We start from the raw sequence: 144,179 nt of genomic DNA on the forward strand, positions 1-144,179 counted from the left end.
GAATGAAGTACGGCATCCAGTATTGGCCGTACATGATGTAGCTTGTCATGACCCACAGAGCCCTGTGGCAGTCTGAGGTGTTTGTCATTGCAGTGGAAATAATGCTGAATTGTTTCAAACCTCTCTTGGGTCATGTACTCAGAAATTGGGAAATAACCATACACATGGTGTGTTTCCCAGTACTGCCTGTATTCTGGAACATGTACAATAGACATGTATATTGTGACACCAAGAAATGTGCGTATTTCTCCAGGACAAACAGGACTCCATCGCTTATCAACCTTGCCTGCTGCAGCCTGCCTTTGTGCAGCATAGCGTTTAGTTTCATCGGCAATAAGTGAGCACAGTTCCACTGGGGACATCAAATTGAGGAAGTTCATCTCTGTGCTGTCTGAGTCCAGGTTGGTTACTGTCATCAATCATCAAGTCATCAATGTGAACTGGTGTTAGGCATTTCTCCCAAGTGATGTTACCTGGTGAATATGCTCACCATACCTTTTTGGGCAGCCTTGCACACTTTGGAACATAAACTCCGGTATGGTTAAAAGATGATGTGCTATGATCAGTTTCAGTACCCACTGGTTTGCATGCAGTACTGGCAGACATTCCATGCTGTGGCATGGTCAGATCCTTGCTTGACAAGGTGCTACTTCAACTTAGATCCAGTAGACTTTCTCCATCCAGATCAACCTGCTGTGGACTACTCCTGAACTCATGTACAGTAGGAAGCATATTCACTTCCGTGTCTGTCAGTACTTGACCTGGCCTGGACTGTGGAGGACTCCAAAGGTATGTCAGTTAGGCCATGTACTTTTCTTAACACAGATAGAGGCAATTCATCCTCTTTGTCAAAATCTGATTGAAGTTGATGAGCAATAGTGTGTGTGCCATCATTCCTTAGTAGGGCAAGTGGCATGTCATCCTCACTGTTGTGGTCAGTTTCATCAACAGTGGTCAGGTCTGGGATGGCACAACATAGGGGTCTGTCGGGAATAGCCGGGACAGGGACATCATCTTTATCAGCAGTAATGGCCTTCTCACAGTGACATGCCAGTGGAATATCATCATCTGCATCATAATCTTCACTCTGGTTTGCTTTATGCCGTGATTCAAAGTCCAGTTCCATTTTGGACCCACTGATACTACTGCCAGAATCGGTATCCTCACCCAAGTAAATGTTGGTTGACGTCTGAGCAGATGGCATCCTGACTGAGGGGTGTGATGTTTTACAGGTGAGCACAGAGCTGAAAAACACAACAGTATAGAACAATAATATGTTATTTACCTGCACAGAGGCAGCTGCAAAGCAACACAACAGGCATTATGTAGTGATTGTTTGAGACCTGAAGCTGTTTCATCATGTGAGGTTCAGTTACATTAATTCACAAAGATATGAACACATTACTGCAATGGATACTTGTATCAGTATCTTACTAGTGAAAATAAAGATAAATGCAGGAAAGGAACTGGGGGCGTAACTTCTGTAGGACTGCACATTGACAGAAAACAAAGTCTGACTTGCTTTCATGACTTTAACTAATTTGAAAAGCTGAGAATTTTATCTGGCCAGTGATAATGACTCATTGTTGAACTGTGAATGCACATATTGTAAATTAGTAATGAGATAATGACTTGCATTTCATTACAGAAAAGGTTCTGGATATTAAGGAAAAGGTGATAATTGCTGCACATAGGCTGTTGAGCAGACATTCATTACATTCCTGGTACAGGTGTAGTGAATGACAGGGTCATTGCCAAATATACACAAGCACCAAGATGAAACATTTGCCACGTGACTGCTGAAGTAGTCTGTCTAGCAAGATACATGCCAGGTTTTTGTGATATAAAAAAAATGAGACCACAATAAATCATTTCAAAACGTTTCCCACCTATAATGTGACCTATAACCTGCACAATTCAATTAACAAACAAACAAATCTGTTAGGGGAAAATATAAAAAATAAAAAAATGTACAATAAGCTGGTTGCATAAGTGTACACACCCTTAAACTAATACTTTGTTGAAGCACCTTTTGATTTAATTACAACATTTGGTCTTCTTGGGTACACACCTGCCATCAATTAAAGAGTCTTTGATTAACCCCAAATAAAGTTCAGCTGTCCTAGTAGGATTCTCCTGACAGTTTATCAGTTGCCTGCTACAGCAAAAGCCATGATTCACAGAGAGCTTACAAAGCATCAAAGGGATCTCATTGTTGAAAGGTATCAGTCAGGAGAAATTTTCACAGCATTGGATATACCATGCAACACAGTGAAGACAGTCATGAAAAACTGGAGAAAATATGGGACAACAGTGACGTTGCAAAGAACTGGATATCCCTCCAAAATCGATGAAAAGACAAGATGAAAACTGGTCAGGGAGGCTGCCAAGAGACCTAAAGCTACACTGAAGGAGCTGCAGAAATTTCTGGCAAGTACTAGTTGTGTACTACATGTGACAACAATCTACCATATTCTCCATATGTCTGGATTATGGGGTATGGTTGCAAGACAAATGGCTTTTCTTACACAGAAAAACATCCAGGCCTGGCTAAAATTTGCAAAACAATACATCAACTCTCCCAAAAGCATGTGGGAAAATGTGTTATGGTCTGATAAGACCAAGGTTGAACTTTTTGGCCACAATTCCAAAAGGTACGTTTGGCGCAAAAACAACACAGATGGAATATTATGGTGAGTACATAGCTTCATTATCTGATGTTGTCTGAGTATGCACAAGCACCAAAATGAAACATCTCCCCAGTGAGTCCTTCTGCAGTCTGTCCTACTATGCACAAGCACCAGAATGCAACATTTCCATCGACAACCCCTTCAGTAGCCCTTCCAGGTATGCACAAGAACCAAAAACTGCCCACTAAGGCAATTACAAGAAATTCTACCAGTCAGTATACATGAGACAGTAAGCAAGTAAACAGCAGCGAGTGGTAACACAAAGGTCAGACAGACAGATCAGAGGAAATAAACAGCTGTGTAGACAAACAGAAAGACAGACAAACATGAAACAATAAACGCAAAGTGATCCACAACAAATTCTCTTTCAGAGCAGCAACCAAAGACAATTAAAATAATTTGCATGGAAACAGTAAAGGTAGTGAATTTCTTATACTACAAGATGTGCACATAGAATCTTGACATGAGAAAACGTATGAAACACTGACAGCAAAAGCTTTTTACTGAACAATATATGTGTAAAAGAGCAACTCAAACCCAAAAATAACTTTGCAAAACAAAATAATTAGGTTCATTTTGGCATGTACTCCAGACCTATTCAATATATTGCTTTTTATGCCTATTAAATTTTTAGAAAACATGCATAAATATTCATAAACCCACAGGAATCCATTCTGAATTCATCTAGCCCTGCATCTTACATCTCATTTTAAGCCACAATTCTCTGTATGGAACCATAATCCTATTACCAGAACAGCAGTAATGATATCAAAGGCATTCCACTGTGACAATGTAAGCAAGATGACAAGGAAGAGAAACTCACAAGGACCAAACACTTTGCCTTGATGCTTATGATTTCAGAGATGCATCACAGTGCAAGAGAAATTAAATGAACTGTGTGGAAATAAGATTATTTCAGTTAACTTACCCAAAAGATGTCAGCTGTTCTTTTACGATACTGCAATTTTAAATACTGGTGGGTTGCACTTGATGTGAATTATCAGTAATAAAATAACATATATACATGACAGGATAAAGATCCATGGGTTAAACCAAAGCTCTAAACCCTTCCTAACATGCTACTTTACAACCATCAGGTTAAAATTGAGTTCCAACATCAAAAGAAGTACACCGGTGTAATTATTGTTGTGTAAGACGCATATGAACTATGCACGGGTTTCTTCTCACTTTTATTTCTGCTCTTTCCAAACAATAACACACAGACATAGCATGCAGTATTTCCCTTAAGCACATGCCTATATAATATTATCTCACAGCCATATGCACACAAGGTATCTAGCTTATCTTTTTGGCCTTCACGCTGGCATCACATTCAGCATTTACTAATCTAAACAAATACAGTGTGTACTGTATGGCCAGAGAAGACAGCATCATTGTTCCAATTGTGAACAAGGTGAGGTAAAGCATTTTAGACTTTTATGCAAAGCATTCCATCTACAGCCAGAAATTAAGCTAACTGATGTTTCCAAATTACTGACAAAAAAGTCAAAAAATGTTTCAAGCTATTCACAAAGCATTCTGCTGTTTCGTATGTCTTTTGCAAGGACTGGCTACACCTGAAACCGAAACATTACACTGTCTTCTAGACAGTGCACTACTGAGTAATTCTGTAAGAGGATGGTTCGTCATTATCAGAGAAGAGTAGAGTTACTAGCCCCCTGCCCCACCAAACAGTCTAGTCTGCAAACAAAGATGACTACTTCATTGTTCTACCTGAATGTTACAAATGCAGTCAAAAGCAACAACATGCTATATAATCCCCATTTTTAAATATACTGTAAAATACTTTAACTATCACTAAAGCAAGAGCTCCACAAAATGATCTTGGGACAGAACCCCAGCTTATTAGTGTGATTCAGTTGAGCAAGCTTCCTAAAAATTACATATGTGAACTGCACCTCAGTGGTCGAGTGAGTACTTCATCTACAGAACTTGACTTTGCAGCCCCTGTAATTCTGCCAAGCAGACTCCACTGCTCCAAGATAAGAAATATTAGAAATAACACTTACACTACTTAGGTTCAAAAGGGCAAAACAACAAGTGCCATGGGTCTTGACAAAACAAAAAAAACTTGCTTAATTCAGCTAAATGTAGCCCAGCAAAGAAAGCTGCACTGGAAAGGCTACTTTGACTTTTGCTGTACCCCAAAAGTCAGTCATGTTACCTACAATTCTGAACTCAAATAAATAAATAAACAAATAAATAAATAAAAAGATGCAATCAGATACACAGACACATGCATGTAAGTGTTAACTGTGGACCATCTATTAAACACGTTTTTCTTTGGCTTTGCATAATGATCGAGCTGCTGCTGGGTGATCTTGCTACAAACTGGCAAGAACCACAGCACGCTTACACACACCATGCACAGACTAGAAAAGGACAGCCAACTGGGAGTTAAGGTGATGTGTTTATGTAGTGATGCCCATATGTACAAAGTTTGAGTTCTAGCCTTATCCAGATATGACAGCCTTGATCCAAAAATCCTGTCATATCACTATACTTTAAAATATCCATCCACAGATTCCCACCCACTATATGCCCATACCTACCTATACACTACCTCTTAACCTGCCAAGAAACATGTCTAGTTTGATGTAGGTTAAGATGTCTGCTATGTTTCATAGACTTCCCCATATTCTTTATGGTCCTTTCACTAGCTGAGTTATATGCCAGAGACTAGAAACAGTAGACAAACACAATCAACACATTCTCAGAAAACTCCAGTGAAAGAAACTACTTTCATAGGTTCATAGCTTCATAGGTGTGTACTGGGCTAATGGCCCTGGAGCCTTTACAAACCTAGCCTATAGAAGTGCCCTGGCACCGTGCCGCCCGACATTAGTTCCCAGTGCGTCTGTCAAGTAGAGCCATTGGAGTGATCCCCATGGTGAACTTTCTATTACCCATCCACTTATCAACATTTCTTTGAAGAGGGACAGCGAGGTGCTCTGCTTGACATGTATGGGCAGTCTCTGGGTGAGGGTGAGGGTGAGGAACCTGTCCCTCCAGCATGTTCTGTTGATTGTGGTAATGATGTTGAGGTCTCTGGAATGTGTGGTGCATACGGATTGGGATTTCTTTAGATGTAGAATTTCTAACAGAGCTGGATCAGACATGGCTTTGTAAGTCAAGCAGAGATCACCTCTAAGTAGGTGATATGGGACAGGGAATAGCTGAAGTCTTTTGAGTCTGCCCATGTAGGACATGTGTTTAATGCCTTTGATCCTATTCGTGAGGTACTTAGGTTCATAGGTTCATAGGTAGGTTACTAGGCTATCGGCCCAAGGGCCTATGTAAGCCTAGCCAACAAGGCTCCCTGGCTTACGCAACCCAATAAAGTTATTTTCCTGTGCCACTGTTGAGCAGAGACACAGATGTGATCCCCAGGGTGTATTTCCTATTCCCCATCTACTCATCAAGATTTTTCTTGAAGAGTGCTAATGAAGAACTTTTCTTGACATAGATGGGTAGCCTGTTCCAGAGTATGGGAGGTCTCTGGGACAGGAATCTATCCCTCCAGCATGTCCTGTTTATTGTGGTGACAAGGTTTAGGTCCCTAGAGTGTAGCTCAGAGGATTGGGATTTCTTTAGGTGTAGCATGTCCAACAGCTCTGAGTTTGACATAGCTTTATATGTTAGGCAGAGATCACCTCGGTGTAGGCGATATGCTACGGAGTAAAGCTGGAGTTTTTTGAGGCGGTCAGTGTAGGGCATTTGTTTGAGGCCAGTAATCCTCTTTGTGAGGTACTTCTGTGGCCTTTCCAGCTGCTGCAGATGTCTTGTGAGGTACATTCCAAAGGCGTTGTACTCTATAATGGGTCTAATGAGTGTCGAGTAGAGGGGAACAATGACCTCTTTTTTCCTGGATGAGAACCCTTTTATGATGAGGTGTGCCACGTAGAAGGACTTCCTGACTATGGCTCCTAGTTTGCAGTCATCTGTGAACTTCGTTAGCCAGAGGCCTTCTGTGTTAGCCTGTACTTCAGAGAAGTAGATACCAAACAAGAGAGGTCCCAGGACGGAACCCTGTGGTACTCCACTTGTCAATGCTTTGAGGTCAGATTTGGAGTCTGCAGCTTTTACAGTGTGGGTTCTGTCAGTGAGCCAGTTGGCAACCCATCCTGTGACGTAGGGATTTATACCTAGTTTAGTGAGTTTAGCTATAATTCCAGAATGGGGGATGGTGTTGAAAGCCCTGGCGACGACAAGACAGGCTGTGTGAACCACCTTACCCTCATCTACGGCTTTGGTGACGGCCTCAAAGAAGTCAATCAGGTTCAGGAGGCATGATCTGCCTTTCACAAACCTGAACTGGGTGGCATCCAGAGTTTGGAGGTTACCAATGTCTTTGTTCATGAGTTCCATGGCCTTGCAGACCAGGCTTGTCAGGCTAATAGGTCGATAGTTCCCGGGATCAGTGGTGGCTCCCCATTTGTGGAGTGGGATAACTGTTGCTGTGTGCCATTCAGTGGGCACAAAGCCTGATGTGAGGCTATTATTGAACATGGTGCTTAAGAGGGGAGCCAGTTCGTTCTGAAGTTCATGTAAAACGCAGCCTGGGATGTTGTCCAGTCCCATGGATGCTGTGTTTTTGGCTTTAGAGAGTGCAGCTTTTACCTGCATAGTTGTGATTACAGGGACTCTGCATTCTTCCTGTATAGATATGGGCCCTTTAGGGTTTGAGGGGGGGGTAAAGTTGGCACTGAACCTATCTGCCAGGATGTTGGCAATATCAGTTGGTTCTGTAATTTTTGTGCCATTGTGCTGTAACTCAGAGCAGATCTGGGTGTTGCCATCTAGATTCCTGACATAGCTATAGAATACTTTGCGGTTGTCCTTAGACTTAGTGGCGATTTTGTTTTCGCAACTAGATTTGGAGGATCTTATAAGGGATCTCAGCTTTTTACTGAGGCTGACCAGGGAGCTCCTCCACTAATGGAATTTTACTCTCTTTTGCAACAGTTTCTTCCTTCTGTTGTACAGTTTGTTTATGGCAGGGGACCACCAGACTGGCTTCCTTTTTTTGGAGGATAGCGTCTGGGTTCTGTTTGGGATAGCACGATCCATGCACTTATGAAAGTGCTTATAGAGTGCATTTGTGTAGGATTCAGCAGTTGTAACTGTATTGTCCATCAGCATGGGTGTCATGAAGGTCACCATTTCTGTCTTAAGAAGCATGAAGTTGGCTTTGCAGATAGATACTGGATCCCCTTAGAGAATGACATCAGAAGCTTAGCCAATTGTTGAAGTCAATCATTTTATCCTTGGACTGCGGTATCATTCTGGGTGATGGCAGAATGCTACTCAAGTCATACCTGCCTGGGCTACAAGATCAGAGAGCTCTTCCATGTCTCTTTTCATGTAGTTCAGGGAGGTACATCTCAGGTCATTCACACCAACATGGACAATGACAGAGTCAGATTTGTACTTGTTGAGGAGTGACCTGAGTGCGTGGGTTATGTGGCGGATCCTGGCACCCGACAGGCAGCTGACAGTAACCTTCTCCTTGTTTAGTTTGCCTGGTGAGTGGGACATCAGTGTGCCTGACTAAAGAGTCACCTACGACTAGTGTGTTGGAGTACGTTGTTTTGCCTTATTGGCTGTGGTTGAGTGGCACACTGAGTCTGTGGGCTATGTGTCATTTGGGTTGTGTTGGGGGATGGAGGTTGCTTGCGTTTCTGCTTTGGAGGTCTCTGTTGCTTAGACAGATTATGATTGAGAGCCTTTGCGAATGTTTTTGTGTTACTATGTGTGGATTTTGGTGGTGTAGATTTAGTGAGACTATGTGATGAGTGTGGTGTGGTGCAAATGTTTACCTTCTTCTCATGACTGTCAAGTTCAGTCTTGGTTGGAGAGAGCTTTACCTCCACTTTGGCTAGATAAGTGCATCTCACAGGTTGTAGTGTTGGGTGGTAGGAGGAAAGGGTTATCTGTGCACAGGCAATTTCCACATTGCCTCAAGATGCCCAGATTCATCAGATAGACAGGAGAGAACACTGGAAGTTGACCCTCGGACATGCCTGAATAAAAAACTATTTTCCTCTAGATAAGTGAGGAAAGTCAGTACAAGAGCTGTTTTTCTCTAAGCGAGTGAGAAAAGAAAGTACAACAACTGTTTTCCTCTAGGTATTGGGGAAAGGTTGAGTGCTATAGTAATTAGTAGCTTATTTAGTGCTTCAAGTTCCAAACAAGTGCTGAGCACCTAATAAGCAAATTTAAGTGCTAAAACTAAGAATCTGTATCTGCACTAGACTAGTTACAGGACAGAAACAAGTGCAAATGCAGGCTTTAAAATCAGAAAGTTGAGTGAGATGGAAGAGATTGCCCAAACGGCCAGTAACTACAATTTCTGGGCCAGAACCACTCTTTATGTGGTAGACAGGTTAGCTAGTGCTTACCACTCCCACTGATAAGCTAGAAGGCTTCCCTCAAGCACAGAAAGACTCGGGGGGGCTCAGAAGCTTACATACAGTACTGGATACAGCAAATCTGTATCTGAACACTAGTTACAGGAAAGGTAGGAAACAGGCTTACAGTTTTTTTTTTGTTTTTTTTTTTACAGAAAAGTAGCAAAAACAGTAGTAAAAACAATTCACATGCAGTGTAAGCTAGCACACTTGAGTATGTAGCAATATTAGACCAAACACAGTTTAAAAAATGCAATTAAATTAAAAAGGACTAAAAGCAAGTGCAGAAAGAGTTTATTAAGTAGAATGTGGTAAAGAGATGGGACTGGGACACTCTACAGTGAGACGGGCAACTGCAAAAGCCACTAAAGTTAAACTACAAGCCAGAAATAGGGAGAGTGGGTGAGACAAAACAGTTTCAACAGAGATTTAAGCAACAATTAACAGTGCAAACGTTAAAACCAAAAACATATACTCAGCTCTGTATATTTGCAGATAGATTGGAAAGCAGTCTCAGAACAGGAGACAATAGTTTCAACAGAGATCTAAGCAACAATTAACAAACTCTAAAACCAAAAAAATATACTCAGCTCTGTATATTTGCAGATAGATTGGAAGGCAGTCTCTCAGAACACAGATTCCAGCAATTAAAACTTCTGTGGCCTTTCCAGCTGTTGCAGGTGTCTACTGAGGTACATGTCAAATGGGGCATTATACTCGATGATTTGTCTACTGAGGGAAGAGAAGGGAGAGAGATGGTGACCTCATTCTTCCTGGATCCAAAACCCTTGGTAATGAAATGTGCACATAGAAGGACTTTCTTACCACAGTGGCAGTGTGGTGGTCAAAGGAGAAGTTACTGTCAACCTGCGTCCCCAGATCTCTTATAATGCCTTCAGTGTTCAGTGGGCTCCCATCAATGTGGTTATTAGTGGGAAGTGAGTTTTTACCAAAGGGGATGATTACATTTTGGCATTAAGCTTAAGGCCATGGTTTTGATCCCAGTCACTGGTCTCAGTGGAGGCCTTTCTGCGGGATGTCTACATCACTAGGGGGGTTAATAATGGTTGCTAGCTTGCAGTCATATGCAAACTTGGTCAGCCAGAGTCCCTTTGTGTTGGCCTGGACTTTTTGAGAAGTGTATGCCAAACAGGAGAGGACCCAGGACAGATCCCTGTGGGACTCCACTCATGACTGTTTGGCAGTCTGACTTGGAGTCCACTACTTTCACATTCTGTGTTCTATCTATGAACCAGTTTGCAACCCACCTAGTGATATAGGGGTTGATGCCTACTTTGGTGAGTTTATCAGGTATTCCCAACTGAGGTATGGTATCAAAGGCCTTGGCCAGATCATGGTAGGCTGTATGGGACTGCCTTACCTTCATCCGCAACCCTGGTGACTTGACTCTTAAGTTAACCAGTTTGAGCAGGCATGATCTCCCTTTCACAAAGCCAAATTGTGTGGGGTCTAGATGGAGATTTCCTATATCTTGTTAATCAGTCCATGGATGATGTGCTCCTTAGCTTTACATTAATCAAGCCTTCATCAGGCTAATGGGATAATAATTCCCAGGGTCTGTAGTACTTCCCCCCTTTATGGAGAGGGAGATGACTGTAGCAGTGCATCATTTCCTGTAGGGACAAATCCTGAGGTGAGGGTGTGGACTGAACAGGGCACTCAGATGTGGTGCCCGCTCACTTTATGGATAGTCATGCAGAACACAGCCAGGGATATTATTGGCTGTCCCATGGAAGCTGTATTCTTGGCCTTGGACAATGCAGCTTTAACCTGTGCTGCAGTAATGCTGGTGCCTGGCATGCCTCCGGTATTGTGATTGGTCCTTTGGGGGGATAAAGTTGGCACTGAATCTGTCTGCCAGTATGTTGGCAATATCTGTTGGTTGAGTATAGGAGGGACCATTGTAGCAGTATCTCAGAACAAATCTTGGTATTACATGGAGAAGTTCTTGATATAGCTATAGAAGACTCTTTGTGGATTGTTTTTAGTGGTCTGCCACAATTCCTGCTCCTTCATAGCTGGTTTTAGGATAATTTGACAGAGGGATCTCAACTTTTTGTTGAGGCTAATATGGAGTTTTCCAGTCTTGGGACTTCACCTGTTTCTTGTAACAGTTTCTTCCTTCTGTTGTAGAGTTTATTAAATGGCAGGGGACCACCAGATTGGCTTCTTTTGGGAGTGAAGAGTGTCTTGGTTCTGTTGGGTATGGCTAGTCTCCATGCATTTGTAGTACATGTTCATACAGTGCATTGTGTATGATTCAAGCATGTCACAGCAGCTATTTTCCATTGGCATGGGTGCTGGAAGTTAGCCACCGTCTATTTTAGGAGCTCTAAAGTCAGCTTTGGAGAAGTTTCTTTTCAAGGTGGCTACCTTTTGTGGGGGTGTGGTTGAGATATGGATTTGGCAGATTAGTTTATGGTCAGATATGACCAGGGAGTGATTGACTCATTGCTGTAGAGCAATGATCCCCTCACAAAAAAAAAAAACAGGTCAAGGATGTTGCTCCTCTAGTGGGTCAGAATGAGCTGCAGTCCAGGGCATTGGAACTGATGACTCCCAGGAAGCGTTGGACCAGTGTGAATTGGTGCTTGAGTAGCTTTTCCCAGTTGATGGAGGGGTAGGTTGAGCCTCCTAATAAGAGACTTGTGGGGACAGGCATACATTTAGATTTAGGGTCATTGATTTGGTGATTCCCTCACTCAGATGTGGTGATATTAATAATTTTCTTGAAACTAAAGAATATCAATGGATAGTAGTGCGTTTGGGAGCTGATAGTCCTCCTGGCCTTAACAGTACAGTAAGCATTAAACCAATTCTTATTGGATTACAACGCAAGTTGAAATGATACCTTTATTAACCTGTGCGTATGAGCATGTTTATACATTGATGTTAATAAGTGCATCTGTTGTGTACATGTATGTGTACACCTATGTTTTAATAATTTTAGAGTTTATATTAAACATATAGGTATATATGTATATTTTTATATTTTTATAATTAAGAATATATATGTGCTAGATATTGTTTTGAAATGTGATCATATATATGTATATGTCTAGTTTCTTTTTTAACAAATGCTTTTTTGCAGTGTGTTTCTTTAAATTTTTTAAATTGTACATTTGAATAAGTCATGTGACTTTGGCTGCAGTCACATGACTACTAGGCCTGTATAAAAGCAGTTGCTTTGTGTATATGTATGTATTTAGTATTGAGAAAGGGTTCATACCCGAAAGCTTTGCGTCATAAAGTGATTTGTTCTCAGCATTCCTTGTGTGATTTTGGATCTTTTTGCAGTCTGTTTTTCTACCATTTGTATTTCCTATTCCCCATCTACTCATCAAGATTTTTCTTGAAGAGTGCTAATGAAGAACTTTTCTTGACATAGATGGGTAGCCTGTTCCAGAGTATGGGAGGTCTCTGGGACAGGAATCTATCCCTCCAGCATGTCCTGTTTATTGTGGTGACAAGGTTTAGGTCCCTAGAGAGTGTAGCTCAGAGGGATTGGGATTTCTTTAGGTGTAGCATGTCCAACAGCTCTGAGTTTGACATAGCTTTATATGTTAGGCAGAGATCACCTCGGTGTAGGCGATATGCTACGGAGTAAAGCTGGAGTTTTTTGAGGCGGTCAGTGTAGGGCATTTGTTTGAGGCCAGTAATCCTCTTTGTGAGGTACTTCTGTGGCCTTTCCAGCTGCTGCAGATGTCTTGTGAGGTACATTCCAAAAGGGGCGTTGTACTCTATAATGGGTCTAATGAGTGTCGAGTAGAGGGGAACAATGACCTCTTTTTTCCTGGATGAGAACCCTTTTATGATGAGGTGTGCCACGTAGAAGGACTTCCTGACTATGGCTCCTAGTTTGCAGTCATCTGTGAACTTCGTTAGCCAGAGGCCTTCTGTGTTAGCCTGTACTTCAGAGAAGTAGATACCAAACAAGAGAGGTCCCAGGACGGAACCCTGTGGTACTCCACTTGTCAATGCTTTGAGGTCAGATTTGGAGTCTGCAGCTTTTACAGTGTGGGTTCTGTCAGTGAGCCAGTTGGCAACCCATCCTGTGACGTAGGGATTTATACCTAGTTTAGTGAGTTTAGCTATAATTCCAGAATGGGGGATGGTGTTGAAAGCCCTGGCGACGTCAAGACAGGCTGTGTGAACCACCTTACCCTCATCTACGGCTTTGGTGACGGCCTCAAAGAAGTCAATCAGGTTCAGGAGGCATGATCTGCCTTTCACAAACCTGAACTGGGTGGCATCCAGAGTTTGGAGGTTACCAATGTCTTTGTTCATGAGTTCCATGGCCTTGCAGACCAGGCTTGTCAGGCTAATAGGTCGATAGTTCCCGGGATCAGTGGTGGCTCCCCATTTGTGGAGTGGGATAACTGTTGCTGTGTGCCATTCAGTGGGCACAAAGCCTGATGTGAGGCTATTATTGAACATGGTGCTTAAGAGGGGAGCCAGTTCGTTCTGAAGTTCGTGTAAAACGCAGCCTGGGATGTTGTCCAGTCCCATGGATGCTGTGTTTTTGGCTTTAGAGAGTGCAGCTTTTACCTGCATAGTTGTGATTACAGGGACTCTGCATTCTTCCTGTATAGATATGGGCCCTTTAGGGTTTGAGGGGGGGGTAAAGTTGGCACTGAACCTATCTGCCAGGATGTTGGCAATATCAGTTGGTTCTGTAATTTTTGTGCCATTGTGCTGTAACTCAGAGCAGATCTGGATGTTGCCATTGAGATTCTTGACATAGCTATAGAATGCTTTGTGGTTGTCCTTAGAATTAGTGGCGATTTTGTTTTCGTACCTAGCTTTGGAGGATCTTATAAGGGATCTCAGCTTCTTACTGAGGCTGACCAGGGAGCTCCTCCACTCATGGGATTTTACTCTCTTTTGCAACAGTTTCTTCCTTCTGTTGTACAGTTTGTTTATGGCAGGGGACCACCAGATTGGCTTCCTTTTTTTGGAGGATAGCGTCTGGGTTCTGTTTGGGATAGCACGATCCATGCACTTATGAAAGTGCTTATAGAGTGCATTTGTGTAGGATTCAGCAGTTGTAACTGTATTGTCCATCAGCATGGGTGTCATGAAGGTCACCATTTCTGTCTTAAGAAGCATGAAGTTGGCTTTGCAGATAGATACTGGATCCCCTTAGAGAATGACATCAGAAGCTTAGCCAATTGTTGAAGTCAATCATTTTATCCTTGGACTGCGGTATCATTCTGGGTGATGGCAGAATGCTACTCAAGTCATACCTGCCTGGGCTACAAGATCAGAGAGCTCTTCCATGTCTCTTTTCATGTAGTTCAGGGAGGTACATCTCAGGTCATTCACACCAACATGGACAATGACAGAGTCAGATTTGTACTTGTTGAGGAGTGACCTGAGTGCGTGGGTTATGTGGCGGATCCTGGCACCCGACAGGCAGCTGACAGTAACCTTCTCCTTGTTTAGTTTGCCTGGTGAGTGGGACATCAGTGTGCCTGACTAAAGAGTCACCTACGACTAGTGTGTTGGGTACGTTGTTTTGCCTTATTGGCTGTGGTTGAGTGGCACACTGAGTCTGTGGGCTATGTGTCATTTGGGTTGTGTTGGGGGATGGAGGTTGCTTGCGTTTCTGCTTTGGAGGTCTCTGTTGCTTAGACAGATTATGATTGAGAGCCTTTGCGAATGTTTTTGTGTTACTATGTGTGGATTTTGGTGGTGTAGATTTAGTGAGACTATGTGATGAGTGTGGTGTGGTGCAAATGTTTACCTTCTTCTCATGACTGTCAAGTTCAGTCTTGGTTGGAGAGAGCTTTACCTCCACTTTGGCTAGATAAGTGCATCTCTCACAGGTTGTAGTGTTGGGTGGTAGGAGGAAAGGGTTATCTGTGTACGAGGCAATTTCCACATTGCCTCAAGATGCCCAGATTCATCAGATAGACAGGAGAGAACACTGGAAGTTGACCCTCGGACATGCCTGAATAAAAAAACTATTTTCCTCTAGATAAGTGAGGAAACTGAGTACAAGAGCTGTTTTTCTCTAAGCAAGTGAGAAAAGAAAGTACAAAAACTGTTTTCCTCTAGGTAATGAGGAAGGTTGAGTGCTATAGTAATTAGTAGCTTATTTAGTGCTTACAAGTTCCAAACAAGTGCTGAGCACGAATAAGCAAATTTAAGTGCTAAAACTAAGAATCTGTATCTGCACTAGACTAGTTACAGGACAGAAACAAGTGCAAATGCAGGCTTTAAAATCAGAAAGTTGAGTGAGATGGAAGAGATTGCCCAAACGGCCAGTAACTACAATTTCTGGGCCAGAACCACTCTTTATGTGGTAGACAGGTTAGCTAGTGCTTACCACTCCCACTGATAAGCTAGAAGGCTTCCCTCAAGCACAGAAAGACTCGGGGGGGCTCAGAAGCTTACATACAGTACTGGATACAGCAAATCTGTATCTGAACACTAGTTACAGGAAAGGTAGGAAACAGGCTTACAGTTTTTTTTTTTTTACAGAAAAGTAGCTAAAACAGTAGTAAAAACAATTCACATGCAGTGTAAGCTAGCACACTTGAGTATGTAGCAATATTAGACCAAACACAGTTTAAAAAATGCAATTAAATTAAAAAGGACTAAAAGCAAGTGCAGAAAGAGTTTATTAAGTAGAATGTGGTAAAGAGATGGGACTGGGACACTCTACAGTGAGACGGGCAACTGCAAAAGCCACTAAAGTTAAACTACAAGCCAGAAATAGGGAGAGTGGGTGAGACAAAACAGTTTCAACAGAGATTTAAGCAACAATTAACAGTGCAAACGTTAAAACCAAAAACATATACTCAGCTCTGTATATTTGCAGATAGATTGGAAAGCAGTCTCTCAGAACAGGGAGACAATAGTTTCAACAGAGATCTAAGCAACAATTAACAAACTCTAAAACCAAAAAAATATACTCAGCTCTGTATATTTGCAGATAGATTGGAAGGCAGTCTCTCAGAACACAGATTCCAGCAATTAAAAACTTCTGTGGCCTTTCCAGCTGTTGCAGGTGTCTACTGAGGTACATGTCAAATGGGGCATTATACTCGATGATTTGTCTACTGAGGGAAGAGAAGGGAGAGAGATGGTGACCTCATTCTTCCTGGATCCAAAACCCTTGGTAATGAAATGTGCACATAGAAGGACTTTCTTACCACAGTGGCAGTGTGGTGGTCAAAGGAGAAGTTACTGTCAACCTGCGTCCCCAGATCTCTTATAATGCCTTCAGTGTTCAGTGGGCTCCCATCAATGTGGTTATTAGTGGGAAGTGAGTTTTTACCAAAGGGGATGATTACACATTTTTGGCATTAAGCTTAAGGCCATGGTTTTGATCCCAGTCACTGGTCTCAGTGAGGCCTTTCTGCAGGATGTCTACATCACTAGGGGAGTTAATAATGGTTCCTAGCTTGCAGTCATATGCAAACTTGGTCAGCCAGAGTCCCTTTGTGTTGGCCTGGACTTTTGAGAAGTGTATGCCAAACAGGAGAGGACCCAGGACAGATCCCTGTGGGACTCCACTCATGACTGTTTGGCAGTCTGACTTGGAGTCCACTACTTTCACATTCTGTGTTCTATCTATGAACCAGTTTGCAACCCACCTAGTGATATAGGGGTTTATGCCTAGTTTGGTGAGTTTATCAATTATTCCCAACTGAGGTATGGTATCAAAGGCCTTGGCCAGATCAAGGTAGGCTGTATGCACTGCCTTACCTTCATCCACAACCCTGGTGACTGACTCAAAAAAGTCAACCAGGTTGAGCAGGCATGATCTCCCTTTCACAAAGCCAAATTGTGTGGGGTCTAGAGTTTAGAGATTTCCTATATCTTTGTTAATCAGGTCCATGATGATGTGCTCCTTAGCTTTACATATCAAGCTCATCAGGCTAATGGGATAATAATTCCCAGGGTCTGTAGTCACTCCCCCTTTATGGAGAGGGATGACTGTAGCAGTGCATCATTTGGTAGGGACAAATCCTGAGGTGAGGGTGTGACTGAACAGGGCACTCAGATGTGGTGCCCGTTCACTTTGTAGTTCATGTAGAACACAGCCAGGGATATTATTGGGTCCCATGGAAGCTGTATTCTTGGCCTTGGACAATGCAGCTTTAACCTGTGCTGCAGTAATGCTGGTGCCTGGCATTCCTCCGGTATTGTGATTGGTCCTTTGGGGGGATAAAGTTGGCACTGAATCTGTCTGCCAGTATGTTGGCAATATCTGTTGGTTGAGTATAGGAGGGACCATTGTGCAGTATCTCAGAACAAATCTTGGTATTGCCATGGAGGTTCTTGATATAGCTATAGAAGACTTTGTGATTGTTTTTAGTGTCTGCCACAATTCTGCCTTCATAGCTGGTTTTAGATAATTTGATGAGGGATCTCAACTTTTTGTTGAGGCTAATAAGGGAGTTTTTCCAGTCTTGGGACTTCACCTGTTTCTGTAACAGTTTCTTCCTTCTGTTGTAGAGTTTATTAATGGCAGGGGACCACCAGATTGGCTTCCTTTTTTGGAGAAGAGTGTCTTGGTTCTGTTGGGTATGGCTAGTTCCATGCATTTGTGTACATGTTCATACAGTGCATTGGTGTATGATTCGGCAGTCAAGCAGCTATTTTCCATTGGCATGGGTGCCGTGAAGTTAGCCACGTCTATTTTTAGGAGTCTAAAGTCAGCTTTGGAGAAGTTTTTCAAGGTGGTTACCTTTGTGGGGGGGTGTGGTTGAGATATGGATTTCCATGGTGATTAGTTTATGGTCAGATATGACCAGGGAGTGATTGACTATTGCTGTAGAGCAATGATCCCCCATGTTAGTAAAAAACAGGTCAAGGATGTTGCTTCCTCTAGTGGGGTCAGAATGAGCTGGTCCAGGGCATTGGAACTGATGACTTCCAGGAAGCGTTGGACCAGTGTATTGGTGCTTGAGTAGTTTTCCCAGTTGATGGAGGGGTAGTTGAAGCCTCCTAATAAGAGAGTGTTGGGTTGGCCTTGATAGATTCCAGGGTGCTTAGGAACATGGAGTGAGAGTCTAGGGACATGGCTGGGGACATATAGCAGGCTATGACCTGGATCGCCATCTTACCCAATGTTAGTTGCATCTGAAGTATCTCATATGCATTATGCTGGGCTACTAGTCTGGAGGTGTGCATATCCTTTATGAATATGGAGACACCACTGCCTTTGGAGCTTTGGTCCATGTTTCGGGGCCGAAAGGTGTGGAATGAGTTATAGCCTGATAGAACAGGGTTGCTTTCTGCCACTTTAAACCAGGTCTCCGTTACAACACAAATGCTGATGTTCTCCATTTTGAAGAGTGCTTTGAGTGAGTGCATCTTGAAATTTAGACTTCTAGCACTGAGCAGCATCACTCTCAGATTACATTTATTTATAGCTGTTACAGTGGTAATTTTGTCTTTGGAACACAGCCTAAAAAAGGCAGTATAGGGATGGCAAGAGCCTTAGCCAGTACCTGCAAACCCAGGGGTGACAGATGCAGGCCATCTCTGGCAAAGCATTGAGGTCTGTCAGTCATGTCATCCCAAGCAGACAGATACTGGATCCCCTTAGAATGACACTAAAAACTTAGCCAATAGTTGAAGTCAATAATTTTTTGTTTGTACTGAGGTATCATTCTAGGTGATGGTAGGCTACTGCTCAGGGCTAGTGTCATACCTGCCTGGGCCACATAATCTGAGAGCTCCACCATGTCTTTTTTCATGTAGTCCAGGGAGGTGCATCTCAGGTCATTCACACCCACATGGATAATGACAGAGTCATACTTGTACTTGTTGTGGAGTGACCAGAGCCCGTGAGTTTTTCCAGTCTTGGGACTTCACCTGTTTCTGTAACAGTTTCTTCCTTCTGTTGTAGAGTTTATTAATGGCAGGGGACCACCAGATTGGCTTCCTTTTTTGGAGAAGAGTGTCTTGGTTCTGTTGGGTATGGCTAGTTCCATGCATTTGTGTACATGTTCATACAGTGCATTGGTGTATGATTCGGCAGTCAAGCAGCTATTTTCCATTGGCATGGGTGCCGTGAAGTTAGCCACGTCTATTTTTAGGAGTCTAAAGTCAGCTTTGGAGAAGTTTTTCAAGGTGGTTACCTTTGTGGGGGGGTGTGGTTGAGATATGGATTTCCATGGTGATTAGTTTATGGTCAGATATGACCAGGGAGTGATTGACTATTGCTGTAGAGCAATGATCCCCCATGTTAGTAAAAAACAGGTCAAGGATGTTGCTTCCTCTAGTGGGGTCAGAATGAGCTGGTCCAGGGCATTGGAACTGATGACTTCCAGGAAGCGTTGGACCAGTGTATTGGTGCTTGAGTAGTTTTCCCAGTTGATGGAGGGGTAGTTGAAGCCTCCTAATAAGAGAGTGTTGGGTTGGCCTTGATAGATTCCAGGGTGCTTAGGAACATGGAGTGAGAGTCTAGGGACATGGCTGGGGACATATAGCAGGCTATGACCTGGATCGCCATCTTACCCAATGTTAGTTGCATCTGAAGTATCTCATATGCATTATGCTGGGCTACTAGTCTGGAGGTGTGCATATCCTTTATGAATATGGAGACACCACTGCCTTTGGAGCTTTGGTCCATGTTTCGGGGCCGAAAGGTGTGGAATGAGTTATAGCCTGATAGAACAGGGTTGCTTTCTGCCACTTTAAACCAGGTCTCCGTTACAACACAAATGCTGATGTTCTCCATTTTGAAGAGTGCTTTGAGTGAGTGCATCTTGAAATTTAGACTTCTAGCACTGAGCAGCATCACTCTCAGATTACATTTATTTATAGCTGTTACAGTGGTAATTTTGTCTTTGGAACACAGCCTAAAAAAGGCAGTATAGGGATGGCAAGAGCCTTAGCCAGTACCTGCAAACCCAGGGTGACAGATGCAGGCCATCTCTGGCAAAGCATTGAGGTCTGTCAGTCATGTCATCCCAAGCAGACAGATACTGGATCCCTTAGAATGACACTAAAAACTTAGCCAATAGTTGAAGTCAATAATTTTTTGTTTGTACTGAGGTATCATTCTAGGTGATGGTAGGCTACTGCTCAGGGCTAGTGTCATACCTGCCTGGGCCACATAATCTGAGAGCTCCACCATGTCTTTTTTCATGTAGTCCAGGGAGGTGCATCTCAGGTCATTCACACCCACATGGATAATGACAGAGTCATACTTGTACTTGTTGTGGAGTGACCAGAGCCCGTGAGTTTTTCCAGTCTTGGGACTTCACCTGTTTCTGTAACAGTTTCTTCCTTCTGTTGTAGAGTTTATTAATGGCAGGGGACCACCAGATTGGCTTCCTTTTTTGGAGAAGAGTGTCTTGGTTCTGTTGGGTATGGCTAGTTCCATGCATTTGTGTACATGTTCATACAGTGCATTGGTGTATGATTTGGCAGTCAAGCAGCTATTTTCCATTGGCATGGGTGCCGTGAAGTTAGCCACGTCTATTTTTAGGAGTCTAAAGTCAGCTTTGGAGAAGTTTTTCAAGGTGGTTACCTTTGTGGGGGGGTGTGGTTGAGATATGGATTTCCATGGTGATTAGTTTATGGTCAGATATGACCAGGGAGTGATTGACTATTGCTGTAGAGCAATGATCCCCCATGTTAGTAAAAAACAGGTCAAGGATGTTGCTTCCTCTAGTGGGGTCAGAATGAGCTGGTCCAGGGCATTGGAACTGATGACTTCCAGGAAGCGTTGGACCAGTGTATTGGTGCTTGAGTAGTTTTCCCAGTTGATGGAGGGGTAGTTGAAGCCTCCTAATAAGAGAGTGTTGGGTTGGCCTTGATAGATTCCAGGGTGCTTAGGAACATGGAGTGAGAGTCTAGGGACATGGCTGGGGACATATAGCAGGCTATGACCTGGATCGCCATCTTACCCAATGTTAGTTGCATCTGAAGTATCTCATATGCATTATGCTGGGCTACTAGTCTGGAGGTGTGCATATCCTTTATGAATATGGAGACACCACTGCCTTTGGAGCTTTGGTCCATGTTTCGGGCCGAAAGGTGTGGAATGAGTTATAGCCTGATAGAACAGGGTTGCTTTCTGCCACTTTAAACCAGGTCTCCGTTACAACACAAATGCTGATGTTCTCCATTTTGAAGAGTGCTTTGAGTGAGTGCATCTTGAAATTTAGACTTCTAGCACTGAGCAGCATCACTCTCAGATTACATTTATTTATAGCTGTTACAGTGGTAATTTTGTCTTTGGAACACAGCCTAAAAAAGGCAGTATAGGGATGGCAAGAGCCTTAGCCAGTACCTGCAAACCCAGGGGTGACAGATGCAGGCCATCTCTGGCAAAGCATTGAGGTCTGTCAGTCATGTCATCCCAAGCAGACAGATACTGGATCCCCTTAGAATGACACTAAAAACTTAGCCAATAGTTGAAGTCAATAATTTTTTGTTTGTACTGAGGTATCATTCTAGGTGATGGTAGGCTACTGCTCAGGGCTAGTGTCATACCTGCCTGGGCCACATAATCTGAGAGCTCCACCATGTCTTTTTTCATGTAGTCCAGGGAGGTGCATCTCAGGTCATTCACACCCACATGGATAATGACAGAGTCATACTTGTACTTGTTGTGGAGTGACCAGAGCCCGTGTGTTATGTGTTGGATTCTGGCACCTGATAGACAGCTGCCTGTTACCTACTCCTTATTCAACCTAGTGAGTGGGACATCTGCGTGCCTCACTATTGAATCGACTATGATTAGTGTATTGGGCAAGGTGTTTAGCCTTAGGGGCTTAGGTTGAGGGGCAAACTGTGGAGGTGAGCTATGTATCCTGTGGTTTGTGCTGTGTTGTGGTGGTCAAGTGCATATCTGTCTTGGAGGTCTCTGCTGTTTGGGTAAATTTCTATTGACAGCCTTTGTGAAGGCGGGTGTGTGGCTTGTGTTTTTATGTGAGAGCTGTGATAGTGGGTGTTCTGAAGGGCTGTGTGTTCCATGTGGTGTCATGCAGGTGTTGAACTTTTCCTCTTGACCAGCTAGTCTGGTCTTGGCTGGAGAGTGCATAGCTTTCAGTTTGGTGATATAAATGCATCTCTCACAAGTCTGAGTGTTGGGAGGTAAGAGAAGAGAGTTATCAATGTACATGAGGCAGTTGCTGCACTGCCTTAGAATGCCCAAGTACACCAGGTTAATAGGAGAAAGCACAGGGAACTGCCCTTTAATCATGCCAGGAGAAGTGGTCATAGCTATTAAGTATTGGAGCTATTTCCATGAAGAACGACTAGTGCTGATGGCACTTAGGTGTGCTACAATAATTGCTACAAACCCTGTTGAAGTGCAAAGTGATTAGGCTTTTTGAAGTGCAAAAGAGAAAGAACTAGCAAAATCTAAGGGAAAAGCTGAAGAGCAGACTTTCTGGCACCAGTAATAGTTTGCCTCAGCTCGGCGCCATAGTACGGAGCTTAAACAAGTGCAAACCCATGCAAACGCAGGTTTTTAAACCAGAAAGTTGAAAGGGATGCAAAAACTGCCCAAACGGCCAATAAACTACAATTTATGGGCCAGAAACCACTCCTCTTGTGGTAGATAGGCTACCTAGTGCTTACCACTCCCACTGATAAGCTAGAAGGCTTCCCTACAATACAGAAAGGCATGGAGGGCTCAGAAGCTTACAAATAGTCCTGGATACAACAGATCTGTATCTGGACTAGACTAGTTACAAGAAAGGTGGGAAAAAAGCGCAAACATAGGCTTTTAAACCAAAAAGTTGAAAGGGATGGAAAAACTTCCCAAATGGTCAATAAACTACAATTTCTGGACCAGAAACCATTCTTCTCATGGTAGATAGGCTACTAAGTGCTTACTACTCCCACTGATAAGCTAGAAGGCTTCCCTCTAACACAGAAAGGTTTGGGTGGCTCAGAAGCTTACAAACATTCCCGGATACAGCAAATATGTATCTGGACTAGACTAGTTACAGGAAAGGCAGGAAACAAGCTTAGAATTTTTTTTTTTTACAGAAAAGCAGCTAAAACAGCAGTAAAAACAATTCAAATGCAGTGCAACCTAGCACACTTCAGTGTGTAGCAATATTAAAGCAAATACAGTTTAAATAAATGCAATTAAATTAAAAATGACTAAAAACAAGTGCATAAGGCAGTAAATTAGGAAGAAATCAAGATGGAGGCACTTAGAGTATCAGAAAATAATGCCAGCAAATATATAAATAATTCAATCAAGCAAAAATTAAGACAGTGCAGAACTCTGAACAGTTAAAAGTGCCAAAAAATATACTTATCAGCTCTATATTTTCAGATTGTTTGAGAAGCACACTCAGTCAGAACACAAGGAGATTCTAGCAATGGTCATAAACTATATAAATTATAGCTTCTTGGCCAAAAAGTGGAGCTAGCAGATTCAAAAAATTACCTGCAGCTGGAATGATTTTCATATACAGCTGCAAGAATATATTACCTCAGCCAGTCACTAAAATGATAGTAAATATATCATAGTAAATTAGAAACACCATTATTTAATCTGCAGTATATCACTATGGCACATTTATGTGAGGTAACTAATACTATGCTCATGAAGTACAAGGATCATTTGTTCTGACTTCCAAACAAGGACTTCAAATTTTAACCGCAAACTTCACAGTAACCTATACATCTAAGTGTCAAAGCAGTCCCAAGTTTCATTGTAGTAGGATCTCTTGGCATGCAGTGCTGCTGTTAAAAAGTACACATTTTGCTTTTGTATCCTACTCCCTTACATACGTCAGAAAAGAAAGGTCAACAGATCTATGAGTGGGGAAAAAAATCTCAGTGCTTTTCAAGTCTTTTTGGTTATACTAACTTACAACAGGCAACCTATCTCCAGACAGCAGCTCTAAATCTATTTGGACAAAACCCATTTGACCCAGGCAGTTGGCACTCAGCTCAAATAAATCAAGCCCCCCCTGAACAAATGAACAAAGATCAAAAAGGACAAGGATTTTACACATATTGTCAGTAGGCAGGTTTTAATAAAATGAAGAAAAAGTCTCGCTGAACTATTACTATACTTATATGCAGATTAACAATTGCTCCAGACTGCTGAAGAACTCAGAGTAAATCCCAAGTGACCAAAAGTAAATCAAAAACAGACACTTTACATCTCTGTGATTTGCTTCTTAAAGGCTTAACTTCTCCAGCAGAGAACATCAGACTGAATGAGAAATATGTACTGGGTAATCATTAATGACTGAAAGTAAGTAATAGTGGCAGACAATTTAGTTTCAGACTTCGTACCCTCAGAAAATTCGTACTGATGAAAAACCTGTCGTTCTATCAACTTTCTAAGTTTGAAGAACTTACAACCTGCTCTACAATAATGTATACAGTACTCTGCTTATAATAATATATTGCTTACCTGAAGGACAAGAAAAGCAGTTCTTGGGCCAAGAAGTACAGCAAAAGGGGAAAGGGAAGTTCCTAGTAAGACCTGCCAAACCGATGTAGTTTCTGTAACAGTGATCCTTGCAATCTGTACCCAAATAAAAAAGAGGAATCTAGCAGCAGGTAAAATCAGCAAATATAAGCAAAAAGAAAGGAAATACCTGCTGCTGGACCCTCTGTTTATTTGGGTATAACAAAAGAAACTTAGGATGAGGGTGGAGGTGTTATGTAAGTGGTGGCTTGGATTGCAGGAATCCGGTTGGCTGTCACTACTTGCTTGAGCAAACACTTTGAAAGGAGATTTTCTCCTAAAAGTATAATGGGACCAGCATGGAAAAACACGCTGAATCGTAACTATATTAGGTAAATAACAAGTTCAGTTACAACTTCAATGTGTTTTACACTAAGCTGATCTACAAACCTACATTACAGTTTCATGCGTCTGTAGAAGGCACCCAGGGGTAACAGCTTGCAATTTCTATCTTCTCATAGCATGCTCAGATGTAAGCACAGAGGTGCTATGAAACAGTAGTTGGAGTTAATGAGTTAGGACATAAGCAGGATAAGGGTGACTTACTAAGTCTCCCTGTTGGGCCTGCAATGGTTTTGTAAGTGAAGTTTTGCTGCACTATTCAAATGGTATGTTAAGGAAAAGCTGCAAATGGAGAGAAATACAGATGTTTGCAGTTAACTATATGACTCGAGTATGAAATATCATGATATAATAATTTAACCTGCAGCTGTAATCGAACCCATGAAACTAAGCAAAAGCACCAGTCAGTAAATAGGATAATCATCTCAACACACACAATCTAAGAATTTATTTATTGTTTTTCAATAATTTTTCTTTGTCTTTTACAATTATATATGAAACAAAAAACAATTCGATCTTTACAACATGACCATAGGAGTATGTTATACATTAGTGTTAATACCATAAGGTGTAGGTCATACAACACAATTATTTACACTATTTACACAGATGCTTTCACCATTAGCTCAATTGTTATACAAAACAACACATACAATTTTAATACCCAAACTATGATTAGTCTGTCAAATCCTGTATGAGTTTCTAGGTTCCATTAAGGTGTATTCTTAAGTTGCTATGTGGTTGACTATGCTAATATTATATTAAAGGTTTGTTCCCAGATTTCTCTGGACTTCATGTTTTGGTTTCTTTTATCCATTACTATTTTGTGAGCTAAGAGATGTTTTATGGCTATTTGTTTAAAACCCTTCCAAGATATATTCAATGGATCTAGCCATTTGAGAGCTATATATAATGTCATTAGTAGAAAAATTATTAAGAGTGTATCTGCTTGTTTTTTGGGAATGTTAGTTGGAAAAATGTGTAATAAGGCAAATTCCCATGTTAATGGTGAAGTTTGGTAGCCCATCTTTTGTAACTGTACTTTGAAATAATTCCATAATTTGTACAGACATTTGCAACTCTAAAATACATGCAATAGGTTGGCTATCTGGTCCTTGCAGTGTGGGCATAGTGGCGACCTTGATGTATTGAATTTGTGGAAAATTGTAGGTGTGAAGTAAGCGTTATTATTGATCATTAGCTGTGTGTAAGCTAATTTTTTAAGTGGTATGATCTTCAGTGTTAAGCTAATTGCTTGTGTTATTTGCTGGTCATCTATTAAGGGTTTTAGTTTTCTCCAGTAGTTGGAAAAGAGAAGCTCCTTCTGGAATTTAATTGCGCATATCATTTTATATGAATTAGTAATAGTTTTCCTTCTTGAAAGAATATTTTTCCAAAGCAAATTGCAAGTTTCTATGTCACTATTGGATATAGTAGTGTTTTGAAGGTAACTGGAACACAGTTCTTTGATTTGTCTTAGCATTATTATGTAAGATTTGGAAAGATTTAAGTTAGTCCTAGTTTCCTGTATTGTGCAATTAAGATATGGGAAGATATCTTGGATTGTTTTGTCTTTTAGACACGGAAAGCATTCTAAGTCTAGCATTTTGTTATTTATTTTTAGGTTTGGGTTTTTATGGAGAGGTTGTAGTATTGTTATGGCTCATCCAACATTCAAAGATTGAAACAGTTTTTGTGTTATGTTGATAGAGTGTTTTAAGTGATCTAGAATGTTATAAGTTCGTATTCCTTTTTGACTAAGTAATGGGAGTGCTTTAGGATTGATACCTAGTGCTTTAATATACCTATAGTATATTGTCACCCAAGGAGGAGACCAGTTTTTTTTTGTTGGATCATGTTCAGCTATTCTTAGTATTCTGTTGGTATTAATGATAGAGTAATAGGTTTTAAAATCAGGTAGATTCAGCCCCCCTTTGTTCTTAGGCAGTGTTAATTTTGGATAGGAAATTCTGGTTTTTTAGGTTCCCATATAAACTTTGCCAGAAAGGTGTGTATTTGGTTAAAGAGTTTATTTTGTATTATTACCTGTGATGTCATGAAAATGTACATTAGTCTAGGTAAAATATTAATTTTTATTATTGATACTTTCACCATACATGGTAGTTTTAGGTTGTTCCACCTTTTACAGTCTTGCATTATGTTTTGCCATTTGAGAGTTACATTATATTGGTAGAAATCTTGTTTATTCTGGAAAAAGGTAATGCCCAAATATTGTTTCTTCTTTTATTTTTATTGTGTCCAGAAGTAGTATTAATGGAATGAGTGTGAGTGTTTTTAAGGGGAAAATATTGGTTTTATTAAGATTTAATTTATTGTTAGACATGGTTGAGAATTGTTCAATTGCAGTTATTATTTTGTTTATATCTGAATTTGATGTGATGCAGTATATGTTCAGATCATCTGCAAAAGCGGTGAGATAAATTTTGAAGTTGTGTACTGATGGGGGATTATGATACGTATTTTGTTTAATGTGTAAGAATAGAGGTTCTAAGTATAGGTTAAATAGAAAGGGTGATAACGGTCATCCTTGCCTTGTTCCATTTTTATCAGAATTCTATTTGACCACGTTTTATTAATATATAGGGATGTATAGGGATTACTATAGAGAGTTTGGATGATCTGTATGAAGTTATTAGGTATATCAAAGTACTGTAATGTTTGGAGTAAGAATTCTATGTTGACCCTATCAAATGCCTTGTGAGCATCTACAACCATTGTATAGATGTTGGTATTGTTCCGATTTGCATAGGAAATTAGTGCATCTAATGTTAGAGTGTTGTCACTAGTCTTTCTATGTGGTGTAAATCTAGATTGTTCTGAATAAATTATTTTTTTTATCAAGTTTTTCAATCTATTTGCAAGTTTTGAGGTAAGTATTTTTGTATCCAGGTTTAAGAGGGAGATGGGTCTGTAGCTGTCAGGGTTTTTGGGGTCAGCATGTTCTTTAAATATAAAAATGGTTTTAGAGGCATTGAAGTGAATATCATTTATTTTATTGTTTATTATGTAGTTCAAAATATAATGTAGTAGTTTAGCTATCAAGGGGGCAAATGCTTTGTAGAATTCTGAGGTGAGACCATCTGGTCCCGGAGCCTTGTGCGTTTTTAAGTGTTTGTTGTGATTATCTCATTGATGGATATGGGTTCAGTTAGTTTTTTTTGTTGGTCTAAATCTAGTTTGGGGAATTTCAGTTTTTGAAGGAAAAGAGTTCTATCTTCCTTTGATGTTTGTAATGGTTGCTCTCCATATATCTGAGAATATATTTGTTCAAATATTTTGACAATGTCCTCATTTTTGTGTAGTTTTTTTCTTTGTAGTTTATTTCTGATATATTGGAGGTGGTTTTGTGTTGGGAGATAATTCTGGATAGAGCTCTAGATGGGATTTGTGCTTCTTCTGCATAGGTGGCTAACATCCTAGCTTCGTAGAATGATAGGTTTCTGGATTCTAGCATATGAAGGTCTCTTTGCATTTTTAAGAGTTCTTCCTCTGTCTGTTTCTTAGGGTTACTTAATAGTTCTTTTTCAAGATGCTATATTTTCCCTTTCAGTGTCTGTTCCTCTTTTAGTTGTATATTTTATAATATGGTGCTTTTTTGATAAATACACCTCTAATTTGTGCCTTGGTCACGGCCCATTCTATGTCCATTGGTACTTAAGAGTTGAGAGTATTAGCAAGAGATGTTTTTAGTATTTCTTCTGCTTCTTTTATCACTTCTATTTTGGTGAGCAAATTGGGGTTTAATTCCCAGTTATGCCCTCTATTCTTTATATATATATTTTTGTCCCAGTAGATGTTCAGTGTGATTTTAGAATGGTCCGAAAAAAAACTGGTGTGGATAATTGCTGTTTGGGTCCACGCTAATGAATATATCTGAAATTAAAAAGAAGTCTATTCTTGACCACATTTTATGGCATAGCGAATAAAATGTGAATTTCCCTGTTTTATCATCATTATTTCCATATTTAAATGGGTCATATAGTTTGAAGTCTTGTTTGAATTTGTTTAAAGCTAAAAGGCTTGTTTATTATATGATTTAGTCAAGTTAGATTTGTCCTTCTCTGGGTTTTGGTATGTGTTCCAGTCACCTCCGATCACTAAATAGTGGTCTTTAAATTGGTTTACGGTTGGATATAGTGACATAAAGAAGTGTTGCTTTACAGGGTGCATATATATTAAGCACCATTATAGGTTTTGGTAGTGTAGGGTTAGTAAATGTTACATAACACCATCTTCCCTCCTTGTCGGCTTTGGTTTTAAGTATTTTTTCCTGAAATTGTTTTTTGATTATTATGGCCACCCCAGCGCTGTTTGTTTTTCCCTCTGAGGCTATGATTTCCTTATCCATTTCTTCCTGCTAATTTCTGTCCATGGCTCTGTGGTCAAATGTGTCTCTTGTATTAGCATGAGATTAGTTTTGGTTTTCAATGCAAGGTGTAGGAATCATTTTCTTTTTTTCGCATTTTGGAGTCCTTTAATATTCCATGACTCTAGTTCCCACATTTATTTATTAAATATATTCATTAGATATGATTTGTGTGTTAGTTTGGATTCATGGTCTTCATATGCTTTGGTGTGCAATGGTTGTGTAAAGCATCTATTTATCCCCGTCCCTTCTCTGTGCCTATCCATTATAACCCTGGACCAGGAATAATCAGGGGGGGGAGGTGAAGGTTCAATATGTAGATTACTTTGCCATCGAATCTTTGGTTGTGTTTTCTTTTTACATGTGGATTTGTCACATATTAACCCCCCTGTGTGACTATATACAATACGAACTAAGCTGAACAAACTAGTTCCCCAAAAAACACTGCTAATAAAGTCCCTTTCAACAAAACTATTATACATTTGTAGTGTTGCAGTTAGAGTTCAGCATGTATTGTTTTTATCTTGTGATTTGTTCTTTCTGATAGTGTTTTTACAACAGTCCATTAGAAGTATTTTCTCAGTAGTGGATATCAGGTTTATTTAGGTCAATTTACCTCTACTCTCAACACATATATTCTCCTATATGTTGAGAGTAGAGGTAAATTGATTAAGAGCAATGGATTATACAACTGTGATAAAGGATTAGTGTATCTGGCCACCTGTGTCAAATGTGGGTCCTTTTACATAGGTAAAACTGAGAGAACTTTAAAAAGAAGAATTTACGAGCACACCTATGATATTATAAAAATGAAAGAGACTAATACATTGTATAGACACAGGAGGGTATGTGAAGATAGTATATTCCATTTTTTTGTAATTGAACATATAAAGAATAACATCAGAGGGGGACCATGTGAGGACACCATAGGATATAGAGAATTATGGTGGCAGATCACGCTGGAAGCAAATAAATCCCCAGGTTTAAATGAATATATCTCAATTTTACCTCCACTGAAACTAAAAGCAGCTAAAATATAATCTTAAGTGCAATAAATTATATGGTCAATAGATGGTGCTGTTGGATTAATTTTTGCTATTTGAATGAGAATTTTATAAATGTGTTTATATATTTAAATATGTACTATAAAAATATATTTAGCCCCTTCAATATGAATGGAATTGATTTCAAAGTGATTAATAGATATAAATTAAAGTTTTTTTTAGAGAAATTGGATGTATTTATGTGATTAAATGAATTGTATTTTAATATTCATGAGCTTTTAGATGTAAGCTGATTTGTTTATTTGAATTAATTGATGTTATTTGATTGGAAAATGGAAATGAAGGAAGTATATAATGGATTTTAATTAATGATGTAAGAGATTATCTGATGAAGTCCAGTTGATAGGACGAAAACACCTTGATTTTGGAATTGCGTTAATAAACTGTGTTTTGCATTTCGTTTTTGACTGTGGTGGAATCTATTGTGCTTGGTGACATTCTACAGATTTGTACAATAATTTTTTTGTCTTTGTAGAGTCAGCACACTAGGTATGGGTGACAACAATGGAATAATTCTGTATATCTAACTGTACCAAATCAGGTGTGTCAAGATGACACAGATGAAGTGGAGAGCTATGTATGAGGCATATTTTTTTTCCTGGGATAGGTGCCCAGTTTTTTTTTTTTTTTTTTTTTTGAGAGAAGAATGGTGGGGAAGGGGCTCAGGAATGTGAGGGTTATGTAGGTTAGGAAGTAGGAGCAGATATACAGGTCATATAGAATAGATAGGAATGGTGATGGGCAGTAAAGGTTGGGAAACACCATGATTAGGTATGTAGGGGATACTGGAGGTACACCCAAGCCTAGCTTGAGAATAGTGAGAATCTAATCCTCACTCTCTGAACCGTCATCACTGTTTGCTGTGTCAGTTACCTGGGTCAGTGCCAGACATGGCATCAATTTAGCAATGTGACACAGGACCTTTTCAACCCTGCCAGTTCAGGCACTGAGGCCCTTCTCCATTATATTCTTTACCATGCCTGTCAACTCCTGCCAGTTGACAAAACTGCCACCTCCACTCCTACTGCTCCAGGAGGGAACCAGTACATTAGCAGCTGGGGCATGGCTACTTGCTGCAGATGGAGCAGGTAGTGCAGAGTTTATGGAGGCAACACTAACAGACTGTGACCCCAAAGTGTTAGGTGTCTGTGCTGCCACCTGTGGATGTTTGGCAGGCTGAGTTGCAGTGGTTGGTCTACCTCTCTGTGCTTTTGGTAATTTTTTTCAGCATCAAGGTGTTAAAACAGAAGAATTTTAAGACATATACAAAAAGATAGTGAGATAGGGTGGGAGGAGACAAAAATAGAGACAATTAGATCCATGGCATAGGTTCATAGATAGGTACTAGGCTATTGGCCCTAGGGCCTATACAAGCCTAGCCAAAAAGATACCCTGGCTTTCGCCACCCAATAAAATAATTTTACTGTGCCTCTGTCAAGCAGAACCACAGAAGTGATACCCGGGGTGAATTTCCTATTACCTGTCCAATCGTCAAGAATTTTCTTGAAGAGTGCTAATGAGGAGCTCTGTTTGACATAGATAGGTAGTCTGTTCCAGAGTATGGGAAGTCTCTGGGGCAGAAATCTATCCCTCCAGCATGTTCTGTTTATTGTGGTGACAAGGTTTATGTCCCTAGAGCATGTAGCTCGGAGGGATTGGGGTTTCTTTAAGTGGAGCAAATCCAACTCTGGGTTTGACATAGCTTTGTATGTTAGGCACAGATCGCCTCTGAGTAGGCGATATACGATAGAGTAAAGCTGGAGTTTTTTGAGTCGGTCTGCGTAGGGCATCTGTTTGAGGCCAGTAATCCTCTTTGAGGTATTTCTGCGGCCTTTCCAGTTGTTGTAGATGTCTTGTGAGGTACATACCAAAAGGGGCATTGTACTCTATAATAGTTCTAATGAGTGATGAGTAGAGGGGAACAATGACCTCTTCTTTTCTGGATGAGAAACCTTTTGTGGTGAGATAAACTCGACCCCGGCTGCTGCACTCCCCTTGGCTCCAGCGTCCGCACCTAATAGTAAGTTTGTAAGACCTTTCTATGAATTTTGTATTCTGGCTGTGTTTTTATGCTTTCAGCTATTTATACTGACTTAAAGTGTGATATTTTTCATGTTACGTGTTGCTCATCATGTTTTGTGCTTGTCTTCACTTAATTGACTGCCTTGAACTGTAATATTTTTCAATCTGGTTTTCCCGCCACTAGCGCTTAAACTAAGTAAGTGCTTGTACACGGATCTTGTATTTAGCTCCACAAGGGGCTTGCTTAATAGTCATTTACTGTTTCTGCTCCTGTACTATTCATCCTGTATTATGCCCGCCACTACTTAATTGTTTGCCTTGTATTGCCATACTTATCATCTGGTTTTCCCGCCGCTAGCGCTTAATTAAGCAAGCGCTCGTACGTGGATCCTGCATTTAGCTTCACATGGGGCCTGTTTAATAGCCATTTATTGAATCTGCTCCAATTTTATTACCAACTGCTACTCCAAAAACGCTAGACAGATTTATGTGCTTGCCATTCACTTTATGAGCTGCCCTACACTGTAGAATTTATCTTTATGTTTTCCCCATTGATAACACTTACTCAAGAAAGCGCTCTGCAAGGGGAATTGCTTTTAATTGGCTAGGGATTGCTCGATAGTTGTTTTCTGAAACTATACTACTAGGCTACTCTGTTACCTAATCTGCACAACTGGGATAGTTTCATTGCTTTGTTAAAGTAGCCTACAATGCATAGTTACTTTGTACTTGTGACTTTTACCTGTGAATGCTTAGTTCACTCCAGTGCGTAATATGAATTTAAAATAGTTGTTTTGGGCTTGCTTTATTCAATGTTTGTTCTGTTTTTCTGGACATTGCTTAGTTACCTTGTACCTTGTGACTTTACCTGTGAATGCTTAGATCATTCCAGCATGTAATATGAGGTTAAAATAGCTGTTTTGGGCTTGCTTTATTCAATGTTTGTTCCGTTTTTCTAAAACTATACTAGTAGCTACTTAGATACCTAATCTGTACAATTGAGAAGGTTTCGTTGTTTTACTACAGTAGCGCACATTGCATAGTTTTTCTGTACTTTGCGACTACTATCTGTGAGTGCTTAGCTCATTCCAGCATGTAATACGAGGTTGAAATAGCTGTTTTGGGGCTTGCTTTATTCAATGTTTGATGCTTTTAAACTGTTTTTTTTTTTCTGTGTGTTAGTTCTGCTCATTTCTGTTCTTTTTAATTAATCTACCAATTGATCGCTCTTTAAGATTACCTCACACATAAGGAACTGCTTATCCCAGTTACCTTACTGTGCTCAGTTGTATCTTTAAGAGGCTGAAAGAGCATAAATTATTCCTACCCTAGCTGCATGTTTACCTTAGTTTACACTTACTCTAGGCATATTTTTAACTACTGTCTGTTTGTGACCTCTCGTTGCCTGCACTGCCTGCTTTTTATATATTCCTTTCTCTCCTTGTTGGTTCTAGCTCGGGCTCCTGCCTACCCTGCCTTAACCTTTGAAAGTACCCTCCCAGACACCCTGGCTAAGAACCACCAATAACGGACATTTCAAACCATACCTGAAAGGACTTACTGCTCCTTGAGTACCACTCACAGCAAAGATTATCTATGTAAATGTATGTGTATTGCTCTTACACTTTGTTGTAGCTAACTTGATTACAACTAGGTCGCAGTGCACTTCCCTGCCAGGCCAGCTTGCAGCCACAACTCTCCCCCTCTCTACAGCTTGATTATCCCACTTACTTTCCTTCATTTCTATAATTACACCCCCTATCCCGACCTATGATAGCTCCCTCCTTCCCTTTAGCTGATATCTCTCCCTGGGGTCTCTACTGCATTAAACTGACAGACCACTAGGTGGCGCTCTTTTACCTTCTTACTGTCCCCACTTCCTAACCCACACCCTCCTTATCTCCCTCATACAGCCCACTGACATCTTTCCTCTACTCTCTCTCCCCCACCACTCTTCCAGGACTTCCTACCCACTTTTCACTCTACTTACACCCTTTCTCCTCCTTTGGCTCTTCCCACTCCGTTCACCCTGCAGGCTCACTCCACTCCCCTACCCTGCCCCCAAATCCCAACCACCCCCAGCACCTCTACATTTATTCCACACATACCCCTCCTACCATATTCATTTATCCAATCACAGCCCTCTTCCATAACCCCACCCCATTATTCATTTATCAAATCATAGTCCTCCTCTCATTTCCCCACCTACTCTTACTCCCCACCCACTTATACTCCTCCCACTCCACTTCCATCACCTCTACACTTATTACCCCCTGTCCTGTCTACAAGTCTAACTCTCCCCATCCTTTTCTACACCTTCCCCCCTCAATTTAGCATTTTAACTTCCATTACACTTCCCTCTTCGTTACCTCACCCATTCTAAACATGCCCCCCAAACCCTTTACTATCCGACTCCCCTGCTCCCTTCTCATCTTACTAATTCCTCTATATATTGCTACTTCTTTCTCCCATAAAGCTCCTCCATTCTTACCTCCTACTCAAACTATCCCTAACACTCAACTACAATCTCTCCCACTCCCTCACTTCCACACCATATCCTCTTCCCTTATTCCACCCAACCTACTGCACATCTTCCATCCCAAACTATTTTCCACCTCAATCAAAACTCTCTCTCTCTTAAACTACTACCAAACACAGATAACTTCCTAGTATACAAACCTAATAAACTAAAACTTATTACCTGTAATGTCCTAGCCTTATCTGGAGACATTTATCCTAACCCCGGCCCCTGCCTCAGTACAAACCACTCCATCCTTTCACCTCCTTCCTCCATGAACACAAATAACACTTTCCCCCATTCCCCTTCTCCACACACTTCCTCCTTTAGCACTCTTAAAATCTTCAGTATCAATGCCCAGAGCCTTAATAACAAAATTCACCATGTAGAAGCCTGGATTAATCACAACCAACCTGACATCTTAGCCATCTCCGAAACCTGGCTAAAACCCCATATTACTGACTGAAATTTTACCTCCAGGTTACCACATCCTCAGAAGTGACCGTTTAAATAAAAAAGGTGGAGGCTCTGCTCTAATCTACTCCAACCTTCTCTCCCTAATCCCTCTTCAAATCCATACCCCTCAATTCAAAAATTCCGAAATCACAGCAAGCCTTCTCCGTTTGAATAAACATAAGAATATCTCCATTATTTCCTTATATATCTCCCCTGGCAATAATATCACTACCCTTGAAAATATCCTTCACTGGTTCTCAACTGAAATAAAATATGAAACCTGTATTCTTGGTGATGTCAATATTGACTGGAATAAAATTAACACACCATCCCTCCCTAACCATTAACCTTTACAACTTCTCCCAAGTAATCCATTCAACAACCCGTCCTAACAAAAACCACCCCCAGGGACCATTATAGATTAGATTCTAGTCTCCCATCCAAACAAAATCATTCTCTCTGGCACTATCCCTGACACCTTCAGTGACCATCTCCCTGCCTTCATTCATCGAACAACTAGCTCCATCCAACACCAACACCATTACATCCAAACTCACAACCTTAGTAACTTCAACGCCTCAACTTTTTCCAACATTTATAAACAAATTAACTGGCAAATCCTAAACACTCTTCCACTTGACAACGCTGTAGAGCATTTCAACTCTATCTTAATAAATACCCTTAACTCCTTAGCCCCTCTAAGAAACAAACAAACCAAAGCCAACTCTGCTCCTTGGCTGACTAAAGAGACTAAACATATTATGCACCACAGAGACAAAGCTTGGAAGCTCTATTAGAAAAACAAACTGTCTTCTACCTTGCTCCAATATACCCAACTTCGCAATCAAGTAAAAAAACTTATCACTATGAACAAAAAAAACTACTATAATAAACTTCAGTCCAACAACAATAAGAATCCAAAACAATTCTGGAAATCAGTCAACTCTCTTCTCCATCCTGGATCAAGGAATAATCCCTGCCCTGACCCTAGTCTAACTGATAGTGAGTTGAGCTCCCACTTCAACACCTTCTTTACTGAATCCATAGCTAAACTAACCAAAACATTCCCAAATAATAACCCACCCAACCCCCTGTCCTCAGCACCCAACAACCCTAATAACTGTCCCCTTAATTTCCAGCTCACACTTGTTTCCACCACCTTTATAAAAAAACTTTTAGCCAAACTCAAGCCTTGCTCTAATGCCCCTGACAACATACCCTCCTCCTTCCTCAAATGCACTGCCGAAGGTATTGCTCTCCCAATTAGTATCCTGATCAACAGATCTATCATTGAGTCATACGTACCCAAACTCTGGTGTTCAGCCTACATTCTACCTCTTCACAAAGGAGGTAAAAACATCACTATTTCTAACTTCCGCCCCATTGCCCTACTCTCTCCGATATCTAAAATACTTGCAAAATGTGTCCACCTCCAACTCTTGCCCTATCTAACTCAGAATCACCTTCTAACACCCACCCAGCATGGCTTCCGTCCTGGCCACAGCACCATAACAGTCTTACTATCCTTCCTAGAAATGGTCAATCAAGCCTGAGATTCTGGACTTATTGTATCCACTATACTGCTAGATCTATCTAAAGCCTTCGACACCATCTCCCATACACACCTTCTCTCTCATCTGGCCAATCTTAATCTTTCCCCTAATACTCTTTCCTGGTTCTCCAGTTACCTATCCGACAGATCTCAAGCTATCAGATGGAAGAACTGCAACTCTTCCTTTCTGCCTACATCTACCGGCGTTCCTCAGGGCTCCATCCTCGGACCCATGCTTTTCAACATCTTTATAAATAACCTTCACACTGTCATCCCTGACACTACAGTCATCCAATACGCTGATGACTCTACCTTAGTCTGTGCTGCCCACAACATTTCTGAACTACTAACTAAGACTCAAACAGCTTTCTCCACTACAGAGAACTGGATGCACCAAAACCACCTCTCCCTCAACTCCAATAAATCTAAAATACTAACTTTCCTGCCCACTAGGGTTTCTTCCTTTGACAAAAACATCTTCAATGTCCTAAGCCAAACTAACACTGCTATTGAAGTGGTCCCCTCGGCAAAACTCCTTGGCATCACCATAGACGAACACCTTAAATTTGACCTCCACATACAACAAAACATAAAGAAAACCCACCAAAAGCTAGGTATGCTATATAGGAATAACCAATTTCTCTCCAACTCCTCTAGGCATTCCCTAGCAATTACTTTCCACCTTCCTTCTCTTCTATATGGAGCCCCCCTTCTAACCAATCTGTCTGCTTCCAATACCTCTAAACTTGAAGCTTGCTACAATATGATCTTCAAATTTGCCACTAAATCCAAAATCTCAGCTCACCACTGCCTTAGCCTAAAATCCCTGAACTGGTTAGAACTCCCTAACCACCTAGACTATCTCCAACTAACCACCGCTCACAAATTAATATTCTCCCCAGATAAATGCCCAGCCTTAACGAACATCCTTCCCCTATACATCCCAAACAGATCCCTGAGATCTGAAAACCAAAACCTAATTTCCATCCACAAACCCAAACGTCCCGCTGGCCAGCTCCTAATCTCCTTCTCTCTAGGTAAAAAATGGAATTCTCTTCCTCCTTCTCTTTGGACTATACATAACAATGAATCCTTCAAAACCCAACTTTTCTTACACCTATCTTACACATGGAAATGCTCCTGCTTTCACCCTACATAAACACTAACGAGTCTCCCCACTAGCTCTCGACAATCCTCTTCCACTTTACTCTCAAGTTTTTTTTTCTTTCTATTCCTCCAAAAGAAGAACTAGCAGACTTTAATTAACTCCAACTTTGTAAATATGTAAATATTGTAAACATCTGAAGAACCTTAAAAAAAAAAAAAAAAAAGAAAGAAAGAAAGAAAAAAAGTGCCCGTTTTATACTGTCCTATGATGTATTTTGCAATTTCCTGAATGTATGAATCTCACTCTTGTATTTTACCTCTACATTATGTAACCTTTATTGTATTTTGTAACCTTTCATAGTATTGTATTGCTATTGGAGCTTTTCTCCCCGGGCCTCCACTGAAAATGGACACTTCTCGGTCCAGTGGACTTCCCCGGTAATCAAACTGAAAATAAATAAATGAATAAAAATGTGCCACGTAGAAGGATTTCCTGACCACTGTGGCGATGTGATTATCAAAGGAGAGACTACTGTCCACCTGTGTTCCAAGATCTGTTATCACACTTTCGGTGTTAAGTAGACTACCGCCTATGTGGTAGTTCATGGTTACAGAGTTTTTACCAAAGGGGATGACAATGCACTTTTTGGCATTGAGCTTGAGACCATGGCTTTGACACCACACATCTGTCTCAGTGAGGCCCTTTTGTAGGATGCCCACATCGTTAGGAGTTTCAATTATGGCTCCTAGTTTGCAGTCATCTGCGAATTTAGTTAGCCAAAGACCTTCTGTGTTAACCTGTACTTCAGAGAAGTAGATACAAAACAGGAGAGGACCCAGGACTGAACCCTGTGGTACTCCACTTGTCACTAGTCTGAAGTCTGATTTGGAGTCTGCTACTTTCACAGTGTGGGTTCTGTCAGTAATCCAGTTGGCAACACATCTTGTGACATAGAGATTTATACCTAGTTTAGTGAGTCTATCTATAATTCCAGAGTGGGGGATGGTTTCAAACACCTTGGTAAGATCTAGATAGGCTGTGTGAACCACTTTACCCTCATCTATGGCTTTGGTGACTGCTTCAAAGAAGTCTATCAGGTTTAGGAGACATGATCTGCCTTTTACAAACCCGAACTGTGTGGGGTCCAGAGTTTGGAGATCTCCAATGTCTTTGTTTATAAGTTCCATGATGATACATTCCATGGCCTTGCAGACCAGGCTCATCGGGCTAATAGGGCGGTAGTTCCCGGGGTCTGTTGTGGTCCCCCCCCCTTTGTGGAGTGGGATAACTGTCACAGTGCACCATTCAATGGGCACAAAGCCTGAGGTGAGGCTATGATTGAACATAGTACTTAGGTGGGGTGCCAGTTCATTCTGTAGTTCGTGTAGAAGGCATCCTGAGATGCTGTCAGGTCCCATGGATGCTGTGTTCTTGGCTTTGGAGAGTGAGGTTTTTACCTGTGCAGCCGTGATTACAGGAAATTTGCATTCTTCCAGTATAAAGATGGGCCCTTTAGGGGGTGAGAGAGGGGTACAGTTAGCACTGAACCTATCTGCCAGGATGCTGGTAATATCAGTTGGTTCTGTATATTTAGTGTCATTGTGCTGTAACTCAGAGCAGATCTGAGTGTTGCCATTGAGATTCTTGACATAGCTATCGAATGCTTTGTGGTTGTCTTTAGAATCAGTGGCAATTTTTTTTTTCATAACTAACTTTGGAGGATTTTATGAGGGATCTCAGCTTCTCTCTGAAGCTGAGCAGGGAGTTCCTGCAATCATGGGATTTTACTCTTTTTTGCAATAGTTTCTTTCTTCTGTTGTAGAGTTTGTTTATGGCAGAAGACCACCAGATTGGCTTCCTTTTTTTGGAGGATAGCATCTTGGCTCTGTTAGGGATAGCACGATCCATGCACTCGTGTAAGTGCTTATAAAGTGCATTTGTGTAGGATTCAACAGTCATACCTCTATTGTCCATCTGCATGGATGTCGTGAAGTTTGCCACTTCTGTCTTAAGAAGCGTGAAGTTGACTTTGGAGAAATTTTTTACGTTTTTTTTTCCTAATGGGGGTGGGAGCGGGATGTGGATGTCTAGGGTGATTAGCTTGTAGTTGGATCTGACCAATGAGGAGCTGACCTCTGGTGTGGAACACCAGTCGCCCATGTTGGTGATGACCAGGTCTAGGATATTGCTGCCCCTGGTGGGGGTGTGGATAAGTTGGTCCAAGGCGTTGCAATTGATGAATTCCAGAAAACGTTGAGCAAAAGAGTTGGTACACAAGTATTTTTCCCAGTTAATGGTGGGGTAGTTGAAATCACCCATTATTAGGGTGTTGGGTTGTACCTTAATATTTTCCAGTGTATCAAGAAAAGAGGAGTGGGAATCCTGGGGCATGGTGGGAGGTCTGTAGCAAGCTACAATCTGGATTGTGGTTTTGCCCAGAGTTAGTTGAACTTGGATAATCTCGGATGCATTATGCTGAGCAACTAGCTTGGAGGTGTGAATATACTTAATGAATATGGACACGCCTCCACCTTTAGTGTTTCAGTCCGGGTTTGGTGGCCGAAAGGTGTGGTATGAATTATAGCCTGGTAATGCAGGGGTGCTCTCTGGAGCTTTGAACCAGGTCTCTGTCACTGCACAGATGTTGATGTTCTCCATTATTAAGGAGTGCCTTGAGTGAGTGCATTTTGAGGTTTAGACTTCTAGCATTTGGAGACTATGTCACATTATTTTATTTTTTTTAATACAAAAACTGATATAAGAAAAGACTATGTACACTTTTGGCAAATCCAGATGTTATGGGAAGGTATTACTGTGTCATAAAGCAAACAAATCTCACTGCTAGGATATAAGAAACAACAGCCTTTATTTGACTGTGCCATATAAAATATATGCATTCACATGTAATAATTGCACTTAGTATAATCGTATTGTTGAAGACATTCATTATTAATGTTACTGTTTTAGAAATGCTATCTTGTAATAAAACCTAATTGTTGCTTCTGAGCATTGAACCCACACACACTTAAGCTAGTGAACTCATTACCTAATGCAAGCAGCAAGAGCTACTAGAGAAGACATACATGCTTGATATCAAGAGTATGGTATACTGTTCTAGACTCAAGGGAGTGAACGACTGAAAATACCTATCTGGCTGGCATTTGGGTCTGATGCATACTTACCCTGTGCCTCTCTGAGGTGAGTTAGTCTCACCTGATGCGCCTCATGGTTTATTTCCACTGCAGCTGTATACAGAGAAAAAGAAAAGAGCACACGTGGAAAGCATAATGAATAACTGCCGTGGTTATCTAATGCATGCTATATCAGTGACTGTTTATGGTTCAGTATACTTACACAACTGATGGATGCCTACAGTCTTAAATCAATCTTACCACCAGCTTGGGAAATCCTGCTTGCGCTTTTTCATGTCACTATAGTAATGATGACTCTGTTCCCCAGTGCATGGAATGCCAGTTGGACTGAAGGCAGCCTTGGCCAAGCTATTCCAAGCCTCAGCTTTATACTGAGATCTGATATAATTCCCCTGGAGCAGCCTATGGCTGTAGTGCTTCACAAGGAGTGCCACAAAAATCTTGGACTCCTCAAAACCCAACATCTGTGCTCTAAATTTAGCAACAGCCTCTCAACTGCCAGCCATGTCTGAAGAAGTTGAGCTACCAATATATGTCTAAATTGGCAACCAGTTTAGATTTCATGTATAACAGCTTGTGCACGAGAAAATGCAGCCTTACCAACTGCATTTCCACACTTGAAAACATATGCATTCCTTTTCAGACACATTTGCAGTGCAAAATTTGAGGTAAGTCTGGCCTCCCAGGCCAAGTACAACCACAAAGCCTTCTTTACCTATGTCTGCAACCTCAAAGGCAATACACAATTGTGTGCAGAGCTCATTGTAAATGGAGTCACCTGTACTGAGCCAGAAGATATAGCAAGCCTCCTGGCTGATAGATTCAGCTCCAACTTTACCCCTCCCTGCCCTCAACCTTCTCTCAGGAAATATCATCAAATATAACTCCCCCTATTATCACTAGGGAACAGATCCTTAATGCTCTCTCTAAGACCAAGAACACTGTATCAATGGGCCAGACAATATCCCAGGATGCCTTCTAAATAGCCTGAAACATGACCTATCAGGACCTCTGGAATTACTATTTAACTGTAGTCTCCAAACAGGTTTCGTGCCTCATGAATGGAGAAAGGCAACAATCATTCCCCTGCACATAGGTGAGCCATCTACAGACCCATAAGTCTCACTCGTCTTATATGTAAAGCCATAGAAAGAATTATCATGGAGATGATCAACAGAGATATAGTAAAGCTCCATACACTGGACCTGACCCAGTTTGGTTTCATCAAGGGCAGATCATGCCTACTCAACCTGATGGACTTCTTTGAGAAGGTCACCAAAGCAATGGATGAGGGCAAAATTGTTCACACTGCCTACCTTGACCTGGCCAAGGCAATTGACACAATATCCTGTGCGGGCATTGTTGACAAACTCAAGAGGTTAGGTACAAACTCATATGTCATCCGGTGAATAGACAACTGGCTCACAGACAGGACACAGGAAGTTAGAACTCAGGAGTCCACCTCAACAAAGAGGCCAATCATAAGTGGAGTCCCTCAGGGATCAGTCCTTGGACTGCTCCTTTTTGGCATTTACTTCTCAGAAGTCAAGGTCAATGTCAGTGGTCTCTGTCTGACTAAATTTGCAGATGATTGCAAATTAGGAGCTGTCCTTGAATTGCACACTGGCACAAATGTTCTCCAGGAGGGGCTGACACAGACAAACAACTGGTGTCAGAGCCATGGACTAAAACCAAATGCCAAGAAATGCATAATAGTATCCTTTGGGAAGTCATCCATCCCTGGTAACTATCATATTGACAGCACACTCCTTAGAGTTGACCCAGTAGTCAGGGACACATCGATAGTAATCTAGCCTTTAACTATCACGTGTCTACAATGGTGAGGAAATCATTCTATGTTGTGCAACCTATAAACAAAGGTATTGCATCTAAGTCCAAGGAAGTCATTGTTTCACTGCATTCGGCATTCACCAGGCCTATCATTGAGTGCAATGCTTTGGTATGTACCTAACCAGGCATATCCAACAAGTGGAATGTCCACAGTGGTTCCTCATTAAAAGAATACAGGGAATAAGTAAAATGTCCTATGCAGACCGCCTCAAGTCCCTATACCTGTATTCTGTCTCCTACAGGCTTTTGAGGGGAGATCTATGCTTGGCATACAGGGCATTGTCAGACCCCACTCTGATGGACCTCCTGCATATCCAAAAAACAAACAGCACCAGAACTAAACTTTCTAAAGACTTAAACCTTGCTTTTGATATAAATAGAACCTGCTGGAGAGATAGGTATGTATCCCAGAGACTACCCCATCTATGGAACAGGTTCCCCATCCGTGTGAAGCAGAGTTCCTCCCTAACCCAATTCAAGTGCAACTTGGACAATTGGATGGGAAACCAGAAATTCATCCCTGGTTTGGCACCTATGCAAACAGGTAACCTGTAAATGGCTTATCTCCCAGATCCATGCTTACCTTATCAAGGGTATCAGAACTTGTCAGAAATTTGGGATGCATGGCTAGGCTTAAAAAGGCCCTCATGGTCATTAGCCTAGTAAACGCCTATGAACCTATTATATCAAAGAGCAATAAAGGTGTGAAATATGGCTGTGAAATTTGCTATGTGTGATGCTCAACCTATTGGCACATGTTCCAGTGTTCAACACTGAAATGCTTAATGGCTTGGCTTGTAATCCTTGGCATTTGGAAGGATAAATAGAATGAATTGTGCCATATTTTGCTGTCAGGACTTGCACATGTAAAAACTTGTGTTTTACCAGCAGGAAATTGAACTCATGGGATAAAGAATGCACAATTTGAAACTTACCTTATTAATTCTCAGTGGCACATTAGAACCTTCTTTTAAGCATGATAATTAGAGATATACTAATTTTAGAATGAATGGAGATATACTTTAGAGAGGCCTGAATGCATGTGACTTTAAATAGTACTGGGATTGCATTACTATGTAAAAGGCAGTATTTCTGTTTGCAAATACATTTGAGGTTGGTGGAGGTGCAAGTCCTGAATAATGCAGGTTGGGGTATGTTGCATACATACTTCACTAAAAATACTGGCCTAAACACATAGTTAGAATATATGATTAGTCATGATAATTGTACAAAACTACTCTGCCCATCATACCTACACAAATGCATTTTAAAATCAAATATCCTAACTGTCATGTTTAACAAATTTTGCAAACATTATCTTGGGGTTATATGTGAAGCATCAATGATATATGTTAAATAGACAAGTTTACTTATGCAAGCATTGCTTGCAATAAACAGATTTATCATTCTCATTTGTGTTTAGGTTTACATCCCTAATCGAAATGTGGGAAACTGTATTCTGACATGTTTTGTAAGGGTAATGATGAGATGGAGTCAAACGCTTAATCACATGTGCTCTTTATCTAAGCTCACTGCACTTAGACCTTGTAGCATAGAGGCAGGTATGTGACTAGGGGAATTTCTCTGCTCAGTACTGTCCAGAGTACTGATGAAAGCTCATGTTTGCGAGACATGCTTCCTCTACAGAAACCAACCCAAATTAATTTTTTCAATTTTTTTCTTTGGCAGTGAAACCTATTTGCATGCCAATCAGCAGCATGCAAATGCAAATGGTAACAAATTAAAAAATGAAATGATAGTAAAAATTAAATATGAATAATAATTTCAACATTGTTGTGAAACATCATAAATGCGTTACATCACATGACTGGTTCAGGTAATGGTGATTATTCATGAAGGAGACACATAGAAATTAACATCATCTAATTTGTGGCACGTCACATAAGAGTCATACTGACATACTTTGAAAGGGACTGCCTAAATGCAATGCAATGAGTGATACGTAGGTTATGTGGATAAGTAATCTCATATATTATACATATCTCAGCAATCATCCTGTTTTTAAATATCTGTTTTCACACCTTGGAAACTATTTCTGACAGCATGCATAACAAATTTGATTATTGAAAAAATAGGTGATTTTATTACTACTACTACTACACACTAGTAACAGCAAGTATGAAGGACTATAGGTAACACATTCAGCATTTATCACGCACACACTTAAGGTACATAATTCAGTCTCCAAAATGTGTGGCTATCCTTTCAGCTGACACCATTATCAAAACTATCCTTAGAACTGATTTGAACCACCAGGAAAATGTAGATAGCAGGTGCATTTCATGCAGTCACTACTATCTGCAATGCTGATGGCAGTCTAAATTCATTTTTCACTTTTTTCCTTTGACGTGAGCCCTGCTTGAATGCTGCCAAACAGCATGCAAATGCAGATGGTAAATTAAAAAAATAAATAAAAATAAAAAGGAATATAGACTGAAATAACTGAAAGGAAATTTTAAACAATGAAAGGGTACATGTAGCAAGTGCCTTACAATGACACATTTATCCTCTACACATGACATTGCCCCACCAGTAAATTCATTTTGTGACAGATTATCAGGACTTTAACTTTCATATTTAAACTCATGTATACCACATGTTGTTCTTATTCCTGGGAATTTTTGATTTTCCATCAACAGCACATTCATAGAACAAAATGTGTGTCAGTATTTATCATTACCTACCTCAGTAAAACAATCTGTATACAACATACAACATAAAAGGTACAGTAGCGATAAAGGGCAGGAAGATGTAAACCAAAAGATAATCCAATGAAACAAGTGTCCACAAAGCAGATAATAAAAACTATTGCAACAAAGAGAATGTGGTAAGCACTTTCACCTGAATAGGCTTCTTCAGACCATATAATTACATCATAGATCCTTTTGATAAACAGAAAAAGGTGCCAAAAACATTACAAAATTCTTAAAGGTACATCACATAAAACCTAATGCTTCAATAGCAAGATATCAAAACATGACAAGTGGGATAAAAATCCAAAAATGTGTTGTATACACAATAAATAAACACATCATCAAACAGTTAAAATACAATCGAGCAGAACCAAGTGTGCTCACTTCAATCTCCTGGACTTCAAGATGGGTCTCAAAGGCACCTTCTCATTCAGCCCAGGGGATACATCTGCTCTAAGCCTGTCAATCCACCTAGACTCAGCACTTTCCGTCTTACCCCTCACATCACCCCCCCTGAAACCAATGGATATAACATCTTACACTTTAAAACAAATCATATGTGTATGATCAGTGGACAAAACAAGTTTGGAGAGGACATTCACAGAGGAACATATCCTGATCTGATAGAGATGTTCCCTTATCCTATCTTTCAGCCTCCTGTCTGTCTTACCCACAAAAAAAATGCACTGCAGGCCAAACAAGAGGCTAGATAGACCACATGTGAAGAGTTACAGTCTGCAAACACTCTAACCTCATGACTGCTGCCATAAATGGGGTGATAAAAGCAAACATCCGTATCAATATGGCAACAATGATTACAATGGCCACACAGCACAGTACCAAATCTATCACTAGCCCTACCACCCACACTCGGATAACATAGAAGCTTCTTCAAATTTGATCTATTCTTATATACAAAGCATGGGGAGGTACCTACAACATCTCTCACATCCGGATCAATCATTAGAACACCCCAATGTGATCGGATCACATCTTTTAACCTACCCACATCCTTAATGTAGTATAGCAGTACCCTAAAACCACACTCTCTTCTTTTAGTGGCCACCTGACCACTCTGTCCGTCATCCACATTAATCAATGCACTGTTAGAAAAATAGGCTGCAGCACCACAATCTCTCAAAATAGAGAGTCCTTTCAGTCTCCTCTCTATATCAGTTGCTTGATACTCTCTATCCTTAAATCTCTCACACAAATCCAAAACACCAGCCTCAAAGCCCTCCTGACTAGGGTTATACAGACAGGTCCTAAAGACCTGACCTCTCACTATATTACCAAACATGTACTCAGGATGCATGCTATGCCTATGAAGAAAGGCATTGCACTGACAAGTCTTTCTATATACTCCTGTATTCAAGAGGTCACATTCCAACCTCTGGACATAAACATCCAAGAAGGAAATCCAGGTCTCAGAAGCCTCGTAACTAAACTTTAAAAAGTGTGTCAAACCATTAACCCTCTCGAGGAACAAAAACAAATCATCATTGGTACCTCTCCAGATGAAAAACACAATGTCCACAAAATGCCTATAAAAGATCACTTGCCTAGAGAACCCTTCTATATTGAACAAAAACTTAGTCTCCAAGCGGCCATAAAAAGGTTGGCATAGCTGTTGGCACACAAAGTGCCCATAGCCACGCCATCCTTCTGCAGGTAACACTGTGAGCCAAAACAAAAAACATTGTTTTCTAATACAACTTCCAAGAATAAAACCAAAAGGTCCACAGCATGACTACTCAATTCAGACATGGTCTTCAAATAATCAGACACCAATTATATCCCCTCCCTATTCAGAATCACCATAAAAAGGGACTGATCTTCCTTATTTTCTGGTTACGATGGATGCCCAGTCCCTTTTTATGGTGATTCCGAATAGGGAGGGGATACAATTGGTGTCTGATTATTTGAAGACCACGTCCGAATTGAGTAGTGATGCTGTGGACCTTTTGGTTTTATTCTTGGAAGTTGTATTAGAAAACAATGTTTTTTGTTTTGGCTCACAGTGTTACCTGCAGAAGGATGGCGTGGCTATGGGCACTTCGTGTGCCAACAGCTACACCAACCTTTTTATGGCCGCTTGGGAGACTAAGTTTTTGTTCAGTATAGAAGGGTTCTCTAGGCAGATGATGTTTTATAGGTGTTTTGTGGACGATGTGTTTTTTATCTGGAGAGGTACCAAGGACGATTTGTTTTTGTTCCTTGAGTAGGTTAATGGTTTGACACATTTTCTGAAGTTTAGTTATGAGGTTTCTGAGACCTAGATTTCCTTTTTGGATGTTTATGTCCAGAGGTAGGAATGTGGCCTCTTGAATACAGGAGTATATAGAAAGACTTGTCAGTGCAATGCCTTTCTTCATAGGCGTAGCATGCATCCTGGGTACATGTTTGGTAATATAGTGAGAGGTCAGGTCTTCAGGGCCTCTCGGTATAAACCTAGTCAGGAGGGCTTTGAGGCTGGTGTTTTGGATTTGTGTGAGAGATTTAAGGTTAGAGAGTATCAAGCAATTGATATAGAGAGGAGACTGAAAGGACTCTCTATTTTGAGAGATGTGGTGCTGCACCCTATTTTTCTTACAGTGCAGTGATTAATGTGGATGGTAGACAGAGTGGTCAGGTGGCCACTAAAAGAAAAGAGTGTGGTTTTAGGGTACTGCTATACTACACGAAGGATGTGGGTAGGTTAAATGATGTGATCAGATCACATTGGGGTGTTCTAACGATAGATCCAGATGTGAGAGATGTTGTAGGTACCTCCCCACGCTTTGTATATAAGAATAGATCGAATTTGAAGAAGCTGCTATGTTATCCGAGTGTGGGTGGTAGGGCTAGTGATAGAGTTGGCACTGTGCCATGTGGCCATTGTAATCAGTGTTGCCATATTGATACGGATGTTTGCTTTTATCACCCCATTTATGGCAGCAGTCATGAGGTTAGAGTGTTTGCGGACTGTAACTCTTCACATGTGGTCTATCTAGCCTCCTGTTTGGCCTGCAGTGCATTTTATGTGGGTAAGACAAACAGGAGGCTGAAAGATAGGATAAGGGAACATCTCTATCAGATCAGGATATGTTCCACTGTGAATGCCCTCTCCAAACATGTTTTGTCCACTGATCATACACATATGTTTCGTTTTAAAGTGTTAGATGTTATATCCATTGGTTTTGAGGGAGTGATGTGAGGGGTAAGACGGAAAGTGCTGAGTCTAGCTTGGTTGTCAGGCGTAGAGCAGATGTATCCCCTGGGCTGAATGAGAAGGTGCCTTTGAGACCCTTCTTGAAGTTCAGGAGATTGAAGTGAGCAGACTTGGTTCTGCTCGATTGTATTTTAACTGTTCGATGATGTGTTTATTTATTGTGTATACAACACATTTTTAGATTTTTATCCCATTTGTCATGTTTTGATATCTTGTTATTGAAGCATTAGGTTTTATGTGATGTACCTTTAAAAAATTTGTAATGTTTTTGGCACCTTTTTCTGTTTATCAAGAGGATCTATGATGTAATTATATGGTCTGAAGAAGCCTATTCAGGTGAAAGCGCTTACCACGTTCTCTTTGTTGCAATAAACCAGCGTTTTTTATTATCTGCTTTGTGGACGCTTGTTTCATTGGATTACCTTTTGGTTGACATCTTCCTGCCCTGCATCGCTACTGTACCTTTTATGTTGTATATTACATTTGGATTGTGTTTGGTACATGGAGCATTTACCTTTTGGGGAGTGATATTTATTGGATTCTTCTTTAATCTGTAAACAATGTTTGAACCCTGCATCACATGACTTCTTTCTCAAAGCTCACCTCATTCACACATTGTGCCACAAAGTTGGACATCAGTTAGGTGCATTTTTGGAAGTTCTACTTGCCACATCACTACTGTCATTTCTGTCTCACAAAATCAGGACATTAGGTAATGCCATGGTAATAGCAAAGGGGACAGATAACAATAAAATGCTATCATTTTAACATGGCATGCACAATTAATAATGACATCATTTCAAATGATATCTTTCTGTTGGAACTAATACCTGGGAGATATGTTGATGTAATCCATCCATATGTTAGTTCTTCACATGTCAGATTTCACCTCCACCATATCACATGTCCTTAGCAATACCGAGTTTCCTAACACAGCACATTCATACACCAAAATGAATGTCAATATTTATTATGACCTTCCTCAATAAAATGATTTTTAAATAGGATTTTAATCATGCAATGCTTGTACTTTTGTTCTAGGGTGTCTTCATTTACACTTTATACCACAGAGTTAGGTGGATGACAGCTTGAATTTCTTCACTCAATACTGTCCAGAATGCTAAGGAAAGCACACTGATGCCAGTCTCAGTTGAGCTACTGAGGGCATCCCAAATTAAATGTGTCAGTTGTTACCCTAAGACATGATCTGCCATTCACTGCTACTGACCACTGCCAGTCAATGGAGTGTAATGCTAAATGGAGTGCAAAGGATAAATGGAAAAATATGCATTATTAAACAAGTATTTTAAATGTACATTTCTGTTTTTTCAGCTTTATCTTTCAACAGTAACTTGTATGGATTTGAACTATCACATTAGGGTATTAAAAACATTAATTTGTGATTATTTCCCACATTTGCCACAAACACAGACATATACACAGACTCTGGCATAGCAACAATCATCCATATTCTTGTTCATATACCATATGTATCTCATAAATATTTACCACCAAAACTATGATATTGATTTACTTATTAGTCATTTCTCTATGATGGCACAAGCTATTTCATGCTAGTTTATTTGTTAGCTTTCTTTTTTCCACTTTATATTACTCTCTCAGTTTTTATTGTTTGTGTAAAAGCTATTCACTGCCTATATTTACCAAAGTTATATATTCATGATTGCTATCAATTTCTTGTATTGTTTGTAATGTGTTTTTGTAATGGAGCTTTTTTTGCCCGAGCCTCTGCTAAAAAGGGCCACTGGCCCAGTCAGACAACCCCAGTAAACAAATGTAAAATAAAATAAAAATACATAATAGTAATATTAAGAAAAAGTAGATTAGATGTACTAAAATGTGACATTGTATCAAGTCACATTGAAAGTGCAATAGAAACAAGTTCTGAAGGTTGTTCTTTCTCATTTGCCAGCATTTGTCTCGATGAGTGGGACATTGGCAATGGTTAGGAAACCCATGTGCTCACAATATTAAACAAAGTGTCCAAACACTGCAGCTTTATTCCTCTCTTTGTTTAGGATGCCTCATTCCCTTATCTATGCTTTCCTAAGAGCAACTCTATATCATTTTATTGCATTTTATTGCATCTGGCATCTGTATCAATGGGTAATGCAATAGTAAGAGGTATGAAATGTGGTCACAAAAACAGCACTTGAATGTTAGGAATGTTGCTCTCCCAACTCAGTCAATGTACTTTAGGACTTTTTGGTAAGTCTCTTCTCCCTGACACATGCTCAGTAAGTGTACATCAAAGATGGGAGACTGTGAAACACTGATTGTTAATGCAGTCAGACTAATCACTAACACTTGCAAACCATTAGCAGATGACACATCTTAATGTTCATTATTGTAGTGCTAGGGTATGTGCATTCAATCATGTAGATCCTTACACCATGTTTACCTTCCCTACACTTAGTGTAGATTGCGTTGCTCATGAATGTTAATGATTTAAAACCACATTTTAATACTCAAAGTGCTCAGAGGGCTGAAGCTGCACTATATAATGATAATTGTGTAGGTAAAGAACTTGTATCATAGTAGGGAGACTGTTTGGCTCCAGAGAGCTCAATCCCTCTATATACACCTTGAAGAGAGATTTGTTTACTTTCTAAACTGCTTTTTTGTGAAGGTATGTTGCTATTTTTTGCAGAATGCTTTTAATTTAACATCAGTGATAAACTGCAGAGCCCAATACACCCATTGGTTAATTTGTCAGCATTTTTTTCTCATTTACTGCTGCCAAAGCCCATGTATACCAGTTATCTGTCTGCCTTTCAAAGACTTGTAAAGAATGCTACCTGACATAATAGAGTAGATTTTATCTTCTGAGAATTTGAACCATCATTCCAGAAGAGTGTAGCATAAACTCTTAGCAAGATGAGAATGTTTTCATCTATAATCCAAAGAATGTGTTAAGGTTGTGATATCTATATGCCTGCCCTCCACACCGGTGGAGATGCCACTATAAATGTTTTCTCCATTTCTGCTTGTCCACTGTGAATTAGTATTGTTAATGTTGTGATGCATTACACATTTATACAACTGTTCTCAGCATTACAAACCTGTTATAAGTGTCATTAATTGTAATAATTTTTTAAGGGGGTGTTGTTTTAACTTGTGCATAGTCAAAGGGAGTATTACCTTTTCAAGTGATGTGTGCATGATGGATGCATACATTCATAGTTAACTGAATTCACAGCCAACTTCTCTGTGTACATATTTTACATTTCTATTTGTGTCTGTTCTTTTTTCATTTCATACAGGGCTACAGTGCTCAAGACATCTGTATTCTGCAAGCTGTCATTCATTGATGTGGAAAATGAGGTCATTATTCAGCTGTTGTGGCACCATGGAGCTTTTCTCTTAGAGAGAGAGGTGCACGTGACAAATCTGCCTGAGGCAGGATATGGCAGGAGGTGGTCGATGACATCAATGCTGTCAGATGGCATGGGAGAATTTACTTCTGGATGTAAACATGAGGTAAATGATATGACCACCTCTGTCTGCCATAGGATGGCCGCAGTTGCCTGGGAACAGATGGCTATGGGGTGGTCTGGCAGCCAAACCAACACAGACTAAAACAGAAGTGATCTTGTCCACTGTTGGAGAGTCAGACAGTTCAGAAGATGGTTCACACAGAATTGTTGATGTTGGTGCTGGCATGGATGGCAGAACTAGAGTGTCTCAAGCAGAACTTCCAGGTATGCAAAATAAAAATAATTTAATTGTAATTCTAGATATCTTTATATGCATATATCCTATATGTCTGCTATATCTAGAGCCAGTGATAAGTGTGGGTTAGATAACACAGTACAAGGGAGCTAGAGGGGTATGTTTGGGGTGAATTCATCTTGTCAGTACATTTTTGTATGCAATGATTCTTAATCTGCAAATGTAAAGGGAACCTTTCTCTGTTTCTTTTGTCATTTACATTGTGATACGTATCAGCCTTGTTTCGTCTCCCTTCCTTACATACAGGGGCAACTGGATCACAGTTTGCAAGACTGCCTGTACATGGTAAGCACACCATTTTATTGTTATTAGTCTTAATATGGTAGATTTAGGTCTAGCTGAGACTAATATTTTTATTGCTTTAGCATCTATTATAGTTTAATATGTCTTTTGCATAACAAACGTATGATCTTTTTCATTCCCTATTTCTTTATTTGTTTTGTTTACTGCTTGTTATCATATGGGATTCTGACAGTGGCACCGTAGAACACCTCCCACTTGATGTCAGAATATAGGTAGCCTCTGATGATGATGACGAGGCACACTCTGGGGGTGCAAAGGGTCAGTCTGACACAAAATCTCTGGCTCAAACATCTCCTGCCCATATTTTGGACACAGTCAGTATGCCTATGCATATACGTGCCATGAAGCCTTCTGATACAGGGCAGGTTGAAGTTGACACATTTGATTATGGTATTGTGGTTACTCTGAAGGCAGAGCTGGTTGACTCTCCATATAACCATCGTGAGGGCGAGGTACCACACAGGAGGACTAGCAGCATTGCTCAGAGGAGGCCTTCTTTACACCCTATTCCTGATGCTGATGTGTCATTAGGTACTACCAGAGGTATATGTAAGTCATAATGGAGACACAGGCATGCTCCACCAGAACCTCAGAAGATTTAATGCAAATATTAAATGTCATGCATTCTGTCATTCAGGACTGCCTGAAGCATGTAGGTGACTCCTTTGATAGGATGAATGACACACTGGATTGGGCATTATGATGAAACATCTGCTGGGGGAAGGTGGGCATCCACGTGGCCAGAGAGCTGCTACATTGTCTCATGGTATCCAAGATGACCATGTTAGATCCCAATCCCATAGTGACACTACTTCCACTGCTCCATCATTGGTTGTGATGTCCACACCAAGATGTGGTAGGCCACTGGATTGTGGTCCTGTATGTGGTCATGATGAAAGCTCATTCAACAGACATCACTCACATTCAGGTAGCACTCCAATGTCTAGCCAAGGCCATGGAAGTAGTAGTGCAGCTCCTGGCATAGGTACTTCTCATGGTAAGGGGCAACAATGTTTAACTGATTACTCTACCATGCAGAGCTAACACCTGCCTCAGATGCCAAGAGTCGCTAATCCAATGTGTGTTTTTTAAACAGGTAGGCCTATATAAACATTTTGTTGATGACCTCCTCTTTATTGTAGATTTGAAGGGAGATGGGGTAGATAAGTTTATTGAAGAACTAAATGGGACTTCTGATTACTTAAAGTTTAAGATCAGTGGATTTGGTAGACATATACATTTTTTGGATGTTAACTTGGAGTGGGTTATATTTAACAAAGAGATGAACAGCAAAATTTTTACGAAAGAGATGTTTTCGAATAATTATTTACATTTTAAAAGTGGTCATCCTAATGTTATTAAGAAAAATATACACAGGGGACAAATAATTTGTGCACCCAGAATGATTACTAGGGAAAGCGATTTTTAAGGGAAATTACTACAATTATTGAAATGTTTAAAGATAGGGGGTATAATGAAGAGTTGCTGTATATAGCAGCATTAGAAGTATATGAAAAAAGAGAAGGATTCTTTAAACCAATTTTAAAGGGAGGATATACTCCAATCACAAAGAAAAATATTAATAGTAATTAGAGTTTAGCTTTTAAATTGAACACGTCAGTAGACTCTGGGGTTATTAAGAATATTATTAAAAACACCTGGAAAATATTACAGGGTAATCAGGAGGTATGGAACACATTGCTTCAACAATCTAATTTTGTGTCATAAAGCAAGAAGTTTTAAAACTTTGTTAGAAAAGTCTAATACAGTAGTTATCCCCTTACAGACAGTAAATGAGATAGGTATTTACACTTGTGGTACATGTAATGCCTATAGGTTGATTTATGTTACTAAATACATTCATCTGGATAGTTTACATTTTACAATTTATTTAAAGGAGAGATATTCATGTAAGACAACTGGTTTACCTTATATTGCCTTGTGTTCTGGGTGTTCTGGTTATTATATCAGTATGACCACATGTAGTTTAGAAAAATGTATAAAAGAACACCTTTACAGTATAAAAGTTAAAGATAGGAACAATTCTTTATATAAACATTCAGTAGTTTGTTCTAACTACAAGAAGTTTTTCTTTTCAGTCACAGAGAGTCTTTCACTTGATTTAACAGGGGGAACTTCAGAGATAAACTGGCAACAGTTGAAGCTAGGTAAAAATGATATAATATGCATATAAAACCCCAGGGTTAGATGAAAATGTGAATATATATTTTTTTTAAACAAAAAAGATTAAAAGTTCAGAGTTTAAATGAATGACAATATAAACATTTTAAGTTACTTGTTTAATGTGTATTTGGAACATCTGTAGTGTTTAATTGAAATGTTTTTACAGGTATCAATGGATTAATTGATTACTGTGAACTTTTGTATAAATGAATTTATAAGGGATTTGTATTGTATTCTGAGGAAGTCGATTGATGAAAGCATAATAAAACTTTTTGATGTTAGTAGTGGTGTTCAAATAAGTTCTTTTTTATAATAAGTTGTCTCCAGTGGCCATTGTGTTTTAAATGGGGTATTTAAAATATGTTGAATTCCCTTTAAAACAGTCTTTCATATTCCTTCTGGTTTTGTTGGTAAAAATAGGTTCAGATCCTAAGATTTTATAAATGTTGAAGTACACTTTAAGAATGTTCCAATTACTATTAAAAATACTTTTAATATAATTTGTTTGGGGTCCGTATTCTAAAACCAAACCCCTATCAAACTTCTTTTCATTTTCACTTAGTTCTTTGGGTGGTAAACCCACACCTAAAAGGGGCTTATATTTAACACTCTTTTGAGATTATACATATCTACAGATGTCATTATCAATGTGGATAGGATACCCACTCACTAGGAACATATATGACAATTTCTAACTCTCCAGGGACATCATCCAATCAGATGTCATTCTGACAACATGTATACACTGTCCTTTAACTAAGTTTTTCTTTTGGCTAAGTGGGTGACATCTAGAAAATTCTAAATAGGTATTACAAAAAGTGGGTTTCTAAATATTTTGGAGTTAAACCTATTATCTGTTTTTGTTAAAAAGGTATCAAGATAATTAATACCATTGTAACTGTAATTAAAGGGTCTATATTAGAACACTGAAAACCTCACTTACGCGAATCCCTAAACACCGACACATAAACAGCAAACCCCACAAGAACACTGAAAGTCCTAAAGTGCGAAATTTGTAATATCGAATTGCCATAGTTGTCCCTTTTCTGGTATAACTCACTAACATAAATGTGCAATAGTTACTGACCTTGGGGTTAGGGTGTGGGTTAAGGTAAGTGCATATATAGTAATACATTCAACCCACACTTTAGGATTAGAAGTAGGGTTAAATTAAGTGCATATATAGTAATATAGCTGTGTAGCTGAACAGTTACATAAATTACACTTTTCCAGTACTTGGGTGTTATTTGTTTATATTTAGATACATTGGTGTGTAATGCATGTTTGATTAGGATATGGGATATATGGGGGAAGTGTAGATATGGGGAAGTGTGGATTATTTATCTTGTTTGGGTAGGTAGTACATAGCGGGCAATGGAGTTGGCCAACTATGGCATTTCGATATTTAGAATTTTGTGCTTTAGGACGTTCTGTGTTCTTGTGGTTCACTGTTTATGTGTTGGCGTTTAGGGATTCGCATAAGTGCAGTTTTGGTGTTCTAATATAGACCAGTAATTAAAAGTGAATTTTAAAACAATTGAGATGCTATTCAAATAAAACACGACATTTATAACTTTTTTCCCTGGGTCCTCCCCATAAAATAAAAATGTTGTCTAAAAATCTCACATACAATTTTACAAAACTGTACAATTTAGACCCCAAAATAAATTTGGTTTCCCAGTCAAGTAAAACCAAGTTTGCATAAATGGGGACACAGGAAGCCCCCATTGCCACTCATTTTACTTGTTTGTAGAGTTCCCCCTCAAAATAGATGTAGTTGTTTTCTAAAATCAAAGACATCATTTCCCCAATTAAATTTATTTTATCACTAGCAAAGTTGGTAAACCTTACCATACTATTGTGGAAATGTTCTAAACCTTCATATACAGATATAGCTATAATTAAATCTACTACATCAATGATCACAAAAAAAACAGTCATTAGACCAAATATCATATTTAAGCTTACCCAAAAACTCCAAGGATTTGTTAATTAAATGAGGTACCCCCTTGGGTATAAATATAAGCCAACAATCTATAACAACTCCAATAGAATGAGTTTTTGAGCCTGAAAGTGGGTTGTTCTTGTTTTTTTTATGGACTTTGGAAATACCAAATTTAGTGGGGATTGTGGGTTCAGTTACTTTTAGAACATTGTAAATCTCTGTTATCATTTGCTCTAATAAATATTCCTCAAGGTAGGAATCTACCCTTTGGTAGCTGATAGTAATGGCATTGATAGACATTGGAGAATAAATATCATTACCATTTAATAAATTAAACATTAGACTAGAATATTTCAAGGAATCATTCTCTTTGAAAGACAAATTGCTATAGGTTTGTTTGTTTTTCTTGTATTTAACCTCCAGATAATAAATATAATATATAATAGCCCTCTCCAAAACATTTAAAATGGGATGGGGTGGTGGGTTAAAAACACTCTTCTTAACTTCCTTTCCAGTCAGATTCACCCTAAAAGCATTTAATTCTTTTTGATTAAAATGCACTGCCAAATTTAATTTCCTGAAGTAAAGTTTAGTTTCCAATAAGGAGTCTTCTATATCAAATTTCCTTACAGGGACAAATTTCAAACCTTTTTGCAAAAGGTGGAAACGATCTAAAGTAATCTGTTTACTTGTATAATTAAAAATGTGGAAACCATTCCAGGTGGCTATAGCTCCCTGAGTAATAATTGAAGGGTTTTCTATCTCCTCCCCTTTCTTTTCTAATAATTCCCTATTTGGTAATGATATTCCCACCCTGAGTAATAATACATAGTCATCCACCCCCCCCTTCACATTTTCTCTTAATCATCTCTCTTTGCTCAAGGAATGAGGGTGCCCCAAAAATACTTATTGACACCTCTCTTATTTGCCCTGTCTGACTTTTCTTGTTTAAAGCCGCCAGGGTGTACCTGCCCATGTGGAGGGTGATTGTTGGAAGACATTTGGGTAGAATTCCTTTTAGTTGCATATGCAACCTGTTTAGCATATTGTTCAGAATCCCTTAACAGCTTTTTTTGTTTTCTTTTAAATACATTTGCATAACTATATTACTTTAAGTGAACACATAGATATATAACATATTAGTAGGGTATAATTAATATAATATCTTAAAGTTCTGTTGGTTCTACCATGATAATGTGCTAATATAGCTATGCATGGTTAAAATAGTGCAGTCTTAGGTAAGGTGCATTCTCTGTCACATCTTTTTCATATTTAAAAGTACAATAATACCTACTAGTGTTGTAAAATTGTTTAAAATTATGTAGCTTGCTTTTCCATCATCATAAAGTCAAAGAAAAGTGTTAGAGCTCCACTTGTTAAAATATGCTCCCCATCACCATCTGTATTACATGCAAAGTGCAAAGCAGCCATATCACATGACTTTGTACAGTAAGATAGATTACACGAGTGCTACAAAATTAGCACAGCATCTAAAATCTCTTTTAGGTCTACCATACTAATGTGCTGTATGTATCTGTGTGTAATTATAGCCTCATTAAGATGCAGGTTCTATACAGTCTTTTGGGTATCATTCTCCTGACATTTTTCCTGAGATCTTTGAGGGTAAGATAAGTAAGGCTGGAGAAGGTGGGGGCAGTTATCATTTTAGAGCACAGAGGTGGTATGAGGAGGAGTCAAAGATTTTCTAAGACATCCTCCATAAGCAGTACAAGTGGAAGCTCCTGCAGGAGGGCTATACTGGGACACAGTATAAGGTTGATTAATGGAATCATATGGTCAACGCTGTCAGCCATGCTACTGATTTTCCATACATGGGAAACAGTGCAGTCATCACTCTAGTGACTTTAGTCATCTCAAGTCTAACCTCCTTGACTGATGTGAGGTTGAAGTTAAGGCAGGATCACCATCTGAGTACTCTAAGTATATCACGTTATAGCTAAACACATAGCCTGCTAATGCATGCCACCATCAAATGTGTCCTTACAGCCTTTTTATTTGTCCTGCACCTGAACAAATTGAAAGGAACAGGAAGATGCATAGGGGCAGAATGGAGTGTCTAAGAGAGAGCTGGGATAACTATAGCCTCTGTTGTGAAAGTTTTATCTGTTTGCATAGTGACATCAATAAAAAAATCATAGGAAGAGAGTCAATGGTTACAAGAGGAAAAGAGAAAAAAAAAAATAAAATTAAGAAAGTTAAGAATGAAATGTGTGAGGGTAACTTGTTATCAATAAATAATGAAGTGATCCACCATTCAGAGGAACTAAAGAATGCGCATGCAGAAAAAAAAATGTAGGAACTTCACAATAACTAAATCAAAATGTGAGAATATTATAGAGGAAATGGGAGGTATTGCTTATATAATTCCAGACCAGGAAAGTAGCTGTAGAGATTCTATCCAGGAGATTTTCTAGATGTACGGATCTGTAAGAGATCCTGGTCTGCACTTCTAATGGGTCAAAAAGGCTTATAGAGTGAGACAAGGGAAAAGAGGCTAGGGCAGGAAGAAGGTTTGTTCAAGACAGAGTGGATGATAAGAGCTTGTGTAAATAAGAGTTGATTAGGAAATTCAAGCTAGCCAAGGGTTTGGAGAGCAAAACAGTGAGGTGATATAAAAGGCTGATTAGCTGCAAATCTAGCAACTTTGTTGAATGTAGTTTCTAGCTTGGCAGTAAGTGAGGACTGTAGGTTAGTTAGTATTTGAGAGCTGTAGAAGAGGTTTGGGAGAAGATATGCTTGGGCTACAGAGATCCTAGAATTGGGTGTGAGGAATCTTTATATGGGCTTTATGATGATTACTAAGTCCTTGTATATTTATTGTGGAAGTTTGGGACATGTACAATAGCAAAACGTATTTATGTATTTATGTATTTGTTTCATTCACTTTTTGTTTTAATGGCCGGGATACATTTACAGTATCTATCTATCTATCTATCTATCTATCTATCTATCTATCTATATCTACCTATATATATATATATATATATATATATATATATATATATATATATGGGTCTACTTATGTTGGTCGACAACCCATATCACTGACACTCATTTGGTCGACAGCTCATTTGGCTGACAAAAAGTATTCAAGGCAAAAACCTGGGATTTGCCCCCCTCCCCACTGTTGTGCAACTGTGGAGTTGTTATATATAGTTGGGGGGGTGTGGGGGCACAGCATATGTGTATATATCGATTCATATCACTTCACCTAAAGACCATTTCACTTACACTTATCTCACTGAGACCAAATCACCTAAAGTTCATTTCACCTAAAACTGATTTCACTGACAAGTAGTACTCTAAGGCAAGTCAACGGTATATGTCCTTTTCCCCACTGTAGTGCGATCCTTGTGTTAGTATATATATATATATATATATATATATATATATATATATATATATATATATATACATATATATATATATATATATATATATATATATATATATATATAGGTTCATAGGTTCATAGGTTCATACTAGGCTATCTGCCCGAGGGCATTTACAAGCCTAGCCCATAGTTTTGTGGCTTACACCACCCCTTTAGTATGGGGAACTATACCCATTATTTTGCTGTGCCTCTGTCGAGCAGTGACACTGAGGTAATCCCTGGGGTATATCTGCGATCTCCCATCCATTGGTCAAGATTTCTCTTGAACAAGGCCAGCGAGGTGCTCTGCCTCACATATACTGGGATTTTATTCCACAGCATAGGAGTCTTTGGGTGATGAATCTATCCCTCCAGCACGTCCTATTAATAGCCGTGTCGAGGTTTAAGTCTCCGCCCTTGTGGCTCTGACGGATCTAGATTTTTGAGGTGAAGCATATTCATCAAATCTGGGTTTGACATGGCCTTGTATGTTAGGCAAAGGTCACCTCTGAGCAAGCGGTAAGCAACTGAATAGAGCTGGAGTTCTTTCAGTCGGGCAGCATAGGACAGATGTTTGAGACCCTTTATCCTTTTGGTGAGGAACTTTTGTGGCCTCTCCAGCTGCTGCAAGTGTCGGGTCAGATACATTCCGAATGGGGCATTGTACTCAATCATTGGTCTGATGAGTGATGAGTATAGGGAGACTATGACCTCCCTTGATCTAGATGAGAATCCCTTCATGATAAGGTGGGCAATGTAGAAGGTCTTCCTAACTACTTTAGCTACATGGGTGTCGAATGACAGACTACTATCAACCTGGGTCCCCAGGTCCCTGATAACTTCTTCTGTGCTCAGTGGATTGCCACCTATTTGGTAGCTAGGGGTAACCTTGTTTTTCCCGAAGGGTATGACTATGCATTTTTGGCATTTAACTTTAGGCCATGGCTCTGGCACCAGTTATCCGTTTCTGTGAGACCCTTCTGAAGGATATCTGTGTCAGATGTGTTTTCTACTATGGCCCAGTTTGCAGTCATCTGCAAACTTTGTCAGCCATAACCCTCCTGTGTTTGCTTGTACTTGGAAAAGTAGATGCCAAACAAGAGTGGGCCCAGGACTGAGCCCTGTGGGACACCACTTGTGACAGGCTTTGAGTCTGACATGGCGCCAGCAACTCTGACCCTGTGGGTTCTGTCACTCAGCCAGTTTGCAACCCATCTTGTGATGTATGGGTTAACATTTAAGCTGATGAGTTTTTCAATGATACCCGAGTGGGGTATTGTATCGAAGGCCTTCGCCAGATCGAGGTAGGCTGTATGGACTGCCTTTCCCTCATCAATGGCTTTGGTGACTGTTTCAAAAAGTCAACCAAGTTTAGAAGGCATGATCTGCCTTTGACAAAGCCAAACTGGGATGGATCCAAAGTCTGCAAATTCCCTATGTCTTTATTTATGAGGTCCATTATGATCCTCTCCATGGCTTTGCAGATGAGGCTTGTCAAGCTAATGGGCCGGTAATTTCCAGGGTCGGTGGAGGCACCGCCTTTGTGAAGTGGGACCACAGTTGCAGTGCGCCACTCCCTGGGTACGTATCCAGAGGTAAGACTATGATTAAACAGCTGTCCTAGCTGTGGGTTTAATTCCTCGTTGAGTTCGTGGAGCACACAGCCGGGGACACTGCAGGTGCTGGTAGAAGGCATTTGTAAGTGATTCAGCGGCTTGAGTACTGTTTTCCGCCGGCTCGGGGGCCTTAAAGGAGACCACACTAGTCTTTAGAAGTGTGAAGTCGGCTTTCGAGAAGTTCTTTACTGTGGTCTTTTTTATTTCAGGTGGGGGTGGGATGAGGACCTCCAGCGAGATTAGTTTGTGATCTGATCTCACCAGTGAGGGGTATACTTCCGGTGTTGAACATTGTGCTCCCATGTTCGTGATGATGAGATCAAGTATGTTTTCTCCTCTTGTGGGGATGGTGACTAGTTGTTCCATGGCATTTGAGTTTATGAATTCCAGGAACTTTTGGGCTAGGGTGTTTGGGCTTGAGTAGTGTTCCCAGTCTATATTAGGGTAATTGAAGTCACCTAGTATGATGGTGTTTGGTGATACATTTATCCCCTCTAGTGTTTTCAGGAAGGCCATGTGAGGTTCCTGAGTTTGTGAGGGTGTCCTGTAACATGCTACAATTTGCAGAGCAGTCTTGCCTATGGTTAATTGCACCTGGATGGTCTCCGATGCATCGTGCGTTACCACCAGTCTTGAGGTGTGGGTGTCCTTGATGAATATGGATACCCCCCCCCCTTTCTTGGTATTGTCCGGATTTTGGGGCCGGAACGCATGATAAGACGTAAGACCTGATAGTGCTGGGGTGCTCTCAGGAGCCTTGAACCAGGTTTCTGTCACTGCACAGACATCAATGTTCTCCATACTGAGAAGGGCCTTGAGTGCGTGCATTTTGAGATTTAGACTTCTGGCATTGAGCAGCATTACCCTTAGTTTTTCCTTTTTGTGTTCTAGGGTGGTAGGTTTAGAATTTGAGCCTTGCCTAAAAAAGGCACTATGGGGGTGGCAAGAGCCTTTGCCAATATCCGGAATCCCAGAGGTGACAGGTGCAAGCCGTCCCTTGCGAAGCAGCGTGGCTTGTCCAGCATGTCATCCCAGGCAGACAGACATTGGATCCCCTTTGAATGACACCAGAGTTTAAGCCAATTGTTAAAGCTGATCATCTTATCTCTGTATTGTGGCATCATTCTTGGTGAAGGTAGGATACTGCTCAAGGTCAGGGTCATACCTGCCTGGGCTACATAATCAGAGAGCTCCTCAATGTCTCTTTTCATGTAGTCCAAGGAGGTACGTCTCAGGTTGTTTACACCAGCGTGGACAATGACTGAGTCGTATTTGTACCTGCTGTTGAGAGACCTGAGTGCTTGCGTTATGTGGCGGATTCTAGCGCCCAACAGGCAGCTTACTGTGACCTTCTCCTTACTCAGTCTGGTGGGCGGGACGTCAGTGTGTCTGACTATGGAGTCACCAATGACTAGTGTGTCTGGCATTGTGTTTGGCCTTAGGGGCTGTGACTGTTTGACACTCTGACTGTGAGGTCTATGTGTTGCAGGTGTTGTGTTCTGAGGTGGTGGTTGTTTGGGTGTCTGCTTTGGTGGCCTCTGCTGTTTTGGTAGATTTTTGATCAGAGCCGAGTATGTCTTTGTGTGTTTATGTGTATGATTTGAGGTTGTGATGGTACTATGTGAGACTGGGTCTATAGTGTGTGTGGTAACCTTCTCCTCCTGACTGGTCTTGCCAGTCCTATGTTGAGAGAGCTCAGCCTCCAGTTTGGCCATATAGTTGCATCTCTCGCATGTATTTGTGTTTTGTGGGAGGAGGAGAGGGTTGTCTGTGTACATGAGGCAATTGTAACATTGCCTCAATATTCCCAGGTTCACCAGCTGAGCAGGAGAGGACACTAGCAACTGATCCCTCGACATGCTAGAAGGACTAGACAAAAAACTTTAAAAGAAATTCCGGGGCACGTGGGTGACCGAGAAATGGGGGTTTGCCTTTTTGGGGTGCTATCTATAAGAGTGCTGTATCAAGGTAATAAGTACTGTAGGAGCAAGTGCTAGGTTTAACAGATAGAGAAAAGTCTACTTGGAGTCAAGTAGAGATGATCTTTTTAGGTATTAGAGAAAGTGCTAGTAACAGGGATGCTTAAAGGTAAGATTGAAAAGAATGCACTCTGCAGTGTGCACTAGAGAAGTTAGATATGAAAGTAGGTAACTTGAGTTTTACCTGTTTAAAAAGTTAAGGTTTAGTGGAGAGTTACTATTTTTAAAACAGCAAGATGGACTGAAAGGGTGGTTACTTTTGTATTTTGGTACTATGAAATACTGTAGGATGGCCAATAAATTTAAATAATTGAAGGGGTGGGATTTCAAAAGTGATGGTTTTGTGATTACTCACATAAGCCAGTGAAAGTAGAGAGAAATGAGATATATGGTCAGATTAACATAAGAGGCGGGCAACTAGAAAAACAGTGGTATTTAACAAGACAACTTAAATGGGTGTGAGGGAGGGAAAAAATTCTGCCTGACTCAGAACAGAGAGAGCTGTGGTCTCTTTTGAAGTTTTAATATGCTGTTAAAACAGAATGCAAGCAAAACACAAGGTAAAGAAAACAAACTACAGTATTCAAAATATAGAAAGGCAATACAGAAATACAAAAAATAACAGCAAACTAACCTTTCCTTCACAGCAAAGTGTAGCAGAGTCTGGATGAGCCTTTCTAAAGTACAGCATATAGTTAATTGAGACAACTCCTTTATATATATATATATATATATATATATATATATATATATATATATATATATATATATATAGTTAGGGGGATTTGGGGGGCACAGCCTTCCACATTGGGGGTGGTGGTGGGCATAGCCCCCCACCTAGTTGGCTTTTACCAAATAATGTAAAACAAAAACAGATAACATAAAGTCAATATAAGTGGGGGGGCTACACACCACCCCTATAATGTGCACCCCCACACCCCCCTAACTATATATACTAATACCAGGATTGCACTACAGTGGGGAAAAAGACATATACCTTTGACGTGCCTTAGAGTGCTACTTGTCAGTGAAATGAGTTTTAGGTGAAATTAACTTTCAGTGAAATGAGCTTTAGGTGATTTGGTCTCAGTGAAATGGGTTTCAGTGAAATGGTCTTTAGGTGAAGTGATATGATTCCACATATATATATATATATATATATATATATATATATATATATATATATATATATATCACAGCTCTCAACTGTCCAGATTTTTGCAGAATGTCCAGATTTTTGCCTCATATTTTTGATCTGTTCCTCATAAGTCTTGTGGTTTTCTGACAAACCAGTGAAGACTGACTTCACTAATTAATGACAGCCATTTCTGTTTCAGCCTTCAGATCCTTCAGAAAATGCATGGAAAGGCACAACTTTTATTTGAGCAACTTTCTATGATTATACAAGCAATATTTATAATTTGTTCTTATTTTTGGGCCTTTGTCCCCCCATTAATTTTGGCTTTGTCCAGATTTCTTGTGCTACGAGGTTGAGAGGTATGATATATATATACACACACACACACACACACACACACACACACACACACACACACACACACACACACATGGATTCACTTTAGAACATCAAAAGCCCATAACATTGAAATTCAAAACACTGAGACCAAAATCTTGAAAATTCGAAACACTGAAAACTCAAAACAATGAATCCTATAACACTGAAAAAACAAAAGTAATTTTTACTTGATTTTAGTTAAGCAATAAGAACAAGCATTGACAGGGTATGAACACACGCAAGTCTCTGTTTGTAAATTTCTGCGTATGTATACTTTAAGGGAAGGTGAGAAAACAGGCTAAAATTTTTTTTTTTTTTAATGGTTTATACATCAAAAAGCGGGCAATGTGAATGTTTCTTTAACTAAAGTACAGCATATAGTTAATTGAGACAACTCCTTTATTGGGTAACTCATAATGATGTATCCACCAAGTATATGTATTTAAACCAGTCTTTTTATGAATTGTTTTATCTGAACAAGTCTTGTCAGGCGACAAGATGAAAAAAGGTTAATAATAAATATTCATTGTCTATCGTTTTCTATCCTGGTCTTGGAGTTTTCTGGAGTGGTATTTCTGTGATTTCTGTGATTTATTTCTCGAGTTTGTATTGGCATTTTGGTGAACTTCATTTGTTGCAAACTTAGCGATCTTATAATAGCAGTTATCTAACTTTGCTAAGTCTTATTTCTTTAGGTTCATGAGAACAGGTGAGACATAAAGGAGAGTAGAGACCAGGTGGGTTCTTGTGATGGTAGCTTTGGTGCTATTTGTTAGATACCTCTTTTTCTAGAAAGAGTTCCAAGTTTTTTATGAAGTTTCTTTACTGTCAGGGCTATATGAAGGTCAAATTTCATGGCATTGTCAATAACACCCAGAAGTTTAGTTTGGGATACAGGAGTAATGATAGTATTATTTGTAGACGTGATGTTAAATGATGTGAGGAGAAAAGTAGCTCTAGTTGGTTGGATAAGCAAGAGTTTGGTCTTGCGAGGGTTTAGAATAAGTTGAGCTTAAGACAGCCAAGTTTTGACTGCCAACAAACAAAGGATCCTTGGTCTACAGAGCCAATCAGTGAAAACCTGCATATAACTAGGTTGGTATTGTAGTAGCAGAGTTTTACAACTTAAAGCTGCTGTTTTTCTTTTTACTTGTAACCATCTGGTTTATTCAATGCCTCTTAGCTGGGGAATATTCTGTTCAGAATGTGAGAAAAAGGCTGTACTCTGTGTTGGTTCACAGTAAGGAAATAATTCTACTATTCAGAGCACAAAAGGCTAGAGGAAAAGAAGAATTATGTAGGTTAACTTAACACCGCGGATCATCAGGGGTTTGTGTGCATGCTGTTTACTAATAGAACACAACTACAACAGCAGCACACATTAAACCATAAAGAAAAACATACAGTTATTTCAGTAGTTTTGCGGGTTCTTGTTTAGAGTATGCATGGTCTAGTGTCATTGGGGGGGGGGGGGGTAATCAACAGCTGCAGCAGGGAGAATGAGAAATTAATTGTAGATGGTGAGCATAGACCAGCACTGATGCAGAGAGGGTATGGTAGAGTAGGGGAAGATTTGAAACATCATTAGTGAATTTCGCAGGTACTGAAGGTATTGCAAATCAGTTGTGTATCCAAAAAGTTATATGCTATAACCTACATTATGCTGTAGCCCTCACCTATCAGGTAAAAACAATTATATTGAATTCTAATGCTATTATAGGTTCATAGGTAGGTACTAGGCTATTAGCCATAGGGCCTATATAAGCCTAGCCAAAAAGGTGCCCTGGCTTTCGCCACCCAAGAAAATTATTTTCCTGTGCCTCTGTTGAGCAGAGCGACAGAAGTGATCCCTCGGGTGAATTTCCTATTTCCCATCCAATCATCAAGATTTTTCTTCAAGAGTGCTAATGAGGAGCTCTGTTCATAAAGGGACTTTTTACTGTCATTTTTGTCACTTGTAAGCATAGAAAGGCTATTGTAATGTTAAAACTGTGCTAGCAAAGCATGTGTTGTCTATTAATTTAAATTATAGAATAGCTTATACAGTTATAAAATATAAATGTACACTAGCCTCTATACATTTCCTGAAACTTGCTTAGAAAACTGTTGTACTCACATGATTATATTGAGAATGACTAGCTACACCTGTATTGCAGTTGCATGGAAATACCCTGCTATTGTACTGCTTACTAGGCAACTAGTCAAAGATAATAAATTGTATCCACGTGACTGATATTAGAGCATACATACAGTTAAACAATTGTAAGCCTCCTGGTCCCCTATGTGTATGAGGGAAACAATAATGAAGTTGTTATGTGTACACACCTGTGATGATGTGAACATATGGAGAAAAATCACTGAAACCTGTGCAATTGTTACAATAATATTATTAACTGATGAAAAAAACATTTGTGGCAGCAATGCTGTGAATGGTAGAAAGTTTGTTGCTGTATATGTATACATATATGTATATAGCAAAATCCAGAAGGGCATTCCACATACAAAAAAGTGTCAGTATGACCAAGATATTAACAGAATAATGATCTGTTATACATACTAACAGCTGCTTAACTATAACAGATGTTAGATATGGATGTATTTGCAAAATGAGGGGTATGGTCATATGACACAGGCAACCATGCATATAAATCAAGGTAAACTCCTGTGTATTCAGTACCCTGACAAATGGATTGTGTATGTATGTGTAGGCATGACATTATGTATATCAATATACAGAGGATGTATGTATGTATATAACACAAATGGGTAGGTAGTCCAGAAAAGACTTAGGCAAAACATTTTATTCAATGCAAACAATGATATATTTATTTAATGTTTTTATTGGTAAATCACTAATTGCATTACATTTCAAGCTTATTATGATGAATTAATATGTTCAAACATCATTCCCAAGTTTAACAGCTTAATTATCTATTCTATATACATAATATGCATATCATATAGATACATTTAATCCATTTCAAATATGTTGATAGTGAAGAAGAGGTTAGAGTTTTGTACAATAAATAAGTTCACATATCCAATAACTGTTGTTTTTTTGTGCAAGGACTGGACATAATAAATGATGGCAATCTTTGTTTTTTAATTTCAGATTCCTTGTTTGATACTGTTCTTAACATAGATGTAAATTCTTGAAATTGTGGAGAGATATTTGATTTCCATCTTGTAGTAATGGTCTTTAAAAAGGTTGTAATGATCTTTTTTCACAATGCTTGGCACTGACGAGTTTGAAACTTTGTCCATACTGCCTGTAAAATATTACTTTTTGTCAGTAAGGTAATATAGAAGAGCAATCATAGAAAATACAGGTGCAATCTGCTTTACATGTGTTTTACATCTCCAACAACAAAAATTATTGGATTTACAAATTTTTCCTAAGATATATGGTGTATGAAACAATCCATTTAAACATCTCCATCTGAAGATTTTCTAAGTATGAACCAAAGAAGTGTTACCTACTGAATTTAACATTAGTAATTTATTATACTATAAAAATATATTAGTGCTTTGTTGTAATAAGTGTTTCCATAAATTATCATTTATGTTTAAGTAATTTTTTATCAAAATCTTGTACAAATCAGAAAAAATGAAAGAAATGTTTTATTGCAAACAATATGACAAATAAATTGTTAGATTAGAAATATTATTATTATTTGATTGCACACGTCTACTACCATTCTCTAATGCATAAGATGTTATATCTTGAATATAAAGCCACTCACTCTGATCTAAACAAAACTCTGATAGAATTTCTATAACAGACTTTAAATTTCCCTTACTAAAACAACTCTACCATCCAATAAACCCCCTTTCTTTGCAATGTTTTATCTCTAATCTTTTAAAATGTATTACCAAATCCTCAGGAATCTGAAATGGAATTGATAAATTAAACCATACGCTAAAGCTGATACTAACTAACATGAGTTGTCTTATATTTTTTAAGAATTAAGTTAATATATGTTGAAGAAGTAGGAGAATAAATCTTATATTGCATAGAATTATAGAAGACAAACCATAGGAAGTTTTTTTCATATTGTGTGTGTGTAATACAATTTTCATTTTCTTTGGATCAAAAAGTAATTTATGCAAAGTCTTCCAGTCATAATAATAATTTATATAAAACTAGCATACTATAACTTTTAAATGAGCTGCTTTGAAATAAGTCACCAAGTCCAAAAATGTTATAGCTCCCCTATCCCAATGCCTTATATGATGTTTATATGCAAGTCTTGATTTCTTGGAAGGCTATTACAATTTTACTAACACATCATTAAATGTATTTAATTCTGATTTGAAAGGTAAAATAACAGTAACATGAATAATTTAAATTAGTTAAATGGGCGTGCCTTCGTTGAAGGTTGGACGTCGAGCTGGCATCTCGGCGTTCGTTAAAATCTACTGCCAATCATTAGCGGACAGAAGTTCCGCTGTGGTGACCCTTAACCAGGAAAAGCAGAAAGCAAACAACAACATTTTAAGTAACAAAACCATTTTAATAAGTTGAAGTCTTTCTTCACAATTGTATATCTGCTTATTCCAAATCTGACTTAGTTTATTAATTTATGTTAGTACTTTGTCATAATTAATATCTTTAATTATCTCCCAAGGTTTCCCTAAAAGTATTCCAAGATATCTCTATGGACTATTTGTATATTTTTTTTTCTACAACTTTAATTGAAGATGCGTTATTGATGATTAATAAAGATTTAGTTTTATTGTTGTTAAAATAAAGACCTAAAATTTTCCCCAATTCTTCAATGATATTGAATATTTCAGGAAAATTATCATCTGACATGCATACTGTTAATAACACATAATCTACAAATAAGATTGTTTTAGATTGATATTCTTTCCCTAAAGAGAACCCTTGAATGTATTTATAGGATCTTATGGCTGTAGCTAGCATTTCAATCTGTAAAACAAAGAGAATTGGTGAAAGTGAACATCCTTGTTTCATCCCATTCAAACAATCAAATGGATCGGAAAATTAAGAAACTATTTCAACATGGGCTTTGTTACCTTAATAGATATTGTTTATTAAAGTTCTACATTCTTGAGAAAATCCAATATAATACAAAAGGTTGAGTAGAGAATTCCAGTTAATCATATCAAAGGCTCTTCTATGTCAAACTTATTAAGGTTAAATCATCATTTATTGTATTTATGTATGTGATTGTTACATTACCCTCTTAATATTCTCTTATGTGTGTCTTTTAGGTATAGAGCCTGTCTGATCTTCATTAATTAGCTTTGGTATATAATTTTTAATCTATCTCCTAAAATTGACATAATGATTTTGTAGTTCACATTTACATGCAAGACTGGCCTATAAGCAGAAAACAGAGATACATCATTGTTATTTTTAGGTAAAGGAGATATCAGAGAATATTTCCATGAAATTGGAGTAATAAAGTTATTTTAAATTATAATTACTGTATTGAGAAATAAATGCAATATTATATATTCAGGAATTATGTTATCTATACATGGAGCTGTTAGTTTTTAATTATAAATTAATCTTTTGTTTAATTTCACCTATAGATATAGTTTTAATGATGTCATTGTTTTATATGTTAAACATTTGGTGAATTTTAAGATTATCCAGGAAATGACTGCTAAATGTATTGTCAGTTCATGTACAATTGTTTGAGAGATTTAAGTTTTTTACAATAAGATTTAACTTCAGAAAGAATATCTTCAGTACCAGTCAAAGATGCATTAATTTCAGTGCATAAAATATTTCTGATATGAGAATTTTTAAGTGAATTTTAGATCTTCTTATAATAATATGCATACTTCTTAGAGTCATTTTCCTATATAGAGCTTTTGAGTTTTTCTAATGATATAGAAGTTTTGTGTGTAAGTACTATTTTATATTGTTTATTAAGATTTTCAATGTGGTTTAATGAAGCTATATTACCTTTTTAAAGTTATTTTTTAAGTTTTTGAATTTCTTCTTGTATCTTCTTGATATCTTTATCTCATTCTTTTCTTATTATACCAAGACATAATGCTACAATATAAATAGGCCTTGAAGTAGTCCCATACCATTAATAAATGTGTTCATTCTTTAAGCTTAGTATCCAGAAAAAAAAATGATCTCATTTATAAACCAGGAATTAAAATCTTATAATTTTGTAATATATGTTGAAATCCTAATTGTGTGAGCAAGCTTTTGTATAGTTTATTTTAAAATTCATATAAAGACTATTGTGTTCAGAGAGGGGACAGTGTATAGTTTTACAATTTAGAACTTTTGAACATAGTTCTTGTGACATAAAGATTTTATCATTTCTAGAGTGGGTACCAAATACATGTGAGTAATGAGAAAACTTAATGAATTAGAGTCTCTTAAATAAGAGGCATCTATCATGTTTAAATCAACTAACCTTTTTTAATAATTTAGCAAAATCTGAAATTCTAGGGTTTCTAGTAGCACTAGTTTCAAAGTTTTCCATAATGCAATTGAAATTTCCACTCATTATTAAATTTCCCTTCATGATATCTTAAATGTTATTTAAATGAATTCTAGCTCTTTTGCCTCCCTTTCCTGGAAACCTATATAAGTTTATTAAATTCCAAATTCCTTCATTGTATTCTATTACAATCATTGCAAATAAACCATATTGATCATATTTTTAATAACATTTTAGGCGTTACTGCATTTTCCTCCAAAGAACCATTATTCCTCTTCTTTTATATTTGTATGTTGATTGAGATAGAATTTCGTAGTCTGAAAATTTGATTGTCTGTCTCTTCAGTTCTGTTATATGCTTCTTGAAGAAATATTATACATGTTTTATTGATTAAAAGGTATTTAATTAGGTTTGTTTTTTAGTTTGACTAGTCAGACTATTTATATTTAATGAAAGACTGTTCAATTCCATTTTATAAAGACTGCTGAATAATGCATGATTTTTAAAATATTCAAAAATATTCTTACATAATCTCCAAAATTTCTTGTTAAAAAAACTCAATCTCTCCTATGGCAAAACAATTACATGCCAGCATTATGGCATTATTACAACTACTGGAGAAATGTATCAAATGTCAGGCTATAATAAGCTAAGTATGATACATTTGTGGTATTGTAATTAATAATATAAAATGTGCCCTTCCTGCTGCAAATGCCACACCATATATGTTGAAATAAAAAAGATCTTTCAAAGTACACATGTGACTGCAGTATTCCATCATGTTGTACCTGATATTTAGCCCTGAAGTGAACCTTGTTAGACACATTAATAATACCTCTATGACAGTACAATAACATGAATGACACCCAGATGAAACATTAGAGTGTATTTATAAATGATATGTTGACAATTTAAATTTCACATGCCCCAACTGTGCATTGGTCTGTAACAAATGTTGTCATCCTCTGAGCATAAGTCAATAACTCCACTGAGCAGAAATCGGTAAAGCTAACCTTCCAGATGCTAATTCTATTTCATTTTGACAAAACAAAATGACAACTATCTCATAAAACTGAATCCTTAATGCTCTTTATGATAAACAGTGCACATATAATGCATCATTATACTGGACATGCTCATAAAGAGGTACCACAGAGACTACAATAACATCAAACACCCCCAAAAATACGCACAAGTATAATAACACAGGCCACTCACAATTTCTGATGAATTTACAGCATGGCACACATTAAGAAATGGCAAATAAACCCTAATTTCCTGTAAAGACCTATATTGTGAACAAAATGTTAAAATGTTTATGTAAATGTTTGCATTGTCATGCGCTACAGATATTATTTTTGGGGAGCTAAATAACAGCTGTAAGCTTTCACTATTATACTGCTCAGTTGCATCATGCCAGACTCAAAAACATAACTGAGGTCAGACCTCAGAGAGATGCACCAGCCATTGATGCCACAGAAAGAAACATATCTGATGTGTCTTGAAGAACACAGTTGATTAGGTTAACATCATTATCCTATTATAATGGTTATTGGTGCCTTAACATGGAGTCTGAGACCTAAAACAAATTGCCCTCTTACTGTGCTACATCTCCAGTTTTTATCAAATCCACTCCTATCACAGGTAGACCTTAAAAGAATGAAACTCTTGCCTGTCATGCTCTATACCCTCCAAAGCTGTGTAGTAACTGTCTGCCACAACAGATAGTAATTGAGTGTGTCACAAAGAATACAATTCAAGGTGTGCACAAAGAAAGACTTTTGATATTCACTTATCCAATGCAGCTTTGGAGGATCTAAAGGATGCAGCAATGTTACTATTCACATAAGTGTGATTTAGCTATATCACTGTTTGTTATGTAAGCCACTCCTGTCCTTCCATATCGTGTTGCACATAAACATTCCAATAGTTGAACCCATGACTATCTAGGTAAACATCTTGTAGAAGTCAATTAACTACATGCACCATGGAAGAGCTCTCACCACAATCATCACTGAACACTGTTTTGAATGACATGTAATCCCCAATGTGTTGAAAGGTCTTTCTTGGAAATAAAAGGGATAGAAATAAATTGATGCACTGTTGTATGTGATATGGCACCACACTCCCATTATGCTGTCCTTTGCTGGAGTTGAACAGCTGCTTATATAACTCCACAATGTACAGAAATGTGTATTAACCACATACACCACAGGTTCTTACCACAACTGTGAGACAGAACATACTTGAAGGCATTCCATAATTATTGTGCTGACAATCATTTGTTTGAGCTAAAAATAATGGAGGAGCCCTCTCCCATCTTAACTGTCATGGATGCAATTCATGTCTATCACAAGTGCCACAGACACTCATACTAATCATTCTTTGTAAGTTTTGAACACCTACCTATCTAACTACACAAAATACAGGATATTGTCATAATTGCATATACCACAGGTGAAGTCTAACTACAAATGTAAGACAGGAGTTATTTGAAGGCATTATATTATCTTAATTCTGTAAGGCATATGTGTGCACTTAAATAGATTGAAAGAGTCTTATGATCTGTTTCGTTGTCATAAAACCTTGTATAATGGTAGGTATACCCAACCACATGTATTTCATTATGCAGTCATCCATGTGACTATGGAAGCACATACACTTGCAAAATACATAGATAATGCTGGATTCAAACTCATGGTTTACTAAGTCCACAAGCTATAGAACAAAAGAAGGTTTACTACATGGTTGAGAGAAATCACATTTCAAGAAATGGGCTCATCATTTAACAAAGTGGTTGTCTGTGCAAAAGTGGACAAAAAGTAATGAAAGAACCCTCTCTGGCTATATACTCTGGCAAAAACACATCAGATACTGAAGGATACCATTCCTGCCTGTATGTACATTTGCACACACAGACTGACTTGCTGGTTGTGACATACTAATGGCAGAAGGACTGTACATTGAAAGGCATAATAACACGATAAGACTGTTGCACTGGAGATTGTGCATATATTATGGTATTGAAGTGGCTGAAAAACACTGGAAACATGAGCCACAAAGCATTTTAGAAAATAATGAAGGTTATATCACATGGGATCACCCATTACCAACAGTTCAAAAGATTGATGCCAGAAAACCAGATATAGTGGTCCATGAAAAGAAGACAAAAGTATCATTGATCATTGAAATTGCCGCACCCAGTGACTACAGTGTGTTGCGTACAGAGAGAGACACAAAGTCATAAAATATCAGGATTTGCAGGTGAAAGCGAGAGCAATTTGGAAGAAAGATACCCAGACAGTTCCAATAGTAGTAGGAGCAATGGGTCTTATAAAAAATAATCTACAATCCTATTTAAACATGTTACCAATACATGTAACCCACACAGATTGCAGAAGGGGTAATTACTGGGCACATTGTGGGTGCTGTGAAGAGCACTTCTGGCTAACATCAAAGATTGAAACAATACTAATTTCATGAACTTTAATCATACTTTGACTTAGGAATGGGGTCCATTCCCATCATGGTATTAGAAACCCAAAAGACTTGGAGAAATTAAAAAGGAAGAGACTCCACACAACTGAGTTAATGTAGGAATGTCTGGGCTCGAACTGACTATCTAAGATTACAAGCTAGAGTACATTGAATGAATCACATGTGCCGCATGAGGCATTTGTTTATAGGTTAATATGTTCATAGGTTGGTACTAGGCTATTGGCCCTAGGGCCTATACAAGCCTAGCCATACGAATTCCTTAGCTATTTCTTCCCACACTATTTACTTCACTGGACCCCTGTCTAGCAGGGCGACTGACTTGATCCCCGGGGTATATTTCCTTTCTCCCATCCAATCATCAAGGTTCCTTTTGAAGAGGGCCAAAGAGGTGCTCTGCTTGACATGTATGGGCAGTCTATTCCAGAGTCTGGGGAGTCTCTGGGTCAGGAACCTAACCCTCCAGCATGTTTTCTTTATTGTGATGACAAGGTTTAGATCCCTGGAGTGTGTGTCTCTGAGAGATTGGGATTTCTTTAAGTGTAGCATGCCCAACAGCTCTGGGTTTGGCATGGCCTTGTATATTAAGCCGAGATTTCCTCGGAGTAGACGATATGCGACAGAGTATAGCTGGAATTTTTTAAGGTGGTCAGCATAGAGTATCTGCTTTAGGCCTGTGATTCTTTTAGTGAGGTATTTCTGTAGCCTTTCCAGTTGTTGCAGATGTCTTGAGAGGTACATACCAAATGGGACGTTGTATTCTATAATGGGTCTAATGAGGGATGAGTATAGTGGGACAATGACCTCCTTTTTTCTGGATGAAAAGCCCTTAGTGATGAGGTGCGCCACATAGAAGCATTTTCTGACTGTTGTGGTGATGTGGTTATTGAAGGTGAGACCACTGTCCACCTATGTCCCTAGTCTCTTATCACACTTTCGGTGTTTAGTGTACTGCCACCTATGTGGTAATTCACAGGTACATGTTTTTTCCCAAAGGGGATAACTATACATTTCTTGGCATTGAACTTGAGCCCATGGCTGTGGCAACAAGCATCTGTTTTTGTAAGGCCCTTTTGTACAGTATCCACATCATTTGGGGATTCAATAATGGCTCCCAGTTTGCAGTCATCTGTGAACTTTGTTAGCCAGAGTCCCTTAGTGTTGGCCTGTACTCCACTTGTCACTTGTCTGGAACTGGATTTGGAGTCAGCTACTTTTACAGTGTGGGTTCTGTCAGTAAGCCAGTTGGCAACCCATCAAGTGACGTAGGGATTTATGCCCAGCTTAGTAAGTGTATCTATGATTCCAGAGTGGGTGATGGTGTAAAGGCCTTGATGAGGTCCAGATAGGCTGTGTGGACTGACTTCCCTCATCCACAGCTCTAGAGACTGATTCTAAGAAGTCAATCAGGTTCAGGAGACAGGATCGGCCCTTCACAAACCCAAACTGGGTGGGGTCCAGTGTTTTAAGGTTGCCAATGTCTTTGTTTATAAGTTCCATGATAATACATCCCATGGCCTTGCAGATCAGGCTCATCAGACTGATGGGGTGGTAGTTCCCGGGATCCAAGGTGGATCCTCCCTTGTGGAGTGGAATAACTGTACCTGTGCGCCACTCAATGGGCACAAAGCCTGAGGTGGGGGTATGATTAAACATGACACATAGGTGAGGTGCCAGTTCATTTTGTAGTTCATGTAGTACACAGATGTCATCTGGTCCCATGGATGCTGTATTCTTAGCTTTGGAGAGTGTGTTTTTTACCTGTGTGGCCATTATTACTGGAATTTGGCAATCTTCCGGTATTGAGATGGGCCATTTAGGGGGTGAGAGGGGGGAGAATTTGGCACTGAATCGATCTGCCACTATATTGGCCACATAGCAACCCACATTTCATTTTATAAACAAATAAACAGCTGGTTACATTTCTAACTATCTGCTGCAGACATCAGGAATCTACTGCAAATCTATAATTGTAATAAGTTGTTTCTCTACATCCTCTTTCAAAACTTGTTGTTTCAGTATAATACCTCAGTATCTTGTTCTGTAATGTGTAACATATAACTGTAATATGTTGTTTCTCTATGCTCTCTTTTAGACCTGTTGTATCAAGATAATACCTCAGTATGCAGCACTGTTTGCTGCTCTCCATTTTATATCTATGTATGCTTCTTTTGCGATATGTAACATTTTATATCATGCTGACTTTATTATAACTTGATGGAGTTTTTCTCCCCGGGCCTCTGCTATAAATGGACATGTGTCCAGTTGAACTATCCTGGCAAACAAATGTAAAATAAAATAAATAAAATAAATAAATCCTTGGGATCAGTATATTTAATGCCATTCTGTTGTAGCTCAGAGCAGATCTGAGCATTGCCATTTAGATTATTGACATAGTTCTAGAATGCCTTGTGGTTGTCTTTGAAATCTTTGGCAATTTTATTTTCGTAACTAGCTTTGGAGGATTTTATGAGGGATCTTAACTTCTTACCGAGGCTGGTAAGGGAGTTTTTTGCATCCTGAGATTTTCCTCTTTTCTGCAACAGTTTCTTCCTTTTGTTGTAAAGTTTGTTTATGGCAGGGGACCACCAGATTGGCTTCCTTTTTTGGAGAAGAGAATATTGGTTCTATTTGGGATGGCACGATTCATGCATGAGTGGATGTGTTCATACAGTGCCTTAGTGTAGGACTCAGCAGTCGAACTTTGAGTGCCCGTCTGCATGGGTGTCTTGAAGTTTGTAGCTTCTGACTTGAGTAGCATGAGGTTGGCTTTGGAGGTTTATTATGGAGGTTTCCTTACTGGGGGGTGGGGGTGGGAGTGTGAGAGTGCACATTTGAAAGGATGACATCACCATTGGTTTGCTAGTATAAGTCAATGTTTACTAAACTGACTGAAATTGTTGGGACAGCCTACTTGCATTGTAAAGGTACACTTCATATCTGAGGGTGAAGCCATTCCTACTTGGCATCAGAGAGACACACACACTCACAGTAGTCATTGCTGGATTCAAACCAGCTACATATCTGGTTACGCAATCTACAGAACACAGTAATAAGTGCAAGTGCCACAGCAGAAGTCCTAATGTAAGTGTGAGCTAGAGAACAATTGAAAGGATGACTTCATCAGTGTGTAACAAAGCAATTGCTTTTTTAAAAGGGGGAAGAAATTGATGGCTGAGCCCTCTTCTACTGAAATTGTGTCATTTGAGTGGAAGTGTGCACATCAGATCTGTTGATGAAACCATAGCAACCCACCATTACACACACACACACACACACACACACACACACACACACACACACACACACACACACACACACACACACACACACACACACACACACACATTTCTGTAATGCTGCATTCAAGCCACCTACCTGTCTAGTTGCACAATCTACAGTACACATTATCAACCACAATTGACACATGAGATGTCTTTTTAATGGTAAGATGGAGCACATTTGAAAATGTGACCTCATCAGTATGTAGCAGAACAAATGTCTGTGTTAAATGTGTAAGAAACTGATGTGGTAGAGCTCTTCCACTGTAAATGTTCCTTCTGAGTGGAAATGTACACATCTGATCTGTTGTTTAAGCCATACCTACCTGGCACTAAAGACACACACTCACACTATTTGAACACTCTTGGATTATAGCCACCTAAGTATCTAGTTACACAATTTATAATACACAATATCAAACTAAAGCACCACAGGAAGAGTTTGATTACAACAGTGACATAGTGCACTATTGAAAGGATGACCTCATCAGTGCGTTGATGTTTTGCCTAAAACTCAAAGAAATTAATAGAGGAGCCCTCTTCTGTTTAAATGTTTCTCATGAGTGAAAGTATCCATATCAGATGCATGGGTGTATCCAGTCTTACTTAGTACTATAGACACACATACACATACAAGTCAGTCACTGCTGTATTCAAATATCTACCTATCTAATTAGGCAATCTAGCATACATTGTATGAGCTATAAGCACCACACTTTAAATGTGGGATACTGCACATTTGTAAGGATTACCACATCAGTGTGCTCCAGAGAAGCTAGTGTGCATCACAGGTTTGGGTGAAAAGGAATATATTCTGACAAGCATAAGTAACAACAATGTGTTGACCACAAGTTACTACATAATGTTCAGATAACTTATCTAAACTGTAATTCATGTACGTTGTGGTAGTGTGAGTGACATGTAACTGTTTCAGTGTGGTGTATTCATGGCAATCACACTTTTGAAACAGTAAATTAACAACCACACATTCCCAAGTTTTCAGATCAAGATGATTGCATGCAAATAGTAATTTGTTGTGTCATTTTCAATATTTCCTCTTGCTTAGATGATGTGCAATGTAAATACAAAAGACAGGTCAAACATGTGAAAGTACATTACTTAATACCACTCATGAAGTATGTGTGCAAAGGTCCTGCATCATTATACATCATTTGCAAGTCTAAATGTGTTGGAGTGCAGACATAGATTTACATTATGTAGTGTTTAGACAGTATCACAGTGAACTCATCACATCTGGAATACAACAGTGCATTAGAGCATTCACCAGTAATACAAGCCACTGACATTAGTTTCCTCTTGTCAAAATCGCTTCTTGAAGTGCACCACTGACAAGCTTGTTTGCATGACTAATGGTAAAATATTAGCGTATGTGTAATTATATTTTGAGGTTTTCAACTTAGAACACGAATTAACAGTAGTCTATGGTGGTCCATGCCAACCCTCAATTAAAGTAAGAGTATAAACATACAAATAGATGTGATTCTCATCTGGTTCTGAACAGACGTGCTATGTTAATATTTTCTGTTTCATAATAAACACAGTTGTCATGAGGACTGCAGTAAAGTGCTCATTATATGGAAAATACAGGTGTATAGACAGCCCTCATATCTATAGACTGTCCATGTATTTCAGGCATGTTGTACTGCGTCTTATGCAATTACTTGTGTTGGTATGACATCTATGAGTACTATAATCACTACATGATAACATACATGTAGGTATCTTAATCAAAATACTTCACAATGCAAATTAGTTCATCCCATCACTGTATGTGAGTATTGCAGCAATATTTTGAAAGATGTGCCTAACGCAGAGACAATTTTATCCAATAAATCCTTGATTGTGCCAAATGTCTTGCATTTATTTCTGGGAAGGAATAAGCATTTTGGGCCGAATTATGAAACATATAAGGGACCGAGCATTTTCATGCTGGTCGAATCTCAGATTATGGAGACATTATGAAGCAAAGAAGTTTATATGCATCACACTTCATAACAGAAACATGCCATATGAGACTCCATATTGAAATGTCAGTACTCGAAATGCCAAGTGCTGACAAGCCAAAAAAAAGACAGAAAATTCAGAGAAAAGCAAATCTCGAAAATTGCTCTTCTCCTTTAAACTTCTTTTTGTAGGGGGGCAAGCCATCTTACACCCCAACACCCCAGAACTTATATATACCAACTCTGAGATCACTATACCTCGGAGAAAAGGGAATATTCTTAGAAATGACATCTCAGGCTAAATATATGTAAGTCCAATCATTCAGTCATTCGGTCTCTGTGTTTTGGGGTCCCGACATTTCAAATGGTTACTGTCATATGGTGTACATTCTACTCTGCAGTCTGTTCAACATCTAGTAATAACCATCTCCTCATTGTATTATAAGTCTGCCTTTCCAAAGCACAGTGAGACTAAACACACTAGCAAGAGGGATAGCATACTAATGCTGCTGAAGCAAAAACTCACTAGTTTTTGACATGAGACATGAATTGCCATTTACCCTTAATTATTATTGTTGTTCAGTGCCAATGCAGAGGGAGAAGGCTAATGAAACAGACAGGAAGAAAGGGACAAAGTAGCTTATGACAGAAGCAGGATAATGTCAGCTCATAAAAATATGTACCCAACAGGTACACATAAAATTGTGTACTAAAAACAAGCCAGTAACACTTAGCTAATGCAGGTGGCCACAGTGGTGCAGCAGTTAGCGTTGCCACCTCACAGCAAGAGATTCTCCGATTCAATCCTCGGTTGGGGTGCCTTCTGTGTGGAGTCTGCATGTCCTCCCTGTGGTCGTGTGGGTTTCCTCCGGGTGCTCTGGTTTCCTCCTAAAGACATGCTGTAGGTAGATTGGACAATCTAAATTGGCCCTAGATGTGAGCGTGTGTGTGTGTGTGTGCCTTCTGTGGAAGGTTGGGCACCGGGCTGGCAACTCAACACCATAAAACTCCACTGCCAATCATGAGTGGATAGGTGATCTGCTGTGGCGACCCCTAACCAGGAAAAGCCAAAAGAAGAAGAACACTTAGCTAATGCCTTGATTAGAACCCTTGAAAGTAGTCAAAAATTAATATATGTGAGCACTATCACTTCACACTACAAAGGAATTACAACAGCATTTCATTCAAATAACATAATTGAAGGACAGTGACAACTTATTGAAGCAGAAGGGGAAAACAGAGAGAGAGAGATGGAGACAGATGCAGAGAGGAATAGCAACAATTTTTGTGGGAAATGTAGGACCATCTGTATGGTGTGTTACACTTAATTCTTAACTCATTATTAAGCTGACATGTACTGTACAATAAAGTGCTTGCTATAGGGAGCAAGTAGGGGTAGGAGAGTGCAACCAACATTAAAACATAAGCAGGATATGGTTGGGGTTGGCTTAGTAAGCAATTTTGTATTTTTGAACACCTTGGTTTCCTATCAAAAGTGCATGGCCTATAAATGCAAGTATTGCAGCTTTGAAAATTAAGCATGAAAGGCAGATAAAGACAGTAAATGTGTAAACTCACTATAATGCCATTAAAGCAGTTTTGCAGGAAGTCTTCATAACCTATGCCCTCAACATGGGGTCTGTAATTGCACACGTTTGATACTTGTATATATACTAATTGCGAGATAATTGTACATCAGAATAAGGGAAATACAATGAGGTTTCACAACCTTGTACTTACATTTCCTTGATCACACATTTATGACTACATTTAGAAAACTTTGCTGCATCTCAGTAAGTGACTTTTGCATGATGAGCCAGGTGTGTGTGATTCAAAAATCCTTGCAACATGACACAATCAAGTGAAGTAATATTTTCACCTGTGTTATATGCTAATTGCATAATGAAGCACTGCATTTGATAATGAGGGAAAACAACATGGTGGAGCAATTCAGATATATTTAAATATTGCACAGTTAATGTTGCTTCATCTTTCGACTTGTACACGGACATATGCTCATTTTCACACAAAGTAAAGTAGTGCATAATGTTAGGAGGTTGCTGCAACTATTCTAAATGTGTAGCTGCAACAGACTCTCTTAGAATCTGCTGCAACTGAAGGTGCATGGCATTGTCCAGGAGTTGCAAGGTGCCATCAAGCTGCATTTAACATTTTATGCACTCCATGACAACAATATAGTGGACTGTTACTGTGTGGACAGGGATAACATGCAGCAAACTGTGGACATGTGTCAACATGTTCTGCAGCCCCATGAAAGTTATGGTGTGTCTATCCCAGTGGATACAAAGGTATGTGTGGCTTTACATGTATCAGCTACAGGGATCTTTCAGTGACCTACTGGGGAAACAGTGGTAGCATCTCAGGCATCTACCTTGAGAGTTCCTCAATGTCATGCTTCAGCATGTGGGGGAGCATAAGTGGTTCCCACTGTACCCCCAGAGGACAGAGATAATACCATGAAGGACTTCTATGCTATAGCCCTTTTCCCTGAGGTATTGGGACCTATAGACTATACTTAAAGTGAAATTAAAATTCCACCCCAGTTTGCATGTTAACCACATTTGGCACACATACAGTCTTTACTAATGGTTTGTAAAAGGTGATTTCCTATAAAGGCATCTTGTGAGTGATGCAGGATATGCTCTGGAACCGTCACATATGGTACCAGTCAGAAATCCAGATAATCAAACTGACCACAGATACAACTGTGCACTATTGCATACCAGAAACATTGTAGCACTTCTGTATGGGCTGCTGAAGTCATGTTTTCATTGTCTGGATACATCCAGTGGCACTCTGTAGTATGTCCATGCTATGTGTGCCAAAATACTGACTGTGTGGACTATGCATTTATAATAGGGTGACCTTTTGCATTGACCACAGCTCCCAGCACCACAATCAGTAGCAACTGAGACAGACAAGGAGTCATTAGAAGAGCCATTAGCACAGAATACTATGCCAGATGGAGACAGGCACAATATACTGTGGCACTAACAAAGTGGCAGCAAATTGCCCATAACTTTACAATATAACTGCACAACAGGTAAGCAGATACACAACATTAAGACTGCTTATGCATGCATAGGCTGGCCAAGCTGTGCATCAGACATAGACAACCCACATGACAATGTACACAGGACAGGGCACAACTATCACTTGCATTGGTGGGCAAGGCAGTACAGGAGTATGTGTCTTTCACAGGGAAGTGTGTAAGCATGATCTAAGGTGTAGTAATGTAAAATGTCTGTGGGTAGTGTGAAAACTGAATTGGGTGGTGGTTAATATGTACAATAGCCAGAGTCAGTGAATGTATGAGATGTTCTGGAGTTGTGGTTTTGTGTGTGTGTCAGCAGGAACACAGCCTCAGCACATGGTGCAGTACTGTGCTTTGGTCTACTATTCAAATCCAGGGCATGTATGACATAAGTCTTCCTGTGCATGCCCCTGTCCATGAGACATGGCTCTGTGAGGAGTTGCACTACCTGTACCATAATCTAGGCTAGATGCTGATGTGCCACCCGATTATGATCAATGTATGCTGGACGAAGGTGCCAGATTGACCATGGACTATGACCATAGGAATGGCCTCTCCTGGATGTTAACACATCCACAACCAATGTTCTGGTGGAAATGTTAGCACTGTGGGAGCAAGATCTTGCTCATCCATGGCCAGCCAGGTTGGCTAACACTGGAGGATGAAGCAGATGACCGGATGCAATGATGACCCTTTGCCTCTGACAAATGACCCAGTGAAGGCACTGCATTGTCCAACATATGATTCAGTCTATCCAAAGAATCACACATGTGGGTCATATACTCCCATAGGATAACATGAACAGCCTGGATCATGCTCACTGCCTCCTGACTCACTCTGGTGGAACTAGCCTGTGCCTCCATGATGGTCTTACACATACATTGGGTGGCAAATACCAACACACCAGCCTCAAGATGAGAGCAATAACCATACCCCTGACTAGCACCATTACTATCCCCTCTACCTGTGTGGATTTCTAGACCATAAATGCTAGGAACAGATACAGACATCTCTCTACAGGCTACAGATCCTCCAGCATTAAGGGCAGATCCACAGTGCAGGTGCCAGATAATGAATCATCTCTGAATACAACAAAGCAAAAAATATCCAGTAAAAGTATGACCTGGCACTGCACTACACATGCAACTGATATCTTTACAACAACAAAAAATATAAAACAGATTAATAACCCTGCTCATACTTAGTGCAGATGAACATTGGACCTGAATACCAAATGTGCCTGTATGGCAGAAGTGAGACAGCTATTATAAACTGGAATGTGACCAATAGGTAAAAATGGGAGAAGATATTGATATTAGGGCTATATAATCCAGACATCATCAGTTAAAATTTTCTGGGACCCATCAAGCTTTGCCCCAACATCCAGCACTGTACTCTTTGGAGGTGGTATCACTTGTAAGTGAGACAAAAACTCCTTCATCTCCATAAGAGATAGTTCAGTAGATGGCCCACCACCTGTTGCCCTCCATTCCCATGCCAGGGACTCTGTGAGTGGCAGCACGAATCATATCAGTTGTCCTGAGGCAGACTGTATCATATGTACAAACATGACCACACACAGCATTAAGATTGCTAACAAGTTCACTCCAGACGCAGTCTCAGAAGGGCTGATTGAAAGAGTAGACTGCAAAGAGCAATTTATCAAGGAGAAAAAGGGCCATTAATACCATCTCATTTTCAACATCTGTAAACCTAAGCTTGTGAGTAGACATGGTTTTCTGTTCCTGATTCTTAGATGCAGCTCCGCTGGTATGGAAAACAGTGGAATGAACAGCTGTGGTCCTAAATGGGTCTTAGAAATCCTAAAACTAATACTATACTGATGGGCCATCTGGTATGCTTTACTCGGGCCTGATGCTAACATACATGCATCGACAAAACAATATTTACCTGAATGTCAAGCATTATTGTGTCCTGAAAACAATTCCCCATCGCCCAAAAAAACAAGCACATAACTGCAAGTTAACAAGTGCATGAACATTACAATTTAAGTGGTACAAAGGCTGTGGCTAATCACGTATTTGTAAGGCACACTACTGTACAATGATGTATTGTCCAATACTGTTGGCGCAACCTACTATAACAAGCCTATGTGCTACTGTATTCATTACACTTGCCGCACCTCTTAAGAGAGTTTTGGTCAATACATATGGAAGCACTGACAAATTGACATCACTTTGAGGCCTTTCATTAAACAGTACACAAAAAGCTACCACTGAGCATTTAAAAAGTAGCACATACTTCCTGTAAGCAGATATCCTTCTTTAGCAACAAACTATTGAGGTAATACACAGAACTCAAACACAGTTCGCTGCTATAGTTCTCTTTTGTAGTGCGATGAGAGTCTGCGCTTCTCACCATGCTTATATCATGTTGATTCTCTTTGTGGGCACCATGATTATGCTAAATAGGGTCTGAGCCTCTCTAGCCAGATCTGCACACCTGAGATGTGCATAACAGATTAAAATCAAGAAGATTGTCATGCTATCATTTATTTATTTTACATTTGTTGACCGGGAAAGTCCGGCTGGATGCATGTACATTTTCAGCAGAGGCCCAGGAAGAAAAGCTTGACAGATCATATTACAAGCAAATATGAGGAGTATACAGAACCATGCAAATTTGCATAGATAATACAAACCTTAAAATTAACATAGTTACATAGTTCCAAAGGTTAAAATTAACATAGTTACATAGAACATTCACATCTTTTACAATGTTAGAATTGGACGAAATAATACATAAGTAAGAGAAAATGCAGAATGGGATACATGGGTTAACTTTGTGTCTAGAAGTTGCATTATTTTTACTTTATACAGTTGGAATGTGTACAGGTTAGCCATAGTCAGGTTTATAGTAGCAGGTGTGACAACAGAGTTAAGTGGTAGGATATACAGACTAAGTATGGAGCAAGGAAAAGCAGGTGCAAAGATGTAGAAAGAAAGAAAATTATAAAAGGTTTGTAAAAGATTGTCCTAGCAGCGTTTTAGTGTCACTATCTGTGTAGGTCCTAGCTAAGGGATCAGATGCAGAGGTGACACTGAGAGGAAGCTAGAAGTTAAAAAAGCTGCAGTTCCTCTTGATGGTATAGTTGAGACAAGGAGAAAGAGAATGGAGAAGAGGGTGGGTATGGTTGGGGAGGTCAGCCTGGTGGGGTGCATGAGCATAATTAACCATAAAATGATGGCGTCACTGTAGAGCAGGTACTCTCAGCAGCAGAGTAATGAGAACTGGAATGTTTTCCACCTTAACGTGCCATTGGAAACATGAAAATATACTCTGTATTTTATTATTTTACAATCAAATAAATGTGTTGCTATGCTCATCACCCAGCATCGCACATAGACATGCAAGAACTGTTTTGCATGCCAGTTGCCCAGCATTTTTCCTGAGATCTTTGAAGGTGAGTGCAGTTCTCCTTTTAGTGCACAGAGGTGGTGTGAGGAGGAGTGTAAGATTTTTTTGGATATTCTCCAAAAGAAAAACAGCTGTTCTGTTGGCTCTTGCAGAAAGGCTATTCTGGGTCACAATATAAGGCTGATGCCTGAAATAGTTTGGCTAAGGCTGTAACCCATGCTGCTAGCATCTCACACATTGGGGAACAGTGCCACCACCACTACAGTGACTTGAGTTGACACAAACCTAACCACATCGGTTGGTGAGAGGATGAAGTGAGGGCATGATCGCCACCTCTGTACTGTAAGTATAGAATCCTTTCACTAATCAAGTATCCTGCCAATGCATGCCACCATCCAATATTTCCAGGTCCTACAGAGATAAAAAGGATAGGGAGATGCACATAACTACAATGCCTACGAGAGTGCTGGGATAAGTATATCTGCTGAAGTGAAAATGTCTGCTTGCATAGTAACACCTGCAGCCATTAAAAATAAGTATATCTAAGTTTTACACAGCAGTACCACATCTGTCAGTACTGGCATACCTTAAGGGAATTATTATGACTGTAATGTGTTAGAAGTTTACTCCTGCGTGCCTTTTCCATATATACATGGCTAGTAGCTCACCATGTTAAATCTATAAACACAAAGATTGTTAAGATGTCTGTGGGTTCAGTTTCTCCCCCACCCAAAATAAACATTATGTTGTCAGGACAGAATATATTTCTTATCCCAGTATTATAGATATGTAATATCCATAAATAGTATAGTTGACTGAACATTTCACAATATAAGTAGAAGTATCTGTTCCTTGTTTATCACCTGTGTTGGACATGTTTATGTGATTAGCATGTTTCTCATGTATATGAGCAGCTGTCTTATTGTCAAAACTCAATAGCATCACTAGCCACATGCAAAGATTGATAAATAGCTCCTGCAGTTAGTATTCTTATATGCCACACAATATGATACAATAGTTTATGGCTTATGCACCCCTCAAATGTTATAATCAGGTAAGCGGGTTGATTACATACCTACTATCAAAAGGCTATTACTCTTTACTATATTAGGATCAGCATAGTTAAAATACAGTTTAATTGTTTTTGTATTTCTCTTTCCCAACTGTATTTGTTACTATTCTTTCTCTTTCTCTTTCATACATTTTTTATTTCTCTTCTTTTATGTTACTATTATATGCAGAAGTACATTAAACTGTACCTAATCAACCTGCAAGGTGTCTTTCCCCCCACAGGTGGCAGCAGTTGCATCTCCAGCACCAGAGGCACCCAGCACATCTGGATCCAGCTTGCCACAGTTGCCTTCACATCTCCTGTCCTACCTGCACAACCTGCATCTGGTAGCTGTGCACTGGAAGGTGGTACATAGATTCCAACCAGTAACAGTGTGAGTGGTGGAGGTAACACTTTTGACAACCGTCAGAAGCTGGCAAAGCTTGTGGAGAAATAATAGACAGGTGGTTGGATGCCCATATTGGTCAGATGGAGAACACTCTCCAATGACTGGTTGAATCACATCACTGTTCAGCTCTGAGTGTCCATTTTGAGGCAGAACTCAGTGATGATGGTTTTCAGGGTGATAAATATTCTCCCACTGGGTCTAAGCTGCAGAAACTGTACTCACACCCAATGTTCACCTCCCTTTTGTGTCTATGCTCACACTTCTATTTTGTACAATCCTCCCCTCAACATTGTCTTCCCTTTGTTTGCCTGGTATCTGTTTTACCATTATGTATCCCCACCATCTTTGTGTTACCCCACACCTTGTTGCTCATGTGTATCTTTACCTGGTACCTTACCTATCCCTGTTATCCACCTCTTACTTCTCTGATTCCCTTCCTCAACTTTCTCTTCTCAGAAAATGGCACCTGTTCCACAAAAAGCACTCCAACCCATATCTCTCAACTTTCCAGACATTTGAATAATGTACACATGATTGGCTCCAATTGTTCATCTTAAAAAGTGTAGTTATCTGACAAATCATTGAGTGTTTCAGTTAATGAATAATTGCAAATATTGTTGTAAATCACCAGGATTATTGAGCTATAAAGCTGAAAGATATGCTCCTGTCCACTCTACCCTGCTCAGTCCTTATTCACTCACCTTGTTGTCTACCCAATGCTTGCTTCTCCATTGCATCTTTGTATTTTATTCTCATTTCCAACCTATAATATTGTATAAAAAATAGATAAGCACAACATACTCCTGCCCACAAAGTGCTTATAAAAGCATCTTTCTATGGTCATATTTTGCATGACATTTGCCAAAGAGAAATGTCAATGGCCATATATAACCCCAATAAAATTACCCTTCTCATCCTATGGCAAAAATAAAGAAAAGTCCTTGTCATACACTAATGATATCGGTGTTGATCATGCAAGTGAGCTAACCATCAGTGTGCATCACCAAGCAGTTATGAAATATGGTAAATGTCTCCGCTTCCCTGTAATGGCTTCCATGCTCAGTGTATTCATGATGTGATGGGTTCATTTTCATTGCATTCGTAGTACCATTCTAATCCATAGAGGATGTTATGTTGTTTTACAATATTCTGTTTTTAGTATGCAACTGTATTCTACTCCCCCGCAATGTGTGTGCATGTGGGTATGTGTGTGTGTGTGTGTGTGTGTGTATGTGTGTGTGTGTGTGTGTGTGTGTGTGTGTGTGTGTGTGTGTGTGTGTGTGTGTGTGTGTGTGTGTGTGTGTATGTGTGTGATTTTTTACACCTTTCTTATGACTGCTTCTGTGGCATAAAATACGAGTGACTAAGGTATGATTTCAAATCTATTCAAGTGTATTTTTCTTTTCTTGCTATAATGTGCTCCATTAATGTGGAATGTGTTAGACAGACACCAACCCTATGAATGATTCTGTGCCGTTTCTGACTAATGCTCTAGTGCAAGGAATATGAATGACTAAGGCATGCTTTCAAGCCATTCAAGTGCATTTCTCTTTTCTTGCTTTTATGTGTTTCATTATCCTGCAATTAAACATTCTTCTCATTAATTCGTAAATTCTTCCAGGATTTTAGAACGTTTAAACCAAATTTATTTATGGATTCATCTAACATTGCTGATCATGAAAGAGATCTGCCCTTTCACCCTCCATCTTGCTAATGCTCACCTTGTGTTCTATCCTCTGCTTGCTTTCCTTTTTCACCTCTACCCCCCATAATCCCTTTGCCAACTTTTAACCTGGTCAAAAATAGATAAGCACATTGCACACACACGTGTTCAATAAGATCTTATAAAAAATAATATTTCTACATTCATACATTGTACAGCAGCTGACAGAGAGCAATTCTGTTGGCCATATACAACTACAAAGAAATTGCAGTCCATGTCCTATGGCAAAAATGAAGAAAAATCATTGTTCTGTACTAATTGACTTGTAAATGAGCTTAGTGCTGCTGAGCATAAACATGCCAATCAAAAATAAGTACAGCTAATACCTTTATCCTAACTCCTTTGATGGCTCACTATACTGAGGAAATTATTTTTACTTGTCAATACACTGGTTTGGTGAGGGTTGACATCTCCTGGGAGGTGTATTTTGTTTTACAGTGTTTAGTTTGCAGTCTGTACATGTGTGACATTTCCTTGCTATGTGTGCTTTATGACCACTTTTATTCAAAATGCTTCAGTGGTTTTCTTTGTTGATGCACTGATAGAAAATTCATTGGTTTGATTCCTTTGAGGCCTAGCTTTATTTTACTGCTATCAGTCTGCACATGTGCTACATTTCCCAGTTATGTGTGCTTTATAAGACATTTTAGCCTGACTGTTTCAGTGGCTCCCCTTGCTAATGCACAGGTAGGGAGACTAGTGGTTGGAAAGTCATCGGCTTGATTCCCTTTAGGCCTATCTCTATTTTCTTAGTATCAGTCTGCACATGTGCTACAGTTTCCTGCTATGTGTGTTTTATGAACCCTTTTAGTCTGATGACTTCAGTGGCTCACCCTGCTAAAGAGAATGGATGTGGATATACTGCATGTAAACTGAATTGATAGGTAAATTCCTCTGAGGGTATCATAGCTTCATTTTTAATGACATTAACATTATAGTACAGTTCTACTGCTCAAACGTGGCTGTTAACATGGGTACATCATGTTACTTTACTGTATCCCACCTCTCCTGTATAACTTTAACATTATTGTACATTCAGGTGTTGTCATATCACCTCTTCTGTTGTATTTTGCTTTTCTGCTTTGTTGGGCAACTCCCTTTGCACATTTATTTCCATCTCTGTATTTTTTTAATGCTATAGTGAAACCTCTTTTCCACCCTTAGCCATCCATGATATTTTCTCTTTCAAGATACATTTCTCTGCATACATATTGCAGTAAATTACATCAACATTGTAAATGTTTTCCCATCTGTACAAGTAAACTCACAACAATGACTGGAGGTACTCCTGCACATCCAAAGTTTACCTCAGCTGCTTGTACTTTAATCTGGCCACAAGGTGAGCTAACACTATTTGGCTACAAGTCTGTGCAGTAAGTGTGATGAGAAGTTGCTTGTCATGAACAATGGCCTGGCTGCAATGCATAGGCAATCAATATTGTGAATCATCATGCAGGCAATGTAAATAGTGCTGACTTAACCCCAATCGTGAACATGATATTTCTGAATCCCCAAGTTAGTCTTGCTTTACCAGGGATCACTATAACAGCCCTGACAAGTTCAAGAAGAGCCTGAGTGTTTTATATATTCAAAGCATAATTTCTTGCAATTTTACATTCACGAAAAGTTGACAGACTGTATATGCTTTATACCTCTGGCTAACATTTACAACATAAGTTCACATTACTGGGCTACTGGAGTAAATATAGTACATGGCAGAACTGTTAAGTACTCTTTTTGTTTATGTATAAACTATAAGTATTTGATCTTCTCTAAACATGAAGCTTGCAAAGCATTTGAAATTTGCAAACTAAAAACATTATTTTCTGTCCTTAAAAGTGATTTTTCAAGTATTTGAAATGGAGATCAAAATACCATGAACTGCAAATTAGCACTCACATTTAAATTAAGAAGATGCAACTTTTCATCTTTTCACCTGAACCCAATGTCTTGGTACAATTTATAACTAAATAACAAATGCCTAGAAAATGTCACTGGAACTTACAAGAAGTATAAGCCAAACTGGTGGCATAGAGGAATTACGTCCTGACTATGACCCAAGTGATCTGAGGTTTAAGCAGCTTAAGTGCTTGATGGTGCAAGAAAAAAGGATGGGTGTGTCTATCATGTGGTAGAGGGACCATACTAAATGTCTCTCTAGTATAGGTCTGAGCTCAGAGAAACAATTCCAGGATGAGGTTGGCAGGATGACAAAGCAGACATGGCCTCCTCATGGACGCAGGGCAGGACACACATGCAGGCTACTGCTCATTGCCTACTCAATCTAATAGTGATGTTAGCATGTTGGGAAAGAGCTAAGGGTTAAGCACAAAAATTGGCCATCTAGGATGATGGCACCATTCCCAGATGCTAAACCCTCACCTCTAGGTTAAGTGTAAAAAAAAGGGGAAAAAAACATAAACTGAGCCTTTCAACCTGAATGAATGAATGAATAAATGAATGAATGAGTCAAATGAGCAATGAATGAATGAATGAGTCAAATGAGCAATGGGAGGGTGGTTTGATGGTTTGGGGTGCCAGCTGAAAAAAATAGAAAATAATTTACATGAAGTATGGTAACAGAGCTGTAGTTTGGTTGGGGTGGGGCCGAAATTTCAGAGACATGAGTCCAAGTTTGAACGTCTTGGCTGTACCTCTTCTTTCAGAGACCAGGTGAAGCACACTGGGTATTTCATAGATCTCCATCTTGAAACTTCTCAGCAGGTTCCTAACCATAATGCTTCTACATGTGGAGGATTATATATATGGTTTCCTAACAGACCACAATATAGAACTAACATTACGGGTGCCTTGTATGACATTGGTGCCATCCTGAGGTACTGGCTGCCATAGATTGCACATATAGCAATAAAAGGTCCACATAGTTTCATGGTCACAAATGTTTGTGAATCAGAATGGCTACCATTCCATGAATTGCCCTATTGTATATGATGGATGTGGGATCATAAACAATGTGTCTGAATAGCACCTAGGCACATCCATGATTCAGTTATATGGTACGCATCTCAGTTATACTGCCATTTCCTGCATGGTGGAATTCCATATAGCCATCTAGTTGGTGAGTGCATGTTTTGTGGATAATGGTATTGTATACAGCTGCATTTATAGAGTGTCCAAATATGTTAGTTCCTCCATATGTTTTAGGTGATTCTGGATACTCTCCGGAGCACTACTTATGTTACCTATGCGCAGCCAATAGAGCATGGCCAAATTACAATATTACATCACACAAACAAAAACCTGCAACATTGTCGAGCATGTGTTTGGCTTCCTTAAACCTCGCTTCTTCTACTTCAATGTGTCTTGGGCCATGCTCCAATATAACCTTGCTATGGCCCGCAGGATGTTTTTAACATGTTGCATGCTTCATAATGTGCTGGCAATGTGAGCATGTTCAGACTATACACAATGACAGCAGGGAAGACAAGTCAACTCCATCATCCAATGACAGTGTGGTAGAACAGCACAAACCAACAGTCATGCAATCACCCGACCCTCCACAGAAAGTAACAAGCAGAGAACATAGCAACATAGGTGAAATGGTAATATCTAGTCCAGATCTCTGGGCCCTGAAAAGCACAGAGTGACACTGAGGTATTCCTCAGAACAAACATGATGTTTGCATTGTTAGTATCAGTCTATGCCATCTGGTACATGGTCCAGACACACTGTGTGACAGATATCCCCATATATACTGCACAAAAAGGAGAGAGGAGCTGGACACCTTTATCATCATGTGAACAGGTGATTATAGTCACAATGAGACATGGGCATATCACAGGAGGTAGAGACATGATTTTGAGGTGATGGGAACATTGTATAAAGAAATTTCTTCCTGCAAAAGCTTGTAAGTATGACTGTACTACTGTGCCTTGAGGAAGAGATGTGAGTTTTGAAGTGATGGGTACTCTGTATCATAAACAATTTCTTTCTGCAATGAAGTGATGGTCATTTATGTGTTTATGACCTACAGCCACTCAACTGGCTTGTTGCACTAGGACATGGGGTCACCTGTTGACAGGATGATGAATGGCTGCAAGTCAATGACCTGGATGGAATCACCTCAAGAAATGTCGGCCAATAGAGACTAAGTGTTGCAGCCACCCACAAAAGGCTGGTTGAGTATGTCATACATGTTCAGATACAAATGAAGACTGTGTACCCTGTAATACCCCTAAATAGCCACTTATGATACATACCTACCCCAACCTTGGACAACACTGCCAGCATGAACAGTGATGGTGGCACTAGCAATCCTCACAGAGAGGTGGGCATGGAACTAGTGCATACCACTAAAGACACAAGGCCAATCAATACTGTGTCCTTAGACTCCATGTCCTTGTGGATGTCATGCAACACAGCAACCAGCTTCATGCCAGACTGGGTTGTAGCAGATTGTGCCTGGGTGGTACCCAGGCACATTTGCTGATTTATTTTGAGTACTGCCCATGTGTCACAGGCCATCTGTGACATGTCAGAATGGGGGTATACTAACATGATATGTGGTGTCATCATCCAGTGATGTACCCTCAGATGGAACATTGCTGATACTAACAGCCACAATGATTCCTGCACCTCTACATGGGATGAGACTATATAGCTTCACATTCATCTGTGGGTGAGACCATATCTTCAGCCTGTATTGTGGGTGCATCATTCATGTTGCATGATTCATAATGTGCTGCTGATGTGAGTATATTCAGACAACATACAATGCTACTATGTACTCTGGCTGCAACACAGGTATCTGTGCCTTGTTATCCTTATCACCCCCTGCAGAAGTATCAGTTTAAGCTTGTTGTCATATCCAGTGTCTCCAGGTGCCAGTGTATCAGTTCTCTGTCCTGTGAATACACAACAAAAGACACACCTCATTGAGCATGAGTACCTGTGCTAAAACAGTGCCTCTGTTGCATGCACTTTAAGGGTGTCCATAAAACATGTTGCATACAATCCCAGCCTAACATTGCCCCCATCTTGACATTGCTGAATACCAAATGTTGCTATAGCAAACTATAAGCAAGTTCGGTTCATTTTTTATTTATATCAGTATAACTATAGAATAATTGTTAATAAAACAAAGCAGCAAGTAATCCACAAGACAAATGCTTTGCTGCTGAGAGAATAGATAAAAATAAAAACTGCAAATGTTCAGTATGAAGCAGCCAGGCAACTCCTTAAAATTCTTGTACATAAAAGTATTTTATTAAACGACCATGGAACTGTAAGCGGTTTCGCTAACAAGCTTCTTCAGACCACATAACACAAAATAAAATAATGATCCATTTATAAAAATTCAAAAATCACATTAACCAACCACATGGATACACCAATTAAATCATCCATCCCCTTAAAGAAGAAACAGTATGTCAACCCCATTAAAATAAAAAGTTCATACTGCATTTCTATGAAGTGCATCAATGTGCATAAACATATGGACAATGCAATTGCATATAAAAGTAAAAAAATATAAATATATATATATATATATATATATATATATATATATATATATATATATATATATAATAAAAAATGTATGCAAAAACTACAAATAAAAACAGTGATTCAATAATTCATTTCTGAATCCTCCGTTTTCTCAATAGGGGTTTTATCGAAGCCCCCTCATTCAACCCCCTCCCCCTATCAGCTCTAAGGGTAAAAATCAACTTGGTTTCCCTATACTCAGTGTGGTTCCTCTAATATCACCTTCTCTGATACTCAGGACAATGAACTCAAGGACTCTGAAATTAAAGCCATGGTTGTCCCCACATTGCATGATATGTTTGGATAGTGCATTATGTTCAGATTTCTTTTTGATGTTATAAACATGTTCTCTCATCCTGTCACAAAAAATTCTATTAGTCTTGCCAACATAATAAGAGTGGCAGACATAACACTCAGCTAGGTATATCACATTTGATGTCATACATGTTGCATCAGTATGGAGAATAAATTCCTTCTGAAGATCTGGGTGGTAAAAAATATTAAAACTGTTAATTAAGGAATAAAAATTACATCTCCCACAAGGAAGGGTACATCCCATCTCTTTTCTCAAGACATTGGTACCTCTCTCATAACAGAGAAGTCTCTTCAAATTTTTTCGGTTCTTATACAGGAAACATGGTTTCTCACCCACTATTTCATAAATACATGTATCCACTTGCAGGATAGGCCAATTTCTACTAAAAATTTCATTCAAATCCTTATTGTCAGCAGTGTAAAAAAGAGGAACCCTTAGTGGCTTACTATTGGTGATACCACTATGGGCACTAATTGCCTTAGCTGGACCAAAGTACGGGGCTGCAACACCCTCTCGTAGTACATTAAGTTCAGACAGATTTTCAGTAATCTCACTTTTTGTATAACTTCTCCTTAACAGTCTTGATTCCAAACTGCCAATTTCATCCTGGAAACAATCATCTAAATGATTCAGCCTAGATGCCCTCATCCCCTGGCCTTTTATCAAATTCTGGAAGATGTATCCAGGGTGCAAACTGGACCTGGCTAAAAGTGAATTCCTATGGCAAGCCTTACAAAACACACCAGTATTAATAAGACCATTGTCTAATTTCTCTACATACAGATCTAAATACTCAATTCATGTATACGACCAACAAATGGTAAATTTCAGACAGCCAGTCAAACCATTCATCATCTGATGGAATACAGCAAGTTCATCTGGACTTCCTTTCCATAACAGGAAAAGATCATCGACAAACGTCGATAAAATAAGACATGTGCCTTAAACCCTTCTTTTTCAAAAAGTACAGTGTTTTCCCAATTTGCCAAAAACATATTAGCATAACTGTTGGCACATGAGGTACCCATGGCAACACCATGCCTTTGAATATACGTTTCACCATTAAAAGTGAAAAGAATGTTCTCCAAAATCATTTCCAAAAAAATGGCATACAAGATCTATCTGAACCAAAGTAAGTTAAGTATGGGCCATAAGGTATTCCTGTACATACTATATTCCCAAATCTTTGGGAATCACCGTAAAGAGGGACTGTACATCCAATGTGACAAAAACCACTCCTTCCAAGTCACAAACTTCCCTAGTACATTCATAGAGATCTATAAGAAACTGTTTAGAGTCTCTAAGAACTGTTCTATTATGACTAATAACTGGTCTAAGATGTTTCTCAACATACACTGATAAAGGCTCCATGATCCATCCTCCACCTGCTACTATGGGTCTCATTGGTGGATCAAGAGGGTCCTTATGCACCTTTGGCAATCCCTGTATTAATGGTATCAGGGGGTTTGTCACAGTAAGGTAACCATAGGTTTCCTTAGTAATAAGGCCTCCTTTAAAGACATCATTCATAGTATTAGAAATAGAGTTAATGATCTGATGTACATCTTTGACAGCAGTCCTACTATAATACTTCCCTCTTGATCCACCAATGAGACCCATAGTTGAGGGTGGAGGATGGATCACGGAGCCTTTATCAGCGTATGTTGAGAAACATCTTAGACCAGTTATTAGTCGGAATAGAACAGTTCTTAGAGACTCTAAACAGTTTCTTGTAGATCTCTATGAATGTACTAGGGAAGTTTGTGATTTGGAAAAAGTGTTTTTTGTCACATTGGCTGTACAGTCCCTCTTTAAGGTGATTCCCAATGATTTGGGAATACAGTATGTACAGGGATACCTTATGGCCCACAGTGAACTTACTTTGGTTCAGACAGATCTTGTATGTCATTTTTTGGAAATGATTTTGGAGAACAATCTTTTCACTTTTAATGGTGAAATGTATATTCAAAGGCATGGTGTTGCCATGGGTACATCATGTGCCAACAGTTATGCTAATATGTTTTTGGCACATTGGGAAAACACTGTACTTTTTGAAAAAGAGGGGTTTAAGGCACATGTCTTATTTTATTGATGTTTCATCGATGATCTTTTCCTGTTATGGAAAGGAAGTCCAGATGAACTTGCTGTATTCCATCAGATGATGAATGGTTTGATTGTCTGAAATTTACCATTTGTTGGTCAGGGGATGAGGGCATCTAGGCTGAATCCTTTAGATGATTGTTAGATGATTGTTAGATGTTTAGATTCAGAAGGAATTTATTCTCCATACTGATGCAACATGTATGACATCAAATGTGATATACCTAGCTGAGTGTTATGTCTGCCACTCTTATTATGTGGGCAAGACTAATAGAGTTTTTCATGACAGGATGAGAGAACATGTTTATAACATCAAAAAGAAATCTGAACATAATGCACTATCCAAACATATCATGCAATGTGGGGACAACCATGGCTTTAATTTCAGAGTCCTTGAGGTCATTGCCCCGAGAATCAGGGAAGGTGATATTAGGAACCACATTGAGTATAGGGAAACCAAGTGGATTATTACCCTTACAGCTGATAAGGGGTGGGGGTTGAATGAGAGGGCTTCGATAAAACCCCTATTGAGAAAACGGAGGATTCAGAAATGAATTATTGAATCACTGTATTTGTTTGTGGTTTTTGCATACATTTTTTATCACATGTATATATTTTTATATTTTTTTATTTTTATATGCAATTGTATTGTCCATATGTTTATGCACATTGATGCACTTCATAGAAATGCAGTATGAACTTTTTATTTTAATGGGGTTGACGTACTGTTTCTTCTTTAAGGGGATGGATGATTTAATTGGTGTATCCATGTGGTTGGTTAATATGATTTTTGAATTTTTATAAATGGATCATTATTTTATTTTGTGTTATGTGGTCTGAAGAAGCTTGTTAACGAAAGCGCTTACCGTTCCATGGTCGTTTAATAAAAGACTTTTATGTACAAAAATTTTAAGGAGTTGCCTGGCTGCTTTGTTGTGAACATTTGCACAGTTTTTATAGAATAATTGTGACTATTTTGAAACATTAACAAAAATTTAACATCCATAAACAATAATAACAAAAATGTCACCAACAAAAATTCAAACATTTGCAAAATTTAAAAAAAGTGCTTGAGAATAAGTTATATTATGTCTCTTGTATTACCTTCATTATTTTATGAAACCATCTTCAAGTCATTTACATTTTTTAGGGTATACGCCACCTCATGGCCACATCTGAATACAGGATACAAACATGAGAGCGTACACAAGAAACCACAGTAGACAAAGCAAGTGTGTGCATACAGTTGTGTAGCATTTCTGTACTCAACATCAGTAGGAAAATACATAGAAATATATGAGCAATAGAAAGTAACAGACAATGTGCCAGAGTGGAGATAACTAACAGATATCATGCAGGAGGTGCACATTAAGGTTCAAAATGGGCTGCGTAATAAAACATTACATGTAAAGGTGCAGCTTAAAATATGTAAGAGAATATGGCCATTTCAATGCACTTCAAACTATACATGGGAAATGTGAGATGTAACAGTAATACAGTAATGAAGTGCAACATCACACACCACACCTAACAGCAGCAGAGAATGTTAGCCATGCACACGTACTTTGCCGTGAAGGTAATTAAAAATGAAAAGATATTTCTCCCGACGTGTGATAGTGCCGCAATTAATTCTGCATGCCAGTATATTCACATTCTACTATACCAGTGAGATACTGCAGATCATATACTGCAAGGGGTTATAAAACACGTACCTGTGAAACGTACCACATGTACAGACAGATTGTAATGAAAAAAGAGCAAGTAAGAGACCTCAAGGGAAAAAAACGGAACTTCCAGACTACAATGTGTCATAAAACCACCTTAGCAAAAGTAGCCAGTGAAGCAGTCGTGTTCCAAGTCCTCCAAAATACTTTACACATCCATGCATGAGTACACAGATCAATGTAAGAAGTCATCAGAGCCATTAAGAACACATATCCCCCATCTGGTCCTCACAGCTCTGACATAAGAATCCAGATAAATGAATCATGTGAGACACTGACAACATTTCCCACATAATGTACACACTCATGACAGGATAGTTTACAGTCAAGGGAATGTAACAGATATAACACCCAGGAATAAGACTGAACCCTTGCCTACATTGCTGATATGCTGTAGACCACTTTATTAGCACGGCATGCCATAGAAGCAGTGGGAGCAAAAGTGATTAGAATGACATATGTCTAGGGAAATGTGACAGTTCCTATCAGGGTAAACAAGATGCACAGACCTGTGTTCATACTCCTGCATTTGTCCAATAATATATTCACCAGAAGAGGGTGTGACGATGTGAGGTATTGCCAGCTATGCCAGGACAAGTAGGGTAGCGGATATATAACATATGCCAGCACAGCTAGCTGAAATTTTGCAAAGAATCACATGTCATTTGTATATCAAACTGATTTGTACAAATGCTTGTGTTGAAAATGTATCTGTAAAGTTGCTTGTGTTAAAAATGTATCAACAGTAAGTCCTGCTGGACAGAAGAAGAAATGTACATGTATTACTGTAACTGTTGAAATGTATATATTGTACCAGAGGATAATGGGAGAGAAGAGGTTAATTTCAATCCACCTGATTTTGAAAAATAGTAAGAAATTACTTAATTTAGGCCATAAAGATTGTATCTTACAGTTCTCAATGCAACCAGAGGCAAAAATATGAACTAGGAAGCTTCCTGCATTGTCATTGGGGTGAATGAATTGTTGTAAGGATGGAGGTTTGAAATTGTTTTATGACTTTCAGGAGCTACAGCAGATCTTAGCAAGGCTCCATGTGTGTGTATTATTCACACATAAGTGCTAAATCCTGACAGCTTCTAGTCAAGGGGGGAGGCATGCGAACCAGAAGTCAGATGACCAGATGTATGTGATGTCATTCTGTAATCCATCACTAAAAATAATGTTTAATACTATGTGAGACTGAAGTCTCAAAGCAGTCTGCTTTTGTAACCTGACAAAGAAGGATCTTTCACCTACTTCATCTTGCCTTGCTCTAGTAAGAAACCAGGGAATAATAATTCTTTAGATCAGTCAGGAAAATATAGTGAGATTAGTTAAGTTTTGTTTTTCTGTAACTGTGTGAACCTGTTCACCTGTGTTATTTTTAATATTTCCTGTGATTACAACTCTAGTGTTTATTGTAAATAGATATTTAGTATTTTCATGTTCTTTCATTATTTATTATTAAATATATTTAAACGTTTCATTGTAGCTGGTCCTTTAGGGGATATTTTTAACCTTTAAGAGTACTTATATCTATTGGCCACTCCTGAAAGCCTGGCTGTTTAGTCAACATTACCATTTGTATTAATATTAATTTCACTCGGTATAACTGGGTACCGTTGTAAGAGCCTTGGAGTAGCTGGCTTTGGGCTATCTAGTGGCAGTGTAAATGTCTTATAGTCTGGACAGAAGGAGGCATAGCTAGTAAATCTGTTTCAGTCTTTCCCAGGTGTGTGTGTGTGTGTGTGTGTGTGTGTGTGTGTGTGTGTGTGTGTGTGTGTGTGTGTGTGTGTGAGCTACTTAGAGCAGGGGCACAAAGCACTGGTTTCACAGAGAGAGAATGGTGGAGAATATGGCTTAGACATTCAGCTGAGGTCTCAACTCTATAGCTGTGCCAGTGAGGAGTCTCAGTGGGGACCTGGAAGGAGACAGATAGAGAAACCCAGACCCTAGATTGAGCGTGTTCCCTGTGTGCTCTTAAGGGAAATTGTGCTTGATGCAGAAAGCTGCATCTGGAAATACTGGGTGTATTCATTTTTATTCCAAGTAAACATCCCTCTCCAGTGTCAGTGGTGAGGATTCAGGCTCCTTGATTACTGGCCCAGAGAGGGAACATCACATAGGGTATTGGAAAATCATGCTAATGGAGGAGTCAAGAAGGCCATAACTGAAAAAATTCATTTGAGGGGAACAAATGGGTAATATCAGGGTAAACAAAATGTATAAACCTGCATTTGAAATCCTGCCTTTGTCCAGAGATATATTCCTCAGAACAAGGTATTATCAAGGCATGTTAACAGCATAGTCATGAAAGAGGTGGCTGCAAAAAAAAACATTTCAGGAAGACAGAATAGATCATATCTGGATAAACAAAATGCACACATTCGCATTCAAACTCATGCCTTTGGCCAAAGATATATTCACCAGAACAGGTTAGTAGCAAGGCATGCTAACAGAATAGTCATGAAAAGGTTGGTGTCAAAATACATTTCAGGAGAGCAGAATATATGATATCAGAGTAACCAACATGCACAGACCTGGGTCTAAGCCCTTGAACTATTACAACAATATTGCACATTCATAGCATTGAGTTGAATAAGATATGCCACATAAGTAGTTGTTTTGAAGACACATGAATACACATAGATATGTATATTTAAAAGTAATGTTGCAGACCTTAAAATGAACATTAAAAAATTACATAACACAGGGAGCAAAACACATTGCGGTATATGAATCATGACATGATTAAGGTGAGGCATGGAATATGTCAGATGAACATATCATGTTACCACATTTTACACTTTATTAACTCATAACAATGATAGTTGTCATCATTCCTCAAATTAGATCATCGTTGCTTTGAAAACCTGCCTTCTTAACTCATAGCTTTTTGACTTGTGTACTAGTGAATGACACGATGGAACAAGTTGCCCAACACTTGTCACAAAGCACACATTTGAAGGAGTGCCATCAGCAGTGTGTGTAACTGAAAATGGCCATGGTTAAGAGTAAGTAAAAGACTTAGGTGATCAAAATAAACCCTCCATCCATGAAAATGTCACATGCAAATAGAATTTTTCATAACACATCTGTTCACTGTCAGTACTGTATGTCAACAATTGTTTTACACAACGATACAGTGAACACTAAATTGGATTCAAACACCTGCCTAACTAATTCACCTTATTTTTACTTTTGTACTAGATACTGACACCACAGAAATACTCATAAAAATCATCCACAAAAAGGACACATTTGAAAGGACTGAGACAACATTATGGAAGACTGACAAATGAACATTATGAATCAGACTTCAGTAATTGGTGGATCTCAAGCTTCAACATACCTTGTTGATAATTTCATCACATCAGATGTACAGTGAACCATGAAAACTGTTTCAGTTAAAATAATAAATGTCTACTCATGTCTATATCAGTATTGCTTTCTTCTGCACATCAAGGCTAAGCCCGTTCATGTAAAATACTACATTTTCTATAAGTAAATAATGGTTTGTAAGTGATTATGTCTTTCAAACAGAAAAGCTTCTAAGAATGCCTCAGTTATCAGTTATAATATTTCTAATCCCATCACTGCATCTAATAAACCTTGTAATGTAACGAATATTTGTAGTTTGTTTATCACTATTATTATTATTTTGATTATTAACACATTCACTAAAAAAGGGGTGCACACAGTATGCCTATTTGATAAAGCATAGTTTTTTGCCTCATTCACCATCTCATTTTCGTACCCTCTTACCCTAAAGGAAGTTAAAGCTTCATCTATTTGTCTAACACAATTAGCATCATCAGTATTTAATCTACTCATACACATAGTTTGACTCTTAACCACTCCTTTGTAAATGTGTGGGGTATGCATACTGGTCCTATGTAAATACTTATTTTTATTCACATTCTTTTTATAAACAGAAGTTTATATACACAATCCATCATGCCATATGTCAACATCTAGGAATTGTATAGTACAATCTGAATACTGCATAGAAAAATGCAAAAATTCAGTAGTGGAGTTAAGATATTCCACAAATGCAATTAGGTCAGTTTCACTTCCCTCCCATGTGAAAAAAATATCATCCACAAATCCTTTTAGAAACATCACATGTCCTGCTTGGAAACTAGATTCTGAGTTTATATATTTATCTTCCAATTCACTTAGAACTAGTGTAGCATAGCTGTTTGCAACGGGGTGCCCATTGCACCCCCCGCTGTCTGATGATAATACTTTTTATCATACACAAATATGTTATTTTCCAAGACACTTTCTAATAGTTGACATAAACTTTCAATTTGCCTGCCTGTACCATATTTATGTTTATTTAAGAGCTCTCTAATGGTAGTAATGTCATATTCATTCAGAATCATAGTAAAAGCAAGTTCATAGTTACTAGGCATCTCATTGAAAAGAGGACACACTTAGGGGTGAAGCACCCCCATCCCACCCTTAAAGGGGACTGTAGCATCATCAACCAATCTATATGTGGTGGGAGTAAAACACACAGCCTTCTTCACCTAAGGCAAGTATGCTACTTGTGCTACTAACACTGCTTTCAAAATCTGTAGCACAAACACTGAGTGCCATTTGCTAAACAAAACAGTTCCACATTGAAAATGGATTTAGCATAAGCAACAGTAAACTTTTCTTCCCTTGAAACCCACAATTTCTTGAACTTGCACTAAAATTCACAATTCCTTGAAAATGCACTGAAAGTCACAAATTCTTGAGCAGTCTGGTAGTTGGTATAGAGGATTCAGGCTCTTGTTTCCAGTTATTAAGGTACAGTGTTTGAGCCTGAGTAAGTTAATTGACTAACCTGCCATCCTTAACTAGGGACATTTCACAAGCACACACGCATATATACCCTTTATGAACAAAATGGCAGGTTTGAATTCCATACCCTATGAATAGAATGCAATGGCATGTTAAAATTCCATACTTTATGAATGGAACGGCAAATTTGAATGACATGCATAGCATTTGTCTCACACAGCAAATTGCAGAATGTATGTTTACATCACATCTGCGTTGACGCACTCATGGATGGGTACAGAGTGTGTCTTCATAATGGAAAAGACACGTGGAATTAAAGAAATGTTTAATTTTTTTTTTAATTAATTTAAAAGTAAATGTGAACGCTCCCTGGCCAACAAGGTCCACCCCAGCCACCGGGTCCTAAGCAACTGCCTAGGTCGCCTAGTGCTGGATCCAGCTATGAGTGTTACACAATGGATGAGTATAGAAATAGATATTTCTGTTTTTTAGCCATCCATGGCCATGAGTGTAGTGCATTCATTTATTTTTTGGCCATATTAAAAGTGGGAAATGGGATGATAGGACAGATATAAAAATGGGGAGCAAGCAGTGAGTAGGACACTAGGACAGTAATTCAGGAAAGAGCAAGGTGGAGGTGGGATAGGACCATATTTTTCGACTCTTTGTCAAACAAATAATGTTTATAGATATATATATATATATATATATATATATATATATATATATATATATATATATATATCAACTTTTTGGGATGAAGAAATCATATATTTTGTGTGAAAATAACACAAGCTGTTTTACCAATTGAAACAAATCATTTATTTCTGTAATGCACACATATAGGTGAAGTGGAAAGTTATGTATGGGGCATTTGTTTTTTTTGTTTGTTTTTTTTTTTTGTGGGGCAGCTTCTTTTTTTTTTCTTTTTATGAAATAGAGTAGAGTTGTGGAAGGAAGTCAGAGATTACAGCTGTAGGTAAGAGTGGGAAGTTAGATTCCAGAACATGGAAGACATGGCTGCCACAGCTGGTGGTAGACACAAGAAGAAGAAGAAGGTGGTTAGGGAATTAAGGAATAGGATGGGGTGCATTGAGATGCACAGCCTACCAGCTTAGACACAGTGGGAAATCACACCTCACCCTGGGAGATGTCATCATTGGTTACTGCCTTAGTAAGTGTAGGCAGCGCTAGGTAAGGAATCTACATTACCTGATTGAATGTTTAGGTTAGCGAATACCTAAATGTTGATCTGGTAATATCGAAAAATTAAAACAGCGAATGGATGATTTAATGAAGGGAATGAATTCCCTCGGCCGCAAAAAAAAAAAATGAAACCAAGATGAAGTGGGGGAAGCCCCCACCCACCCCCGATGTGGGGGGCTGTGGTCCCCCATACCCCCACTAACTAAATATACCAACTCTGAGATCACTCTACAGTGGGGAAAAGGGCAAAATCCACATAACCGCCAATGGAATTCTTTCCCCGCGTTAAATTATCCATTCGTAGTTTTTTGTTTTTGCAATTACCAGATCGACATTTAGGTATTCGCTAACCTAAATGTTTGATCAGGTAATAGGAACCCTAGGCAGGGAATTGCCTCAGCCAGACACTAGAGAATAGTTTCCATTTAACCAAATCAGGCATTGTATCTCCTGTCAAAAATCTCCCTCACAAGCTCTGCTTTTTCCTGATGGGTGACATAATTGCTGTTTCCAATGGCACTGCTCCTGGTAGGTAGCAATGCATCATCAACTGAAGCAGTGCTGCCTGATGCAGGTGATGTAGGAAGGGCAGGAGGAGTGGAGACAACTCTGGCAGACTGTGGCCCAGATGTGTGGGGCACTTCTTGTGGTGGTTGCAGTGCTGCTACCATCTGTGGGGGAACAACAGGCCATGCCTGACTATTTGGTGTAGGTCTTTATGCTGTTACATATAATAGCAAACAAATTTATTTTTATTTTTATTTATTTAAATTTGTTGACTGGGAGTGTCTGACTGGACATGGGTCCATTTTCAGTGGAGGCCCGGGGAGAAAAGCTCCACAGTAAAATAAACAGACAGTAGTTACATTGGATTACATAGCGATTAACAATTTAACATAGTAATTACTTACAACATATTTACAGATGAAGAACATAGTACAACAGTAGACAACTAGAATCTTTATCTGTGAAGTACATAACAGGCATTAACAAATGTAACAATGAAAAGTTCCTGCTGTATAATAAGTACTAGGCTTATGAGCATCTGAGCTTGCTATCATCAAGGTAGTTAGTGGAGGTGAAAGAAAGGTAGTAGTTGGATGGGGTGGATGATATTCGAGTGGGAGTTGCAAGGGCATAGCCAGCATGTTTTTAGGTGCGCTTTTAATAAAGTTTTGAATTTGGTGCATGATGGAACGGAGGTAATTGTGGGTGGGAGTGAGTTCCATAATTTGGCTATGGCACAAGAGAATAGTGCTTCACCAGCAGAGTTATTGGCATAAGTGATCTGCAAGTGATTTTTGTTGCTGGATCTTAGTGGTCTGGTGGTGCGATAGGGTTGGAGTAGATTCTGGAGGGATGGGACATTTAGTGGATGGTTTACTAGTTTGTGGGCGAGTGAGAGTTGATACCACTGAAGGAGGTGAGGGAGTTCAAGCCAGCCCAGTTCAGCAAGTGAGAGACAGTGGTGACTACGGTAGGATGCCCCTGTGGCAAATTTGGCGATTTTGTTGTAGCAGGTCTCTAGCTTGTTTAGATCACATTGCCTTAGGTTGGTATATACTAGAGAGGCATAAAGTAGGGTGGAGATAAGGTGGGAATTTGCTATTGAAATCTTTGCTGCTTTGGTGAGAAATTGTTTATTTCTGTATAATGCTCCTAGTTTTTTGTGGACTTTTTTTATGGTCATGGATATGTGAATGTCAAATTTTAGTTAATTGTCTATTTCCACTCCTAGCAATTTGGTGTGTTCAGTTGGGTATATAGTGGTGTTGTCTTTTGCTGTGATGTTAAAGTGAGAGTTGTTTTGAGTATGTTTGGTGGGTTGGAAGATGAGTAGTTTAGATTTTGTTTGGGTTGAGTATTAATTGGGCATCGGATAACCATGTTTCAACAGAGGAAAAGGCTTCCTGTGTGACTTTTTGCAGTTTGGGTAGGGACTGGGCTGAGCAGATGATGGTTGAGTCATCTGCGTATTGAATGAGTGTGCCATGTTTGGTGGCAGAGGCTAGATTATTGGTGTAAACAGAGAAAAGTAGGGGTCCAAGGATGGATTCTTGGGGAACCCCTATGGAGACAGGTAGTTGGGGAGATATGTCATTCTGCCATACAACAGATTGTTGGCGGTCAGACAGGTAACTCTGAAACCAGTTGGTGACTGATTGTGAGAAGGATAGGTTATTGAGGACAGAGATAAGTTGTTTGTGTGGGACCATGTCAAATGCTTTAGATAGGTCTAGGAAAGTAGCAGATGAGAGATAGCCATTGTTTTTATGCTGAAGGATAGTGTTAGTAAAGGAGAGTAAGGCAGTGGTGGTGCTATGGTTTGGTCGGAAACCATGCTGAGTACTGGAAAGGAGGTTGTTAGTAAGGAGGTAGTGTGAGACCTGAGAGTGTGTGCATCTCTCTAGTATTTTGGAGAGTGGAGAGAGAATAGCTATGGGGCGGTAATTGGTTAGTTCTGCAGAGGGTCCGCCTTTGTGGAGGGGAATTATATGTGAGACTTTCCACAATGTGGGAACGTAACTTTCTGATAGAGATCGGTTAATCAAGATGGATACTGGGTAGGCCAGAGCATCAGCTGCGATTTGTAGGTATTCACTTGGGAGGTTGTCTGCTGCTAATTTGGTGTGGGTTTAAGTTTAGTTAAGAGTTTTTTTATGTTGGAGGTAGGTACAGGAGAAAAAGAGAAGGCAGTGGGGAGATTACTAGTTGAAGGTGTGGGTTGGAGGGAGGGGTTGTGTTGTTTAGCTAGTGATAGTATGGTTTGGGTGAAGTGTGTGTTGAATGAGGTAGCAATATTTTCTGAGGAGTGAGGGATGTTAGGAGGAGGGGTACTGACTTTACCTGGGTGGAGGATGGAGTTTATGGAGGACCAGAATTGTTTGGGGCTGTGTTGTGAGGAGTCTAGGGCAGACTGGTAGTATTGGAATTTGTCCTATTTTATTAGCTTTTTGACTCTATTGTGTAGTTCTAGGAATGTTTGTCTAGCTGCGGGGGTTTAGGTTTTGCACCAGTGCTCCCAGGCTTTATCCCTGTTTTTCATTTCTGACTTAGTGGTTTTCTGTAGCCATGGGGAGGGTTGTGCTTTGGTTCTGGAAAATCTTATGGGGGCATGGTAATTAAGGATGTTCAGGAAGGTAGTATTAAAAAATTCAACTGCGTCATCTAGACTGAGGTACTTTAGAGCATGCCAGTTACATTCTTTGAGGGATGAGATGAATGTGAGTGGGTTAAAGTTTATTTTTTTACGTATTTGATGATAGATGACAGGTTTAGCTTGGTACAGGTATTTTTTGAGTAGGAATGTTGGGGAGTGATCACTGAAGCTATCTGATAAGCAGCCTGTTATATATGACTGGGGGTTCTTACTGACTAGTATCCAATCCAGGGTAGTGTGCTTGCTGGAGTTTTTATTTATCCTTGTTGGTGACTGGACTAGTTGGGTGAAGCCATGAAGGTGTACATGATGGGTTGGATTGTTGCTAGAACAGGATTGCCAGTCAATATTGAAATCACCTAAGATGATAGTTTCTTGGGGGAGATGGTGGGAAGACCAGCTGAGGAGGTTTTCTAGTGGAGGGATGTTTTGGCCAGGTGGGAAGTAGCATCCAATTATGTTGATGGTTTTGTTTTGGTTAATTTTGAGGTTGGTATATATATTATTTCTTCATTGCCTATTTGTGGAGCTGATGATTTTAAGATCTGGATGTTTGGATGCTGTTTAAATATTATAGCTACACCACCTCCTTTTTTGTTTAGCCGGTCTACTCTTAGTATGCCGTAACCTGTAGGGAGTATTTGCTCACTGGTAATGTGAGATTTTAGCCAGGTTTCTGTCAGGATGACAATATCTGGGGAGTATAAGTCAATGGTGGCATGGAGTTCATGGACTTTGTTGGATATACTTCTAATATTTAGGCTTAGTAGAAGGAAGTCACTTGGCTTTCTATTGGCTGTAATATGGGAGAAGTTGTGGTTTCTAGTCTGATTATGAGGATTGGGGTTGGAGATGGTAGGGCCAGGGTTGGGGTGGATGTCTCCACTTAGGGCTAGTTTTGATATGCATGAGATTATTAGTTTTCTCAGTTTTTGAATGTGTTTGTTTATAATGGAAACTTTATGATTGTGCTCTGTGGGTAATAGGTATGGTGGGAGGGTTACTATGTTAAGTTGTAGGGATGCTTTACGTTTGAGTAATATAGTTGGTAGAATATGTGGGGGTGCATAGGGATGGTTCTTGAGCTGGTGGGAGGGGAGCTGAGTATGGGTGAGACATGGGTGGTGGTGTGAGTAGTAGTACAGTGGTAGTGGTTAAGTGGGGGAATGATGGAGCTTTTGTAGGATGTAAGATATGCAAGGAGAATGCATGCAGTGAGCAAAGGAAAGGTATGCTTGTACATGTCAGTTGAGGAGGTGTGAAAGTAGAGGGAATATGGAGGAGGTAGTGTTGGGTTGGCGCTGTGGTTGGCTATTGGAAAGATGGGAGGGGTTTGAGTGCAATAAAGGTGGGACCACTGGGGGTGGGAGGGAATAGGGGGCAGGGTGGGGAGCAAAGAGGGTAGAGACCCTGTTAGGGTCTTGTATGAGGGGCTGGAAACAATCACAAAGCAAGACAAGTATGTGTTAAGAAACAATCACAATTGACCAAGGACTGCTCTGAAACTGTAAGTCTTTTCTTAATTTCTCAGGTGGAAAAACAGGATAACCTTGTATCAGTAGGCTACTGTGGTCATAGTTTAAATTAACAAACACACAGTATTGATCAGTTATGGATACTATTTGCTAACAGAAGTGAATAAGAGAAAGTGGAAGATGTGTGTGGTGGGGGGGGGGGGCTGCTTACAGCTAAAGCACAGTGCTCTCCAGGGGAAAATGAAGATTGGCTCAAACAGGTAGACACATACTGAAAGTTAACTGTAGCTGTTTGCAGACAGTTCAGACCCAGACTGCGCTTCTCTTATAAGAATGTTACAGGTGGTGCCGCAGTTGAATACTTAAGAGTGGTGTTAGGTCTAGAAAAGAAGAGTACAGAGAGGAGTAAGCACTTTTGAGATAGTAAATATATATTATAAAGATTATAAAAAACACACTGAGCAAATAGCTACCACATGCAGGACAATGTCCTGAACCACTACTTAGTATATGCAGATACTGAGCCAATTGGAAGAACATTAGAAAACAAAACCCAGACAGTTATGCAGCCACAGATAAAAATATAGTGAGCAGCAATCTGTCGTGGTTCTCTAATGTGATTCTATCCACCAGTAACAGCACAAACTTATAGAAATAATTTAGACACTAGTGTGAGCTGTCTACACACAACAAATTACATGAATAACATTAGTGAACAAGGTGCAGCTATGCAAATAGACCATACAAACAATTATATTAAAAACAACTTGGTGCATACAAAAATGCTAGCATGCCATAGTAACATCAATAATAAAGCATAAAGTATATTAGATGCCTAACACAATTCAACATAAACATATACAGTTGTAAAATGTCTAATACAATTCAACATAAATAGGCATTTACAGTTGTAAAACACTTACCGGAGAGACACTGAGCCTTTATGGGTCCTGTAGCAGAGTGGATTGTAGTTTTACAAATGGTGCCTGCCACAGGTAATATTTATTAACTCTGGGATTGTCTTAAGGTAATAAACAGGGAAGGGGAGGGGAGAACAAGGGTGTGAGCAGGCAGTTCTTTGTACTGCTGCTAATGAGCCAAAGCAAGACAAGTATGTGTTAAGAAACAATCACAATTCACCAAGGACTGCTCTGAAACTGTAAGTCTTTTCTTAATTTCTCAGGTGGAAAAACAGGATAACCTTGTATCAGTAGGCTACTGTGGTCATAGTTTAAATTAACAAACACACAGTATTGATCAGTTATGGATACTATTTGCTAACAGAAGAGAATAAGAGAAAGTGGAAGATGGTGGTGGGGGTGGGGGAGGGGGGCCTGGGGGCCTGCTTACAGCCAAAGCACAGTGCTCTCCAGGGGAAAATGAAGATTGGCTCAAACAGGTAGACACATACTCAAAGTTAATTAACTCAAACAAATAAAAAGGCAAATAGGCTGAGGGGGAAGAGGCATAAACAAAATAGTGAAAATTACATACTCAAGGCAGTTTTTCCTATGCATACATTGCAGTGTTGGAGAATAATTATTACAACATAAGAGACACATTTATTGTAAGATCTGAACTGCTTATGTTATTTACCTGTGCCCTACAGTAAGAGCTATGAAACAATATGTACAAGCAATTAACACATCATAAATTATGTATTTATGGGATTATGTGAATTGAATCACCATCCGTCTTAACAACTGGCACTGCATGTAACAGTTAACATGATGATCCACTTCACCATTTATTCAGATGATTAACATTGTGATAACGCAGTTTTCATTTTTGCACAGTATTTCTATTCAATTGGTCAAATTTCATTACTGTCTACTTTCTTTTGCTGTGTCACTGTCTTTTATCATTGTTGTAGTGGGTTACAGTTTTCACAAATTAACATATGTATACCAAATAGTGGACAAAGAGGGTATTAAAACAGACATAAAAGCAGAGCTGGATCCAGCACTAGGCGACCTAGGCAGTTGCCTAGGGCCTGCTGGCTTAGGGGTGGTGTAACTTGACTTCCCTTTAAAAAATAAAAAGAATATGTCAGCTTTAAAACAAGTCTATCACTGTAGCTGTTTACAAAAACTCAGCAAGATGTAACTGCGAAAACTGGTTGCAACAGGACAACATGTGTGGGAGATCTGAGTAAACAGAAAGGTCAACAGCATTTATGTCATTTCAGGAGATGGAAAAGAATTGGCCCAGTGAGTTCACAGGCTGCATGGGCCTCAGATTGGCCTTGGGGAGATATGTGTGTAAAATGCTGCAGTTAGGGGCACTGCCTAGTTAGGCAACTTTGTTCAGAGTCAAACCCTGAACCTTAACTACTGGAAGACAAGAACCTTAATCTGACACACCACCTTTAATTTCTTTTTTCTTTAATTACTGATGATTAATCTTGTCACTTTCAGTCATACAGTTTCATAGTTTTGTAATTTATAGTCTGTATCAATGGTTCCAAAAGTAGCACACTTTTGCCTTGGCTGTAGTAAGTTCTGAGTTCTATTCCTGCACCAGGTATTAAGTACTGGTACTGGAATGTAGCATAAGGGGGTGTTGAACTTCTTAGTAGGCCTTCATTTAGTTGAGATACTAAACCAAGATCCCATCTACTTGTGTTGGTGGTAGGTAAGGTAGTTACAGAAGATCCCACAGCACCTGGGGTAGAGGAAGTTGTCTGATGCCCTGTCAAATTTCCCATAGCAGTATAAATATCAGCTTAGGTTTGCCATGAAAAGAAGCCACTAGCAAAGTGGGACTAACCTAGTTGACAAGGGAAAAATCAGTAACATACATACTGCTGAAAAACTTGTTATTCTGTTAACTTTTTAAATGACTTAAAGTAGCCTGCTCTTATCTGTCTCCAGTTTTCCAGAACATCTCTGATTTTGCATCTTACTTATAGCCTGTTCTTGCACAAGTTTCTTAACCAGACAATAATTTGAGGCAACTGGAACTCTGGGCTAAGCTTCTCAGTAGTCTCTTGGACCTCAAGCCTAGTAACTACTTATGAACCAGAGTTTTTATGATGTAAAGGAAGGAAGGAACTGATTTGAATGCAATGTTTGACTTCCTTGATGTTCATCGTGCATACAGCTGCAGTAATTACAGATGGGTTCTCTGCCGTCAGGCGGGTCCTCGGTCGGCCGAATTCCAAAGTCTAGGTCCGGCGTCGGTTGTTGTCACTTCTTTCCTGACGTCAGTGCGACAGGGGTATATAAGACACAGCCAACACCATTTTCTCCAGTCATTTTTGCCGCGCGGTGCCCGAAGCAGAAGCAGTTCGCAAGTGCCGGTCGGCCAGCTCCTGAAATTACGAAAATTTGGAAACCGAAGTCTTCTTTAAAGCTAAGTACCCCGTTGGGGAAACTTTTCTTGCCTCAGACCGATGTCAGACAAAGTTAATAATTGTATTTCTTGTGGGAAGCAAATACCGCATAAGAATTTCCATTCCCTCTGTATACCTTGCTTAGGCCCAGACCACGACGTCTCGGGCTGTCGCTTTTGTGCTACTTTCAATAAACGCACTATTAAGCGTCGGGCAGAGTTCGCCCAGCACTTTTGGTAAAACCTTTAACTATAAGATGTCGTCGGGGGTTCCGACTACCGTTTTGTCTAAAAAATGCAGGGACAAAGACTGACACGCGAGATCTGCGGTCTCTACCGACACCACGCCAAAGCCGGCTACACATGGTCCGGTTCTCAGTGAGGCACCTACGCAGCCCATGACTACCGACGACCCTTCTCTGGCGGTGTCTTCTGTACCTGAGACCGCAGGTTCCTCGGCCCACACCTCTATTACAGCTACCAAAGCCACTGTGAGTGTTGAGCCTCTTAATGTGGACAGGTCCACTTCCACCCATGGTGTCTTCAGACCTTCTTCTTCCTTTTCCATAAAGGCCTTTACTAAGTCCAAATCAGCCATGCATCCCAAGAGGCCTGTTGCACAGGGGTCATCTCCAGGCCCCATGCCCAAAAAACAAATGCTCAAAATGGCTGAGGATTTAATTAATCTTATCAGGGGTTCCCAACCCCCTCCAGACAAGAGACCCAGAGTAGAGGAAGATTCTCCCTCTTCCGACCAGGGCTCCATTATTTCAGAACATTCTGATGAAGAGGAACATTCATACTCCCCTTATGAAGATTCTGATGCAGAGCAGTCCATCCCTTCTGTATCCCCCCCAGAGGACCTTTCCTTTGGGGAAACCTTGCATACTTTGAGGGAACACTTCCATTGGGAAGGCCAAGATTTTTCCGATTCCAAGAAAAGGCTGAGGGAATTCCTTTTGCTTCCTCAGCACAGATCTCTGGCGATACCTCCTGTCTTGGACATACTTGATGATGTTTACTCGGAGGCCTGCCTTAATCCGGATTCCCTGCCTCCTGCTCCAGTCAAGCCTGATAGGTACTACAGAGTTCCTAATTCACACCAATTTCTATACAAAGGTCATAATGCTGACCCTGAAACCATTTCTCAGGGCCCCGAGGGAATCAAGGCCTCTACTGCTAAGAATCCATTACCTTCCGAAAGAGAGTCTAGATCCTTAGAAAGGTGGGGAAAAAAGGTATATACCTCAGCCACTCTAGCCATGAGGGCCTTAAATTGCCAGTTCCATATGCTTAAATATCAGCAGTTTCTGTTATCACAATTAAAACATAAAATGTCACAACCTGAACAACCAGATTTGAAGGAGTTACAGGATATGATTCATAGTGCAGAACAAGTGGGTAAACACACCTTGCAATGTGGCTATGATGCTCTAGAGGCCTCAAGTAGAGCTGCAGCTACAGGATCAGTCATTCGTAGACATGCCTGGCTTAGGGAACAAACCTTGCCTGATCATGTTAAAGCTAAACTGCTAGATGCTCCTTTACAAAAAGATGTATTATTTGGTACTAATGCTGAGGACATACTACGGAAAATGGAAGAAAAAGCTAAATCTATGCAAACTGTCAAAGCTTTTCTACAGGTGCAACCACCACATTTTAGCAGAAAACTGGCCTTCAAAAAACTGGTCCTTTCCAGCAACGGACAAGCCCCAAAGAGGTAGATACAGGCGCACAAGGGGCAGAGGACAATCTCAAGGATCATATAGAGGCAGACAATGGCAATCTCCAGCACCAAGAGGTAGCGAAGACAGTGCACAGCAATACAGGAAACAAACACAATGACTTCCCCCTTTGCAGGCCAAGCAGGGCTCAGGTGGCAGCACCCTTGGGGGGAAAGCTGGCATTATTTTCAAACAATTGGCATATTGTCACAAAAGACAAATGGATCCTGGATATTATAAACAGAGGCTACAGATTTCTTTTCCACACCCTTCCAAGAATGAGAAGCATGCCAAACCTGCCACACAACCAAAGGGCAGAGGCTCAAATACAAATTTCAAAGCTCATGGGCATGAAAGCTATTCAAGAGGTACCTATGCACGAACAAGGTCAAGGCTTTTATTCCAGACTATTCCTGGTACCAAGGAAGGGAACCGATTGGAGACCCATTTTGGACTTATCCATCCTAAACACATTTCTACTCGTACCAAAATTCAAGATGCTCACCTTACAGCAGCTTCTTCCCATGCTGGGCAAGGAGTCTTGGCTGGTAACATTGGACCTCAAGGAGGCATACCTGCATGTCCCAATCAGACAAAGTTGCAGAAGATACCTCAGATTTCTTGCAGGTTCAATCCACTATCAATTCTCTGCATTGCCCTTTGGCTTATCTACTGCGCCCAGAGTATTCACGAAATGCCTGGCATCAGTAATTGCCTACTGCAGACTTCAAGGGATACAAATTTACCCTTATTTGGACGATTGCCTGATCCAAGCGGACAGCAAGCAGATTCTTCTGGAACATCTGGCCTATGTGACACGGTTATTGAATTCTCTGGGATACACAGTCAACAAAGAGAAATCCAGACTAACACCATCTCAGAAAATAATTTTCCTGGGTGCCAACTTGGACACAATCACCCAGATGGCCTACCTTACACCAGAAAAGCAGGGGCAACTACCTCAGTACTTCAAGACACTAGCAAATTGTACCAAGCTAACTGCAAGGAAAATCCTGCAGGCTCTGGGCTTCATGGCATCTTGCATTCTTCTAATCCCATGTGCAAAGTTGCATATGAGGAAACTTCAATGGTACCTAAAAAACATATGGTCTCAACACAGCCACAGTTTGGAAACAATATTACCACTAATTCCATGTTTGCAAAAGGAATTTCTATGGTGGGCCCAAGCATGCCAAGAAAACACAGGCCTAACATTCTGCAAGCCTCAAGCAAATCAAGTCATCACAACAGACGCCTCAGACTACGCCTGGGGGGCACACATGACAGACAGGTGCATTCAGGGCAAATGGGCCCAAAAAGAAAGGCACCTTCACATCAATCAAAAGGAAATGCTAGCAGTGATAAACGCAATTACAGCCTTCAAGGACCTCCTGCATCCAGGACAACTATTAATAAGAACAGACAACACCACGGTAATGTGGTACATAAACAAACAATGAGGAACACATTCATACCCCCTGTGCAGACTGGCCATGTCACTTTGGAACATGGCTCTGGAATGGAGAATCGAGCTTCAAGCACAGTACCTGCCAGGCTTGGAAAACCCGCTGGCAGACAATCTCAGCAGAAATATGATAGATCCGCACGAATGGCAGCTGCATCCTCAAGTGTTTACAAAGATAATCCAAGCGTGGGGAAGGCCAGACATAGATCTCTTTGCCTCCCACAAGAATCATCAATTGACAAAATTCTGCTCAAGGGCATTTCATCCAAAGGCCTGGAGAGTGGACGCACTTTCTTTCAGTTGGGCAGCAAGGACAGTTTATGCCTTCCCACCTTTACCTCTACTGACCAATGTGCTCTTGAAAGCAAGAGCAGACAGACCAAAGATAATACTGATCGCTCCAGACTGGCCAAGACAACACTGGTACCCACTCCTGAGGAGTCTATCACATTCTCCTCCCTGGACACTACCTCTAATGCCTCTTCTCCTGACTCAGCACAGCTACAAAACTCTTCACAGTCAGCTGAAAACACTCAATCTGGCTGCATGGAAAATTCCTTAACACCACAGCAGACCCTACTCTCCAAGGAGGTACAGGATGTTATTTTGGAGGCCAGAAGGCCATCTACTAGAAAAAGTTATTCCGCAAAATGGAAACGGTTTTGCGCTTGGACTGAGAAAAAGGGCCAGGATCCTAGAAAACTGAATTTGCCTCAGATATTACAGTATCTAGCTGAGCTGTTGAACAGTGGACTTTCATTTTCCTCCATCAAAATCCATGCCTCAGCCATTTCTGCAGAATCCAACACTGATCCACCCTTATTCTCTCACCCACTCTTAAAGCAGTTCCTAAGAGGGGCTAAGAATATAAGACCTCCAAGGAAACAACCAGTACCAGCATGGGATCTAAATTACATTCTGGAAAAATTAACATTGCCTCCTTTCGAACCAGCTGCATCAACAGATTTGCAATACTTGTCCTGGAAAACAGCTTTCCTTCTGGCTATTACCTCAGCTCGTAGGGTATCAGAACTACAAGCCCTCATGGCTGTGCAGCCCTTTCTCATCTTCCATCTGGACAGGGTTTCCCTACGAACCAACCCGTCATTTATGCCTAAGGTAGTTTCCAGGGTAGCTTTAAATCAGGCCATACATTTACCTACCTTTTACCCCAATCCTCAAAACAAAGGGGAAAGGCTGCTACATTCTTTAGACATCCATAGACAGCTACGTTACTATTTGGACAGAACAAAGCCTTTCAGGAAATCAGAACAACTCTTTGTGTCCTATGCTGTAGGAGCTCAAGGGAAGCCAATTTCCAAACAGACAATTTCAAAATGGATAGGCCACTGCATACGGTTTTGTTACTCCTTTCATGGCAAATCTGTTCCTACAGGCATCAGATCCCACTCCACAAGGGCCACAGCTGCCTCTACAGCCTTCCTCAGAGGAGTTCCTACCAAAGATATTTTGGAGGCAGCCACTTGGAGTTCTGTGCATACCTTCACAAAACACTACCACCTGCCTTTATACTCCAAAACTAGAGCAGGCTTTGCCACTGCTGTGTTGCAGGGCATTCTGGCTTCTCCCAGTTCCACCTAGTGCCTACCACCCTGTGCGTAGCTTTGGAATTCTACCCATCTGTAATTACTGCAGCTGTATGCACGATGAACATAGTACAGTTTTGTACCTACCATAAATGTAGATGTTCGAGTGCTAATACAGCTGCAGTACAGGTTTCCCTCCCTCCTTCCCCTCTTGGGACAGGCCTAGTGGCTAACACCTCCTCATACTACTTGTTTGGGTTATCCTTCTATGGTATATTTGCTTGCAACTACTCATTTTTGATTATATTGCTTTGCATGATTATATATATATATACAGATAAATTATGTATTGCCTTCCTTCTGGGGGCACCTGACATCTGGGGCAAGAAAGACTGAAGAAAATGGCATCGGCTGTGTCTTATATACCCCTGTCGCACTGACGTCAGGAAAGAAGCGACAACAACCGACGCCGGACCTAGACTTTGGAATTCCGCCGACCGAGGACCCGCCTGACGGCAGAGAACCCATCTGTAATTACTGCAGCTGTATTAGCACTCGAACATCTACATTTACGGTAGGTACAAAACTGTACTTTTTGTTGAATGTTGACAGTATGTTTATTATTTAGCTGTGAATAAACTGGCCAACATGAAGCCTGAGTTAAAATGATAATATTTCAGCTATGAATACATTTTTTATTTAACTTGTTTTTTTGCAGGAACACATGTATAAAACTTAGTGTGTTTGGGATACCAAGATGGTCTAGCACTTAATGCGTAAGACTGTGAGCTGCCTCCTGTAGTAAATGGTTTGATTCCCTTAGCCTTCATTTGTCTTCTATGTGACTCTGTCATGTTACTTTAGCAGGTTGTACTCCTGGGGTACCCTTGAAAAGGGACACTTGTATCTAGTGGCTGACCTTCCAAATGTTCTGGATTATGCGGAATGCGCTGCATTTAAGGCACAGAGCTCACAAAGTTCCATAGTTCTGCATTAAGAATTTTGGCTCTATTTTTGCCCATTCTGATTGGCTCATATACAGCAAAAATACCTAATCATCATACAGGTAATATAAGCAAATCAGAAATCGACTGCTGATACATAGCAAGCCAACCAGGAGATGCAGAAAAATAAACAGTGAGTGACTTCTGGGTGACAGTTTTCATGCCACTGCAATGTCTTTAAAATGGATATTGCAGGGAGCACTTTACTTTTTTGGGGGGATTTAAGGCAACAAAAGCTTTTGCTTTAAGAGGACAGCAGCATTAAGATGCAGGAAGTTCCTGGCATGGATGACTATTTTAGCAGCCGGCAAACTTTTGGGAGCTGCAGCAGTTCAGCTTCAAGCAAGGATATTTGGATCCTGGATCAGAACACCAGTGGAGAGTGAAGCCTATAGTACAATGGGCAAGCCTGTACTGACAAAATGATTTGTGATTTCTTCTCTGGGGAAGTATATCTTTTAGCAGTATATCTTTGGCTGCAATTAAGTGCCCAATTTTTAGTTCCAGTTTTGCTGGAACAGTGGAGAAACAATAGGCAAACTTTTGTATATTTTTATAGTTTGTGTTCCATAGGATAGCAGAGCTTAGCTGTACATTTTGTGGGGCTAGGCAAAGTCTGTCAGCTTAGTGTTTTTTAGAGGGGTACATATATTCTATCAGTTTTTTTTCCCTCCACTGTTTGCACTGTCTGTAGGAAGGCAGAACAGTTTACTAATAACTTCCAATAGGAGCTCACATAATACAAAATATTAATTTATTTTGCTGAGTAATATAATTCAGTATTATTTACCATGAATATCAGTTAAGTCTTGTGTGTATTATAGTTTATTAGTGTTGTAGAGAATAGGGTAATTCTCTGCTGTGCATTTAGTAGTGGTGGGATTCTGGCATCTTAAGTGCTTATGTTTACAGGGCACCTCAAGCCGTCCTTCCCCACTGTCTGTAGGAGGGCAGAACAGCTTACTAATAACTTCAAATAGGAGCTCACAGGATGGCAAAAATAAGTTACTTTGTACTTAAAGTCATTTTTATGCATTAATATGATTCGGTATTTACAGTGAATATCTGTTAAAATTGTTTTAACACTGATTGTGTGACTGACTCTCAATCTGGAACTTCAAGGAACATGGACATTTTAAGACTTAAAACGAAGAATATTCCTTATAATGATGTAAACTTGAGAGGTATTGTTTAAAAATCATGTGAACTGCTCAGTGGAAAAAATGCATAGGTAACAAGAGCTCAGTGTTACGCAGAATTGCTTTCTGATTGTAAGTGCATGATTTGTCATTGATTGTGTAATTAGTTATGATAGTGCTTTTCTGATTGTATAATATATTTTGTCTTTGGTTACATGCTGTTTTTTTCTGTGCACAGTGTTAATTCTTGGTTCATATGTACTTTAACTTACTGATTTTGCTTGAAAGACCCCTTCAGCTTGGCACAATGGAAATGGTACATTTTGTGCAGTGCAAAAATAGGGTGCTCCACATTTTGCCTGTTTGTCACACATTGTCAGGTCTGTGTTCCACATGGACCTCTTAAGAGGCTGAGACCTATGCCCAGTGGAGTGTCCCAAGCTGTTAGCAAATGCATTACACATTTAACTTTTAAATTCTGCACCCTTCACACAGATAATAATTAGTACTTCATGGTATGCTATCTGAATACGACCTCTAGCATGTCTTCTGTAATTTAATGGGTTAACAGATCCATTTTCATTAAATGTGATTTTCAAGGGAAAAAATGTTTACTGTTTCTCATACTAAGTCTGTTTTCAATGTGAGGGTGTTTTGCTTTATTTAGAAAATAGCTGTCAGCGTTTTTTTTTTTTTTGTTTTGTTTTGTTTTTTTAGTAAAATTTGAAATAAAAGTTTTAAATGAACTCTAAATCTTTCTGATAACTGTAAAAGTGATAAAAATAGTATGTGCACTGAAAGGTTTGAGCAGTGTTTATTGGAACTGGGCAGAGACAGCCAAATAATGGGATATTGGTATGTCTGGTGCGGGGGACTGAGTTCATTACACTACATAGGGGCCCCATTTGCCCATGATCTGAGTCTGTTGACTCTGGAGGCATATGCTGTAACAATACAACATTATTAGCCCTTCAAGTTGGTCAGACCTGTACTGAGCAATATTTGATGGGATAGTTATTCTGGATGACAGAAAATACACTGGAAACTCAAAAATGAGATGTAGGTATAATTCAAGCATGTAAGCCTCCCTCCAAACTAATATACTGTATGCAGCAATATTTTTGTATGACTTGTGGGTTTTTGAACAAAAGCTGCTGCAACATTTACCTTGTATGTAATTGTCTTTCTTTATTCATTGCACTAATACATGAATTCATTTATGAATAGGCCTGGCTTGTGTAATGAAGTCTAAGCATGTTGTATTTCAGTACCAGCAACTGCAGAGGAGATGACATTTGTCATGTCATACAGACTGCGTTATTTGGAGTAATGATCAGAACTACCCACTATGTAGTTATCATTCCATATTACAGTGATACAGTCTTCTTTATAATAAAGTATTTTAGTATTTAGTTGAAAACCTTTACTCTGGTAGTCAGCACAGAGCACTAATGTTCATAGGTTCATAGGTAGGAACTAGGCTATTGGCCCTAGGGCCTATATAAGCCTATCCAAAAATGTACCCTGGCTTTCGCCACCAAAGAAAATTATTTTCCTGTGCCCCTGTCGAGCAGAGCCACAGAAGTGATCCCTGGGGTGAGTTTCCTATTTCCCATCCAATCATCAAGATTTTTCTTGAAGAGTGCTAATGAGGAGCTCTGTTTGACATAGATAGGTAGTCTGTTCCGGAGTATGGGAAGTCTCTGGGACAGGAATCTATCCCTCCAGCATGTTCTGTTTATTGTGGTGACAAGGTTTAGGTCCCTAGAGCGTGTAGCTTGGAGGAATTGGGATTTCTTTAAGTGGAGCATGTCCAACAGCTCTGGGTTTGACATAGCTTTGTATGTTAGGCAGAGATCACCTCTGAGTAGGTGATATGCGATGGAGTAAAGCTGGAGTTTATTGAGACAGTCTGCGTAGGGCATCTGTTTGAGGCTGGTAATCCTCTTTGTGAGTTATTTCTGTGGCCTTTCCAGTTGTTGTAGATGTCTTGTGAGGTACATACCAAAAGGGGTGTTGTACTCTATAATGGGTTTAATGAGTGATGAGTAGAGGGGAACAATTACCTCTTTTTTTCTGGATGAGAAACCTTTTGTGATGAGGTGAGCCAAATAGAGGGATTTTCTGACCACTGTGGCAATGTGATTATCAAAGGAGAGACTACTGTCCACCTGTGTCCCAAGGTCTCTTATCACATTTTTGGCATTAAGAAGACTACCAGCTATGTGGTAGTTCATGGGTACAGAGTTTTTTACCAAAGGAGATGACAATAAACTTTTTGGCATTGAGCCTCAGGCCATGGCTTTGACACCAGGCATCTGTCTCAGTGAAGCCCTTTTGTAGTATGTCCACATCGTTAGGAGTTTCAATTATGGCTCCTAGTTTACAGTCATCTGCAAACTTTGTTAGCCAAAGACCTTATGTGTTAGCCTGTACTTCAGAGAGGTAAATACCAAACAGGAGAGGACCCAGGACTGAACCCTGTGGTATTCCACTTGTCACTGGTCTGAAGTCGGATTTGGAGTCTGCTACTTTCACAGTGTGGGTTCTGTCCACGAGCCAGTTGGCAACCCGTCTTGTGACATAGGGATTTATACCTAGTTTAGTGAGCTTATCTATAATTCCAGAGTAGGGGATGGTGTCAAAAGCCTTGGCGAGATCTAGATAAGCTGTGTGAACCACCTTACCCTCATCTATGGTTTTGGTGACTGTTTCAAGGAAGTCAATCAGGTTTAGGAGGCATGATCTGCCTTTTACAAATCTGAACTGGGTAGGGTCCAGAGTTTGGAGATTACCAATGTCTTTGTTCATGAGTTCCATGATGATGTGTTCCATGGCCTTGCAGACCAGGCCTGTCATGCTAATGGGGTGGTAGTTCTCGGAGTCCATCGTGGCTCCCCCTTTGTGGAGTGGGATAACCATCATGGTGCGCCATTCAGTGGGCACAAAGCCTGAGGTGAGGCTATGATTGAACATGGTACTTAGGTAGGGTGACAGTTCATTCTGTAGTTTGTGTAGAATGCAGCCTGGGATATTGTCAGATCCCATTGATGCTGTGTTCTTGGCTTTTGAGAGTGTGTTTTTTACCTGTGCAGCCATGATTACAGGAACTTTGTATTCTTCCGGTATAGAGATGGGCCCTCTAGGGGGTGAGAGGGGGGTAAAGTTAGCACTGAACCTATCTGCCAGGATGTTGGCAATATCAGTTGGTTCTGTATATTTAGTGCCATTGTTCTGTAACTCAGAGCAGATCTGAGTGTTGCCATTGAGATTCTTGACATAGCTATAGAATGCGTTGTGGTTGTCTTTAGAGTCAGTGGCAATTTTGTTTTCGTAACTAGCTTTGGAGGATTTTATGAGGGATCTCAGCTTCTTACTGAGGTTGACCAGGGAGTTCCTCCAGTCATGGGATTTTACTCTTTTTGCAACAGTTTCTTTCTTCTGTTGTAGAGTTTGTTTATGGCAGAGGACCACCAGATTGGCTTCCTTTTTTTGGAGGATAGCATCTTGGTTCTGTTAGGGACAGCATGATCCATGCACTCGTGTAAGTGCTTGTAAAGTGTATTTGTGTAGGATTCAGCAGTCGTGCTTCTATTATCCGTCTGCATGGGTGTCATGAAGTTTGCAACTTCTGTCTTAAGAAGTGTGAAGTTGGCTTTGGAGAAGTTTTTTCCCTAATTGGGGGTGGGGGCGGGATGTGGATGTCTAGGGTGATTAGCTTGTGGTCGGATCTGACCAACGAGGAATTGACCTCTGGTGTGGAACCATGTTGCTAATGACCAGGTCTAGGATATTGCTGCCCCTGGTGGGGATGTGAATAAGTAGATCCAAGGCATTGGAATTTATGAATTCCAGAAAACGTTGAGCAAAATAGTTGGTACATGGGTAGTTTTCCCAGTTAATGGTGGGGTAGTTGATATCACCCATTATTAGAGTGTTAGGTTGTACCCTAATACTTTCCAGTGTATCAAGAAATGAGGAGTGGGAATCCTGGGGCAAGGTGGGGTTCTGTAGCAAGCTACAATTTGTATTGCGGTCTTGCCCAGAGTTAGTTGCACTTGGATAATCTTGGATGCATTATGCTGTGCAACTAGCCTGGAGGTGTGGATATCCTTAATGAATATGAACACACCTCCACCTAACTTATTAATAGGTTGCTTCTGGTGATAAGGGTTTATGCTTTGAATCTTTCCTCCTTCATTTACCTACTCTGAAATTGAGAAAGTCACTTAACCAAGAAGTGCTTTGGAGCAATTAGGAGTTTGGGCTAGACTCCTTAAAGGTCTCTGGGAGTACATGCCTAGTAACTATGAACCTGTTGTCATTTGCCAGCCATTTCCTACTGCATAGCTAGTCTAGTTTGGTAAATGTCATGGCAATATCACCAACATACCAATATTTTTAATGTAACACAGGCAATTTATCATTCAGTGAAAGGAGGCACTGAATTTGTAGATGAAGCACACTGAAATGCAAATGTGTTTGCAAGCAGCAACCTCTGTAATGGTAATAATTCTCTTTAATGTGAAAATATTCAGATGACTTTTACTTCTGCAGAGATTGTGCATATTGACTGATATTAGCAGATTAAAATTACCACAATTTGAGTGGCTTTTTATGGTTGAAATGTTCTGAAATGGGTAGTTTTGTTATTATTGGTTTATACATTTTGTTTTACTGCTTACTGCAAAAAAATATTCAAAACTACAAATTTAAAACACACCCTAACAAATGTTGCTGTATTAAACGGGGAATATAATTTAATATAATCAAGAAGGTGAATCAAAGAACACATGACTTTATGTGCAGGGGACCCATGGCCTAAAAACAGCCCAAGGCCCAAGATGTACTTAATCTGCCACTGGACAAATTCATTTTTAATGAATGCAAGTTTTAAGGGCACAGAAGTTTTCTGTTGTTCATGTTATGTCTGTTTCCAGTTTGAGACTGTTTTGTTTTGTTTAGCAAATGACATCAGTATTTGTGCTATAAAATATAAAACAAAAGTTTTAAATTAAATGCAAATATCTATAATCTTTGTAAAAAGAAAAAAAAAAGTGTAGGCACCCTGGCAGGTTTGAACAGTGTTTCTCATAACTGGGAAGAGACAGCCAAGTAATGACACACTGAAATGGCTGGGTGGAGGGGAGAAGACCTCATCCATTATGCTGCCCAGGGCACCAATGGACCATGATCTGGCTCTGAATACTACAATGACTTCATGACCTTTATAGATTTTATTTGTAAATTATAAAATACAGCCAATGACATAAAAAAGTATTTTCATCATAGCACACCCAAGCTTATTTTAAGCTCTTCACTATTCAAGTTACAACTGTCTTACTTTCAGTACTAAGCCATTTTAAAATAACCCTACCAGCCTTGTTTTTCTTTTTTGTTTGTGGTGGTAGGAATTGAACCCACAAGCATCATGCTCACAGATGTAACATCATGCATAACTTTTCAGGCTATACTGATGTCAATATGCAGAATCAACAATCTGTTTGCACAGTCAAACTAATTTCAGTATGGCACGCCAGAAATGGCAGGTGTTGTCTTGGTGTATAAATGTACTTTACCAGTATTGCAGGTATTGCCTGCAACTATTGAAGCATAGACATTTCACAAAACTGACATTCACATACCCTGGTACCGTCTCAGATATTCTAATCACTCCTTATGCACCTCATGATTCCTTTCTATCAGTTCAGAAGCTGGTGAGAAAGACAAAGCATAATAAAAACTATATGGTGCAATTCATTGACAGGGTGTATGGATAAACAGTTTATTCTGTACTTATAGTACTGAGGAGGTGACCTGTCATGAACCTTTTCTTCTCAGTGGCGAAGGAGTTCAGGCTTCCTATAATTTATGTCAGTGTTCCCTGCCCCCATGCATTGGATGCCAGTAATACAAGTGATAGCCTTGGCCAACCTCCAGGTTGTAAGCTTTGTACTGAGACCTGTCATGGATGTCCTGCAGGACCTTGTGACTGTAATGCTTATGGAGGAGATGCAGAACAATGTTTGTCTCCTCTTTGTATCACCTCTGTGCTCTGATCACTACCTCCTCCTTCACCTGCCATTAATCTCTCCTTCAAAGATGTCAGGAATCCATCCATCCATCCATCCATCCATCCATAACCCCCCTTTTTACCCATTTTTGCACATTGGTTTGGGTGTCACATCAACAGTGACTATCATCTAGAGCCAATGTGTGCCAGGAATATTAGCACTAATTTGGTGCTCAAAGCAAATTTCACATTTCATGTCCCTCACACAATGATGGGAACTGGTAAATATCACATTTGTAAGCTATATGCTCAAAAATATCTTGTATATGCATTGCACTGTTATGGCTATTTTGACACTTTAAGGTGTGAAACATGGTGGTTCTACTTCTGTCTTTTTTCTGCTGAGACTATATGCTCACCAGCAGCACCAGATTCATATGGTTAATCAGGGAATATGTCCTGCATTCACACTGACAGTTGTAAGTTAAAGAGTATGTGCACATTCCAAGATTTATAAGCAATTGGCTTTGCACAGTCATCATGATCACTGTTCACACTGCCACAACTTACACAACAAGAGATTTGTATCCCAACTGTATTCATCATGCTTTCCTGATCTGTCAACTACCTACACACTCCACAGAAAAGTTTTTGGTGAAGTTGTCAGTCAGCACACATTTGCAGGGTTTTTCCAACTGTGAGGACAATGCACACTGAGCAGTGCTCAACAGTCATAAAGCATCAGGACATACAAACCCTCAACATTATTTAATTCAGAATTCACTCTCACAATTGCAGTATAATGAAACATAGATTGAGTTAGAGCAAATATCATTATGACATGGTAAATGTTACTTATCTTTACCAACCTATGTTCACCATAGTTGCTGTATGTCGGGTGTTGTATAACATTTGAGGAGAATGAACATTTTATATTGTGATTTGTCAGCCCTTTGTATCTGTGTGTTGTGCTTATTTTGAGTTTGCAACATGGTACAAGTCACTAACCGCAGAATTAATTATGCATGTCACATATCGCTGACAGTGTAGGTGTCAATAATAAAAAATTTCAGGTTATCACAGCAGTGGAAATCACTGTAAAATGTAGTCATATGAAAGGATTCAAACCCATGCATAGCACAGTCACAGAGCAACAAGCACAGTTTTATATAGCTATGCCATGGAGGGTGTATATTATATTAGTGAACACTTGAAATTACGACCACTATATAATTGACCCAAACACTACGAAAATGCAAAATGTCGAACACAGGGAAAAAATCGATGATCCGTAAAAAAAAAAAAAAAAAAAACGAAAAAAAACCACACAAAATAAAGTGGGGGCTTCGCCCACCACATCCCTCCCATTTAAATATACCAACTCCAGGACCACACCACAGTGGAGGAAATGGCAAAGTCCCGAAAACAGCCCAGTGATTTTTTTCCTTTTGGCATTTTGCCATTTCACGTAGAGACATTCGACAAAACAGCATTCACATGTTTAAGCATTCATTTAAATAATAGGAACCCACCATGGAGGCTCTCAGATGCAAAGATGCAAAGAGATGATCATTCTAATGGAGTACACATAAACACTAGAAACAATATTATACAAATGTATTCTACCTTCAGTAGATTAGAATGATGAATGAAGTGCACCACAATGATGATTTCACATAATTAATATATTCAGTCATGGAAGCCATTGTAGAAAATGTAATCACCTTGGTTTACTTTAAACACATTTGGTGTAACAAGTCATGTAAGTGTTAGGACGTAAATACTTAGTAATATAGTTGTATGGTGATATTATTATTGCTTTCCAATGTGCCTCAAGTTAAAGTTTATTCATGTGATGACTTACAAATTATTAGTCTGGCCAATTGTTTTTTTTTTTTTTTTCATAGCATGTGAATCATCATTTTTCATCACCCACCTATATTTAGTATTGTCATTCTTTGCCAAGCATCACACACCATTTCACCATTAAAAGACTGGTTATTTAAACATCTCAGTCCTTTGTGTATATGTTTGTGAATTGTGCTTATGTTACTTAGAAACATGTTAAAGATCACTAAGCAGAGTATTAGCTATGTATGTCACATATCTTTTTTATTTATTTTATTTTATTTTACATTTATTGACCGGGATAGTCCAACTGGATTCATGTCCATTTTCAGCAGAGGCCCGGGGAGAAAAGCTCCAAGATAAGCAGTTAAGATTACAGATACAATATATACAGTGGTTACATACTTAACAAGTTATACAAATTCCAAGGTTAGAGATAATCCTGGGTGTAAGTCCAGATTAAGTAACACAAGTAAGCTAAATTATAGTTATTAACTCATAGTAGAGGAGAGTTAGTCTGGTTTGATACATTGACGTAGCCAGTTTAGTGTCAAATATTGTTTGAGTCTTATCTTAATTTGACTTTTGCAGGACATGTGTCCACAACACACATTTCATGTTATCACAACAGTAGTAATCAATTAAAAAAATAATGCACATGAATGGATATGAAGCCATGCATAGCTCAGGCACACTCTACCAAACACAGCATTACATAGGTATACCACTGAAGATCACAGGAAAAATAAAGCTGTCAAAGGATGTTCCTTGTAATGCATTAAAGTTAAAGGGTGGAACTAATATTGTACAACAGCAATTCACACTCACTGGATTAGAAGCATACATGCAGTGCACTTAAATGAAGGTTACATGTCATTAATACATAAGCCACACCACCTGCTACAGTCAACTGGTAGGATTCAATAAACCCTACGCAGTGGTTATCCATTAGCACGGAAACCTTTAAACTCAGTAATTGCCGTGTAGCGGTGCACATGCATGTGCAAACAAAGTAAACACTGTGGCATGCCAATTACTGCATAAGAAGCTGAACTGCATGCTACTTAACCAAGAGACCATGTTGCAGCTATTCAACAAGCTATAAAGCAACTGTGTAGACTCTGTGCTGGTGTTCCCCATGAATTCCAAAATGTTTTGAATACAGTCATGGAAAGGAGTCTACATGGACAGAATAAAAGGTAAATGAGATTTGTACAGAACTGACCTTAACATGTGAGAGTAGGCAGGATGCAGCACAAGAAGAGTACCAATGGCAGCATAAATCCTTTTTTGTGCAATAACACAAATGCAACTTTACTCCCCCATCCCCAAATGAACAATGCACTTGTAAATAATGCAGACAGATAAAAGTGTAAAAGTGTGTGCTAATCAAAATAATTATAAAAAAATCATTAAACAGACTAGTCATAGTTACATGTCAGCATAGGTAATATGTAGTTGATGAAATGCAGACATATCATCTAAAAATCAGTCCTCCTCTGTGTTCAACACATAAACAATTTGGCTTCTCTTCAGTTTCCCTAGCTACATGGTTGCCTTCTGGTGTAGTTTCTGGGCTGTCAGCACAATGACGATGCAAATGTGGTCTGAACTCATTAGAATTGCTGAATCCTAAATCCTTGGCTCCATGTAGCTGATGTAAACATTGTGCAGGCATTCCCTCAGTGTATGGATGGCAACTGTGAATGCTTACATCAGGTGGGTGTGTCAGATTAGACTTACAAAGTGGTACATGTACATCTGTCAAGGTTGGAAATGCAAGTAAGCAGCACACAGTTCACAAGTTCTGTTTTATTAACATCTAACCTCTTTTTTATTTTTGTGCAAATTGTATTTTCTCTGTCAGTTTTTTATTATTGTTTTATTATTATTTGGCCATTGTTTGTGCAATGCACTGCTTAACTCAATCACAGCCAATGGAAGAATGAATAGAAGGCATGCCTCTGCTTATCTTGTTTTTGCAGCATTGCATGACAGACAAAATGGAGACTTTATGAATGACTAGTACATAAGGAAATATGTAACTATTCCAGTGGCTGCATTGCTAAAGTCTGACAGTACTGAGTCTGTGGAATACACCTGTTACTTAAATGACTCTGTGGCAGCAGGTGTTAATGCAGTAATGCATTCCTTTTTGGGGACAGATGGTAATGGGTTTGAATACAACTAAATCTAGCACTTTTCAGTACTTCTGTATTACTGTTGTTGGGCATTTGTGCACGATGCACACCATCACACAATAATGCATTAAAGAAAAGAAATGAGGAAGATAGGACAGTGGTGAAATGGGGAGCAAGCAGGGGGAAGAGCAAAGGGAAAGCAATACAAGAATGTGCAGGAAGGAGGTAGGAAAGAACCATACCTATCCATTGCTTCAACAGTAAAAAATGATAAAATATGCAGAATATTAGTAAAATCAAAAGCAGTGTGTCACTAGAACAGCTGGTATCAAAAAACTAATCACATAAAAATGGCCATCCTGAGAAAACTGTGGCAGTATCCAATAGTATGGAAACTATATCTAAATTACGAATCTACAACTTTTCTAATGGACCGGAAGCTGGGAACATTGAAATAGATAAATTATTAAAATTGTTTGACAGTTTTGGTTATGAACTGATGGCTTTTATTGTAAGGGTTAACAACACATTTATTAGTAATATTATACACACAGCATCATCCAGCATAACAGCCAACAGCAACGAAAAGTCAGACCACTGCTGAAATATCCAAAAGCAGGTTTATTAGTAGAACAACTAATAAAAACAGTGAATATGTTGTTCTACTAATAAACCTGCTTTTGGATATTTCAGTTTTGTTGCTGTTGGTTGTTACGCTGGATGGTGCTGCATGTATAATTCTACTTATCTGCTGCTCCAGCATCTCATTTACACAAGTGGCTGTTTGGGCTTTGTGTGTACATTTATTAGTAAGTTGTTGGATGAATTGAATGTTTTCAGTAATGAAATTTTAGATGATTTACTGTTTGAATCTAATGCAGAGAAATATGGTGTTATTTTTAACAAAGTTGAATGCTATGTTAAAACAAATGTGAACAGAAAACATAAAAAATGTGTAGGGATGAGAATGATTATAATAAAAAAATTAGCTTATCCCTTTCCTAACTCCTATTTTGATACATAGAAGGAGTTTAGTGAGTTTGAACCTCCTCCTAGGGAAATGATTAATAACAGAAACCCCACCCCACAATGTGAGCAGAACATCAATCCACAGGAGGAAGAAGAACTCTACAGTGAGAATTATGACCATAATTACCCCCCTAAGGAGATCTGAAAGAACAGAGAATCAGAATAAACAGAAGATTTTTTTGCACAAGCCCACACTATGAGAGGGGGAAGGGACAGGGGAAGGGGAAGAGGTTGGTCAAACAGGAGCAGGAACAACTAATAACTATACAAACCAACAGTTATGTATAGGACAAATTGGTTAACAAAGGGATAGTAACAACACATGGGGGAGTTATGAGCACATTAAGCATTTTTAATATTTTCAACTATATGAATACAGTAGTAGATAGAACACAGTTTGGCCTTTTTAAAAAAGGGTTTAAATTTGTACCCTTTAGCAAGATAGGAGTGGTAGATATTCTCACTGAACTACGACTTTTCATGAGAAAGTTAAATTTACAGTTACTATTTAAAAATAAGGATAATGGGTTTAATACTAGAAATAGTGCGGTTATCATGCAAAAGAAAAGTTGTTTTAATCCTCCCCTCCGCCCCCTTCTTTCAGTATTTGAGAAGTCTTGTCTGGAGGAAATTCATGGAATGCTTAACAGTAGAAATAGGAGACTTTACAATATGTCTAAAGAAGAATCACAATTACTTCGAGAACTTTGGTCTAACCAAAAAAATCAGGATTATGAAACCTGACAAAGGTGGGGGTATGGTTTTGTTTGATAAAATGGATTATAATAACCACTTTCTTGAGATGCTTTATGATACTGATAAATATCAGTTGACATCTAAAAATTAAGACTTTTTATAATTAAATACATTAGCATTCAATAACTGAGTATTTAGAACATGCATATACATTTAAAACATACTTGATAGACTTTATGGAGGTGTGGTACCTTTAAAAATGTAATTACTTAATTGATTATTAGACTGGAGTATATAAAGATTGATGCATTTTACAGTATTTGCTTTGATGAAGTCTAATTTGAACACAGAGATAAAAGCGCTCAACCTCATATATGTTTTAGTGGTATTAAAGTGTGCATTTCTATTTAAATTGGATTACTCATTATTTGGATATAGTTTCCATACTATTGGATACTATCACTGTCTTTTGTTGCCAGCAATTTGCTCAGGATGGTCATTAGCTGAACTTGGACTGGGACAGTCACCTCCAAAGAGAGGGCTGACCACAACACAATCATGTTGTATAGCTAATTGGACTGAACAAAGTGTGTCAAGAAGATGTGTGTGGGAAATGGAGAGCTAGGTATGGGGCTATTTTTTTTGAGAGAGACAGGAATGTTGGGGAAGGGACAAAGGTATGTCTGAGTCTGGTAAGTTGGGCAGGTGAGGAAAGAATTGCAGACAGACAAGACAAAACACAGAGATGGTGATGGACAAAAGAGGTCGGTGGACACCATGGATGATGGGGTGAGTGTGGGGACATTCAGGACCCATGGACATCAAGCTGGTTGACAGTGAGAATTGAGTCTTCACCCACAAGAGTGTCATCACTGTTACCTGGAACAATAGTAAAAGTGTATGGAGTATGCTATATTTGAATGCAGCACCCTGTGCATGACAGTCCTACAGTAACAGTTTTTGCCACAAGAGAGTTGAAATAACAGTTGCTCATGTTTCAGTTCATTGGTATAAACTGCAATGTCACAACAGTAAAACAAAGGCTGCACACTCTGTACTAAAACCCAGGACTATCTGTACTCCAGTCCTATACTTATACCTGCTGCAACAGGCAACATAATTGATTGAATGCATCTGGTTTCTGTTTTAGCTGTCTACTTTCTTGGTGGTCTACTTATCCAGTAAAAAGAGTGAGAAATACTTGAAATGAAGGAATGCAATCTATGACATACACAGTGGAAAATGTTAGTACACATGAGATATTTTTATATAGGTCTGGATTTCAACTCTCACTTAAATGCACCTTCAGAAAAATATGATGGATCCCTTATCCATCTTTGTCACACAAACAGCTTTTTAGCAAAAAACTGAAGCCATTCTCCACACAACCAACTGCAACAGAATGTACACTGATATCAAACCATAAACTGTTATTTGTACATTTATAATTTTTTTATATTTGGATGCAGTGCAGTTAATGATCACACAACCTATTTTGATTATTGCTTGCAAATATACAGCTCTCTCTTACCTTTCTGTGTTTCTTGGTCATTCATCAGTTATCTGACCAGTATTTTGACACATGTAGTGTGTAAGCCATTCTATATCAATGGCTTTAAAATGTGTGAGAATATTAAATGTGAATAATATGATATGCAGTTACCAGCAACTGAAGGACAGGTTGGATGGTGCAAAGAAGCAAAGAATGCTCTTTTGTGGGGGGAGCAAAGGTGAGTTACTGTTATGGCACATACAAGGGCACACTGTTCTTTTGAGGGGGGATAAAGCTGAGTTAGTGTTATGACACAAACAAGCATAGACTGTTCTTTTGAGTGAGAAAAGTTTAGTTGCTGTTGTAGCGCAAACAAGAATCGACTGTTCTTTTGGGGGGAGCAAAGGTAAGTTACTGCTATGGTACAAACAAGGATATGCTACTCTTTTTACTCTCCTTATTTTGCATCCTGCCTGTTGTTTGATCTTGTGAGGGTTGTGAAGTTGGAATCTACAATGTGTATGATTACTTTCTCACTTCTCTCATTAATTATTTTCCAGTCCAAACATATGGTACTAAACTGAGGGCATGCAGTGATCATCAATACTTTTGAGAGGAATGACTGTGTAAATCTTTGATTTCTGTGGCCTACTATTTACTAATGGACACATATAAGTCAAATAAGTCTCTGCTGTCACATGTTAAGGTAATTTATTTACAAATCCTCCACCTTTCACTTGCTTACTGTACCAAGTGATGAAATACAGGGATATGCCATAATATTATTAAGCAATACACATCAGGTTCAGGACTTACCTTGTAAATGGAGCAGTCATCACAGTGTTAGTTCAGGGCTGACTCTGTTTGATGCAAGCAGTACACAACCAATACATGTGAGGTAAAGGTTGTGTGAGTTGCCTGGCATCAATGTTAATATATGTGTGTGAGTAGGAGGAAGGTTTTAGGCCCTATGTGGTGGGTGAGTGTGCTATGCATTGTCTCTTAGCCAATGCAAGGGCATATTGAGCATGCCTATGTCTGCCTACACTGACCGCAGTTGGTAGCTCTCCATCTGACTCCTCATCTGCTAGGTTCTGTGGTGACCTTGGCATTGGTGGTGGGATGTGTGCCCTTCCCCTTGCTGATCCTGCTGCAGCTATTTCCTCAGGATTATGTTGCAGCATGCTACATACTGTGAAGATTTCTGTTCATGTCCATGGATTGTACTGAATAGCTATCCCAAATGTGTCTAGGCACCGGAACCCTGAGTTCAGCAGCTCAGACACATGCTCTATGACAGGGGTTCTCAAAGTGTGCACCTTGGTGCCCTGGGGAGCCGCTGCTTCATCACAGGTGTGCAGCAAACTAATACCCTTCATTTATGATTTTTTCCTTTTTTTCTTTTGTTTTTTAATTTTCGCGGTGTTTGAGCTGATGTCATCATGTGTGCGATGACATCAGCTCTGTCAGGGCTTCCTGCCTGTCAGTATTGAGCTCAAGGAGCTCACGTCAATGTTGGGCATGCATTTCTGGCTGGCCTGGCTGTTGCGAGCAGAAGCGGATATCTTTCGGAAATTTGTTTCTTTATGTAGGGCATGGTTACAATGGTCAGTTTTCAGAACTAGCTTATGAGAAAAAACACATTAGTGATCAGTAAAGCAGACAGACTTAACTTAGGTTAAGATACAGTTTCATATTAAGATATTTACATGAACTCTAGGTAAGCTTATTTACATTTTACAGCTTCAGAAATGAAAGATAGTAATATGTACTGATAAGTGGATTATATATAAGGGCTGTTATAGAAATGTTATGCCCATTTTTCAAGCCAGTTATGTAGTTGGAAAAGGTACTGTTTAAGTAATTTTTTATTTACTTTTTTTAATAATTTCTTGAGATTTGATTTGTAGAGAACCGTGTTGTCTGCATACAGAATAATTGATTTTCTGGAAGGATCAAGTGGAAGTTGATAGAAAGAGAGAAAACAAGGAGGGCCAGGATGGAACCTAGCTTTTGCAGGGAGAAGCTAGAAAATGAAGAAGTGATTTTAACATTGAAGTACCTGTATGAGAGGTAATGGTTAAATTGGTCTGATGATGTTGGATTTAATCCATCAGCTAACTGGGCATTGTGAAGAAGTTGGTGATTGACTGGATCAACTGCTTTTGTCAGATCTGTGAATATAGACCCAGCCTGGTGACCTTTGTCCATCTTTATGGGAATCTCATCTCTTAGATTCCATATGGTAGTGATGGTGCTCCTTCCTGTCTGGAAGTGACATTAAAGTCTGGACAGGAGTTTGTATGTTTAAATATTCAGAAAAGTTGTGAGTAACTTAGCTTTTTCCAGAATTTATATGGAGTATAAAATGGCATAGGCTGGAAGTCAGAATATTTTGGAATATGATAATTTTTGATCATTTCCAAATTGTGGAACTAAGACATTCTCATAATGATAGGTTGTGGATGCGCTATATCAGTTTCATTGGATGTTCCTTACAGAAAGAGAGGGAGATGGATAATCATGGATACTTAGGTTTTGCTGGTAGTGAGGCTTGTTCATTCCTACAGAGGTTAGCTTTATATCTTCAGATACCTACTTTGGTTAAATTATGGAGAAGGATGAATCTGTCCTTGTAGGCAGAAGTTTTTTATTACTTTCAAAGGGGTCTGGTTTGATCACATGTAACATAAAAAGTGTTAGTTCTGGGCTTAGCCCTAGGTTTGTTTTGAGCTTTAGAAATCTGGAAATAGGGAGGAATCAGGAGTTTCATATGTAGAGTTCAGTTCATTTTCTACTGTCATCTTCCACATCTAGATTATTTATTATAGGTGACCAGTTTAAGTTACTCACATGGCACAAGATTAAGAAATTATTTGAGATTTTAGTAAGAATTAAATTTTCTTTGGAAGAGGGTTAAACATGGAGTTGGATAGAGAAAGGTGAAAGAGTTGCCATCTGTCCCAACTTGTTTGTAGCAATCCCAGTTTCAGGCTCATTACCCCATGCCCCACAACTACAAGCAGGACATGAAATATCCTAGTTTAGGGAAATGTTCTATCTTTTCCAGTCTAAAACAGTAGCGGTGGTATTTTCACAAGATTTTACTTTGTTGATTAAAGTATCAAGCTTGTTAAAGGTGTTGCTATGTTTGGATGGATATTACCCAGAGGAAAGATATGCATCTGCTTACTCTTTTACTCACTGCTGTGATAAAATAATAGTGATAACCAGATATGCCAAGCCATTCTGACTAGTAAAAAAGGTAACAAAACTAAGTCAGAGGTTGAACCAGTAGCTTTGATTAGACTGCGTCAATCACATTTTGAAAATCTGTACTAATACCTTATGATTATATCTGGTTTAGTACACTGAGAAAAGTTTCATTGAAATGAGTGACAGTTTCATCCTGGGGCAGAGATTTTAGTATTTGCTAATTATAATGTTTTAGGTTGGATATGAAGGTGTCACTGTTAAACTTACTTAAATTGTGTAAAAGTTGTAGTGATGTTTTTTGTGGTATGACTTTCTTTCTACAAGTTTTGGAAGGTGATCTCTAACAGAGTTTGAAAGAGTGCAAATACATGTAATTTTATTTGGGTTGGATGTAAGAGTTCAGTCAAAGGTAGATTTTTTTATGGTTTGACAACGCCCTATAATATGCACTTTATGTGTGCCACGGGGGGGGGGGCTTGGGAAAACCTGGATTCAACAAGGGAGCCAAGAATTGAAAATGTTTGGGAACCACTGCTCTATGACATTTCCAGTTTGAGCATGTGTTTCATTATGGCGTTCTTCCATGGGTGTGTGTGCATTTCTGATGGGTGTCATCAGTCACAGTTCCAGTGCATAGCCTGCATGCCCCATTAAATGATGCTGTGGGATATCCGCCCTATCAAACATCTGGTACAGTTGGGAGGTGTGCCAGATATGTGAGTTGTGGTAACTGCCAGGGTTGCCAACACATAGATTCATGATGATTCCCTTGGCATTACACATGTCTTGACAGTTGATAGAGTGGTATCCATTTTTGCTAATGTAGAGCCTACCCTGTTCCCAAGGTGGTTCCTTAATTTCTACATGACTGCAATTTATGGCATCCAGTACTTCAGGGTAGTGAGCTACCTGGTATAACTGTTGCATATTTATGACCCTCTCCTCAGAACTACTGGGAAAATATATGTGCTCACTGGCATGCTGGAGCATAGCATCCACAAATTGGTGGAGGATCCCAGATGCTGATGCCTGTGCCACCCCCAGCATGTCTCCTGTTGGTCTCTGAAAGGTACCTGTAGCTACGATTTGAAGGGATACACATACCTTTGTCTACACTGTGGTGGGTTCCCCTTGGTTGGCTGTGGCTCTGAGTTGAGGGTAGCAGAGGACACAGAGTTCCTGTAGTGTGTCCCTGTCCACCCTGTAGTGCTCTACAATTTCCATATCATGTAGGTTGTGATAAGTTAAACGTGGCCTGAAAACTCTTCTCCTTCTTGGCCTAGGCCTATTGGCAGCAGCAACAGCAGCATTGACTTCAACCTTTAGCATACACAAATGGATTAAAGCAGCAGCTCCTAACATTCTGTCTGTGTAGACTTTCCGTGTCTGTACTCCAAAGGTTTTTACATCTGCAGGAAAAAACAGCATGTAGCCCACATGGATGCTTTATAGCTTGTTGAATAGCTCCACCATGTTGGATTGGTTGATTAACATGCAGTTCAGCTGCTTATGTTGTAATTAGCATCTATGAACACAGACAAAGACAGATGCAATCCATTAAAAATCTATACATTATATAAAGCCAAACGTGTAGCTAGCCAAACAGATGGTGAGGAGAGTTGTATATGTTTGGAAGTCATCAAAAATTCTCTTTCTTCAGGATATTTCTGAACAGAGGACTACTGAACTTCTGCATGTATCCTCCCATTTTGTCACCTACATACAGCATATGCTAGAATGTATTTAAGAATAATGTGGAGCAAAGTTTTTTACACTTTTATCTGTATACATTAGTTAGAAGTGTACTGATGGCATCAGCATGTTTGTCAAGCCATTTCGGAGGTACACATGATTGACAATACATGAAAATGGAATGTTGTGTGATAACTATGTACAAATGTTTCAGAGACGGGTCCTTTGATAGCATTTTTAGCATTTCAAAGATGTTTTTTAGCAACATTAGTAATTTGCCTGTTCTTTTTTGGGGGGCTGTGTGATAAATATGTAGAAATGTTTCAGGGACAGGTCCTTTGACAGCACTTTTAGCATTTCAAAGATGTATCAAGATTTCTCTTGAAGAGGGTCAGTGAGGTTCTCTGCTTGACATGTATGGGAAGTCTATTCCAGAGCATGGACAGTCTCTGGTTTATGAACCTGTCCCTCCAGCATGTTCTGTTGATTGTGGCAATGAGATTGAGGTCTCTGGAGTGTGTGGTGTGGAGGGATTGGGATTTTTTAGATATAGCATTTCTAACAGAGCTGGGTCAGACATGACTTTGTAAGTAAAGCAGACATCGCCTCTTAGTAGACGATATGAGACAGAGAATAGCTGGAGTCTGTCCATGTAGGACATGTGTTTAAGGTCTAGCATCCTCTTTGTGAGGTAATTTTGTGGCCTTTCCAGTTGCTGCATAGGTCTAGTGAGGTACATGCCAAATGGGGCATGATTGGCCTAATGAGGGAAGAGTAGAGAGAGATGATGACCTCTTTCTACCTGGTTGCAAAACCTTTGGTGATAAGATGTGCCACATAGAAGGCCTTTTTGACCATAGTGGCAATGTGGTGGTTGAATTAGAGGTTGCTGTCAACCTGTGCTCCCAGATCTCTTATAACACCTTCAGTGTTCAGTGGGTTCCCATTGATGTGGTAATTAGTGGGAACTGAGTTTCTCCCGATGGAGATGACGATGCATTTTTTGGCATTAAGCTTAATCCAAACAAAAAACAAGGACCAGCATACAAGGCATCTTATTGTAACATAGAATACTTTAATAAAAGTATTTTGGTTCTTTTGACAAACCGGTTTCAGCTAATTCAATACAGAGCCTTCATCAGTGTAAAAGATTCACAGAAGAAGAACCATTTTATAAATAAGTGAATAGACCATGTGATTAATTACAAATGCTCATTAAGACCTGGCTTAAAGAGACCGCCAAGTTTAATAATCCATTTTCTCTCCATGGAATTCAGTAATTCATGCCAACCTAATTTATTGTTTCTGGATCTGTTTATTTTATCTATAATGGTGAAACTGAAACATGCATTACTGTGTATTAATGAATGCTTATAAAGGACATTGGTTTCTCTCTTGTTTTTAATGTCACTGAGGTGTTCAGATATTCTGAATTTCAAGGGTCTTAAAGTTTGACCAACGTAAAATGCAGGACAGTTACACTTGGCCAAATATATTACCCAGTCCGAGGAATAGTTGGCAAAAAATGTTATATTATAAACCTTGGGGGTGTTTTGTATACTAAAATTTTTTGTTTTAAGTAACTTGGCACAATGTGTGCAGTGTCCGCAAGGAAAACATCCAAGTAAAGGTTCACCTGATAGTGTGGTTTTGATAGTATTGGTAATTTTGGCTTCAGAATGTTTAAAATGATTGAAAAAAGCAGATAACTTTCTGCCTTTACAGAAAGAAAACTGGCATCTGTCACCAAGTATTTCATTGAGTTTTGGATCACATGTTAATATATTCCAGTTTTGCTGGACAGTATTGATTAATATGTTAGTATTACATCCATATGTAGTGATGAGTCTGGGTGGTTTGGAATTTGATTGATTCCTATTTTTGTAAATAAGGAGATCATCCCTATTCATATTGTCCACAGTGTGTTTTGTGTGTAATAATTGACCCATTTTGTAATCCCGGTCATGAAATCTGAGAACTAAATTGTCCCTAAATCATGTATAGGTGTGTCGATCAGAACAAATGCGTTTAATACGCATGAACTGGGATTTGGGAATGTTTTTGCAAATGTGGGGGGGGGGGTGAAAGCTGGAGGCATGGAGGAGTGAATTATTATCAGGAAATTTACAATGAATTTCTGTAGTCAACGTATGATCAGATGCGCGGCACACCAGAACATCCAAAAAAATAATTTTATTTTTTTATTTTTTTTATCATAGTTGACAGAGAATTCGATTCCCCATTTATTTTCATTCAAGTATGTGGTGAATTCCAAAAGATATTCAATATCCGCCCTCCATATTAACCAGCAGTCATCCAGATATCTACGCCAGATGTCCATTTCTTCAATATAAATATTGTGCGAAGTGTCATAAATGACCTGTTCTTCGAAATAAGCCATGAACAAATCTGCGTATATAGGAGCAAAAGAAGCCCCCATTGCTGTCCCCTTAGTTTGCAAATAACAGTTTCCCTTGCAAAAGAATACATTCTTCGTCAATACATGTTCTGTCAAACACAACAGAAGGGTATTAAAGCCGGGTTTGTATAATTCAGTCTTGTTGAGCCAATATTCTAAGGCCTCCAAACCAGCCCAGTGGGGAATGTTAGTATATAGTGATGTTACATCCAATGTACAAAGTAACCAGTCTGGTTCCAACTGTGTTTCGGAAATGATTTGAAGAAATTCCGTAGTGTCCCTAATCCTTGCTCTGACACATTTTAAAAGCGGCTGTAAGTATTTGGTTAAGAAGAGAGATAAAGGTTCGGTTAATGAATTCCTGCCAGAAACAATAGGTCTACCAGGAGGATTCTGGAGGTTTTTATGTATTTTGGGTAGAAAATATATTTACTGTGGGCAAGGGTTGGATATAGTGAGTTAGGACCGTGTGTTTTTGGAGATGATACCTTCTTCAACAGCTAATGTAAGGAAAGAATCAATCTGTTTTTTGAAGACAGGTGCTGGGTCAATGGTTAATTGGGTATAGTATCGTACATTGGATAATTGTCTAAAAGCGTCATTGTCATATTGAGACAGATCCTGTACTACTATCAAACCTCCTTTGTCAATGATAACCAACTGCTGATTGTTGGATAGTTTGGTAATGTTGTCCATGCATGTTCTGGATATATTATTGGGTAAAGGGGGAAATGACCTGTATTGAAAGTGAAGGTCTTTAATAATCGCATGTTGAAACATGGAAACGTTGATTCATGGGAGGCATAAAAGAGGATTTGTGATATTTAAATTCATCAGAGATCTTTGATGACTGTTGTTCCTGAAAAAATAATTTGAGGTTGAGAATCCTGCAATATGAAATGATGTCATTAACAAAACTTTCTTCTGAAACAAAGAAACCAGGAATGAATGATAACCCTTTATTGAGAATTTCAATTTCAGAGGAGGTAAGGACATGAGATGAAATGATTGTTATATCCACATTTGTTCTTTGGTCACAAACATCTGTAGTAGACTTTCCATGTTGTCTACAGCTTTTATGTTTTCTGCCCCCCCCCCCTCCTCCTGTGTGTAAACCCTGAGTTGTTAGGGAATTCCTTCTTTTCAATGCTGGTGAGCCTGTACCACCCACAGAGTCAGTGTCTAAACCTGAAGAAGAATCTTCAGCTGATGTGTCTGTGTTGTAAAGTGCACCCTTTTTTAGAATAGATTTAGTGCGTTTCCTTTTGGAAGTGGTCCGATTTTGTGAACTAAATCGGACATGTTTTACTTTGTTTTCAAAATTGAAGGGATCACCTTTGGTGTAATCATATAAGTTTCTTTGAAACTTCTTTCTTTTCCTTTCTTTTAACTGGGTTTCTAATGTTAATTCTTTACTTAATTTTTTTATGCTATTGGTATATATAGTCTGTCCCTCAAACTGCTTGGCTTTATCACTAAGTAAGGTAATGGATGCTATTTCTTGTTCAATAATCCTGTTGTGATAATTAGCCAATATTTCAACAAATTTAAGAGATGTTTCTTGTTGTACCTCCCCCCATTGTTTGAGTAAGAGATCATCAGGGTTATTCACCAGTGATTGTGTGCGTATCCTTAAACCACGTGGAGTAATTCTTTTGGTCAAATAGGCACGGAAAAGCTTATAATGCCAAACATTATTTTGCAAAGATCTCATTTGTTTATTTAAGTTCGAGAAAATATTCTCACAACTGTCATTATTGGATGCAGCACCAGAACCCTCCAAACATTCACCAAGTGGCCCTAATCCAAAGGCTGATAGATCATCTCTATCAGCAGATAAGCCTGTAAGTAAATGATTCAATTCCATGTTGAGCATGGAGATGATGTTGACTTGAAAAATACAAAATTTATATATAGAAAAATAATCAACTAATGGACAAAATGCAAGAACACAAAATTGTCATATATATTTGAAATCCTGTATATTCCAAAATACCATATGAATTGACCTTAGCCGGTTCAAAACATGGATAGGTTGGCATGAATTACTGAATTCCATGGAGAGAAAATGGATTATTAAACTTGGTGGTCTCTTTAAGCCAGGTCTTAATGAACATTTGTAATTAATCACATGGTCTATTCACTTATTTATAAAATGGTTCTTTTTTTGTAAATCTTTTACACTGATGAAGGCTCTGTACTGAATTAGCCGAAACCGGTTTGCCAAAAGAACCAAAATAATTTTATTAAAGTATTCTATGTTACAATAAGGTGCCTTGTATGCTGGTCCTTGTTTTTTGTTTGGATTACTGTTTCTCTTGGGACCTTGCAGCTGCCGTACTCGCAGAGGTTGCAACACTTTTGCATTAAGCTTAATGCCATGGTTTCAACACCAGTCATTTGTCTCAGTTAGGCCTTTCTGTAGGATATCTACATCACTTGGGGAGTTAATAATGGCTCCCAGCTTGCAGTTATCTGCAAACGTATTCAGCCAGAGTCCCTCCGTGTTGGCCAGAACTTTTGAGAAATAGATGCTAAATAGGAGAAGACCTAGGACTGATCCCTGTGTGACTCAACTCGTGACTGGTCAGCAGTCTGACTGACTGCCTATGTATTATACTTCTGTTGCCTTTTAGGACACCTACAAATATGTCACACAGGCATATCAATCCATGAAGACCCCCCTTCACTGATGCTGAAAATCAAGTAATTATCAAT

Source organism: Protopterus annectens, chromosome 9.part0 (assembly GCF_019279795.1).
Source record: "Protopterus annectens isolate FY-2018-M chromosome 9.part0, PAN1.0, whole genome shotgun sequence".
In the NCBI taxonomy this organism is placed as follows: domain Eukaryota; kingdom Metazoa; phylum Chordata; order Ceratodontiformes; family Protopteridae; genus Protopterus; species Protopterus annectens.